The sequence below is a fragment of the Drosophila subpulchrella genome, chromosome 3R (genome assembly GCF_014743375.2).
Source record: "Drosophila subpulchrella strain 33 F10 #4 breed RU33 chromosome 3R, RU_Dsub_v1.1 Primary Assembly, whole genome shotgun sequence".
In the NCBI taxonomy this organism is placed as follows: domain Eukaryota; kingdom Metazoa; phylum Arthropoda; class Insecta; order Diptera; family Drosophilidae; genus Drosophila; species Drosophila subpulchrella.
Window position 1 is genome coordinate 19,603,638 of NC_050609.1, and position 138,001 is coordinate 19,741,638.

Genomic DNA, 138,001 nt, shown 5'->3' on the forward strand with positions numbered 1-138,001 from the left:
GGAAAAATCATCAGCCGCTCGTTCGTTGAAGAATCAAAAGTCAGCAGATAGAATTGGAAAAACGGGAAGACAAAAGAACGTTTCGCTGGCCACAAATTACAGCAGCGGGTTAATTAAAATGAAGCTGCCTTTTTTCGGAGGTTCTCGGTTACGCTCACATGAAAATTCTAAGTGCTGTGAAACCACAGAACGTTTTTCTTTTTTCCGAATTCAGAGTTTTGAAGCAACCGCACGCCACACACACGCACATTTACCGTTCCTCCGGGTTTTGGGCCATTCTTCTCGTGGCTTTTCTGTCCACTTTGGTCAATGGCTCATTACATTTGTGGGTTAGCAGGTGAAACTGAACCGAATCGAAAGAAAAACCAGGGGGAAGGGCCGCAGAAAAAGGCCAAAAAGGCCAGAAGAGAGATAAGAATGGGTCTGAAACCAAAGTCAATGTTTCGGCCCGCGGGGGCTTATTAAAAGCGCGTTGCGTTGCCTGTCGAGGCCTATAATTAGCATAAATTCATTCATACCACTAATTGCAAGTGGAAGTGAGCGTTCCGTAATGAGTTCGCCTCTGGTTTCTTCCCATTTTTTCCATCTCGTTCTTATTTTCTTATTTCGCCGTTCAATCGAGCAGAAGAATGGCGGTGGTGGTGGGGCGCAGCAGCGAGATGGGATGGGATGATCGAGGGGTTCCAGGTTGCAGGTTCCAGCCACATATTGTTTTTAGTGCAGTATCTTAAAGCATGTTATTAACATTAACGGTTCTTTCTCCTCGCCACCGTCCCATCCACTCTTGTTTGGCTTTCATAATTTATGTGTGAGCCGCTGCCGCAGTCGAAGGAGGTGTGGGCGTGTCCCTGGTTTTGCATGCAACCCACCTGCCGGCTAACCCCTGCCCATAATTAATTATGTAACTAACGAAACATTAAACAAGTGCCCAGCAAGAGAGCTTAAACAAAAATGTACGAAGAAAACTAGCAAATCCGAACGAAAATCTTTTCTCACGCAGCCGCTTATTAACCGCTAAATCTTCTTCGTTGTCTCTCCGGCAAAATAATGAGCCACACTTTAGATTATCTCACAGGTGGTTCAGCAGTGCGAATCTCTGTTTTCCAACTGCTTTGCCTTTTTTACTGCCACACTGCCAGTCAGTGAAACTCACTTTATAAGCTCTTGCCGGCGATCGACAGCCGAAACGCATAAAAGTATTTTACAACATGAAAATGTCTTTTTGGTTGTCTTTTTTTATGAATGGGGCATACGTCTTGAATTCACTTTCACGCCGAAATGCGGGAAATAGTCAGTTATTCGCAAAAGAAAAAATAAAGGAAGGAAATACTACTGAAGATCTGAGATTCGCCAGCTGTAAAGTGTTAATTGTTTCGCGCGTTTGAAGTGAGATTGCATAATTGGATTAGCAAATCGTTATGACAGAGGCAAGGAACTGAGACGACAGTATGTTTATTTGGCTACGCGACATGTCAATGACTTCTTAAGTGACATGTTGGATTCCAAATATAGACAGCAAGTAAAATAATAAAGTTAAAGGGGATTCACCTCGGGTTTTAACTGACTAACCCGTTTTCTTGTCTTCATGGTAAAGTAGGTTGTAAATTGTCTTACTTTTCTATGATCATATTACCATGTAGATGAGAAATCAGGAGTTACACTTCCGTGACCCCAAAGTATATGGTTTTAGTACTTAAAACAAATAATAACTTTTTAATTTCTAGTATTATGTTGAAAAATCAACCAGCTACACTTGTAATAATGCTAATTATCACACCTGACTGATCATTAAATATTCAAGCGTCCCTTTGTGAATAAATTTCGTTTGAATTTATTATGTGGTAAAAATGTAAGAGCTCATATTTCATTGGTAATAATATTAATTATCACACCTGACCGAAAGCACCTATATAGTATGCGCTCTGTGTATCTGGCACGTTGCACACCTATACTTACCAGGTGGAATCTAGGCCCCTGGGGTTTCTCGGGTCTCTTGGATCTGGGGTCTGGGATCTCCCAGCGTGGTGCCACCTACACCCGATCGCATCCAGACACTACCTAACCGAAGTACTGCTCCCAAATAATTCCCAGGCGGCGGTGTTTTTCACACACTTAAAACTTCGCCCCACTAAGGGGCCCGAGCAATGTTTTTGTTCTGATTGTTGTATATGCAACTGTTGTATATGCACAATGAAAAGAGCCGAGATCGCTGTAAGCGCAGCTGTAGCTTTAATTAAACGCTGCGAACACACAGCGTACAAGTCAGGCAATTAAAGCTCGTGCATAGAAAGACCAGAGGAATACCACTGAATACCTCAAAAGACCATGGAATACCATCGAAGACACAAAGTTCCGTTCCGTTTTCATTCCTGGGCGAACAAAGCCCCCGTGGAGGAACCCTAGACTCTCCTAAGACTAACGCCAAACTAATAAAGTGCACACCAGGAATTACATAAATTGCGCGTAATGTGAAATTAGTTGCCTAATTAACATTTAGCCATCTCCCCGGGGGGATGACGCTGGAGCCCCCAGATTACGGCTCACACTATGTAACCATATACCCATTTCAATTGCAGACAAAATGTTTCTACGCCGCTGCACCTTTCTGCTGCTGATCTGCCTAATTGCGAGTGACGCCGCCAGCGCCGCACGCAAAACAAAACGTCCTGTCAAGCCGGTCAAGCAGACCAATCCGCGCACCAATGTGACGCCTTCGCCGCCGGCAGTCGCCTCATCTGGCAGCTCCACACCCGCCAGCACCAGCAGCACCAGCACCACGGAAGGAAGCGGCGACCAGGAGGCAGTCACGGTGGGATCAGCATCTGCATCTGCAGCTTCAGCTGGCAGTGGAGAGCTGCCCAAGCCCCTGGCCACGCCCATCGAGGCTCAGCCGGAGGCAAAGACGGACAAGGCACCAGCCGGAGCTCAGGAGGAGGAGTGCGATCCAGATATGATTGGCTTCGAGATCATAACCGGGTGAGTTCATTGTTCAGAAGTACAGTGTTCGTGCAGAAAACCTGCGAAGATAAATATGCTAGGGCATTATTGATATGATTTCTTCTCGAGCTTAAATAAACCAAATAAATAGAAGCCTTTGTTCAATAATAGATGCCATTAGCTTAGTGATTTGCATCATAAGTAAGCTTATTAAAAACAGATTTTTCAAATATAAACAGACTTTCCTAGCGAGTATGGCACAACCAATGGAAGAAATTCCCCTAAACCACCGCCACCTTTTCAAAACTGTCACAAGAAACAATGAACAGTTTCACTAAACCCCAAACTTACGCAACTTCGCCGGCATTATAGAAACTTGATTACATTTTATGGCCACTTGTTATTTTCACTTTTGCTTTTCTTCTAAAAATTTGAATTTTGTGAGCGACAACACAATGGGCCGGCCGCAAGTTCGTATACATTTTTAATGAAATGCGCCCCGACATCTAGGCCAATTAACATTTCCATAAGAAGAGAAGACGAGATAACGGTGAGCCCAGAAAGGGAGCCACCAATAGCATCAGCACCACCACAGTGGAGCACTGCTAACTGGCATATGCAAATGTGTGGTCTCCGTAGGAGTGACACTCTGGTTAAAACGTGACTAATCCAATTACCATTTCTTTCCGATGTCATCGCCCGCCGCGAGTTCGTTGCCTGAGTCTTTTGTTTGGCGCTCGATAATATAGACCTTCCGTCGCAAGAACGTCCGATCACTTTCGTTTTCGTTCGTTTTGGGCATCCATTAGTCATCTGCCATAAATCATCGGGGTATCTCGGTATCGATCTCATTTATAAATCATCTTTTCTCACTTCTCAGCTACGTGCTCTCGGCCCCATCCAAAATGCTGGACACTTTGCCCGGGACTCTGATGCTCACCGACTGCCTGGAGGCCTGCCAAAATAACGAGTCCTGCAGCGCTGTCAACTACGAAACCGGATTGTGTGTGCTGTTCAAGACGACCGCCGATAAATTGCCAGGTGAGTTAGAAAGTGTGAGAATTCCAAACGGCTGCGCTGTTTTATTTTTCTTTTTTCTTTTTGTGCCAAAGAAAGCTCAATAATTCAGGCGACTCAGCCAGTCGGTCGTTCATTCATTCATTTACTCAATTACTGAGTTCTAGTTCATGCAGGTCGGCTGTTCTGGGCTGTTGTCGTGGCCCGGGGGCATAAATCACCCGCGTGTCCGCGAAAAAACAGAAATAAATAAAAAGCGAACCTGCAGCAGCACACGCCTTTTGCTTTTACGCACGACGCGGTTTTTGGCCCGGCCCGCAAACTAGATTTTTGCCCATTCTGCAGGCAAACTGGCTTTTGGCATAGTAACGCATAATTTCTGCAGCCTCAGCCTTTCCAGTCGAATCTCGAATGTCGATGCAGTTGTCGTGGCTCGGCTGATTCAGCTGATTCGGCTCCGAAAGGCCGGAGCTGTTGCCCGTTTCTCAACGCCTGTTACTTTGCAGTGAAGGGGCGTGTGCGTAAAACGCATAAAATACGCACAGCCCCGTTGCCTTTCCCGCATTTTGCGCCTTTCGCGCCGCCTTTTCGCCACTTTTCATTTCTCATTTTCTGCGTTTTTCAGGTTCACTTTCGCGCTCGCAGTTTCCGGTTTTCACCATCTACGCACAGAAATCGTGTTTGGGCGTGCGTCCTTGCTCGAAGGCCTGGTGCATCGATCGCGTTCAAGGTTACCGCCTCCCGGAGCACGTCAAATCTAGTCAGACGGTTCTGTCGCGACGCGACTGTTTGGAACTCTGCTTGGGAGAGACCGAATTCACATGCCGGTGAGTGTTGAGTAATGCCAGTGGCTCGTGGGATGGGATTGCTCTTACAGAGATCTAGAAAAATATGTATGGTTATTAAAGGTTATAATCTGAGCTGACACTTCATTAAAAGAACAGTTCTTCCAATATTACATCAAAGACCCAAACATATTTTTATAACCTATAGATCTAATTTAATCAAATAATGCTAATATTTTATGATTTCGAGCGGCTTAACTTGAACTCATCGCTCTCGTTTAAACTTGCAACTCCTTCCTAATGCCTTCTCGTAACGCTTGCTCTCTTCCACTACCTTCGCCATTTGCTTTCCGTCCTTCACTCTTCCGACCTCTACCGCTCAATCCTCTTAGATCGGCCAACTACTACCGCCACTCGGGTCTTTGTGAGCTGTCCGACATGGACCGCATCACCCTCTCCGCCGGAGGAAGTGTGGAGCCCTACGACGGAGCCGACTATCTGGAGAACAACTGCGCCGAGGAGCCCAGCAAACTGTGCGAATTCAAACGGATTTCGGGAAAGATCCTGAAGACGGTGGATTCGGTTTACCAGGACATCAATACCATCGATGAGTGCCGCGATCTCTGCTTGAACTCTCCGTACAGGTAAGGTATAGTTAAGGTGAAAATTGGGACCCTCTCTGACATGTAATCCTGGTTAGATGCCACTCATATGACTACAACGATACTGGAGACATGGTCTGCCGTCTGTCGCATCACAGTCGCGCCACCTTGACCGATGTGATGGATCCCTACTTGGATGTTCCAGAGGCGGCCACCTATGAACTCTCCGCCTGCTACAACGTGTCTATCGAGTGCCGCTCCGGGGAGATGATTACCAAGATTAGGACCTCCAAGCTTTTCGACGGCAAGGTTTATGCCAAGGGAGCTCCCAAATCCTGCGCTGTGAATGTAAACAACTCGTTGGAGTTCGACTTCCGTATGGGCTACAACGATCTGGAGTGCAACGTGCGACAGAGTGCTTATGGCCGGTACATGAACGACATTGTGATCCAGCACCACGACATGATTGTCACCTCATCCGATCTTGGTCTGGCTGTTTCCTGCCAATACGACTTGACCAACAAGACTGTGCTGAACGATGTGGACCTGGGAGTAACTGGAGAGATCGAGTCCTCGCTGAGCGAAGAGATCACCATTGACTCGCCCAATGTGATCATGAAGATCACCTCGCGGGATGGCAGCGACATGAAGAGGATCGCCGAGGTCGGGGATCCGCTGGCCCTGCGTTTCGAGATCGTGGAGCCCAACAGCCCGTACGAGATCTTCGTGAGGGAACTGGTGGCCATGGACGGTTCCGACAGCGCCGAGATAACGCTGATCGATGCTAATGGCTGCCCCACCGACCAATACATCATGGGCACCATCCAGAAGCTGGCGCACAATCGCAAGGTGCTGCTCTCGCAGTTCGACGCCTTCAAGTTTCCTTCCAGCGAAGTGGTCCAGTTTCGTGCCTTGGTAACGCCCTGCATTCCGCGCTGTGAGCCCGTGATTTGCGACAGCGAGGATGGCGCCAGTGGAGAGCTCAAGTCTCTGGTTTCCTATGGACGCAAGAAGCGGTCTGTGCTGAATGGAACCGATGGTGGTAAGTACTGCTTTGTAGTGCCTTTTGGACTCCTTAGTAGGATCAGGGCTACCTTATGTTTCGATTTAATATAGGCGTTCAAATTGTTATATATGGTTAATACATTTATATACAGTTTGGATATATGAAACTTATATGCTTTATGTGTATTGCAACTTTTAAATCAGAAACTTTTTATCGATAAAAATAAAAATGTTACAATTTGTCCGATTTTATATCAATTTTCTCGATATTTTCTGGTTTAGAACGATATTTAAAATTACAGTATTTTTGCTGATAGGATATTTTGAAATATTTCATAAGATGTGATATTGAACGCCGTATTATGGTCGAGATATCATGATGACCTTTTCTTTCCGATATACATCCCTACTATAGAGTCATTTCGCCTTTCCTTGCAGCCGAGTTCTTGCTCAGCACACGCCACCGACGTGATGTGGGCCCTGTGGATGATAACATACTGCTCATGCAGTCCATACAAATCACAGACAAGTTCGGCTTCCAGCCAGAGGATGGCACCACTACCCATGGAAATGACAGCGGTCCACACGAGAAGGCCTATGCGGGCGTGGCCCAGGACAAGCTCACTTGCCTTAATGGCTATGGTAAGTTGGATATTCCTTTCCGGGGGCTCTGTGAAAAAGCCCAATCAAGCGCGAATCAAAGCCAGCTTGATTTGCATAGACAAGCAGCAGGAAGATCAGGAGCTGGAGCTGCAGCTGTAGCTGTAGCCGGACGACATCGTGTCCTCCTCGCATCGTGAGGCGCTCAGCTTGTTCTTGGCTCGCTAATTTTGATAATGAATCAATTTTTCATCATTGCCGACTTGGGCAAGGGGCCTTAAAGTAGGTTCTTCGTTGTCCAGAACGTGTTCTGTGTTATGATGTTGGACTGGCATCTTCTTGGTGTCTCTGCTGGCTCACGACCAGGTCACTAGTTCATCCGAGGCCGAAGCTGTGCAGCAGGATTCTGCACGCCTCGTTTTCGTGCGGCGCGAAAATCTTTCTGCACAGTTGGTTGTCCAACATCCAGGTGGCTGCTGGGTTTTCCAGCTACCGAGATTCTGGCTCTGCTTCTGCTTCTGCTTCTGCATCTCCCATGTGTCGCTGCCGCTGCTTTTGTGGAGCAATTGCCAGGCCGCGTTGAAGCGTTAAATTGACAGCTCGTTAGACAGATGAAACTCCACTGGACCACCAGACATCAAGCGTACATTTCTGTGGTAATTACGCGCTGCATTTCAAGGCATTTTAAGGCAGATCAGAGGCGAGCAAACCGAAGCAATTAGAGCAACGGTTTTACCTGTGCTTAAGCTTATTTGCCGCACACATTGCTCACTCTTCACCGAGATCACCTGGCCAACTTAGATATGCGTGTGCACCCAGGAGAAGATGAGTCGTGGCCTTCAGCTTTGGCATGCAGAGCGGCAATTTAACGCCGCATCAACGACACCCTGTAATTTGTCAAAGTTTATGAGCATTTTACATTCTTCGCCGATATTTATTTAGAAATGAATCTCACCCATTAATCCAATCATTTTAATGGCCACTTTACGGTTGTTCAGGTCTTTAATTTCTGGTATTACAACGAATGGAATCGCCAGGAAGTTTTCTTCTTAAATGCAGAGCAACCGTTTCGCTTTCATCAAATTCGCTATTATTCATAAGTGCTTTTGCCTAAGAACCACGACATAATTTCTAATATTTGCTTAATGGTGCATTATTTTTCCTCTTTCATAAGACAGCATTTAAAATCAATTTAAATGAATTACTCGAAGCAGCTTTGGTCTAAGAACTAATCATTTTCGTTGTGCCAAGTTATAGATTTCGATCAGCTCACTTTTATTTATTTACTTGTCCATTTTCTGTAGAACCTTTTTGAAAATAATCTGAGCTCTTAAATCACTATTATCACTCAAGCTTTTTTGGGTTTATTGATTTTTGGATAGCCATTCCTAAATGCTGATTTATATTCGTTACTAATCTAATCTGTAACCAATTTTCTGAGAAGCGCTATACACATAAATTTTAGTGCTCCCGATTCCCAGTTGATCCTTCCAGTCGTTAAAAAGACATCAAGCAAATGAATGCTTCACTTTTGATTATATTGATCAGCGGTCTATGTTCTAGACCGATTTTAGCATATATAACAAATTTATAGGTTTTGTAAAATCATTTTAATGGTCGCTTTACTACACTGTGTCTTGATCGACCTTTATGCAGATGCAACATTTGATGATCCATGGTTTTACTTTTAGTATTTGCATTAAATCCATTCGATTTATATAGTTTCGCCTTTTAAAAAGTGGTTTTCTTCAGACTTTAGTTGGCTTCACTTTCGTTACTCTGCAGGCTTTCTCAGCGCTTTTCCTTGCTCTTTGTTCTGGCTGGGGTCTCATCAAATTGTTTACCATTTTGTAGGCGCCTCAGTTCACTTATTGCCCCCCGAAACTCCCACAACTCCGTGGACCGTTTATAGTAATTGTTATAATTTTGTATATTTTCGTTGTTCCCTCCTTTGTTACTGTTATTGTGGTTGGTCTTCTTGTTGCGATGAAAAACCAGAGTCAAATACATAAATAAAGTCCCAAGTGCGTGCACTTTGTTATTGAAACTCATTCAAGTCATGGCTATCATCATGATGATGATAATGACGATGTTGTGGCTCTGCGTTGGTTTGTTTGTTGATTTGTTTTTCGACTTACTTTTTATGGTCATTTGAGGAACGAACGAATGGACGAGCGAACAACCACAACATTGTTACGAAGTAATCTCTGATAGTCATCTGGCATGTCGTCGTCGCAGTTGCTCTTAAATTCTGATTTCGTGAACTGGACACGAAAAACAACGGAGGCCACAACGCATGCAAGTTGAGCACTGCAGCTCTACTTTGACTTTGACTTTGACTTTGGCGGCACTTTCACCCGATTTCTACCGGCTTCGGTTCAGTTCGGTATTTCGAATCTCCTCCGTCGAGGTCCGGGCTTATTTATGTGGCATGTTGCACTCTTAAGAACCCAGGCGAGCGGCAAACGAGGGGAACATGCGATGTGTCTAGGGTGTAGAAAGTGAAGTCCAAGCAAGTCCGTGCCGAAATATGCAACTCATGCATTAAATTGTCGCTGTTTTATTTCTCATTGTTTTTGTTTATCTTCAACTTGTTGCTGTCAAACTTGGTCACTTGGTCATTCTGCTGGGTCTCTTGGTCTCTTGGTCTCGGGGCCTTGGAGCTGTACTCTTCTCCAGCCTGGTTTCAGTTCCCGGCAAAGTGGGTCAAGTGGCGCCCACTTTTGTTTTCTGTGATAACCGAACTTCTGGCTTTTATTCCTCTTGTTCTCCGCCCATCGAGGCGATCTTATCGAGCATTTTGCCCGTTGTCCGCAACCAGTTTCCATCGAGACTTTTCGAACTAGATCGGTTACCCGAGATAGTCCCCTTGATTTATGGCGATAAGGGGCCGACTTCCCTTTTTAAATTGCTTGAGTACACAATCTGGAGCGAACTCTTGTTTTCAGGTTGTTCGGTTCTCGAAAGGCTTAGCTTAAAAGAAGATTAAAGATTCAATGAAATAACCATTTATTGGTAGCCCTATTTTCAAATGCGTGTGGCTATAATTTCAATCAGTTTGGAGTAGCAAGGGGAATTTAGAAATGTTTAAGGGATTACGGCTACGATTAGGATATTCTTAAATGTTCTTTCATGATGATGATCAGTACACACACTCCTATCACACCAAGCTAGTTCAGCTCCGAGTTGGCTTTCGATGCTTTAAACCACCACTAACACAAAAAAAAAAAAGGTGTAAGGTTTAGTAAATATTATGGCCCTTACTTAACCCTTCAATTTCCCAAATTCCCTCTTTCCAGGACTGATCATGGCCGGAGCCCTCTTCCTGCTGGCCCAGTTGAGCATCTTCGGGATCTGGAAGACCGTGCAGCGTCGCACCAGCAAGGAGCGCTACCTGTACCAGCACGAGCCCACGCCCACCATCACCTACGGAGCGCCCACCATGCTGTACGGACCACCCCCCAACTCCTCCGCCGGATCCTCGGCCTCGGGAGCGTCCTACGGGGGCAGCGCCAAGGACACGCTTAGCAAACTCTACGACAGCGGCATCAACGGGCGCTACGGACAGCAGTTCTAGGGAAGATCTGGGTGGCTCTCGCTGTTTGCCGGGAACACTTAGCTGGGAACAAACGCAATATGCCTCGAAAGCTTCAAAAGATTCGATGAGACTTGAATAGAAAATATTCGCCTAGCAGCGACACATGAAAATCATTGGAAACCCTAGATTAATCCACAATAGGTTAGGCCTACGATTAGTTTACACCTAGAGTTTTGACTCCTTTTTTTTAAACGATACAAATACGCATATCTCTCAAGAATGCGCGCTTTCAAATGCCTTGGATATCGAAGTTCCAGCATTTTAAATCGGCGCATTGCCAAGAAAAGAAAAGAACGGAAAAATGAAACCGCTAAATTCGAATTAGTTTAGAGCTACTTACAATCTCTCTAGCGAAAGTTAGGCTAATTATATGTTTAGTGAGAAATCTGCTTCATGTCCTCGAGCGAATTGCATTTATAACTATTATACTATTTATTATTAACTATTCAGCTGCTGACAATTTACCCACAAAGTTTGCCAAATAATTTTGTATCAAAATGTTTTGCGCCAGGCTTCTGTGCAAGGCGGCATTTCCAAATTTCCGAGGCCCTAGCCCTAGACCCCAAATTAATTACCCCAACTATTTATTTGCTAATCGTACTTCATATTATTTATTAATTTATTAGCCGAAACGCAAGGCGGTGCTAATTATTAGGAACTTCCGAGAGACTTCAATTAATCTCGAGAAGACAGGAGATGAAAATTAATTAACGAAAATTTGATAAACGAATTGTACTGATTAAGTAATGCAATAAACTCTACGCCTAAATATAAATAAATGTCTAAAAATAAAACGAGCTGGTTTTTAATTAAGAAATGAATGGCACACGACCAGGAACCCACTGAATTAAGAGATTAAATACGGTGGCTAGGTGGGCATGTCGAAATTTGTTAACGCTTTGAATGAATTAACTCCACAACCCAGACCTTTTCCTATTAACATTCGACCGACGAAACTTGGGGAACCGCTTAGCCAAATTGATGTTTGTCAAAGCGAAAGACAACCGTAGAAATAATGATAATTTCACGGCCTTTTGAGCAGGGCAAACAGATGTGGCACACATGGATATATCTTTCTGTTGGGGGCCGTCCGACGAAAGTGTTAATCAAATTAAGAGGCGGCATGGCAACGAGCTTAACCAGGCGTGTTACGATCTCTTTAACGCTCCAGCTACGCACGCCATTACACCCATTCCCGATCCTCGACTCGAGAGGCTTTTGGTATTGTGGGGCACATCAAAAATTCTGAGCCACTGAAGGCGTCGATTAATCATGATCACGATGAAATTGAAATGTGCGAAAAGCCGAGTATCGTTCGAGACGTGTGCGGCCTTTCTGAATGAAGATGTCTTCCACTGACTCCATGTATCAGGTCTCGTCTCCATCTTTACAACACGGATCCCTCCGCGTTCCTCTGTCACTGGAGAGGTGTGAGATACGCATGTGCGTCGTGCCCCATGTTGAATAAAACGCCCCTATTAAGCTGTAGTTAATTGAAAAACAGTTCCCCAACCGAATGTGGGATACCCTGAGGTGAGTCCACTAAAGGGTTTTTTTTCGGAATGGCAGAGAAATAGAAGAGACAAGATCATAGTAAAACAAAAATTTAGTAATCATCGTAAAGAACATTTTTAAAAACAATACACATAAATAAAAACCATCGTATATAATATGAGGTTCAGTTCAAATTTTTGAAAAAGGAGTAAGCATGTTAAATTTAAAAAAAAATGTTTTAACACACCATCATTGATCGATTTTTTTAAGGTCTACAAAAATAAAAGTCAGTATTAAAGAAAGTAAAATGAAGGTATTCAGTAGTGAATGTACCTTATGAATGGCATAGCGTAAACCATCAAAGCCACGCGTTGACAATTTTTATGGCCCGTTCTGGTGCGTATTTGGCTTGGACACGGCTATGGAGTTTTTAGATGGAGTTGGAGATGGGGCTTTCAGATGGAGCTGGTATAGGCGTTGTCCAGTCGATCCGGACCATCGCTGCGTGAGCCTTTTGCTTTTGGTTTTGGTTTTTCTCACCTTTGATCAGGCCTATGGAGAACGTGGCCAAGTGTGGGCTTATTGGCGTTGACAGCTATGCAAATGCCCGGCCATTAAGTCGTTGACTGTTAGCAATGGCTTTTAATTAGCGGCTTGACTTTGGCCCGGCCTGGCCTGGATTGGGATAGAGTACTAGCTGGCCAGTATGGGCTGGCATTCCAGAGACAATGGCGTGGCGACAGAGACACCTACACTCGTTGCCACTTTGACACTTTGACCATTGAGGAAAACGCTTGCATTTGCTCGCATTTTGCCAATTTCCATACATAAAGTTCGCGTTGAACACCCTCACGCTTCGTGGTCATTTGCATTTAAATGCCATTGCCATTTGGCTTCGCCTTTAGTTTGGGATTGGGATTGGGACTCGTATTCGGATTGGTATTGGGACTGGGATTGGATGAGGTGAAGATCTCGTTTGCAGCACTTCCTTTTCCCATTCGGGTTTTCTTTTCTTTGCCAGCCATGTTGGCCTGCTCACGATTTCTGCCGCTTGGCCTCTGCTTTTGTTTGTTTTACAGCTGCTCGCTTTGATTGAAAAATTATGCACTTGCCATGGCAATGGGCACCGCCAAATTTCGCCTCCGATACGAGTTAGGAAAAGAAGAAGAAATCGGGGAAAAAGAGGGAAACCCACCGATGAACCAGAGAGCCAAATAAGACTGTTTGCCAGGTGAAGTTTATCACACACTCTTCCTGAAAAAACATTCACAAAACATTTCTTAAAAACACTTTATCAAAAATAAACAAGAAATCTTGAGGGTTCAAAAATAACTTATAAAGGTGCCTAAAAGTATGCAGTATTAAATATGTTGATGCCTACTCTTAGACTCTTTTATAGGTGACTTCAAAACACTTTAGATTTCTATGGTACTTTCGATAAATGTTCTATTAAACGCTTTTTGTATGTATCATTTTAAAAGATAGTTTGTTTCCAGCCAAAATACCCAAGCTTCTTGTTAGTGAATCAAGACAAACTGACAAAAGTTGGAATTTAGCACTTGAAGCGACGAGTGGCAAACGTTTTCCCGTTTACCATTTTCCATTTTCCGATTCCAAAGTGGCAAAAGCCTGAAAGCGAGGACGGTGGCTTGTTACTTTTCATTTCGCCAACTCCTTCAGCTTGTCCTGCTCATTAGCAATTGCCCGGCATGGCAGAGAGCCAAGCTAAACAGCTGTCCCTGTTAGCCAGTTTTCACCTAATTAAGCAAACAAACGTGTGGGAAACTGGCCGGGGAGATAACTTTCCCCGCCCCAGAAAACACACGCCCATGTCCCTCCGCCCCCCCTGCCAAATCCATATCCTCCAATATATCCCACAGGCTAATGCTAATTGCCACGAACATGGGGGCTAAGTAGCCAATGGAATGCAGCCGAAAACATTTGCCTCTAATTGCGGTTCAGCCCAATTGGGCAGGCCAAATTAAATTAAATGCAGCCGAAAACAAACAAGCGAACCAGGAAAACCAGCAGAAGATGCCACGGCGGCCACAACAATTTGTGCAAAAATACAAATTGGAACATTTGCAGAGGCGCAGGCGTGTAGTAGGCACAATACTGTGAGAATTTATGGCCCTGCTCTGGGGTCACTACCGGGATAACATCTGGCTGGAGGAGTTGGAGGAGCTGGAAGAGCTGGATGAGCTGGAGGCACCGGAGGAACTGACGCGTCGTGCGCAATGCGCATGCAAGGTAAGGCCGCTTCCAAACAAAACCGAAAACCGAGATGGCTAAGGACATTGACCAAGAACGATCCCCAGTCAAGGCAGACAGCCGTTTGTGGAGGCAGAAGTAGTGGAAAGCCATTAGAAATCAGAGAAATGGTTCAGTACCGTTGAAGAGTCTGGCGGAAAAACAATTAATAATTGCAAAATATATCTCTGGAATCTTGGGCAATTGCAATTACCACTAGGGTCATACCATTTCTATTCGAATGCTGAGCCTTGTCTGCCCGCGGGCAAATATGCCCAACTGACTTACATAAAGATGATTAGCACATGTTATATTCCTAACGAGCCATAATAATGGTTTACCGTCTGGATTTTTCCAGGAGAAATGAAAATTTATGCAAATATTTATGATATACTTTACGGCTTTTTACCAAATGCCCATATTTTCACGTTAAAGTCGTTAAGCGATAGGTGTAAGTAGTTACCAGAAATCCTGCGACTGGGCTAGCAGGTAAGTAGAATATGAAAGAAATATGGGGAGAAAGCGCCTTAAAGTTTGAAAGTCAGGAGGGCAAGAACTAGATACACATGATGTGTTAATAAAGTTAATGAAGTCGAGCACTTTATAATACTCTGAACACTTATCAGGTTAATAAAGATTTGAAACTGTGAGTATATGCCAAGCAGCCATTACTCATAAACATTTAAAGTATAAGTTAGCTAATAACACTGTGCTATTTAGGCTGATGATCACAAGGCTTTTAAGAGGAATTTCCTCAATGAATACCCTGAAACAAATCTTGGTTTCACATCCCATTCCACACCAAATTTCCTATCCCTCCTTTAGAACCTCCTGCAGTAATCGCAGGGTTAAGATACCTCTACATTACCCCTATAAATTTAATTAAAGTCAAATCTCTCGGCCGGCTTTCGGTTCTTGGCCTTCGCTTCCGCCTAACGGACTGTGGGACTTTTGCTTTCCGCATGCGATTGCTGCGTATTCAATGCCTTTTATTTTCCTATTTTTTGGGCTTGGTTCTGGCCAGGCCGCATCTTCTCGAGGGGAATGGGAATGGAGGGCTAGCCAGTTGGGGGCGTGCGTGAAAATTGCTCGAGTGCACAAGGAAGGCCGCCGGCTGGCCTCTCTCACGTTGCAGGACAAGAATCGCGGTAAGTGATTACGTAACCAGTGCATTGTTTGCAGCATCTGTTTCGGGCCTGGGTTTCCTCCCATTTCAATGGATGAGTCCGCCGCAGTCGGAGGATGGGTCTTATCAGCCAATCATTGGTCGAGAGAGGAAGCTGTGGCAAAATAATTTATTCACAGCCATTATGCGCTGCGAATTTATGCCACTTCCTGGTGGAACCACTACAAATAGCCTTTTAAAATGCGATAAAAATAGCGCCAAGGGGTCTGCAGTGCACCAAACGGCCAAGGAAGATGCACCGGGTCCAGGCTTTTCGGGCCGAGATGGGGCGTGGTCACTTGGCAATGACTTTCGAGCATGAAACCGTAAAATGGTTTTTCAATAAACCCGACAGGAGACGGAGGAGGAACTGCCAGATGGAGCTGAGCTGGGAAACTGGCGAAACAATGCGACAAATATTTGAATATGTTAATTAGTCTGTTGTTCCTGCCGTTGCCCGTTTTCCTGGGCACGATCAGTTCGTTCTTCTTCTATCGCTGGACGTGCATCGGCGCAGTCTAATTTCATGTGTTGCCATCTTGTTAGCACACCGCTGGAGTGGTTGGCCAGGCGGGGAGGGGGATTTCGACCTGGAATCCGAACTGGCAACCGTTTTGCATCTTTCGCACCAGGCGAAGGGACTAACGAAGGCAAGTGGCTGCAGATTCATATTCGTACTTATGATCGGTATGCAGGTTGGCCCACACACACGCCGCCTGGCAATAAAGCTGCCAATGAGCCGGCCAAGAGCAACTGACAGCATCAGCCTTATAGAGTCACAGGCCACCAGCGGATCGGGATCTCTGCTCCCCGCAAGAGGGAAACACCAATCCCTGGGTATCCAATCCCCGCCCGCATTCCTCGCCATTTGCACGCAAAGGTAACTGGGGATTACAGTCGGGGTTGGCTACGATGGCATGAGGAGTTTTGAAAAGAAAATACCATTCGGTAGGTCTGAAAAGGAACACCGTCAAAAATCTCATAAATTGTAGTAGTTTAGTCAAAAAAAACAAAGTATATATCTAAACCTTTAACTATCAGGAGGGCTTACAAAATAATACCTAATAGTAGTTGAAAATGAAGAAGTAGAACCTTAGGATTATCAATAAACTGGAAAATAACTTTACAATGGGATACAACATATTTGGACATATATACAACATTTTAAAAAATGATATTGGTATATTAAAGGCCCTTCCTATCTTCTAGATGATCAAAAAGATCCATGTTAATTGGGAAGTTATCTTCATTTATGTAATTTTTAATGTTACGACATACAGATTTTAAAGACTTCTTCAGATAAATGCGACGCGCAACAAACTGGGGCTCCACTGTCCGCGGGCACCTCCAACTGAAACTCACCTGTGGCATATTCCTTGCGTGCGCCGTCGCCTCAACTTTTGCTCCGACTTTGGCCTAAGTTGGCTTTAACTCTGGACATACCTGGCTTCGGGCTCCGGGGCTCCGTGGCTTTGTAGGTGTTTCCAGGGGCCACAGCTGATGCCTTTGACAGCTACTAAATTCTGCGGCTCCTCCGATCCGACGCACACGTTCCTTGTCCAATTTTGGGCAGCGGATTTTCCTTTTGGCCGGCGCTTATCGCTGGCCATAAATTCATGCTGTAGGTGTCTCGATCTTTTTGGTTTTTGCGTTTTGGTTGAGGTCCTCGCCTTTTAGACACGCAATGAAGCTGTTGTTTTCTGTGCGCCGGAATTTCCCCGCGGTATGTAAAATGCAATTAACGGCACTTGCCGCGCGCGTCGGAAATTGACATTTCAATATAATGGGTTTCTTGTTCTCGCTAATGGGCGGTACATGTGCACGCATAAATTAAATAAACGCATAAATTAAAATTAAGCAAACTTGGATCAAAAAAAAGCTAGGGATGACAAAAAGATGGCGTCTTTCGGAGCAGGATCGCTAATCGATTCGATTACCTCGGTTCCTTTGCGGTCTATCGGTCGAAACTTTCACCTCTAGAACAACAAAAAAGCTTGTTTTTGAGAAACTAATTAATAATTTATAAAAATTTCGTGTTTTCAATCTTGAATTTAGATTATGAATGGAATCAATAAGAATACCGTATGTTTTTTTGGGTAAACGAAGGAGGTTATCAAACATATTTTCATTATGGATCATTTTTGAATGTTATTAAATGTGAAGGGTAAAAATTGACTAAAATGTAACGTTTTAATAAACTTTGTAAGAGACCCAGAGAACAAGAGGAAGAACAATGAATTAACTAAACTTATTTGCGTCAAACTCAAAGCTTACCGCCATTTGACAATCGATAAGTACAATCGAACCGGAAAGGAAATCACTGGTTCCGTTGCAAAAATGCCTGTCAAGTCCTAGGACAGATGAACCGCTGAGTAGGGTTGTGGAAATTTATAAAAAATATCATATCTCAGAAATATTTATTTGTATTCAAAAATATCAATATATTGATATTTTATTATATATTTTAAATCCCTCTTTTCCTGACACCTACGTGGCAATAGCGATAATAATAATCACGATATAAGTATTTATTTTTATTTCTCACATCCCTAACTTGAGAGTGACACTTACGTTGGTGCTATCTCCCTCTATTACTGACACTTACGTGGCTCTTACGTTGCGGACACTTACGTATTAGGGTGAAAAAGTATCGCGATATTTTTATTTTTATTCAAAAAACATACTAAAATATAAAAATATACTATCATCCCTACCGCTAAGTGACGTGTAAGCGCAGCCAGAAAACCATTTCAATTGTTTTTAGCCACGATTTAACCGAGAAAATGGGTTCGTTCCGCCGCGACAAAGACGAGGAGGAGGACGGTAAGTAGGGCTGCAGCGCCTGGAAGCTACTAATCCCCCGGCCAACGGAGCCAGCAGGAGGAAAACCCAGCTGCTGGAAGGTGCTCCGCTGGCACAGACACACTCTCACACACACCCACTAACACCCAGAACAGACAGAAAAGAAAAATCGAGTTTTCCTCTAAATTGACCGAGAAAATGAATTATTTTTCCATTGCCTCGCACAAAAAACAACGCGGCAATCCGCCAGCAGGACCGAGCAATGCGTACCAGAATCTGGAGAAGACTTCGGTGCTCCAGGAGACGCGCACCTTCAACGAGACGCCGGTGAACGCGCGGAAGTGCATCCACATCCTGACCAAGATCCTGTACCTGATCAACCAGGGCGAGCAGCTGGTGGCCCGCGAGGCCACCGATTGCTTCTTCGCGATGACGAAGCTCTTCCAGTCCAAGGACGTGGTGCTGCGCCGCATGGTCTACTTGGGCATCAAGGAGCTGAGCTCCATTGCCGAGGACGTGATCATCGTGACCAGCTCGCTGACGAAGGACATGACCGGCAAGGAGGATCTCTACAGGGCCGCCGCCATCCGAGCCTTGTGCAGCATCACCGACAACACCATGTTGCAGGCCGTGGAGCGCTACATGAAGCAGTGCATCGTGGACAAGAACGCGGCGGTCTCTTGCGCCGCCTTGGTCAGCTCCCTGCGACTGGCCAGCACCGCCGGCGACGTGGTCAAGCGGTGGGCCAACGAGGCCCAGGAGGCCCTGAACAGCGACAACATCATGGTGCAGTACCACGCCTTGGGGCTGCTCTACCACATCCGCAAGTCGGATCGGCTGGCGGTGTCCAAGTTGGTCAACAAGCTGACCAGGGGTTCTCTGAAGAGTCCCTACGCCGTGTGTATGTTGGTAAGTGGAAAAAGGAACACTTTTCTAAAATTAACCCAAGAAATATAGAAACAACATTTTATGAAGTCATTGCCTTCTTTGCTTGGGAGTCGCCCACTAACCGAACTTCTTTCTGCATCCCCCAGATACGCATTGCCTGCAAGCTGATCGAGGAGGAAGACATTCCCACCGAGGAGCTGTCCGACTCGCCCTTGTTCACGTTCATCGAGTCCTGTCTGCGCCACAAGAGCGAGATGGTCATCTACGAGGCCGCGCACGCCATCGTCAACCTGAAGAACACTAATCCGCGAATGCTGTCGCCGGCGTTCTCCATCCTCCAGCTATTCTGCAGCTCGCCGAAGGCCACGCTGCGCTTTGCTGCTGTGCGCACGCTCAACAAGGTGGCCATGACGCACCCGGCGGCGGTGACCACCTGCAATCTGGACTTGGAGGGTCTCATCACGGACTCCAATCGATCGGTGGCCACGCTGGCCATTACCACGCTGTTGAAGACCGGCGCCGAATCATCGGTGGAGCGCCTGATGAAGCAGATCTCCACGTTTGTGGCCGAGATCTCCGACGAGTTCAAGGTGGTGGTGGTGCAGGCTATTTGTGCCCTGTGCACCAAGTATCCGCGTAAGCACACGGTGCTGATGAACTTCCTCAGCGGTATGCTACGCGAAGAGGGCGGTCTGGAGTACAAGACCTCCATTGTGGACACCATAATCACCATTATCGAGGAGAATGTGGATGCCAAGGAGTCCGGTTTGTCGCACCTATGCGAGTTCATCGAGGACTGCGAGCACGTGTCGCTCGCTGTGAGGATTCTTCACCTGCTGGGCAAAGAGGGACCCTTTGCGGCCACGCCCTCCAAGTACATACGCTTCATCTACAACCGCGTCATCCTGGAGAGTCCCATTGTGCGAGCAGCTGCAGTCACGGCAATGGCCCAGTTTGGAGCCTCTTGTCCGGCTCTGTTGAGCAATATTCTTGTTCTGCTGGGTCGTTGCCAGATGGATCCGGACGACGAGGTGCGGGATAGGGCAACTTACTACCTGAGCATCCTTAACTCGGAGAGGCCAGAGCTCTACAAGAACTACATCATCGAGCGGGAGAATTGCTCACTGGCTCTGCTGGAAAAATCGCTGGTCGACCATCTGAATGGCGATCTAGAGACGCGCTTCGACATTTCCATTGTGCCCAAGGCGGCCATCGTGAAGCCGGTGATTGCCAACGATGTAATGCTGGTGACCAGCACTGCACCGCGACCTCCGAAGATCACGCGCGAGGAGGAGAGCGCCGCCCGTTTGGCCCAGCTGCCGGGAATCCAGGTGCTGGGCCCCATCCATCGCAGCACCGCTCCCATCCAGCTGACCGAAAGCGAAACGGAGTACACGGTGCAGTGCATCAAACACATCTTCGGCCAGCACGTGGTCTTCCAGTTCGACTGCTTGAACACCCTGTCCGATCAATTCCTGGAGAATGTGCGCGTGGAGCTGACTCTGCCCGAAGGATTCACGACCAGGGCGGTCATTCCGTGTCCCAAGTTGCCCTACAACGATCTGCAGACCACATTCGTCATCGTGGAGTTCCCGCCCGATGCAGCCAGTTCCATAGGTAAATTGACTAGTTATCAGACCAACAAGATCTATAGTATATGGAATGTTGCAGATTTCTGTTCAACTTGCTTGTCACATTTAGCAAATATTTATTTACTTATTCTATAAATTTCAGCTACCTTTGGCGCCACTTTGCGATTTGTGGTCAAGGACTGCGATCCCAACACCGGAGAGCCGGATTCGGAAGAAGGCTATGACGACGAGTACATGCTGGAAGACCTGGAGCTCACTGTGGCCGACCAGATACAGAAGACCAAGAAGAACAATTTCCAAGTGGCCTGGGATGCGGCCGACAGCGAAGGTGCGGGAAAGAGTAGATATACGCACAGGAAATATTATTAATTATTTGGCATTGCAGAATGGCTGCAAGCCGAGGACACCTTCGTGCTGTCGGCAGTCACCACCTTGCAGGATGCGGTCAACACCATAGTGAAGATACTGGGATTGGGCGCAGCAAATCTCTCTGAAAAGGTGCCCGAGGGTACTCACCTGCATACGTTGCTCTGCTCAGGTAAGAATCCTTCGCTTTGAGATAGAACATGTATAAAAAACCACTCCCTCCATTTCAGGAACCTTCAGGGGCGGCGCCGATGTGCTGGTCCGGGCCAAGCTGGCACTTTCTGAGGGCGTAACGCTGAACCTGACCGTGCGCAGCACAGATCAGGACGTGGCGGAGCTCATTACGGCGGCAATCGGATAAGACAGCGAGCCATGCAGGGATCTCGTCTGGTTCCTGCGTGCTGTCAACATAATCTAAAATCCAACTATGAAACAGAAAGCTACACTTAATCAAAAATATAATTTGTACCTTTAAGTGACTGTCTCTGTAATAACCCTAGAACCCTGTCCACGATTCGGCATGTTACTGCCCAATTCCAAAAAGTGTGTGGCCCAGCGATGCATCCTTCGAAATGTATTGTATTGTTTATTATGCCCCTATTAGCCTGTGCATTTAGCCTAAGTACGGAAACAAAAAAAATATAAATATATGTATATGCAATGCAACCCAATTTGATGGCGTTTCTTTAAAGGTGACTTTTAATGGAAAGTTTTATGTTGTATTTTTTACCCATACCTTCAATAACAAATAGCTTCATAACTCGTTCTTACTTTATTTTATATCGTATTTTATTTAATTATAAATAACTTAAAGTTGCAGTAACCTAGAGTACTTTTTGTTTTTCCTATTTTTACAAATTTGTTTTTTAATCGTTTATTTTCGCTGCGTTTTCAACATTCGTCTTAGATTACAAATTTATCTCTCTCGCATCAATTTATAATTTCTTGTGCCTTTGCTCGCAATCGATTCCTTATTTCACATCCTCCGATTCCGGCTATATTGAATATTTTCGTGTAAAATGTATCCGACGATAGTCGTCTTTCGATCGATCGAGCCACTTTCAGTATTAATTATTTAAAATGTAAACGCACGCAAGTATAAAAAATAATATAGGTTCGTAATAACAAATATAACACACTCACGCAGGTTGCAGCAATTTCACAATGATAATTTCATTTCGTTACAATTTCTATACTCATCCTCAAATGTGTTGAATATGTCATTAGATATATGTTTATATAGTTACGAGTGGTTGTCCGTTGTGTGTTTTGTGGGCTTTTTGCCAGGCGACTGGTATTCGAGTGGAGATGTGCATCATCACCCCGCCTGTTCGCTCGATAATTTCATCCAATTTCTCTGTATTATACAAACTAGATTGTTTCTCTGTTTTCGTGTCGCGGGTCTTGTCCTGATTGATTACTCCACATGCAGACATACATACATATTACAATTATATTACAATTAACATATTTCGTTTACACTTTTCGTTAAGGTTTGCTTTGCTTATTTGTTTCAGGAGGATGTCGCGAGTGAGCCAGGAGCCCGGAGCTGAAAGTCACAACACTGCTCCGGCACTTTAGTGGGTCGCTTACTGGTTACGGGTTCCTATTTCCGTTCTGGGTTCTGGGACTGGTGGGTCGCGGGATCGGTCGGGGTCGGGGTCTTGACTATTGAGCAGCTTAAGTCTTACAATTAAGATAGAGTTAATGCTTGGATATTTTATACAGTGAGTGAGTGCTAGCTGGTGCTGTTGCTGATGCTTTTGTTGGGTGTTGATCGATAGGTTCCGCTGATTCCGATTCCCGCCCGCTTCAACACTTGAACTTGACCATGGGAATATGCTTGGAAGACACGCACTTGTCGCAGCACCACTCGGCAAACACCTCCTTGTTGAGCATTTGGAAGGCCGCCTCTGTCAGGCCCACACAGGTTCTGCAAAGATGATACAGGAATTAGTCGATGATATCAATAGAATTTGGGAAACGCCTGTGACTCGCAATGTTGATATGTTAGGTATGGTTGATTCCCCAGCTTATTTTGAATTAGCAAGCGCATTTGATTAGAATGATTACTAAGGAGTTTACTAGAAACACCTCAAAGTTTAATTAATATGAAAAATTTGGTTTCCTTTTTTAGATATTTAGATTGTATTCGGATTTGACCAATTTAATTGTATATATTGTGACAACCAATTTGGTTTTATTAGTCACAAGTCAACAGCCTAAGCCAATTACTATTATTTACCAGCTTAAACTACAGCAAATTTCTCTATTGATAGTCGAAACCTACCTGTGAAAGAAGAAGTTACAACCGGATTCACAGAACACGGCCTCGTCGTTGTCGTTCACCTCCTTGTGGCACATGCCACACGGATAGATGGGCGGCGCGTTGGGATTCTGCGGGTTGAAGACCATCGGCTGGCCCGGCGGATACATCTTTCCGCCGCCCATTGTCATCGGTTTGGGCCCCACGCCCATGGGGCCGCCCATTGGTCCGCCGCCCATGGGTCCCATGTTGCCCATCGGTCCTCCGGGTCCCATTGGACCGCCTCCACCACCGCCGAACATGTTAGGTCCGGGTCCGCCCATTGGATTGTGGTGATGGTGCGGGTGTCCGTGGTGCGGAGACATGTGCGGGTGCGGGGGTCCGTTCATGCCACCGGGCCCGGGTCCTGGACCTGGTACTCCGCCCATATGACCGTGGCCCATGTGCGGACCCGCGTTCCCATGAGGTCCGCCCATCATGTGCGGATTGGGTCCACCGCCCATGTGTGGCGGCATTCCTCCAGGTCCTCCGTGCATCCCAGGACCGCCCATCATGTGCGGCGGTGGTCCGCCGGGATGGTGGTGCGGATGAGAATGCGGGTGCGGGTGATTCATCATATTCGGATGCGGGGGACCAAGGTGCGAGGGCTGCTGCGGTGGCAGCATCTGGTTCATGCCCATTCCGTGGCCAGGTGGGCCGCCGCCCATGTGCTGCTGGTGCTGCATAGGAACTGCGTTCGGGTTCATCTGGCCCATCATGGGTCCGTTGTTATTGTTATTGCTGTTGTTGTTATTCGGACCATTGGGGCCGGCGGGCGACTGCAGCGGACTGGGTCCGGAGTTGGGCATGCCCGGACTGGGGCCGGCGCTGTTCAGCGAATGGTGCGGTGACATGGCGGGCGGCGCTGGCGAGGATGTAGGCACTGACGTGGACATCGACGTGGCCGTCGAAGTGGGCGTGAGCGTGGGCGTGGCGGGCGAGGGTACCGAGGAGGAGGCCACCGACGATACCGAAGGTCCATTCGACTGCATCGACGTCGGCACTCCCAGGCGTCCGGCTGCCGGCGAGAGGTGAGGATTTTGATTGTTGTTGCTGGCGTTGTTTGTATTGCTTCCGTTGTTGTTGTTGCCGCCGCCGCCGGGATTCCCGCCGAGCATGTTGTTCCCAGGACCTCCCGGGTTGTTGCCGTGCGCGGGGGAGATGCCACCGGGTCCCACAAGACCGCCGGGCCCAGGACCTGGACCTGGGATAGGTCCTCCGGGCATATGACTGCCATGACCGGTGGGTCCATTGCCCAGCGGACTGTGCAAAGGCGGCGGACCCATCTGCCCGTTGTTCATCGGTGGCTGCGGAGGTTGTTGTTGCTGTTGTGGGCCGCCGGGATTGCCAGGATTTCCAGGACCCGGTCCGGAAGGCGGCCCCAGCGGGCTGCCAATGGGATTGCCCATCGGCGAGCCCATGGGCAAAGAGTTCATCGGCGAGTTCTGGCCCGGACCGCCCATCGGAGAGCCCTGCATGGCTCGCGGATTGGGTCCATTAGGGCCTCCACCCATGGGCGACAGACCGCCCATGCCCATATGATGGGGTGATATGCTGGGGCCTCCCATTCCGCCCATGGGGCTCATGCCACCCATGCCAGCCATTCCTCCCATGGGACTGCCCATGGGCACGGGTCCTCCTGGGCCTCCAGGTCCTCCGGGCCTTCCGTGGTTCATGTGTGGTGGTAGTCCGACGCCTGGTCCCGGTCCCATTTGATGGGGATGCATAGGGCTCATGCCGCGCATCGGAGGCGGACCACCCATGTGCGGATGGGGGCCATGTGGATGACCCATGGGACCGCCCGGGTGGTGCGGGTGCATGTGCGGATGCATGTGTGGCGGGGGAGGCGGTCCGCCACCCATGCCCATGCGGTCCTCCCAGTGCGGATGGCCTCCCGGTCCACCGCCGCCAAAGTGACCACCTCCCGGACCGCCGCCCATCTGGTTCATGGCCGCCATCGCCGCGGCCGCCGAGCTGGACATCGCCGATACCTGGGGGCTGTCGTCGAACGGATTCGAGGCAATAATGGTGTCTCCAAAGCCTCCCATCGGCGGAGGGGGCAGCAGATCCTGCGGCGTGGGTGGCGCCTGCTGCTGCTGCATGGAGTTCGCAGCAGCGGCTGCGGCAGCCGCCGCAGCAGCCACCGCCGCAGCAGAGTTGGCGGCACTTGAGGTTTTCCGCCGCTTCTTCGGATTGCTCGGCGCCGAGATGATGTCCGTCGGAGGCGGCGGCTTGAAGTCGGGCGGACACAGTCCGCCCGCTGGACCCGGCAATCGATATGGCGCCATACCAAGATTGTGGGTCATATTCGAGGTATTCTTCTTCCTAATGGTGGCAGCTTTTCTTCAACGGCGTGGGGCAAGAAATTCGGTTGTAGCGGCGTCGCCAATCCCGCGCAGGAGATCTCGACGCTGGTGAAGGAGTGCTGGTTTGTGGCGAGTGGAGTCGTTGAGAGGCGGGCGCTAATCCCCTAGAGCGTTAGTTGACCAACTGCAGTGGGTTTTTATCGGTGGGTTTGGCTTTTTGCCGGTTATCCGGCCTGGGACCGCCTGAAGTTCGAGTTCCTGGGGGGGTGTAGGGTGCCAAATGAGTATCGGGGGTGCTGCGGGCCAAGTCAACTACTCACCAACTCATCTCCTGGCCAGGATCGTTAGGAAAGTCGCTTTCCCTCAAGCAATTGGCCCTCGGAAAGCAGGTAAACACTTTCGGCGCAACGAACGGCAACCCCGTTTCTTTTTCGGGTTGGCAACTCTACGCTGGAAACCCAGCGTCGTGTTGTCTCGTTTCAAAAGCGCCAAGCACCTGCCGCTTCTTGGCTTTTCAGGGACTTTTAACCACTTTACCTGGGATTACGTCTATCTAGCACTCTGCACTTTAGTTCACCACTGATTTCCCTCCTTTAACCCTGCGAAAGGCGCTTGCTGGGCAGCGCTCTTCTTCTTGCCACCGATTTTATGTCCTCCGCTGCGTTTCCCGTTCCGTTTTAATTGCAGTGCAGCGTTTAACTGTTGTTTGTTTACGGGCTTTACTTTCTCGCTGTACTTTTACTCTTAATCGGGGCACAAGACAACCGGCGGTTAGAAATTAGTTGGCTTTGATCGCTTGGAGAATAGCCTGCGTTTTCGGTTGGCTTTTTGTTGATTCCGATGGCCGCTGCAGCATCCACTTTTAATTAGCGCCGATTCTCGGGGCGGCACACGCACGGCTTACCGTTACGCGCGTTCGGCGGTCCGGCGGACTGACCACTGTACCGTTATTGAGCAGCAGCACATTAACCTTTGTTTATTTTGACCAATTTTTGCGTGCGAAGAAGCGAAATATAAATAATTTTCATCGCAAGTCGCCAGTGTGGCCGTTTGTCAACGTCGAGCGAAATGCCGGAATTCCAGCGGCCGTTTGGAGTGACCAGAGCGGGCGAGCACGAGGCGGCCTGCTAATACGGTAGATATTTTAAAATTAAAAGAGATTTAAGGTGAAATGGATATTTAAAAAGGTAATTTAGTTTGTTTACTAAAGGTAATTAGTTGCAGGGGACTCTAATTTTTTTAAAGTACAGAATGTATCGCCTATCGATAGGCAGATACAGTTATTGGAGACCCCCAGGTGACGCTTGATTATTGGCGGTGTTTGAAAAAAGAGTTTAAACAGACTTTGCAACTTGAGCTAGCGGGAATTTAATAGGAATGTGGAGCAACTTCGAGGCATCCTCGGTGGAGGACGAGACCATCTCCAATGTGTTTTCGTCGCGCGGCATCTTCCAGATAAGCAGCGAGGAGGAAGTGAGTCCTTGTGGCGCGGGATCTACAGTTAGAGTGCAAGTTTCCCTTTGTTTCCCTCCAAGGTAATCAAATATCCGGATGTTCTGGCCTCCGTGCAGTGCGGCAAGATGGTTATCGGCATCGACAAGAGCCTGCTCCTGCTGGAGGACGAGCTGGTGGCCAAGTGCAGCTTCCTCGGATTCGGGGCGGCCATAGAGGCCATCTCCATTTCCACCAGTGGCAACCTGATTGTCTGCGGCCTCAGCGATGGCGAAGTCCACGGGGTCTTCATCAAGGGTCTGCTCCTCTTTAGCGTGGCCGTCAATCTGGAGGACGTGAGTCTCACGGGCGGCACCTTCCGGAGCATCCACCAGCTGGATCAGCGATTCTACTTCACCTGCAAGAACGGCAGTGTCTACATGTAGGAATCTAGTGATAAACCCTATACCCTCTGGAGGACTTCCTTTAACAATCCTATGTTTCCTAGGTTAAGCGACATCGACGAGTCCAGTCTGGAGACGCTGAGCAACGTGACCCTGAGTGAAGGCGACACCATTGCCTGCGAGAAGGCCATTCTCGACGATGTCACCATTCAACGCCTGTCCAAGGGGCGATCCTCGGGCAACGTGGACTGTGCAGTGCTGCTCAAGCAGCTGGTGGCCGCCAACATCAGTGCGCAGAACAATCAGGAGGATCTGGGCACTCATCCCGGTCTAATGATTACTGGAGAACAGTGCACGATGAATTTCAGGAGTGGCACCGCCGGCGATGTGACCCGCATCAATCTGCCCGCTCACTTCGGCAGTCTCAAGCAGATCTTCAACTTGGAGCACTACATGTGAGTGGAATTGACGACTTAAGATTTTCCTGGGCATTTATGATGTATTTGGTATACCCTAGAATCGCTCTCACCAACTCTGGCCACTTGCTGGACATTTGTCCGTACACCCGCACAGTTCACATGAGCCAAACGACCCAAAGGAAGAATCTGCTCATCGAAGATCTGCTGGTCATGGAGTGCAGCGAAGAGAACATTGAGCTTCTAGTGCTGACGAAGCCAACGGATGAGGGACGCTTCATCAAAATAGTGGAATATCCAAGTAGGAAAAAAGAAAGGAGTGTGATATGAAATATATTTAATCCTTCAAACATTCCAGCTCTTAATGTAAAAAACGAGGTGGAGGTACCTGACCACGCCTGGCTTATACGCCAGCCAAAGTGTGCGGTCAACTTGTATTATCTGGCTGCCAAGGAGCTCAATCAAAGCAGCATTCCCTCGGTGGTGGAGATGATGCTCGTTTCCGAGACCGATCCCAGCGATCGTTTCAAAAAGCTGATTGCTAAAGGGCGCCTGGAAGAGGCGGAGGTAATTAAGTGATTCTTATCTCTTAGCTATCATTTATTCATTGCCATTTTTAACAGGAATTCGGCAAGCAGTTCGAACTGTGCCTGCAGCCCATCTACGAAGCCAAGGCGAAACGCATTCTGGTCGAGCTCTGCAACTCGAATTCTCAAAAAGATGCCTCTGTTGTGGACGAGAAATTCAAGAACTTGCTGCAGTTGCTGTCACAGGTGGAAAGTAAAGCCTTTATTAAAAGTCATCGCATGATCAACTTGAATTCAAGACACATTCTTGAGCGCTATTTGCATGAGGTCAAAAAGCGGTTGAGTTTTGAGGATGACGAAGAGGACATGTTGGAAATTGACGAGCAACTGCACCGACTTAAAACTCTTGCCATCATAGATCCGTACGAATGCAACACGGACTGGCAAAAGTTCATTTACGACAACAACCTGGTCAGGATGGTCAAGTCGCTCTTTAATTCGGATATGCCCACGGCCTGTCTTATCTGGCGACGCCACTCGAGCAGCATCCTGCCGTTACTAAACGAGGATGAGCTGCGAAAGCTTCTAGGATTCATCCCGAGCAACACGAAACCCTTTAACGTGGTCCAGTGGCTGCGTCAATTCATTCCGGTGGTTAGCAACACGCATCCCAGCATAATGCCGTTTATCACCGACTGGAGCGTTGAGATGACGCGAAATCTGCAGTACAGTCCCCACTGGCCGGATATCGGCTTGGAGTTTAGCACCAAGATACTGGATATATTTGAGGAAATCCAGTTCACTTACTCGTAAGTAGAAGGCTTTCCTGCTCTCTTGAATATCTTAAACCGAATATGTATATTTCTTTCAGTGATGTCCGGCGGCAGCAGGAGCGCAACGTTGGCAAACTGCGAGACCTAGTCAACGCTCTGCAGGATCTGTCCGTGCTGAAGACCAATTACAACATGGGCTTTACACTGGACAACTACATGCAGGACTCCATTGATGCCACGGCTTTGAGCATTCTGCAGCACGTCCAACTGGACAAATTGCAGCGCCTAGTGCAGAACTTCATGTATCCGATCTTCCAAGAGAAGGGCCGTCAGCCGCTGGGCGTTATCAAGCAGTACATATCACAGTTGGTGGCCAGTCGGCAATCCTCCAGTACCTGGTTAGAGCGGGCGATGGCTTGCATTGAGCTGCTGCACAATGAAGACAGTCGGTTGGAGTGCGCCTTGTCCGTGCTGCAGAATGCACCTATTCCCTGGCCGGATACGCTGGCTCCTCTGATCAGGTTGCGTTCATCCACCCATCCGCTGGCAGTGAAGATCAACGCCGAGTACGAGATTCAGGTAATCAAGATCATGAAAGTCAAATATGGCTGGCCAGCCGACAGCTCCGACATCAACCTGGAACTTTTCATGATGCGCATCGTAAAGTTGAATCTTCCGGACATGCTGGAGGACATCGGGGCGCTTACCAAGGCTGCGCCGGAAATCTCGGTCAGTGCCAACTTTAACTGCTGCTACCAGATGGCCCGGCGTGGTCAGATAGAACTGGCGTATGAGTTCTTCAAGACGCTGATCGGGGATAAGAACTCGAAGAACGGACAGGAAGTGGTGGAGATCATTGCAAACCTCCTGGAAAACAGCTCTTCCGCTTCGTTTGAGGACAAGACTAAGGTTCAAGAACACTTGAACGTCCTGGAGCTCTTTAAGTTGTTCTTGCCGAACGTTGATTCACTTTACGAGCGACGCTATTTGGTAATAAAGAATCGCTATCGTCTTCGGAAATTCGGAATCCAGGTGGGCTGCAGCAGCGAACTCATACCGCTGCAAAGGCGTCATTGCCTCCTGGACGAGGCCATTGAGAGGATCATGGAGCGCGCTCAGGCCACGTTAAATGTGTCCGCTTTTATAGCCAGCGAAATGGGCGAACTCTGCACCGCTCTCAGCCTGTCCAAGGTGTTTGGCCTGACCCGCATTTGCCAACGGATCGGGTGTCTGCCCCTCAGCTGTGCCCTGGCATTCCATGTGATTAGCTTCGTCGACTGTGTGCCCGCCAATGCAGACGAGTTTATCAACCTAGCACTTGAGCTGCTGGTCCAGCAAATCGAAAACGCCAAGGGACAGAACCTGGGTAAATCCCTTACTAATAGCTTTCGGTCTTGATTTGATGCCTATCCCTTATTTTTTTTATGCAGAATCGGCATCTTCGCTGCAGTTAATGAATGAGACCGATCCCCTTAGCTTTTTCTTGGCCTACGAGTTACTTACTTCCGCCTTGCTTCACGATGACAGTCGTCGTCGGGACCTTGTTGAACTGATCAAATGCATACGCGTGGCTGTGATCCACTATCCACTGGATGCCATTAAGACCCACTATGACGGCAAGGAGCAGGCCGTCAACGAGCAAATTTGCCGGGCTCTTGATGGCATTACGGTGGCCGTGGGCGAGACTACACTGAATTTCACCATTCCCCTTAACGGATCCTTCGACGTGAAGTCCCTGCAGGTGCCGACAATGACGAAGAAGCGATATTCGGTGTCAATGTTTGAGGAGGTAGAAGTGCAGCCCGTACAGCAGCCGCAGCAGAACGTAAGGATCGTATACAAATTGAAAAATACTATAATTGCAATGCCTTTTCAATAATTTTCACAGAAGAGCATCGGCGGCCACATGGCCATAGTGAAGTTCCTGGCTCGCACCCTGTTGCTCATGGTAATCGAATCGGAGCCGAGCAACTCATTGTTGATGAAGGTGCGCAATGGACTGGCGGAGAACACTAAGGCGGATCTCGACAGCGCTCGTGCGGACTTCTTTCTGTCGTTGGAACACCTGACCAAGGCCAAGGAACACGACGTTTGGTACGTGATGTCGCAATACCTGCTGGACTACCAGAAGCAAAACTGCCGGAAGAAGCGAATCATCAACGAAGGATTCATTACGCTGCAGCTGCGCCGCATATTCCGCAACGCAATGGGAAGCAAGGAGGCCAACTTTATAGAACTTTTCACCATGCTGGTGGTGGACAGCGAGGCACTGGCTCTGCTGGAAAAGCTCTCCACGGAGGTGAAGACAGATCTGCAAAAGATGAACTTCCTAACGTTATCCGCCATGTACCACGACCACATCGAAGATTTGGATAATGTGCAATTGATACGCGCCAAGTAAATGGATGAAAAGTTTGTATATTAAATCTTTATTATAATTTCCGATGTATTTACAGGCGCTTGAAACTTTTCTACTATCTGGAGTTCTGTCAGCAGGATCCCAGGATCAAGGGCAAGTTCAACGCGGACATGGACAACGTGGAGGACCTGCTCAAGGAGTTCCACAATAAGCAGCTCGACGTGCAGCTGTTGGAACGCATGAGCAAGGACTTTGGCTTTGACTACCAGAAGATTCTCATAACCCAGATATTGAGCATTCTGAGTGCCCAGGAGTTGCGCTTCGAGGTCAAGAGAGACACCTTCGGCGACGAGGAACTGGTAATGCTGAGCAGCGCCCAAGAAATGCGAGATATGTGTCAGCCGTACATAAATGAACTCAAAAACGTAGAGCTATTCGTCTCCAAGTTGAAACACTTCATCGAAGAAGTAAGTTCACTTCGGTAATGTTTTCCCATTCTGGTATTTAACCAATTACTTATCATTTAGATAAACATTTATTTCTACGAGTTGTACATGTGTGTGATTAACATCCTAATGCACTTCGATGCGGCGCCCAAGGAGATGGAGATCTGGACGAACATTTTGCACTTCCTGCGGCATAAGATGATAACTCGGAGGCGCAATCGGCCGGGCCAAGTGGAGACTGACATGTGGCTCAAATCGCAGAGGGAAAACGGAGTCATGCCAAAGATATCTCGCTACCGTCTGCCTTTTAAGCCTATCGTAGAGCAACCCCTCAAGGATATCCTCGGTATACTGATTAGATATTATAAAATGTTTGAAATTCCCGTTTACCGCTTTCTTTTGTTCAAATTCAGACAGCGAACTGAGCGTGGATAACTGCCAAAGCTGGTTTCCACTGATTCAGATGTACACGGCCTTGAAGGGAGCCAAGGATAGCTCCCAGAACTGCGACTACTTCTGCATGTCAGCAGTGAAGAATTCGATATCGGAGTACAAGTCGAAAAATGAATCGGAGTCGTGGAGTCTTCTTCCTACGAATAATGCCTTCCTTCAGTCGATTCTTCGGTTGGTCGAGAAAGTGAACAACCCCAACAAGGCATTCCTGATACTATACTTTGTATCCAACTATGCTCGGGACGGAGCAGACCAGGTGGAGGCCTCCTACGAGTGCTGGAAGTTCGTAAAGGAGAGGGGCCATCTGCTTACCGATCCGAAGACTCGAGAACAGATTTCTAAGGTCAAGCGACGGTATCCCATTCAGAAGACCCAGCACCTGCTTTATGTCTACGGCATGACCGACGAAAAGCTACTGCGACAGGTTGAGAACCCCACCGAGCTGATTCACGCCCTGTACCACCACGAGCTGATTCTGAAGTCCAGCAAAGTAGACATCAACGCCCTCGTCGCGGAGATCGTCAAGTTACACGACCTCTGCTTGGCCACCATTCAGTACCGTCTGCTGCAGAAGTGGCTTTCACTGACCATGGAGCCGACGGCTGACGGTACCATTCTGGAGGACACTTTTATGGAGGAGCAGAACTGGCCGGAGCAGGTAAATGGCGCGGACGGAACAAGCAGCCAAGATGCCTGCGAGAATGTGAACAGAGCCTTCTACATACTCTCCAGTTGGCCAAAGGCGGAGGCGGTCAAGTTCCTTGTGGGTCTGATCTTCAAGGGAGGGTAAGGATTGGTTTAAGATAGTCAACCGGAATAATTTATTTAACCCTCTTCCATTAGCTCGGTAAACACCTCCACACAGCTGCAAATATACGAGTGCTACTCCAAGCTGAACGATGGCAGCAACTCTTTCACCAACACGATCAACCAACGCCAATTCATCAGCATTAAGTGTGTGCACGAGCTGAAGGCTCTGGGCTACAAGTCAAACTTGGAGAAGTTCTCCGACGACCATTGCAACAAGATTGACATCCTGAAGATGATCTGGCAGCGCAATGCCCAGAATCCCTTGTCGCTGGAGGTAATGGCCAACATCTGCCTGGGCTTCGATATACACCTTCCGCAAATCTGGAACGGCATCCTCAAGCGAATGGTGATGTTCCACATGGTGCGGGAGCTGAACGCTTTGTTGGATGTGCTTACCTGCCGGCCCCATCTGCTGCACATGGACGGACTGGCCAAGGCCTGGGACTATGTTCTCTGCAATGCCCTGAAGAACGCCGTGGAGACGCGCTCCTTCGCGCAGGAGGAGGTGCTGCACAAGACGCTGCTACGCCTGCAAGGCTGTCCAGTGGTACATTCCCTCAATCTGCTTCAGTTCGCCAGGCACTGCGTCGTTGTCCATCGACCCCACATGGCCGCCGCACTGCTCAGTTTCTGCCAGAGCTCCGAGGAGCGGCAAAAGATCAAAAAGGTTTGTTTAAGTGGCTTTTACTTAAAAGAATTTTGTGTTAATAACACCTTCTTGCAGATGATACATTCCCATCCGGTGGATAACCTCCGGCAGCAGATCCTGGATCTGGAAGATGCCGGTATGTTACCGGTGGTACTGAACTTTGCGCTCAAGGAATTAAATCTCTAAGCGAAGGGCTTCGTTGTACTGAATTCCACTTAATTTATTCAAATAAATGAGCTACATTAATGGTAACTCTGCAGTAGTTACTTTTCGATTGAAGGTATATTTTGTTTTGTAAATATAAACATTTAAACAAAATCAAACACCAAAATGGGTTAAAATTTTAAACCTCGTATTAAAGAATTATTTGAATGTAGATTTTTAGAGAATTCAACCACAAACTCATAGAGGTATGCCACTTTGAAACCGGGATCCAATTACCAAAGTTATGGAATTTAGGAGTCTAGTTTTGGGTTCCCATTCTGGGAGCCATTGGAAATACGGAAAAATCGGATATGAAAATGGGTTAAAATTTTGACCCTCGTATAAAATAAATATTTAAATGTAGATTATTAGAGAATTCAACCACAAACTCATGGAGGTATGCCACTTTGAAATCGGGATCCAATTACCAAAGTTATGGAATTTAGAAGTCTAGTTTTGGGTTCCCATTCTGGGAGCCATTGAAAATACGGAAAAATCGGACATGAAAGTGGGTTAAAATTTTGACCCTCTTATAAAATAAATATTTGAATGTAGATTATTAGAGAATTCAACCACAAACTCATATAGGTATGCCATTTTCAAATCGGGATCCAATTACCAAAGTTATGGAATTTAGAAGTCTAGTTTTGGGTTCCCATTCTGGGAGCCATTGGAAATACGGAAAAATCGGACATGAAAGTGGGTTAAAATTTTGACCCTCTTATAAAATAAATATTTGAATGTAGATTATTAGAGAATTTAAATAGGACTTTATAGAGGCATCCCACTTTAACATCGGGGTCCTATTACCCAATCTACGGAAAGTGGAAGTTCCGTTTTGAGTTCTCATTCTGATAGCCATGGGACAAACGGAAAAATAGACATCCCTTATCTATAATAGTTCGTTCTTAATTTATGAATCATAGATTTAGACTGTGTTAATTTCAAGGTAATCGCCTATGGGACTCCATTCCCGATTTAAAATTATCAACAAACGCGATGACGTCATTGCTATTTATCGCCTTGACTGCACAGTGGGCTCATGAGAAAAAATACTGGATACAGTAAAAATGTACAGGTTTTTCGGGAAAAAATTATTCAAGTTGTTCTTAAACCAAATACAATTTTCTTAATGACAAACCTAAGGAAATGACTGTTCTAAAAGTATATTTAGGGACTTTCAAAAGAAATCGTCAATCTAAAGCATATGTTCTACTTTGCTATTAATTTACCAGATGTTATTACTCACCAAGATACGAATATCATGGTGCCCACTGTGCCAAACAGCTGATTCCGCGACTAGCTGGTTTTATTTGGGGTCAAATCGCAGACGGGTTACAATCGAAAAAGTTAGGGGAAAAGTTAACAATTAAATTAAACCAAGATGCTGCGTTCTTTGTTGGGAGCCCAAAAGTGCTGGGGATTGATCCGCAGCAGAAAACTCATGGAGGTGGCCACCAAACAGGCGCCTGCTTCCTTTGCGGTGCCCAAGTAAGTATCCAGTATCAAAATGTAATGTTCGTATACTTGATATTCGTTTTTAAACCTCCAATAGGCGTCACTACTCACCGCCCACTCATATTAAGCAATCGGCGGTGGCCAATGAATCCGGAACCATGGCGGAGAGTAAGTGCCTCAATTCCACCGGGATCGAACCCATCCTTAAACCTTAACTTCTACAGTCAAGCAGGAGATGATGAAACGATTGGGTCTAGAGCCCGGCTACAACCCGCTGCCAAAATCCAGGGAGCAGTTGCTCAAGTACCAGCCAAAGTTGGAGGATCTGCCACCGAGAGCCATGCAGGACTCCTTCACCTCGGCCATCATTCCCCTGAGCACGGATCGCACTTTGCAGGACAAGTATGTGACCTATCTGGGCCACGTGCGATTTGGGCGGCTGCTGGAGGACATGGATATGTTTGCTGGTAAGAGGACTTTCCATTAGAATTGTGACCAATTTTCTAATGATCTATTTCCCCAGCTTGGTGCTGTCATAAGCACCTGAAGCTGCCGAACCTGCCAGAGGGAGTTCACCTGCCGTACACCTTTGTGACCATTCTGGTGGACCGCATCGACTTCACCAATGTCCAGGCTTCAGGTACCCAGGACATCCGGCTTTCCGGCCACGTCTCATGGGTGGGAACCAGTTCCATTGAGGTCGTGGTCTGGCTGGAGCAGATGGTAGCTGGACGGTACCAAAAGCTCACCCGAGCTCTGTTCCTAATGGCGGCCAGAAATGCCACCAACACGGGAGCCGCTCCTGTGAGTCCCATACAGCCGGCTAATGAGGAGGAGAAGGAGATTCTCGCTGGTGGCGCAGACAGAAAGAAGAAGCGACAGATTCTTTGCGCACAGTCCGTCTTCAAGGTGGAGCCCAACGATCCCGAGCAGACGCTCATGTATGAGCTTTACAAGAGGACCACTCCCAGCAACACTTTGGAGCTGAACAAGCGCATCCTGCCGCCGAACTGCCGCTGGATGGAGGACTCCTTCCAGATGAGCACTATTCCCTCGTTCCCGGAGCACAGGAATCACCACAACCGGGTCTTCGGGGGCTTCCTTATGCGAAGTGCCCTGGAGATTAGCTGGGCAGCAGCTTTCCTTTACTGCAAAACGCGACCCAAACTGGAGCACATCTCGGACATCAGTTTCGAGAAGCCCGTGGGCGTGGATAGCTTTATCAAGATGACGGCCTACGTGGTGTACACGAAGCTCAACTACGTGCAGATCATGACCGTTGCGGACGTCCTAGATACGCACACGGGCAGCCAGGTGACCACCAACACGTTCTACTACACCTTCTCGTCTCCGGACACGGTAACTGAGGTCCTTCCCCGGTCCTACCACGAAACCATGTGGTACATCCAAGGTCGTCGCAAGTTCGAGGCTAGCATGGGTTTGAAATAGATCCGCAGATGCTACTGAATGTTCCCAATGATATTAAGCGAGGCTATCCTGTGGGATACATAAATACTATTACCAGTTCTGTGTTTATATAAAGCAATAATCGTGTATTGTCAGTTCACTAACCCGGAAACACTCAAGCCCTCTGGAGGGTACTAAGTTCTTGTCCTGAAATTTGCAAACCTTTTTTGTTTTTAACCACCCTAATAATTATTAAAAATCACTATTTATCAAGTTTCAACATATAAAATACTTCTTTGTGTCTGTTAATTTATCATTTTGTTCATGTATTGAGGACCAAAAATCGAAGGGGAACCAAAATGTATAGTTTTAACTACGTTCCAGATTTGGAACCAGATCTGAAAACTGTTTCGATGAGCCCTGGTTATAAAAATTGTAAAAATATTAATGCTACCTGCATTGCTTGGAGCCCGTAAGTGCCGGGGCTTTCTTATGGCCAGGAACCTCTTGCAGTTGGCCAGTAAAAAGTCCAGGTGAGTGATCAATCCAGAAAGAATCGCATTTTTACGAAACGGTTCTTCCACCCCGCCAAAGGCGTTACTATTCTTCGGGCGATGACATCAAAAAATCATCGGTAGACAATCCAAACTGCACTATGGCGGAGAGTAAGTACTAAATATTCATTGAATACAAGATAACCATGTCTTCCTTCCAGTCAAGGAGGATATGATGAAGAGCTTGGGCCTAGAGCCCGGCTACACCCGAGAGCCAAAGTCCAGGGAAGAGCTCCTTCAGTACCAACCCAAGATCGAGGAACTGCCTGCACGATCCATGCAGGATTCCTTCTCCTCGGCCATCATTCCTCTGAGCAAGAATCCCATGCTGCAGGACAAGTATATAAACTTTAGAGGCTTCGTCCGCCTCGGCAGGCTTCTGGAGGACATGGACTATTTTGCCGGTAAACTTTTATATTGAGCAAAAGCTTCTTCACTAGTAATTTTATTCATAAACCTTACCAGCTTGGTGTTGCCATAGGCACTTGAAGCTTCCCAATTTGCCGGAGGGAGTGCCTCTGCCCTACACCATTGTGACCATACTGGTGGACCGGATCGACTTCACCGAAATCACAGCATCAGGCACACAGGACATTCGCCTATCCGGTCACGTCAGCTGGGTGGGAACCAGTTCCATGGAGGTGGTGGTGTGGCTGGAGCAGAAGGTCGATGAAAAGTACCAAAAAATCACACGTGCTCTGTTCCTTATGGCGGCCAGAAATGCCACCAACACGGGATCCGCTCCTGTGAATCCCATACAGCCGGCCAACGAGGAGGAGAAACTGATCCTGGCTGGCGGGGCAGAAAGAAAGCAGCACCGGCAGATACTGAGCGCCCAGTCCGTCTTCAAAGTGGAACCCAACGCTCAGGAGCAGTCGCTGATATACGAGATCTACAAGAGGACCTCCCCCACCGAGCACGTGGGTCCGCTAAAGCGTCTCCTGCCACCCGACTGCTGCTGGATGGAGGACTCCTTCCAGATGAGCACTATTCCGTCATTTCCGGAGCACAGGAATCACCACAACACTGTCTTCGGGGGGTTTCTTATGCGAAGTGCCCTGGAGATTAGCTGGGCAGCAGCTTTCCTCTTCTGCAAAACGCGACCCAAACTGGAGCACATCTCGGACATCAGCTTCGAGAAGCCCGTGAGCGTGAATAGCTTCATCAAAATGACAGCCTATGTTGTATACACGAAGCTCAACTACGTGCAGATCATGACCGTAGCCGATGTCCTGGACCCGTATTCCGGCAACCGTGTGACCGCTAACGCGTTTTATTACACTTTCGCAGCTCCGGATACGGTTACTGAAGTCCTTCCCCGGTCCTACCACGAAACCATGTGGTACATCCATGGTCGCCGCAAGTTCAATGCCAGCAATGTTTATAAGTCTGAAACAATTTCCTAGATAAGTACAAAATACACAGTTAATAAACACAAAAAAAATTTATAGTTCTTATATAAAAGAATACGTTTTTTTTATACATTAGTTTAAAGAAATAAATCTTTATTAATCTAAATCATTGACTTTAGCAGTGGTCAAAAAGGTTACTCACAAATGGAAAACGTTTTTGAAAAATTTTTCAAATTTAAAAGTCATTTATTATTAAATCATTATTGCACTCGGTAAAATTGGGAAAAATATTATATTCACATTGCTGAAACCGAAAATCGTAGAAATCGAAGTTTATTTAATTTCTTATTAAAATAGAAAACTGTTAAGTAAGCCCTGGTTTTGATTTTGAATGCCAAAAACGTGCAGATCATGACCATTGCCAATGTTTTGGTGTCCATGTTCTAGACACGCACATGATTGCTTACTCCCACTATATAGATTAGATTGCGGCTGGGATTGATACATAGAAACATAATTTGTTAGGCCAAATATTTCGTTTAATCAGTTTAAAACAAAAAATTTAAAAACTTTCCATATTTTTTTCGTTTGTCTGGCGTTTTTTCAAATCATCTTTACACCTTCTCTCCAGATAAGATTAAAGCTATAGATGTCTGCACAGAAAAAAATTAGATGGTTAAATAACAGTTTATTACAAATAAATATAAACATAACGTTAGTTATAACTTGACAAAGTTAAATAAAATGCAAGCTTTTTAAAAAAAATTTTAAAAAACGTCAAAGATTATTTTTGAAACAAAATTTAATGTATGAAAAATATTTAAAAAAGAGTTAATAAAACTTAAGTACTGTCGAGATCCCATACTTTTTTCCAAGTGCAGGTAAAGAATCTCTCACCAAGTGGACAGGTGATCGTCATGCGCGGGTTCTCAGAGGGTTGAGAGCCATGTAATCGCACTTGTGCGGAAGATTTGCCAACGCTCTTTTTGGGTTCTAGAATCACTCTCTATTTTGCTGTCCAACTGACAGCACTCGATGCAAATCCGATCGAGCTGAACTGTATTACGTATTACAAACTGGGAACTATTACCAGTAATTGTAAAATTGGATATTGCTTGTCGTTAAAAAATAACACCCATCCCATCGGATCCCAATAGGCGGGTCAACTATCTCAAATTTCCAAGGCCCAGCACCCGGAACACATCAAACGATGATCTCTCAGATGGCAAGGGGACTCGGAATGGTGCTGGCGAAAAGATGCTCCTTATCGGCCGTCCGGCGGAGGCGTCTGTTGGTCGCCAACTGCCCCGCGCTTGCTAGCCACCAGATGACCAGGAGCTATGTGCTGGACAACGGGCCCAAGGTAAAATCGGATCACCGCTCAGGAACGATGGTTGATGGTGAGTTAGGATATGGATAACGATTCCAATAGAAACCTATTTAACGCCGCTTGACCCCCAGTGGCTCGTACCATTCGCGAGCAATCCGGCGTGGACGTGGGCTATCATACCATTCCCAAGCCCCGGGACCATCTCCTGCAGCACGAGCCCAAAAGAGAGGAGCTCCCACCGAGAACCATGTTGGATTCCCACACCACTGCCATTCTGCCCCTCAGTGCCAGCGAGTTAATCCGCGAGAGCTATGTTAATCACCTGGGCAGGGTGAGATTGGGTCGGATTATGGAGGAGCTGGACATGTTTGCAGTGTGGATCTGTCATCGCCATGTAAAGCTACCCAAGCTTCCAAAGGGAGTTCCCCTGCCTTACACCTTCGTCACATTGCTCGTGGACAAAGTGGAGTTCACCAATCTGGAGCGGTTGCAGGTCAACCAGGACATCGAGATCAGCGGACACATCTCGTGGGCGGGACGCAGCTCCATGGAGATCACCATCTATGTGAGGCAGTTAATACCTGGAAGCAGGGAATATATCGATGTGACCAAAGCCATCTTTGTCATGGTGGCCAGAAATGCCACAAACACAGCTGCGGCGCCCATTAATCCTCTAGAGGTTGGTAACGAAACCGAGAAGCTCATTTGGGAGCAGGCTGAGAAGCGGCAGAAGCTGCGCAAGTCCACGGCCATGGAGTCGGTGCTCAGTTCGCCACCCAGGGAATACGAGCAGACCATCATGTACGAGATCCTCAAGAGAACCACTCCGACCAACAGCATGGATCTCAATAAGCGTGTCCTGCCGCCAAAATGCCGCTGGATGGAGGACTCCCTGCAGTCGACAATGATTGCTCCGTTTCCGGAGAACAGGAATGCACAGAACACCATCTTTGGAGGCTACCTGATGCGCCAGGCCGTGGAGATAAGCTTCATAATGGCCAGCATCTATCTGGGCGATCGGCCCATCCTCACATGCATCTCGGACATCAGTTTTATGCACCCAGTGCATGTAAATAGGTTCCTCCAGCTCACCGCCTACGTGGTTTATGCCGCCCAGAATTACGTCCAGCTGATGACCGTGGCCCAGATTTGGGATGCTAAGAGCGGTAAGGTGCAGACCACGAATGTCTTCTACTTGACGTACAGGGCGGACAAGGTTCTGGACGAAGTACTACCGCGATCCTACCGAGAAATGCTCTGGTACATCCACGGCAGGCGGAAACTCCTGGCCGCCTTGCACTTGCAACCGGAGCTTCCCGATCCCATCGACGTGCCCACGGAGAGCTCAAGAAATATCTGTACTTAGTTTTAGAGCTAAGATAAATCGAATGTGGTAGTTAAACTATTTTGTAAATTTAGAATTTAAACTTTCTCAGTACCTATTTTTTAAATTTCTAGCAAATTGGGAAATAATTTCAATTGAAATAAAATTTTAATACTTTAAAATTAAAACTTGTATCTTTACCGTCTAATCTTCAGTGAAAAAACAGACGAGAACTTTCCGTTTTGTAAGGTTTATTTTACAAATCCTGTTAGTCTAACCAGCGGGCGCGCTTGTACAGTGTTTTTGCTTTAGAAATCCTTAAACTGAAGACCCAATTCCGCTCGCTTAGAATCGCATGCGGTGGGGGTATTGGGAGGAGTGCAGGGCGAACATGTTCTGCAAGTACTTGGCGAAGAACTTGCCCTCGGGGTGGGCCTTGATGACCTTCAGCAGGGCGGAGTCCACCTCCTTCTGGTCCTTCTTGCGCTGCTCGTTGGGCACGAAGCGCTCCTTCTTGGCCGCGAAGATGTCGGCCTCGCCGCTCTTCTTGTCCTTCTTGGCCTTCAGGCGGCGGAAGTAGGCGTCGTTCAGGTGCTCGGGCACCTTGAAGGCACCCAGATCCACCTTCGAGGAGGTGCCGATCACGTAGCGCTGGGAGACGCGGCGCAGGGGGCACGAGTTGAGGGCGAAGGGTCCGGTGACCAGCAGGAGTCCGGAGGCCAGCGTCTTCAGCAGGACGACGCGCTTGCCCTGGTGGCGACCGGCCAGCAGGATGAGCACGGTTCCGGGGGTCAGGTTGCGGCGCGTGTTGCGCTTGTGCTCGCTGAAGTTGGCCTTGGAGGGGCGCTTCTTCACGAAGGTCTTGGTCGGGTAGTTGGCCTTGGACTTCTTCAGGAAGACGGTACGCTCACCGCCGTTCTTGGGGCCTCCGATCTTCTTCACCTTCTTGATGGGCACCTTCACCTTCTGCACCACGGGGCTCTTCTTGTCCTTCAGGCGGTACAGGGCACGACGCTTGTACATCTGTAAGGGAGGAAAGGGGTTAGTTATCAGGGATTACTAGTCTTTCAGTGGGTTTGGGTCTGTTTCAAGGGTTATTTGGTTTATTTACGTGGATGTCTCATATATTACTCGCTTGATTCTTTTGGGTAACCTTTTATTTTTGGCTTTCTTTAGAGTTGAAAGGTGTTACTTAGCAAGTCAAGTCACGGTATGAATGGATGACCCCTTATTGGACACCTCTGTGTAGTTTATCAAAGAATGTTGCACTTGTTGCACAGAGATAGCTCAGGATAATGATGTTCTGAGAGCTCATTTAAGTGGAATGTTAATATTTCAGGTAAAGTGTGCATGGTTTACACATGATCGCCACTCGATGCACCTTATTTACACATTCTTTGCCAAAAAACAAAGAGAGGTTGTAGTTTACATGCACTTCCGAAGGCAAAATATTAAAGATCCAATAGGTAAAACTAGCACAAATTTACAGGATAACGCAGGGCATATCCCTGTTGATCGGAATAAAGCCAAATCAATATCCGATCGGAGGTACTCCCCTGGAATCGGAGCACTATATGTAGACCACGCTGTGCCACATTCCCAGGCGGAAGCGTCTCTCCGCCCAGCGGCCATTTCCCCACCGTTCCCGGCGATATTTACCTGGGCCTTGGAGTAACGCAGAATGCCGCCCTTCAGGTAGGAGTTGACGGGGGTCTTCTTGCCCTTTTTGGCCGACTTGGCCACCTTTTTAGCTTTCTCGACGGGTGCCATTGTGAAACACGTGTACACAGCACAAAAATTATTGGAAAAGGAAGGTTATGTTTAGAGGTGGGACTCTGGCTGGCCTCCGAGTTATCGACCTATTAAATACCATTTTTATTCACGCAAATATACCAAAAATAGTTCAAATGGTCGCACCGAAAAACTGATTTCAACACTGATATCGATTATTTTAATCCAAACTTAAATATTTTACAGCACTATTGGTATGAAACTTCGCTAACAATATGGCGTCTCGTATTTTAGTTTAATTGTCCAATAAAAATAAAGTTAAAAAAAGTAAACTTAGCTCATAAATTAATTATTTAAGAAAATACTATCATTGTATTTTTTAAGAAAATCTATATAATTGAAAAAGATAGAAATAAAAAAGATTTTTAAGCGTTAAAATCTTAAATGTTGAGTTCTTTTTTTTAAGAATTTTGGATATAAAATTGGAAATTTTGCAAGCTTTGAGAAACGTATTATGATGAACTGTTTTCTCTTCATATCAATTAATAAATTAACTTAATTTTTGTTTGGTTAATTTGGTTATTATCTTGACAATATTTGCATTTTAAATCCAATAAGCTTTGGCCTTTGGAACTCTGAAAAAATATAAAACTACAAAACTAAGTAAAAATTAAAAACACCTTTTTCCATTTACCATTTAATAATACTTTTTTCCATTTATTTGTTGTAATGTGTGTACAATGATTTAAATCACGAGCTTCAGCTGTTTTCAAACAACTTGTTCCATTTTTTCTTTACACAATGATCCATTTGCTTAAGAATGATTCTGGTGGACGCCTAAAGTAGAGTCTAATTAATTACAGGTTGTAATTTAGAGTTAGAATAAATTAAAATGAGTGGTTCGTAATGTACAATATGAATTCATTTCGCGTCGTAACTAATCCTAAGTAACTAAACCTCAACCGAATATAAGCTCAGAACTTGACGATGGGAAATGAGTGATCAAATAAGGACTAAAACTAAGTATACTTTACAATAATTGAGATTTTCTTGTGGTTTTTGATGTTGATCCTTGCAAATATTTAACTAACTCCGCGCTAAATACAATGTAAAATTTGCTAGTTGTTAAAATTATGAAATCTCAGCCCGTGGCAGTAGAAAAACTTAGTTCTAGACTTCTTTTCACCGCTTTCACCTTTCTCTTAATCGCTTATTTGTCAATTGGCTCTTACTAAAAGTTGGACTAAGCTAAAAACGTGTTTTTTCACCACTGAACACATGATCTTTTCTGTCGCTTAAATATAGTTAATTGTTTCGCATTTCGCTTCAGCGTTCGACTGTGTTAACAATGTTGTCGTTTTTTCTTTTTATTACATATATTTTTACTGATCATCAGGCTGTGGGAAGGTGTTGTTAAATACAGAATCTATTGCACAATGGTTAAAGATCTAGAGTCCTTGAATATTTACAGCAAAGTCGCCCGGGTTTATTTACACATTTGGTCTCGGGGATTCTGGGGATTATGCAAATGGTGGTGGTGTACTCACATTTCGCCGGAGTCGCCGCTGCACTGCATCTGGCATCTGCCCAGTGGCCACGGACAATGGTTAAATAAAACAGGCGAGTTTGTTGTAAATATTCATGAAAACCGAATGCCCTTGTGGCGGGCAAACGCATTTTATTCAAATTTACAGACAAGAGTTTGCACATTCCGCTGCCAAGAGTGGTTTAAAAAAGTATGAAGAAACGTTTCTGAAGTTGCGAAATTTCAATTGTTTTTATGCTCTGCGTTAGTTTTTGCCTATGCTCTCTACTAAAACTCTTCGCTCGACCCTCTCGGTACATCTTGCTAAATGTTGCATCATAATTTCTGCTCAATGTTCGCCGCGCTTCAATCTGATTTGAATTTTGGCTTGTCTCAACGCTGGTTTTGCTCTAAACTAGGGTTTAGTTGGTAGTTTCGTATGGTATATATGGTACAACATAAGAATGCATTTCGTTTTACAATTTGTTTAATAATTTAAATAATATTATGTAACAAAAAAGAAGATTGCGCATTATATGTAGAGGTATAATATAAAAAGGGGATCACCGTGGTACTCGAACTAAATCTCAATGCCTTTGAAGCTGATTGATTGATTGCTTGATTGTTCAAGTGATAAACAATTGTGTAATATTAACAAATTTACTTAGCTGCGTACGATAATGAAAGATTGCATTCGACTGCTTTCGTTTGATTTTTAAGGGCGGAAATTGAGTTCGCTTTTGTTTGGTTTTCGATTGTGTTTTGTTTTACAGAGAAAAATCTACTAGACACACACTACATATCGTGGATTCATCGTATCTTTGTTTAATTAATTATTATTGTTAAGAGTTCTTAGTCAATACAGGCGGCGAATTATACTTTAGTTTTTCTATGGTTTTCGTTTTATATTTTTTTGAGCGCGGCTAAAATTACTGGTTTATCTGATCTGACCTCGTTTTTGTTAAGCTTATCTTTTAGGGCGGTCTATACATAAAGAACTTTTGTACTTTTTTTTAGATTTTATGATTTTTGTGGTTGTTTTTTTGGGTCCATTGTTTCGGGGCTTTTACATTAACTGATACGAGCGGGACAAACATAGAGAACATAGTGTTTACAACTATTTAGGGGTCTGTTGAAAAAGATTTTCTTTTTGTTTTGGGGGTTTTGTTTTGTAGTTTTTTGAAATTTTTTTTGTTTGACGGTTTCAAGCGCAACCAACAAAAAACTGCTGTCCCATTCCAGATGTTCGGGATTTCGGCGTGGGTTCGCAATTCTCAAATCGTATTCTCTTTCTCACTGATCTCGAATAATGATCCGGAACGGCATCAATCTTTTGTATGATGGTCCGCAGCATTCATTTTGAATTTTTTTATATTTTTTTTGCTTTTGTTTTTTTTTCACGTATTTTTTTGTCTGCCGCAAATAAATTGAAAAAATTGTGGGGGGCGCTACTCTCGGGCAACTTTCTCAAAAGGGGCAGGGCGTGGCTGCGTCCCCTTGCCGCCCACATTTCCGTATTTCAATAGGTTTTCTTAAATGTTAGAACCAGCGCTACCAAATACACGATTGTGTATATGCCAAAAGAATTATGATGCACTTTAGCAAAACATACACACTACCTCAACCAGCACTACTACACTTGCACGCGGAACGCTCTCACGGACACACACCCCTCCTCCTGGTGCTGCTCCTCCCGCTGCTTCTGCTTCCGATGGGGATATGTCTGGTGCCTGATCTCCTGGAGGATGGCGGCCCCCGGAAGGCAGGGGTGTGTGCCGCGTGGGCGTCTGGTTGATGGTTTCTTTGTCCGCTGCTCCAGTTGTCCAGCTGTTGTCCCTGCTGCTCTACTGCTGCTGGCTGACGACTGGATACTAACATTGTTCGAAAATTGGAATTATGGGTGAAGTGGGCCAGTCCTCCTCCTCCTCGGAGCTAATACTCTCGGTTCTGGAAAGGGAAATACAAAATGGCAGGTGTTAATGAGCTTCGAGTTGAGTATTGAAAATACAAAGCGAAAGTTGGTAAACCAGTTTTTTTTTTTTTTTTATGGATATATGGATAATATGGGTTTACTAAATAAAAAGTATATAAACTCAAAACAAACTTTATTTTAAATCTTTATAAGCTCAGTTATCAAAGTTTCGGTTAATATCAATACCCCCCTTTAATTTCCCTGGTTTCTAGGTGACAACCTTGATTATGGCTTAACAATCGGCAAATCAATTAACAGAACCAGTTCAAGTTGAAGGCCCCTTTTGCAATCAAGGCCCCCCGAAAATCAGCTGATAATTCGGCAAGCCTTTGCTCAGGTGCAACTGAAACACAAAGTTCGCGGAACAGTGCGATGAACTTTCCCCAATGTTTATGACTAACTTTTCGAAACAGCTCGAGAAAAGCCTCTAGAACAATATCAGCGATAAGATAGCAATTAGGGGAAAGAAAGCTAGGCAAACAACGGGGGCAAAAAATAGAAATTCAATGACATTGAACATGCACATCTAAGTTCAATGTGAGAATCCAAGGACGCACAACAGCTGGCCAAGATATAGGTAAAAGTATACTATGTAGTATACATACCCCAAAGATATATGTGCTTTGCATAATCAAAGACTCTTTTGGCAACCCTCGCGCGATCTACGTGTGTATTTTGTTGTTGCGTCTAGCGGGTATTTGGAAACGATAAGGTTGTTGCCGAAAAATAGCAAAAACAAGGGCGGCAGCGAAAATAAAAAACAAATAGCTGTATAAACACGCATACAGAGTGGACGTTTGGTTTGAAGAGGAGGCGGACGGTGGGCGAGCCAGCCAGTCTCATGACAAATGTGTTGTTGCTGCTGCGGCTGATAATGGAATTGCTAATATTCTAGAAACTTGTTTACGCCAAAAAGTTCAGATCGTCATCGACACATTTGCTTACAGTCGAGATTATGTATGCGCGTGTAGGCTATGCCACAAATCACTAGAAATAAAGAAGAACGGCGTTCCAGGTCCGAAAGTTTCCATGTTCTCATTACAATAAGGGGTGGGAAAATACTACTTGAGATTGTAGTTGAACCCGTTTTTTCCTACAATTCTTTCCTATCGTATTCTGAGAGAGATATCCTCTTGATATACCTCTTTTCCCATTCCTTTCTGCATATTGTTTAAAATCCTATAACATCTAAAACCACATCCGAGACTCACCTCGATCGCAGGCCATCGTCGAGGGCGTTGGAGATGCCTTCCTCAATGGTGGGCAGGTCGGAGGAGAAGCGGTTGATCGGGCGCAGGACGCGCAGCGTGCGACTGGACAGCTTCCAGACAAGCCGCTGCTTGTAGGGCGCCTTGTTCTGCCCGTTGTAGTGGGACAGAATGCCCGATACGATGCTGAAGCCGCAGGTGAAAACGCGATCGGGAATCTGTGGGGCACACAAAAAATAAGCCATTAGAATGAGTCCCATATTAACAATAAGGAACTCCCAACCAAACTCACCCTCATGTACTGCTGCAGGAACAGGATGTACTCAAAGACGTGCTTCAGCTCGGGACTGCCGCGGGTGTACGACTCCTTGATGTGGAAGTCCAGGTGCAGGCAGATGAGCACCAGCGCCAGTGTCGAGGGCGTGATCACCGTGGTCTTGACGTCGCACATCAGGATCTCCAGGCGGTTCTCCAGCTCCTCCAGCTTGATCAGCTGCTGGTAGAACTTGAAGAAGTCGCCGCCGATCTCCTTCGCCAGGTTGCGGAAGAGGGCGTAGTAGATGCGCAGGTAGCTCACGGAGGTGATCGGTGCATGTCCCATCTGGACGCCCAGCTTGTTGGCGATCACGCCGGCCATGCGTTCCAGATCGCCAGCGGTACAACCACACTGGAAACATTTGGAAAAAGAGTAAGTAAGCTGCGAAATCAGGAGAGATTTCTCAAACACCCACCTGAGATATTGTAACCAGATCCTCGGCGGGAATGGGCTTCAAGTCCAGCTGCTTGATGGCCAGGTGGAACGAGGCCACGCTCATGCAGGCCATGTGCTTCGGCTTGACGGCCATTCTGTCCAGGAAGCGGTCCACCAGGCTCATGGCCGAGAACAGGACGTCGGAGGGCAGCTCGTACCACATCTTCAGGCAGCGCAGCACGTAAGCGGATCCATCTCGTCCCCCGGCAGTCACCTCGCGCTAATCAAGGAATACCAGATTAGTTGGTAACGAGCTTAAACAGTAAACTAATTTATTAGACTCACCCTCGACTCCTTGGGCAGCAGCAGCACCGTGTGGAACTTGTCCTGCAGGGCGTCGTACTCCTTGAGGGTCTCGTACAACTCGTCCGAGGTGAGGGCGTGCAGCTGATCCTCCAGCTTCTTCGAGGACGAAGACGGCTCGCCATTGTTGTTGCTGGCGACTCCACCGACGGCATCAGCCTCGGCCTCCAGTTGCTCTTGTTGTTCGTACTTCTGATATTCCAAGCCAGCAGCACCCGGTGTCCCATACCGGCCCTCGTCCGCAATCCTCATCCAATCAGTTGGCATCTCTGCATTGCGGTTAATGCCGTTGGCCAGCTTGCCCCCACCCAGAGCCGCTCCCGATCCTGATCCCGGTCCAGCAGATCCTCCAGCGGATGCAGCAGCAGCGGCGGCAGCCTGGGCCGAAGTCGAGGGCTGCTCGTCGTCGACCAGAATGGCGTTGATGCTGTGGGCGTCCATGGCGAGTCCGTTGTTGTTGATGTGGGAGGGTCCGTTCGAGAGGGTGGCTTGGTGGTCCTGGGGCAAGGCGAGGCCTGGCATAACCGACGACGACATCGATGTCCTCTGCTGCATCAACTGCTCCTGCTGCCGCGCCGCCTGCAACTGGCAATAGTAGGCGATATCCTGCTCCCGTTGGTACTGGTAGTGCTGGTATTGCTCGTACTCGTATTGCTGTTGCAGGTGTTGCTGTTGCTGCTGCTGTTGCAGAGTGCTCTCCAACTCACAATCAACTTCGGCGGCGTATTCGGCGGCAGCAGAGGAGTAGCGTACAGGGACAGACATTGTGAGGGCTGGCCTAGTACCTGTTTTTGAGTTGTTAAGGTTGTAGGTTGTAGATTAAACAACACTCCTTTGGGTGGTGACCAAAGAGTGTCGGAAAAATGCAAAAGAAAACTAGGCTCAGGTTACAAATCGCAAGGAGGAGAAGTGGGAAGGAGCGGGATTCGTCCTTTCGTTCTCGCAGTCCTTGGCAAATTTTGTTTGCTTTTATTTTCAGCTATCACACGGATCTCACACTTCCCAATTGGGCCGATATCAACGAGTTTTCTACGAAGCAACTCTCAATCTTTCGCTCAAGATCCGTGGTGTTTGGAAACTTGCGCTTCAGGGGGTCCAAAAATGGTTGACCACTGGTACCTCCTATCGAAACGCCACCGAAAATAAAACTAATCTGTTTGCTAACTTGTGCTGCACACACCGGTCGCAGAACTCAGAGATTCACTGTCTTTCGAAAACTCTGGCTGGTTTTAGTAATGCCAGCAGCTCAGTGACCTTAATGCAATTCTTTCAACGATTGGCAAACGGGAAACAAACAAAAGACACCCTCTACAATGGTTATTAACGACGACGCAATTGCGGGCAGTGTACCAAAGGACAACTCAACGTTAGCTATATCTGTATAGGCTAAAAGTCGACTTTTTGGCTTGTCTGGCGTACGCTGGTCTCACAATTGTCGCGCTAACGAAATGAAAAATGTGTTCAGAAACTCAAAACCAAATGAGTTTCTGTGCAAAGCGCTAAAAATGATGGTTTATTAAGTGTTCGCTCAGTGCTTTTCACGATAATAAACTCTTGCGCTTGGCTAATTTCGATTTTATCGATATCTTTTATGATATATTTTTTTGGTTTGTGTTTTGTCTAAATTCAAATAAAACTTACGAGCTGCAAAAGTTTTTTGTGTTTGGGGCACAGAGAAATTAAAATATTATTACAGTGTTTCAAAATAAAGTCAATGGTTGGATGGCATGCAAATTAATTGATTGTGTGTGCAAGTGCAATGCACTCTTCCCCTTATTTTCTGTGTGTTTTCGAAATATATCGTGTTCAATGCGTTTAACGAACTTTTGGGTTTGGCTAAATACAAAAAAAAACCACCTGTACAGTGGGGCAAGTGCGACATGCACTCGCTGAACACAGCAATAAACATGATGGCATTGGAATTCATTTTATTTTGAGCACCGACCTCAGTCAGTGACACATTTTTATTCAAATCGCGCGGTTACAAGGTTGCTTTAATGGGAAGGAGGGGGACCTGGGATTCGATTTATCGTCTCAAGGTGAACCACGTAAATAGATCGAGATCGGTCAGTAGTCCACTGGCAAGAGATCAAAGCATGAATAGAATCGGACAACAATCTTATTATGATTTTAGTTATTCAAAAGAGGGGGTCAAACAGAAAATGTTTGTCAACCTTGTTTGCAGATGTTACATTCGAAATACTATGGTGATCCAATAAATAGCTATTCAATTTAGTACCATTCTTTCCAATCGCATTTATTCCCTTACAGCAAGGCAGCAAAGAATCTTGAAAGGGTAAACAATAATTTATTAGATCGGGGCAACTTCAAGTCCCAAGTGCCCCTATATCACTTCGCACTTCCGCCAGACATGAGTTGTTCCCAAAAGCCCGCGATTAAAACTTGAGCAAACGCAAGCCCAACAAAGGAATAAACACTTGAGCAAACATTTATAAATGGTGTGCTAGTTTAATTCGAGCCAAGGAAAATCCCAGAGAAGATAGCCGCCTGCCATTAAATGCTTTCTCCTCCCATTTCGGAAACCAAAACAAAAACTTCAGATGGTGTAAACAATTGGATGATAGATGACATAAACGGAGCTAAACCAAACACTCGCAGAACTACGTAAATACAAAGCCCGACAATTGCCTCCAGATGTGGTCTGTGGAGGGTGAGATTCCGGGTATCTGGCAGTGATGAGGATCGCCTGGCTATTTTTAGAGACGTAACAAGGAGGAAATCGAATTGTAGAAAATCACAAGCATTATCTGCCCCTGAGCGACTGGCGCCAAAGGTTTCGCTTGCTTCTCATTCCGATCGTCCTCAATCTGCATACGAAAATAACCACAAGTGAGGGCAATTTAAAGCGTTTAACCTGCTTCATGGCAAACCAGATAAACAAGGCTGCTTATTAGCAAAACAAACAGCAGCTAAAAGCAAGTACGAACAGAGAAATCCAAATAAATATATCTTTACTAGCTTTTGCAAGCCATTACTCGAATCCCGAAAATTCCACTTTAATGAGTAGCTATATTTAACAGTAAATATTTATAAATATTTCTGTAGCTTCCAGTCCTGAAAGCTAGATAAAATTCCTCACATATTTAAAGTATAAAACATTTTGCAAGTACAACTGAAATTAGAGTGATTTGTACCTTAAAAAATCCCGAATTCGATGACTCCGGCTTTTAATCATATTCAGGTCAGAGAATCATTTTTTGACCGCGCCCTGAATCATCTTTCAAAACCCCAATACAGCCATGAATCAGATGCGGGTTATGCGAACCATGGGGAGTGGAACCGAAGATATGTGGGCAACGTCATTGAAAGTGCCCCCGAGGAAATGCTTGTGCACGACAGCAAAGACTTCCGTTTTCTTGGGTTCCTATTGATCAGTTCTATTTATAAAGACACTGACCAAACAAGCCAACAACAATAACCGAATAAAACTAGCTTTGGGCCCGCAATTCAAGGTCGCCCACCCACCAAAAACCCGTTCCAAGGGACAGGGGGGAAGTCCACCATAATTTAAACTTCAAATCTGCTGAGCAAGCATGCAAAAAATATGAAGACCGAGCTTAAAGCGCTTCGGAATAAAATCAGAAAAAAGCTTCTCTCAGAAAAATAAGTGATAACGGTAAGGTAAAGAGGTTAAAGTTCAACTTTTACGCTCTGCTGACCATAAAAACAATGAACAAAAGCATAACAATGGGCAGCATAACAAGTCGAAAGTGTACACAGTAAAAATAGAATTGAAAGTACTTTATTGTAAGTATAGCAATAAAAGAAACTTTACATTTTATCTGTCACAATATCAACACGCGATAAGGTTTTTCGCTTACCAATACCATACCAATTTGAAGATTACTTGATAAAGCCAACATCCGATGATTGTTTTTCTGTCTAGAGGCCATAAAAAATTGCTTGTTTGTGGTTTCACTGTACAGGAAATATAGACCGAGAACAAAGGTGGTCATAGTTAAAGCCCCAAAAAAAGTTATCGCACTTTTGATCTTAGCCAAGGTTTTTTTCCTCCACTGCAGTTGCCTTTTAAATAGTGTTATGTACGCCGGATTTCTCAACTGAATTATTTCTTAGTGCGTTTTTTTATTTTTCCCCCGTTTGAAGAGTTGTTTTTCTTTTTGGCGCGCGCTCTGCTGACGCAAAAAGCACGTACGCACACATCCAACAGATACAAAAAGTATCTGTGTAGCCATATTTTTATGTTGTTGTTAAAAATACCAACAGAAGCGCACAAAAATTTCACTTTTTGCCTATTTTCGTAACAGACGGAAAGAGGCGGCGGAGGGCGTGGCCATTACCTGGGACAGACAGGTGTGAAATATTTTCGGAGCTTCTCTTTGTCTTTATCTTTATCTAGGTATTTCGAATCCCTCGACTGCAATTGAAAGTTAGTTTACAGGCGCGGCCAAAAACAAATGCGTACCCAAATCGAAAGTGCGGATCGTAAACAAAAACCCCACTAAAAGCAAAATATTTTCCAACCCAAAACATATGATCGTCGGTGAATTGTTTTTAATTTTTACGCATTGCTTTTCCTTCCGTTTACTCAGTTTTTTCCAAACGAATGGATTGTACATTTATCATCGTCATCGACTGATGAAGGTCAACAAATGACAGCCAAAGAGAGAGTGAGATCGCCGAAGATTAACACTGAGAGGGAAAGAGAGGGCCAGAGAGATCGAGTGAAGACCAGCTTTTTATGGAAGAAATGGAAACGTGACTGGGGACAGGCTTTTAATGGTGGAAAGGCGGAGAATCTCCGGAGAATGCATCTGGAATTTCGTTTGTTTTGATACGTTTTTCATCACAGAATCGCAGGTTCTGACTAATAAATACCACATACCAAGTATTTCAATAGTTGGGCGCCTCAAAAACTTTCCCTCAATTTTCCCGCTTTTTAGTTTCCGCTGTCTAAAACAACCTGAACCACCTTTAACAACAGTAGTCAACCCCTAAGAAACCTGAACTGTTCGACTTTTTTGAATGTATGAAAGAGGTGCAAAGAACTTTGACTTTGCCGTGGGCCGTAATTAAAGGAAGGAAAAAGGAAATTGCCCAGCCAGTTGGCTCAAGGGTGGTTCTGCAGAGCAACCCCAAAACGCGCTCAAATCCACCCCGCTGACAGTTCAGAATTCAGAATTTTGGAATTTAAATAGTGACCCACCACAAGTGGCGGGGGGAACATCCGATGAAAAGATCGTGCAGCAGCTGCAGTGGCATGTGCTAGAAAACGATACGCTTCGAGGGAATTTATCTTCCGATGTCCCCAGCAAACAAAGAGAACTCTATGTTTTTTCGGTAGAGAAAAGAAATAGACCTTAAACGGAAACAACAAATGAAATGGAGGGGGGAGATCAGCGGGCATTGTACTCGGCGGGTATACGGGATTTCAAAACAGCACTATCAGGCGATCGACCTATGCCGAGCCTGTTTTCTGTTCAGTGTTATTTCATTTTCTAGGTTCCAGCTCTAATATATGCCTTTTGATCGCCACTGCTATCAGTCTATCGCTTGTCTCGCCTATCTGTCAATGGACTTGCGATTTACATTCCATTATCTACCGATCGTGTGACTCGACCAAATTACCAAATAGCAGTGCACTCAGGCCCCCTCGGACTTTTCACTATCAACGGAAATGCAGTATAAGAATTTCCCTGACGTAAAGTGAACGTGACCGAAAGTCGGAGTCACTGGAACGACGGGTGAGCGTCTGAGGAGCGTGCCCAAACGGATGATAAGCGAGTGCTAATCGCAGGGAACTCAGTCGCAGTTCAAAGTTCCAAAATAACAAAGGGACGGATACGTAACACTAGCTATTTTCTGTTTTTGGGGGGAAGTAATGAATGTAAAGAAAATGGTTTAGTGATTCATTCTCTTGAAAACCTAGTTTACCATGGCATTCGAAATCAGTGTTTTAGAGGTGATTCATTTACCTGAAAGATTGGTACGAAGGTAAAACTTGATATTAGGAATTTCACAACAGAAGTAAAGTTTAGAGCTCTCTAGAAGTCTATATTAGTAGGTGTTTCTCTGTATAAGAAATCCCTCAAGACATAATAATTGCTTAGTCGGAAAAAGTTGAACCGGAGTTTGAATTACCACGAAGAACAAAGAGTTTCCCATGGGTCTCCGTGAATCACAAAGTTCCTCCTCCACAGGGATTTCGCTACGCGTAATTGCAGAGAATTCCCTTGGATAAAAATAAATAGAGCTTTTGCATTTATTAGCGTAATTGCTAGCCCTATCGCATTGACTCAATTACACACACACGCTTTATTATATCCAAGGTTCCCGACTGACTTTTAGATAACTACCTGGTACATTGCAATCCCAATGATGACTTATAGACCAGGGGATTCGCTTATCAGGGAAGTTGCGGACATTTCGTAACATTCCATGACGTAAGTACCGAGGTTCGATAAAGCGATTCGATCTTATCGCCATTGTCACAAAACCCATAGAAATGCCGACAGAGAAAAGGCAGCTGCAGTGCAAAAAAAGAGGGCAGCTGCAGTTGGGAATACTGGAATTATTTCGTCACCTTTCATAAAATTGAATTAGGAAAGGGTGGGACTCGAAAAATCGGCTGGCACGAGCTGAAAATAGGGGATTAAAATCGGTTCAGTTGAGTGCTTTTGCTGGGGGAGCTTTAAATCTCCGGGAATGGGAATGGGAATCATGGTATATGGCCTTTTTGGGATGGTCAGCTGTCGTTCAAGTGAGTTTCGGCATTGAATTTCACTTTGGGCTGTCTGTCGTTTTTGCAGACACACGAATTTCATGGCACACTGTAACCCAAGAAAACAGGTAGAAAGCAGACGGCTTCTGGTAAAAGGCGCCTTACCAGTGGAAGACCAATAGATGACAGATGGATTTCGGTTTATTTAGCCTGAAATTAGCCTTTTTTGGTTGACGAGTTCTAATTTTTTAAAGAACCTTTTTGTAACACGTATTTGGATATTTAATATCAAAAATCTTAAAGTTAGGAATTTTTGGGAAATAAAATACTATTATTTTCAGGGTGTTTATAAAAGTGACCCCCTAGCTGAACATTGGTCACCTAAGGGTTAAAGGTAATTCTCCCCTCTTTTTTCACCGTTTCTCTTCTCTCTCGTACCCAAAGAAGGTGAGAAAAGAATAGAAGAAGACCTTTTTACATGTAAACAAGTGTGAAGAGGAATAAATAAAACAACGGTACAGCAACACCCACACACAAACACCCAACCAAGTATTTCATTAGTATGCGTGCGTGGGGGCCGTTTTATGCGATGTATTTTTTTATTTTGGAGGCTATGGAAAATATGAAAATCAACAAATTAAGCAATTCTGTGCGAGTTTGCGACTGCGCAACAAATTGAAATCAACAAATATGACCCAGAAAGCAAACTAAAAGCGCTGAAGGTGAAATCGACCAAAGGAGAAACGGTGTACAAGAGGGATTGCAATAACAGTTGTTAATTGTGTTTCAGAAACAAGTTGCTTCTCGAAATTAAGCAAAAGTGTTTTTGAAACAAAACAAGTAGTTTTTGTTCGTCGTACATATTTTATTTTTGGCTGACGCAATTTCAAGCCCCGCGCACGCACACTTGCAAGCCAATCGAGTTGCTGCAGCGGTGTGCGTGTGTGTATGAGGCAAAAATCCGAATGGGAACACAACACACACACAAAGTCTTTGTTTGCAGTACGTGTTTGTGTGGGAACTTTGGAAGTGAAACACTTTGATTGTGGAAAGCAGAGGGGGAGAAGAACAACAAAGGGGGCAAATGTAAAGTAAAACAATTGACGCAAATTGGAAATAATACAGATATGCAAATAGGGGGAGGCAATAGGAATAGTTTTACCAGACGGAAAAAGGGGTGTCAAACAAGTAGCCAAACAAAGGCGCACGTACATGTTTGTTGTACAGCTTGCATAAAAAGCACAGCCCCACATACACGCACACTAGTCCAAGCAGCATAGCTCCCCCACCCACCCCCTAGTCAATCTATCTCGCTCGCCCTCTAAGCAACGTCCTATGAATAGCGGACCCCAAACCCCACTCTCTCGCTCACACACACAAACACCAGCCAAACAGCTGTGAAACGAACTGGAAGTGGAACAAACACGTAAATGAACGAATTTTGTATGTATGCCTAAATATATATTATTCTCTTTTTCTACAAACAAAATCATCTGATGGATGACGAAAAAACAGGAACCTTGATTTTCTTTTTGCATTTTAGCGACTTTTAAATATATGTGTACTGCATTTCGCTTACGTTTTTACAGCCATTTTGATGTTTTTTGTTGCGCAGGAATGTTGAGATGAATTTTGTTTAGTTGAGAATTTTGGCTTCTATTGCACTCGAAAATAAGTGAATAAGTTGGCTGGCAGCTCTTGTGTTTGCTTGATCAACTCTTGCGTCAGTTGGATAGTTCGCTATAAAACCTTGTCGTCGGCCATTTAAGCTAGATGTTAACTAATTTGTACTGCGTTTGTATCACAATTGGAACTCTGTTTATTAGGCTGGCATTTTCTCCTCGGCTTTCCCGTTTGCGGATCGATTTTTCCCACACACACCAGGCTAAAAGTGCTTGGGACTTTTCTCCATCAGCTGTGCATCTTCCTTTTCCTTTTTGCAGCTCAATCGCGCTTCAGCAAAGCTTTGTACATTCGAAGCATCGATTTTCTCACTTGGTCCTTTCAAACTTCTATTTTCTATTCCTAGGCAAACGGACACACTCAAACACTCGCGCTCGCTGAAACGGTACTTCTTGGCTTTGTTTTTTTTCTTCGAATGACGAGTTGGGGATGTGAAAAATATATCAAAGTATCAAGATATCGATAAAGTGAAGAATAAAATATCGATACTTCCAGCGATTTTCTAGCAGAACTGTTAAGATACATTTTAACAGCGACAGCTCTATAATCGCCCGCGATAACACGAATGTTAAAGTTCAGTGTTGCCAGATTACGCTAAGTTAACATAAGCGAGAATCGATTCTCTTGGTCATGTTAAGTTAACATAACTCTGTCGGGTTATCGAATTTGAAGAATGTTTGTACATTTGAATACACTTAGTTAAAATCAATTTCTTAGGTCTTTTGCGAAAAGCTAACCTTAGTAAATTTAAAAATCAATATGAAATTAATCAAAATATATGTAGATATTTGTCGGAGCCCTTATTATTTTTCCATTTTATTTTCAAATGATTAAAGAAAATATTCTCGGAAGGTTCAATGAAGTGTTTAAAAGCGATCTATTATAAATGTGCTAGTTAGAAGAGTAAATATATTTGTATTAATCAACGGAAGCTGTTAAAATGTTTCAGATTTATTCAACGTCTTTGCTTGGGTGGGAATCGGAAAGTTCATGCATATTTCACAATCAATGTCAATGCCAAATTATTTATTTACCCTCCCGAAACCGAAATTCCGATGAGATTAGTGACTCAAAGACGCAGTTCTGATAAGATTCCAGCATAGAAACTACGCCGAATTATTTTAATGGATTTTTAGCAGTAATGGAAGGAAATGAATTTTCCGACGAAAGGGAAATTCGTTACTGTTGCCAAGTGAACTTTTTAGTAGGAGAAAGGGGAGGGGGTGGTCTATTTCAGGGCCTCCGTACACACACACATGCACACTTCTAGAAACAACCTGTCACACAACTTTTGATGAATGAACTTGTACTACTGAAATTACGAAGTGAAAACTGCTGAATGGGATCAGAAGTACTAGAATTTTACTTGTTGCACAAGCTATTTACTCATTGATTTTCCCCAATCGCAGAGATAAGAAACTTTCCTCGATTTCGTCACGCACACACACACACCATATAGAAAAAACGCGTGGCGATTGATTTTTAGCCGTTTAAAAAGTTCGTTTTACGCATGGAACAGCCCGCGAAATGAATGTAAGTCGGTGGGGAAATCTCAGGGCACTTACCCGGATGCCTCTGCGTTTTGATCAGTATCGGTTTTTCTTCCTTCTTTTCTCCAAAAAAATATAAACTTATTCTCAAATTAAATTTTCGAGAACTGACCAAGCTCGGAGTTTGGCGAAATCCTCGCAACGCGTTTCCGGCGCTGCTGGTCCGGCAACGCCGTGGGCAGGGTATTCGCGAAACGGTCACTCTACACAGCCGCAACAAAATAAAGGAGAAAAAAGGCAAATTGGGTGGAAAACTGGATTTCGTCGGGCGGAAAATTCTACCATCGAGTCTCTCAAGCAGCTAATAGAGTGCAAGCCATGAAAGTTTCCGGAAAAACAGCGAAAACGAGTATCTAGCAAGGATTTGAGAAGGAAACTTCTTGCCCTGTGTGTGTGTGCAGTGCGTGTGGCTGTGTGCGCGAAGAAGGAGGAAGTGGAGTGGAGGCGGAGGAGAGGAGTTTTTCGCAGGGAAATTACGCCAACTTTGTGGGAGTTCAAGTCGCCGTGCGTCGGTGTGTGTGTGTGCAACACAACACCCCCCAAGCCCACGCACACAGAGCCAGCCAACCGCCGTTTGTTTTGTGCTCACATTCGCGTGCCGCCTTTGTTTGGCTCTCCTCTGGCCGTGGTTCTCCTTCTCCGTCTTGTTTTCATTCGCATCCGCCGGCTTTGATAACGGTAGTTCCAGTTCCCACCCGGAACCCACCGCCCACCGCCCTTCCGGATCCGGAGCCAGCAACAACGCCGCCGTGGATGCCCATGCTCGCACTCTGGGAGGACTCTCCCAGGACTTTGGCATGGGCGGCGGCCCGGGGGCGGGTCCGCCGGCCCACATGTACGGCGCCGTAGCCCCGCAGGACAGTAAGTCGATCCCGATCGTTAAGCCTCTGTGCACCATTCACTCGATATCCCGCCTTTAAAAAACCAATCTTCGATCTAAGTGCATCTGCATGGGGTTACTATCATAGGATCATTTGTAGTTCAGTGTGGTTTAGTTTAGTCAGTCCTAAAATCCTAGTATGTAAACTGATAACATTTACTCAGAAACTATAGAATACTTAAAGAAGTATCAAACCTATTTGGATTATCAATTTGAATTATTTCAATAGATCATTGGGCTTTTAAAGGGAACATTAAAAATGTAAATTAATAAATATCGTGAATGGTACACAGTAGCTCTAATCACTCCTTAATTCCAACTCTAACTAATTACTCCCCTCACCCACAGTAATTGTCCGGGACATGGTGCAAATGCCGCCGCCGCCCTCGAACGCCCCCACATCGGCGGACGCCTGCCTGAGCATCGTCCACTCGCTCATGTGCCACCGGCAGGGCGGCGAAAGCGAGGGATTCGCCAAGCGGGCCATTGAGTCGCTGGTCAAGAAGCTGAAGGAGAAGCGCGACGAACTGGACTCCCTGATCACGGCCATCACCACGAACGGAGCCCATCCCAGCAAGTGTGTGACCATCCAGCGCACCCTCGACGGTCGACTGCAGGTGAGAGGGACTCCCCATTTGGCCATTGGATGTTCGGGTGACTCAGGTTGCCGATAGTAGGTACTGGTCTTATCGGAGATGAGTGTCCGGGTTGTTTGTCCGCCGAATTTCCGGCTATCCGATAGCGTTTCTGGGTAACTCAAGGCGGGACGAAGAGTCGAACAATCAGAAAATATACTTAATTGGCAGAAGAATATGACTGAAATCATTTTACTCTACAGTAGAATAACAGTACAAGTATTAATACAACTGCATTCTGTTTTCAATCAACAGGTAGCCGGTCGCAAGGGCTTTCCGCACGTGATCTACGCCCGGATTTGGCGCTGGCCCGACCTGCACAAGAACGAGCTCAAGCACGTCAAGTACTGCGCCTTCGCATTCGATCTCAAGTGCGACTCGGTGTGCGTGAATCCCTACCACTACGAGCGCGTCGTCTCGCCGGGCATCGATCTGTCCGGCTTGAGCCTGCAGTCCGGCCCCAGTCGCCTGGTAAAGGACGAATACTCAGCGGGTCCGTTGGTGGGCAGCATGGACATCGATGGGAATGACATCGGCACCATACAGCACCATCCCACGCAAATGGTGGGACCCGGCGGCTACGGATATCCACAGGGACCCTCTGAATATGGTAGGACCACAGTTCTTTGCTTAAAGTTGTTAGAAATTGGGAGGGAATTGAATTGGACATTTTGTTATACAGGCTTTTATTTTCTTGATTTTGAATATTTAATATTTTACAAATTTCTTTCACTTTCTTTTCCTTACTTAATGTATTTGTTTACCTTTGTTTCTTTTTTGGCCTTTTGTGTTGACCTTACGTAGTTGGCGATGCCAATCCCATGAGTGCAATGTTTCCCAGCGGGCGCACAATACCAAAAATCGAGCCGCAGGATGGTGTTGCTGGGTCGCGTGGCTCGTGGATGGTGCCACCTCCCCCGCGGCTCGGTCAGCCCCCGCAACAGCAACAGCAGCCGCAGCAGCAGCAAAAACCCCCGCAGCCCCCTCAGCAGCAGCAGCCCCAATCCCAGGCAGCTGCTCATCCGCTTTGTAAGGATGTTGATTCATTTTAATTGATTTCTTTTGTTATTGCTTTAAAGCCTAACGAATTGTTTTTACAAGTGTATTCTTCGTTTCTTAACTTCAATTTAATTTAATTTTTCACTTTCCCTCTATTTTTAGCTGTACCTCATGGAATGCCGGGCATGCCTGGTCCCATGAACCCCGGTCCCGTGATGGCGCCCCCACCTCCGCCTCAGGCTCAGAATCCCCAGGGCAATGGGGTCCACCATACCCAGGCCAACTCGCCCACAGATCCCGCCTCCGCATTAGCCATGCAACAGCAGCAGCAACAACAGCAGCAGCAGCAGCAACAACAGCAGCAACAGCAGGCAGGTGGTGTGCCCAATGGGGCGGTCAATGCCAGCGGTGGAGCAGCCCCTGGAGGACAGTACTATGGACAGCCACCTCCAGGGAGTCAGATGCAAGGTGCCGGCGGCGGTGGCTCCTCTGTTCCTCCGCCCGTCCACGCCCAGCAAAATGGCTATGTGTCGCAGCCGGGATCCGCGGGCTCAGCTCCCGTTGGAGGAGGCGGTGTCTTTGGTACAGCTCAGCCCACCGCGCAGCAGGCACAGCAACCACCGACCGGAGTGCAGGCCAATGCAGGATCAGCTGGGGCCCAAGCCGGCGGAGGAGGCGGTGCGGCAGGCACCTGGACAGGACCGAACACTCTCACCTACACACAGTCCATGCAGCCACCCGATCCGCGCTCCTTACCAGGCGGATTCTGTAAGTCTAGCTCACTTAACCGGTGGTGCAATTTGTAACTGTCTATCTATCCTTACAAGGGAACTCAACGCTGCCGGGTGACCTCGGATCCCCGCAACAGACGCCCCCGCAGCAGCAACAACAGCAGCAGCACCCTCGCCTCCTCTCGCGTCAGCCGCCGCCGGAGTACTGGTGTTCCATTGCCTACTTTGAGCTGGACACTCAGGTGGGCGAGACCTTCAAGGTGCCGTCGGCGAAACCTAACGTCATTATCGACGGCTATGTGGATCCTTCGGGAGGCAATCGATTCTGCCTGGGCGCTCTGAGCAATGTTCATCGCACAGAGCAATCGGAACGTGCCAGGTGAGTAGATCTTAGTGGGTGTGACTCAAGCAGCAGGGAATAACTCACGGTTTTCTTGCAGGCTGCACATCGGCAAGGGCGTGCAGTTGGATCTGCGTGGCGAGGGCGACGTCTGGCTGCGCTGCCTCAGTGACAACTCAGTGTTCGTACAAAGTTATTATCTAGATCGCGAGGCGGGACGGACTCCTGGCGATGCAGTGCACAAGATTTACCCGGCTGCGTGCATCAAGGTGGGTGTTGAAAACGGGATACTAATTGATTATATTAACATGTTTGTTCTCCACAGGTTTTTGACCTGCGCCAGTGCCACCAGCAGATGCACTCGCTGGCCACCAATGCACAGGCAGCGGCCGCAGCTCAGGCGGCAGCCGTGGCCGGAGTGGCCAATCAGCAGATGGGCGGCGGAGGCAGAAGTGAGTTCTCTGGTGATAATCTTGCTATGGCGCAAACTAACCCCTTGATTTTCCGTTTTTCAGGCATGACAGCAGCAGCAGGCATTGGCGTGGACGATTTGCGCCGGCTGTGCATCCTGCGACTGAGCTTCGTCAAGGGCTGGGGACCTGACTACCCACGTCAGTCCATCAAGGAGACGCCCTGCTGGATCGAGGTGCACTTGCACCGCGCCCTCCAGCTGCTTGACGAGGTGCTCCACGCCATGCCCATCGATGGTGCCTCTGCCTAATCCGTATTTATTATCGGCCCACATCTACGTTAAGGACTCAGTTGTAGCAGCAGCTATCCGGCAGCTATTGGCGGACTTTCGGTTTTTCATTTGCAATTCTGATAACGATTATGTTTGCCTTGGATTATTCAATAATGATTTTTATAAAAAATTGAAACAATTTAGCAGTCTTAAGTCTTAAGTATGCAGCTGTAAAGCACCAAGCATCTAGTTTTATGTACCATACTTAAATATACATACACACGCGCAACACCGGAGATAATTGACAAGCGGCACGAGTTTGTTGCCCATTTCCTGCCACGAAAATCACGACAAGAAGCATACACAGCATTACAATCATCCATGCCACAGGGCGAAACAAAAAATCATCGATGCACCCATAAATACATAAAATTGATGTAAAATGCAACATAAATAAGGCAAGCGAAACAAGTAGTTGTAACATAAGTGTAATAAACAGACCATAAAATAATGATTCCAAGGGGCTCTTGAATTTCTTGGCTTAAATAACCTGTTAATAATTTGTTTTTAATTTTTTAATCGTTGAACCACAAGGATTCAATAAAAGTTCGCCGATTTCAGACCATTATTAATAGTAAAATGTAAAAATAATTTATTGTCAATCTCAGAGTTTAACAAATCTCGGAATTGTACCCCTAATAGCTTTCGATTCGTAGCTCCACCTGTTGGTCCAGCCAGCTGATCCAATCTGGAGTGATGGAGCGCTCCAGGGTGACCTCGTGAAAGACCTCCACTCGAGCAGTCTCCACAAACTTAAAACTCTTGAATAAATGCAGGGAAGTATCGTTATCCATGTCGATCTTGACCTCGAATTTATCCAATTTCAGCTGTGACATGGACTGGGCGTACTTGAGCATGAGGAGCATGGCTTCGCGGCCAAATCCCTTGCCCCTCGCATTGGTTTCCGCAATCATGATCTCCGCCTCGGCCACCTGGTGATCGCTATCCGGATCTCGGTGGAGGAAAATGTTGGTGTCTCCCACCATGGCGGCTATTTCGTCCTGATCACGGGAGTAGAGCTCCGCATCCAGGATGATGAAGGTCAGCTTATCGTCGTCCTCCCGCCAGCTCCTCTGCATCGCGTACTCCTCGTCCAAAGTGAGTTCCTCGGAGGCGGTCAACTGCCGGAGTTCCTCGTTGCTCATCCACTCGTGGTATTTCAGCACGTGGCGGGCCTCGTAGGGAACCAGGATGACCCTGCGACCCAGTATTTTCGTCTTTTCGTTTAGGTGCATTTCGTCCCTAGAAATTTATAAAGGAAATTGTTGTATATGCGGTTTGTTTACACCTATCAGCTGGTAACGTTATCTTTATCGAGCCGACTTAAGGCGGGAATTTTTAAAACTCTTTGTCAGAGTTCTACCCCGTTAAGTGCAGTTTTAGTTTAAAATTAATCTATACTAAGGAGGAATTTATGCATATTTTTTACCAATGGATGATATTATATTGTTTTACTTTATGAGGAATCCCCCAATTGCATTTCAAACAGCTGATGGCGTTGAACCACTCTGGCAACGTTGCCGATAACAAGCAAACAGAAAAGAGCGTATAAATACTTGTTTAAATAAAATCAATTTAATTAAACTGAATTTGATGCGATGTCGCTTCGTAATTGCCGCACCTGCGGCAAGTTCATCTTCTCTGCGACGCCCAAGAATCTCTTCCAGGAGCCCGATTCGGTAACGCTGCACCAGATCGAGGCTTTGACTGGGTTGTTTGTGAGTGTTGTTTACTACTCGAGATATAAAATGTAGCTTTAATTTACAACCGTATTATCCACAGTTACTGGAGGGATCGGGAGAGGCTCTTCCCGTCCTTATCTGCGCACTCTGCGAAAAGGAGCTGCAGGAAGCCATTTCCTTCCGGGAGCGTGTGATCCTCACCCAGAAATCGCTGCAAAGCAGTGCCAGCAATGAGGCAGTCATGGATTTGAACGAATCCAATGTTGAAGAGTTCGTTGAAGAGGTCACCGAAGTGGAGGTTATAGACATGCTGCTGGAGGAGCAGCCACAGCAGAGGGAGGAGCCGAAAGAGGAAGTTGTCCAGGAAGAGGAGCAGCCCCAGGAAAAGAGTACGACGCAGGAGAAGCAGCATCAAAGAATCCCACCCAAGAGCACACCCCCTGCTTGCACCTCTGTGAAGTTTGCGGACAACAGCCAGGACAATAATCGCCACAGACCGCGTACCCAGTGGGACAGACTCACCGAAGACGAGGTGGTGGCCCTGAAACGGGAGCGCCGCAGGAGGGAGTGCATCTGCGAGCAGTGCGGCCGACACTTTTCCTGCCCCAGCAACTTCAAGCTGCACCTGCTGCGCCACACCGGGGAGAAGAGATTCGCCTGCGACCAGTGTCCCCAGAGGTTCTACACCGCCACACTGCTACGGCGCCATCAGGAGGTGCACTCGGGCACTGCCCCATATCAGTGCCGCTACTGCGAGGTGTCCTTCAACAACGCCACCGGACGCGTCCAGCACGAGCGCAGGTACATGACCGACTGCTTTGGAAGTATGAAAAATATCTTCACTAATCCAATGTTACTACTTCCAGTCGCCATACGCATCTCAAGCCATTCAAGTGCAAGGAATGTGACAAGAGCTTCGCCATGAGCGGCAAACTCCGGATGCATATGCTCAGTCACACCGGAGTGCGGTCGTTCCAGTAAGATCCCCAACTTAATTTATGAGGACTACTCATATAACAGTATAAATTTCAGCTGCGAGTCCTGCAAAGTCTCCTTCGTCCGCCGCTCCCATTTAGTAACCCATTTCCGCTCCAAGGGGCACGCCCAAGTTGCGGGCACCCAGGAGGCGGTGGAAAAGACTCTGGAACTTGACGTGGAAACTGTGCTAGAAGCTGGTACCTAAACAAATTCAGCCTATAGGTTTGGCTCAGTTCATTGGACCCGATAAGTTAAATCGGAACACGAATTCCTAAGAGAGTATAAGGAAAACATCTGACCTTACTTTAATATCTAAGGATTATCGAGATCGCATTGAAAAATCTTTCTGCTATAGACTGTCTGGATGTGGGATGTTTTTCAAATAATAATAATTGTGTTGGCAGCTTGAGTTGCTCAGCGGTGAATTATGATTAGGATTTATAATAAGTTAAATTAATATTAATGCAAAAATAGAATCTGCAAAAAGTGACTGTGTTGTAGAATGTTAATACATGTTTTTATAAATGTTTATTTTATTTATTTTCGTATCAAATCAAATTTCATCAACTTTTGCACCATATTTGTACACCCTACGCGAATTTAGAATATGTTCCAAAACATTTTTAAGTAAACCGCCGAAGTTCTGCAAAGAATCGACGCATCGCTTGGCATCGATAACAATGCAAGCATCGATAGATATCGACCAAAAACATCGAGGCTCGTCTAACGTGTTTTCCCATCACTAAACTAAATTAGGGGGCGTCTTTAAATTGCAAAATCCTTGCAAAAGCCGTAAAAAATGTGTTTAAAGCTGCAATAAGTATAGATCTTAGGACCAAACGTACTCCTCCGGAAGATAAAACCCGGACCAACTAGTAAACCCAATTTAAAAAAGTGCTTATCTGTTCGGCGTCCGCTTTCGCAATTTGCAAAGCTGCATGTGGTGTTTGTTTCGTTTGTTTGGTTATTTTACATAAATACCTTATCTTCTAAGAACTCCAGTTTTGTAATAGAATTGCGCAACTTTTGCTTTGGGGTTTTGTCCAACAGACCAGGCAGAATCCATCGCGAAAGACGCAGCAAGTAGCAACGTTTTTGAATCGCAAAAGTGCAGTCGGCGTAGCAGATTTTCCTCCTCCGGCGGGGCTTCTGGCTTAACCAATGTGGCACTTCCAATGAGAAATCAATTGCAAGGCGTTGGATGCTCTCAGTATTGGTTATTGGCGAGATTGGCCCCGAGGCAGCATCACTAGGTCTAGACAGTTCCGATCAGTCCGAGTTAAACCCCCCGTTCGATTTAGACACACACATCCAATGGCGGAGAAGCAGACGGCCGATGCCCCCGATGCTGGACAGGATCGCAAGAGACCCCGGCTGGAGGACGAGCAGCAGGAGCTCAAGGTGGCCGGCTTCTCGCTGAGTGCCATCGAGGAGATGCGACAGACCCGGGACAACGAGCTCCAGAACGAACCCATGGACCAGCAGCTCCGGCAGTTCCAAGTTCTCGACGAAGTCGGCTCTGGCAGCGACGAGGATGACGAGTCAGGTGAGTGGGGGATGACCCTAAGATAATTCTACACGGGAAATAATAACCAAGTCCCATATCTACAATGACATTAAATCCTTATCGGAATATATACATTTCTTGTTATATAAGGATACAGGTAGATATGATATGGGAAAACAAATCAAGGTTAGGTGATACGTTACAAATTTCTCCATGGTCCGATTTCTTATAGCCAGATGTCCTAGATCACACGCTACAACTTACAAAATTGGGTTTACAGTAATCCAATTTTGTTTTCCAGTGCACGCATAGTTCTTATCTCGAAATCTTGAAGTCCTATCATTGTTCAAACACATGAGGCTGATAAAAGAGGGCAGCCGGCAGGCAAAACCATGATACACCAGCTTCAGTTTTCCCTTAGTTTCTTGTAAGGCAGGTGGCGGCGGATTTTGCGGGCATCTCCATGCGCATGATACCAATTATCCGACTGGCTTGCCCAGCTAAATCAGGTATAGCTAGTAGAAAAGGTCCCATTTAGTCAAAACTAAGCCAAAACTTGATTCTCCAACCTCAAAACGTAAAAGGCATATCGTTTCCAAAGTAAAGAAAGTCACGGTAAAACTAGCACCCTAAATCATCCGTAAAATTTTCTGTGACGAGGGGCGATCAACTCCACGGCGGGCTTCGCATTTCCCAGACAAACAGACAGCTTATCTAAACAGTTGTTGTATCTCCTTACATGGCAACCAGACGACGCCAGCGAGCAGCAAGGTGGAAGGTATGGAGATGGAGGCGACGAGGAGGATGAGGCGGCGGATGGCGACGGCGATGAATACGATTCCTCGGAATTTGACGACGAGGAGATCGAAAATCTGCTGGACGAGAAGCTGCCCGACGAGCTGCGCGAGTCCAAGCAGCCTAAGTACGAGCAGCGTTTCAAGACTGTGCTAGAAGGTTAGTGATCTTTACATAGCCATGGATCCCAGGATAATCAGCTCTTGAATGATCTTCCTCAGAAAAGCGCCTGAACCACTTCGAGGTGCTGCCCGAGGGCTGGGTGCAGGTGACCCACAACAGTGGTATGCCCCTCTTCCTGCACCGCAAAACCCGCGTGTGTTGCGCCTCGAGGCCTTATTTTCTGGGCACGGGAAGTGCCCGCAAGCATGCCGTGCCTTTGGGAGCAATTCCCTGCCTTAACTACAGGCGGGCCTTGGACGAGGAGTCGGAGGCGGAGCAGCAGAAAACGGATGGGTCTCCTTTAGCGGCAGTGTGTCCCATAACAGGAGCTGTAGCTTCACCCGCAGAACCGATGGATGTGGAGGGGAAGGAGAACAATGAAGCCAGCCCTGATACCAAGTCTCAACAAGAGGGCTTAACTGCCTTAATGCCAGCTGCCAAAATCGTCACGGTTAACGAGAATACCCAGAAGGAATCCATAACACCGGATCAACTTAACTCCTACTGCCAAAAGCTCTTCAAGTTCAAGGTAATTCGTGTGCTTCGTTTCCGGAGTTGGAATGCCCGCCGGAAGTTCACCAAGAACCGCAAGCACATCAAGAACATACAGAGGCCCACACTGCCCGATGGCACTAAGCTCATTAAATTCCCCATTTTGGCGGCAGCTGGTGAGGGGTCAACGAATACGCGCGGTCGGAAGGAGTGGATCATGAATCCCAATGGCAAGAGCTTTGTCTGCATCCTGCACGAGTATGTGCAGCATGCGCTGAAGACGCAGCCCACTTATGAGTTCAAGGAGCTGCAAAATGCAGCCACGCCATACTCGGCCACCGTGTCTGTGAATAATCTCAAGTATGGAACGGGCTATGGGACCAGTAAAAAGCAGGCCAAGTCTGATGCGGCGCGGGAGACGCTGGAAATACTCATTCCCGATGTCAAGGACAAGATAACAGGCAACAACAAGGACCAAAAGAGCGGCACCGCGAAGAAGGCACAGAGCGATCTGTCTGTAAGCAAGATAACTACTATAATTGATTTGTGAATAATTTATACCTATCTTAAAGTATTTAGATGGGACTGATTTATTATTTATAACGTATTTAAGAGTTTTTCAAGGTAACCGTTTTAATTGAGCTATGTTAATTTCTTGTAGGTTTTTGATGACATTCGCATTGAGGATCCGCGAGTCACCGAATTCTGTAATAAGACGACGGAGCCCTCTCCCAATGCCATTCTCCTCACTTGCTTGCAGCGCAACTACGGCAGTGATGTGCAGATCAACCAGGAGATCAATCGAACGGCGAACAACAAGAATGAGTTCACCATGACTGTGGGCAAACACACGGCCAAAGTGGTTTGTAAAAACAAGCGGGAGGGCAAACAATTAGCTTCACAAGCTATTCTCCAGGTAAGCAATGATCAGCACATTTTTAAGTCTTGTTATAACTGACTCATCCTGTTAAAATGGCAGATCCTGCATCCGCACATCCAGACCTGGGGTTCTCTACTGCGCCTGTATGGCAACAACTCAATAAAGACCTTCAAGGAGAAGAAGCTGGAGGAGCAGGAGATAACCGTGCTGCAAAGCAAGGCGGCAGTAAATCAGCCCAACTATGCCATTTTGGACAAACTCAAGACCGAGATGCTCAAGCTGTGCGCCAAGCAGGAAAGTGTCCTCACCATGGGCACTTTTGTCCCGCCCAGCGATGTGGATCTGCCCACTTCCTCCGGGTCCAATCTGAACAACGTCGAACTCTGATTGGGGGACATACAATCTCTCTTACCAACTCCGATTCTCTAGTAGTGCATGACAACCTCCCAGTCTCTCAGTTACCCAGTTTCATATTCGAAATGCTTATGACAACAACGACGCGTTCTCTAGAGGCACACGAACTGATTCCAAATCGGCCTTAATCATTAAAGCAATAGTAGCGAGCCAACCCAAGCTGGCTAATAGTGAACAATTACTCATCAAGTGGCTTTAACAAGTGGCCAAAAGTGAAGAACAATTGCTAATCAAGTGGCTTTACGTTAAGGTAAATCCATTATTAAATTTGCCAAATATTAGTAGTTCATGTTTGCAATAGTTAAGACGAGGGGGTTACAATTTCATATTATACAGATATAAGCTTGAATAAAAGATATTTTAAAAATGTATATTTGACTGCATTAATGGTTGCTGACAAGATGCATCATCAATTAACGTTGAAGTTTAAGGTTAACTTATTAAATGCAATAAGCCTGTGCTTAATTCTAATTCTTTTATCATTTGTCAACCTGTTTAATGTCCTTATATACACATTTTTATTTGCTCTCCAGAATTATAAATTTGTTTTTAAATCAGAACATCATACAAAAATGGAGTAATTTATTCAGTTTTGGCAGACAGCCTGGCAATTATTTGTCCATGATGTACAAATATTTGTTTACCTAATTTCCCCGTAAATCTTCTCGTATCATTTTCATATTTTAAAAAGCCCAAATACCATTGACCTTTAACCAATTTGGTAGACTTTTTAGAGTCGTATAAAATTAAAAAATGGAATATTTACATGGCCATTAGGGGGTGTTGGGGTGATACTGGGTGTGGGGGTCGTCAGGTGAGTGGATGTAAATATTTAAAAGGCAGAACAGAGTGTAGGTTCGTAGGTGTGTGTGCGTGCAATTATTTAAAAGACGATGCAGTCATAAATTATGCTACATTTTCATTTCATTCTAACGTTTCCTTTTTTATAGCATTCCAACGAGCGTGGCACACAGACATATTTATACGGGAGACGGCGTAGAGAGTCGAGAAAGTGCGGAGAGAAAGCGAGGAGAGAGCGGCGCAGGCGCAGATTCCCGGATTTTGCGCAGCAGCCCTGCTGCGAGATGAATTGTGGCGAATTTTGACTTGCCAATTCGCAGCCCGTATCTGTATCTTCAGTACGGATTCTTCGCGTGGCGAGAGAAGCACTTCCCGGCGCTGCTGTCTTCAGGACTTTCGTCGGCGATTTATAATTAAATCACAGTAACTCGGGACAGACCGAAAAAAACGGAGAGCAAAAAACAGAAAGCTAAAAAGAGAATCCGGGGGGTTAAGCTTCAAAAACCCCAACTGCAGTGGAGAGCAAAATCATTTTTATTGACATTCATCTTAGTTGCTGTCGCCCGTCGCCTGTCACTGTCCCTTTATCCCTCGGTACACCCCAAAACCCCACTTTATAGCCCCCTAAGTCCCCCGATCCCCGATTCCCGGTGCTCGTGTGTCGCGTGTTGCAAGTGCGTGGGTCTCCCATCAAATCACTGGATATATCAAGCGGTACGACACGCGCGCCGTTTTTGATTTTTCGCTTAGCGGCACAGAAATTGGGTCTCGCAAAAAAGTACGGAGAATCGCTTGAAAGGAAGGGAATATTCGGAAAATAAACGGAAAATCGGGTACACACACAAACACGCACTTGTACATTGTGTTTAATGCATTTGGCCCGTCTGGCCTAAGCAATTCGGAGATATGTAAATTATGCCAAATTCTATTGGAATTTTTGTCAACGCCAGTGAATTGGTAAACAGCCGCCGCTGGAGCAAGAGGAAGAGCGGGTCGCAGGACGCAGGACGCAGTACTAAACCAACAGTAACAGCAACAAGGACAGGAGCAACAGCAGCAGAAGCAGCAACAAAACAGAGGTAAGCGGTAGCGCAAGGCGCCAAGTGTCAGCGGAGAATGCTGGAAAATTCAATAATCCGCCGCAGGGCGCCCAATTGTCCCCCATACACACGGTTCCCCTCTATGCGCCCGTCCCCAGAAAAACCCACTTCATGCTTCTCATCTGGGCGCATACCGAATGAATATATGCACAGGCAAAAAAAATGTTAATCGAGGGTGCTACTGAAATCACTGGGGTTTTCAAAAGTATGCAATGATGTAAGATTAAGATTTATTCCGAAAGATGACGTTCTGTTTCCCTCTTTAACTTTTAATAACGAAGTTTAAAGCCCCAGAGATCTTCCTAACACCCTCCCACACTTAAGAATAGATTGTCACTGTTATAATATGAAACTATGATGGAAACTTATTTAGTGGTTTAGTTGTCAATTCTATTATTTCCCACACAAGCATCATAAGTCCAAATGTGCCAAGTAAACAGATTTTAGGGTAATAAATAAAAACCTCTAGATTTATACAGATTTTGGCATTTGATATTATCAGTTATCATACTAAGAAAAAGTACAATAGGTTGTATTTAGTTGCAAATGGCCAAATACATGTTGAGTGGCACTCTCTTAGTACTGATACATTTTTCTCCTTGTGCAGTTACATGTTACATATAGTATATTCGCTCGGCTCTGTCGTAGTCTGTTGCGTCCAAAAGTAGGTTGACTTCGGTCTGGCTGGGTTTTTGGGATTGGGTCTGCTCTGTTTTGCGTTTAGCAATGGCTTTTGTTGCTCTGCGTTGTTGCCGATTGCCGCTCGATATTCATTTAGTTTCAGTTTCTCTTGATGTTTGGTTTCGTTTTCACTTCGAGCTAATTTTAGGGAAATAAAGAAAATACCAGGGCGAAATGTGGACACACTGTATTTGTTTACTTCGAGGGCAGCCACTTCCTGGGGAAATAAGTGTCCTTTGAAGTTGTGATAAGCAACTTCAGGTAATGCAACCGTCCCAGGACCCCGGGCTTTCATTTAAGGGATGCCTTTTTTTGCCGAAACAAAGATATTTCTAGAAGACACCCAAATTATGGACCCATCCTAATACATTTTCTTCTTCGTTCTGGCCTCCTCCAAGTTGGCCTATTACGTTTTCATTCATCAATATTTAAAAAAATGTATTTTCTCTTCAATTCCGGTTGACAACATTCGCTTCCATTAGATAGCAGAAACTTGGGCCGAGAAACCTTTATTTCTCCCTCATTTACACTTGGTTAATGTCCTCAAAATCGATTATATAGTCCCTCGCTTTATGGGTTTCTAATCTTTATTGCTGGGTTTTTGGGTTCCCGAAGTGACATGGCCTTTAACAGCATTTCGGCTTCAAAGCGCTGATAAGTGTGCTATAAAAGTGGAAGCACTTGAATAATTCATGAAACTTCCCTTTTTGTACAAGTTTGATTTGTTAAAAATATCTGTCAGTGATATACAAGTGGTAAGTAATCCCAAAAATCAGTGCAGACATTTTCCACATTTAAAGGCCTCCTGGGAACAAAAATGAAGCATACAGTCACATTTTATTTGAGAGATTATCTGTAAAGTTTTTTCTTTTAATTGGCTTCCTAATTGGAGAAAACCCAAGGTGCTCTTAAACTTTTAAAAACAATAAACTCTAGCCTCGCTGTTTATGTGCGCCTGATGTTCTTTTTTATTCGGTAAACATTTTTCCATAACCAAACATATCTCCAATGTTGTTTGAGTACCATTTAAAAATGCGAAAACTTATTCGACGTGGCAGAAAAAGTTGCAAAGAAAGCAGCGCATCTAAGCTTTGTTTTTAATAATGCTCACATTCCACGAAAGTTTGTTTTAATTAATATTCCAAAATGCTAAACAGACGAAACCAGACAAACAAGCCAACGAAAATATTTATATAAACCTGAAAGTTAGTTACCAGACTGAAGCCAAAGATCCGGAGGACGGAAAACTTGGCCCCCGTCATCTCGGCACTTTTTGTCTGCGGGTTGCAATGGCAACGATCCGGGGGAAATGACACCGCAAGGTGTCCTTTGATGTCTGATAAGCAAATCCGGGCAATGTGACACCTTCGGCTCAATGGATGACCGACCCGTCACCCATTTTCCAATCCCCTTTCCAATTTCCCAATTTCCAAAACCCAAACATTTGAACAACCAACCAACCAACCAACCACCAAGAAATCGGAAAAGCGATGGGCGGTGCGGGTACTTAATAATGCAAATACCCACAAAAACTTTTTGGGGGACGGGAGCTGGAAAAAATTCCAAAAGGGGCTTATCAAATTCTTAGAATGGCTTTGCCCAGAAATAGAAAAGTAAGCCAGAAAAATCGCGTTCACTCAGTGCCTCTCGATTGCCGGCCAATTTGGTGTGGTAACAAATTATCACTGGCCGGGAAAATCAATAAACATTAATCTTGTGGCGATTTTGTCTATATCCCGTACATTATTTGCATAGTTAATGGCCGGGACCACGGGTGCCTTTGGCCATTTAACTGAGAACCTATGGATTTAAGTTCGAGTGGTTGGCCAATTGTTAAAATTATTGCCCGCCGGACGACGAGCTGATTATGCCCGCTTGTAGTTATGATTGGGGAATCGATTTCGGCTGGAAACCGTAAGCTCCAGCTGTTTACTTAACTGGAAACTCGAACGGATTCGTTTGCATTTGCATTTGTATAATTAAAACTGATGTAGAACTCTCCGAAGCCCCGAGGCGTATTTCTGATTGTTCGAGTGTTTGGCTTCCTGGGAAACCCAAGGTGTTTCTGTGTGGCAGGGAAGACTCCAATTAACATCCTCGAGCAGACCTCAAGGACTCTGCTGCGACGTAGATTGAATCTTGTGTGTTCAACATGGCGTATACATAATGTATAAATGAGTTTTCTTGGAGGCAGCGTGACATGTGAGTTGGCCATTAAAAGGGAAATCAAATGATTCTGTTAATAGACCCGGGGGATTTCTTTTTGATTGGTCCTTGGACGTAGGACCCCTGCCCCTATCTTTTCATTTCCATATTGATTTGGGGGTTAACTCCGCCCGCAAAAAGCAATCTCATCGAAGGGAACTTTATCCCATGAAATTAAAATTTAATTTCAATTAACTTATCACATCGTTGCCAGCATCCGACACCCGAAACCCGACACCAATCAGGATTCCACGCCTCCGCCGCATCAACACATTGAGCGCCCGGCTAATCTACCACAAAATAGCTCGAGGTGGGGGACCCCCATCCCCATCCCCCACCGCCCCTTTCTTGCCTTTCCCCGTCACCTTGCCAACTTACCAACTTGCCACCTTGAAAATTTCATAATTAAACGTTGCCCAAAGCCGGCTTAGACCAGACCAGGACCAAAACCGAACCGGGGGCATAGCCCTGGGTGACATCTTCGAGAATTCTAATTAAATCATCCCCTAGAACTTTTGAGGACTTTCTGTGTTGATTCATGTTCCATGTGGCAGCTGCCCCAAGTTTGCCCGGGAATCCACAAAAAAAGAATAGATGAGCAAAATCCGAAAAATGAAATGGAAAACTTTGCTTGCCAGGGTGGCCCAGGAATTTCACTTGATTTCTATTTGTTGTTCTCTTGGCGCTGCTTTCCCTTCACTTCTTAGCCATTTACCGGTTCGTGTTATATGCCGACTAATTTGTGGTGTTTGCCTTTGGCCTCTTCTGACTCTCCTGCTGCTCCAGTGGTTCCGTTTCGGTTCTGGCCGGGATCCCCCTCCCAGGAATATGCAAAGTGGTCAGGGTGGCAGGTTGAGACGGGTGCGTCTATCAGTATCTCATGGCCGTACAGAGAAAAAGCTGAAATATAAACATACCTTATACCATAATAACCTCTTTGAACACACCCATTTTACCTTGTATTTGATACCTTTATAGGTCTCAATCTTGACTCTATTAATATTCCCAAATATATTATTTAGTATTATTTATTTCTAGTGCAACAACTTTATAATGTAATTATTTTATTGAACGTACCATTTTTTTTTCAATGTACCCACCCCGACATACCGACTCACACGCTTGTGCATGTGTACAAGATTCATAGACTCATAAATCTTTGAGTATTGAAAAACCATTTTTGCCTATAAGAACTCATGCCGAAAAGTTTATCCGGCGCACACGCTTTCCGGCTGAAGGGTGTACGGATCGGGGGCGCTGCTTTGGACTGGATTGGATGGAATGGGATGGGATGGTATGGTATGGGGTTTCCGACTGGGGGAACGGGAAACATTCGCAAACTTGGCTTGAGGTGAAAGCAAACAACGTGACGCCGGACAACGAACACCACTGACGGTGTACAACACTGAATGGCAATTTAGCCAGGACTTCAAATGGTTGCAGGGGTTCCGCTGGGTGCTCCAGTGGGTGGTGTGCGGGGGAGGTTCCTCCATGTGGGTGGCTCTCTAGTTTAAGCATTCCCAGCGTCGATGCTTTCGGCCGTTTTGCGAAAATCCACCAAAATAATATTGTTATGTACATTTGTTGCGGGCCTTGGTTTTTGGTCAATGGTCAGGGCTTTAAGTCACAATACCCCCAAATCCCCCTCTGCCATACATAGCCGCCATATGCTCCAAGCTGGCTCACACACACATAAACATATCCAACGAAGCGTTCGAATCGAGAGAGGGATATTCATGAAATGGAATAACTAATGACTTTATGCTAGGAGCGTGTTTTGTTAATTGCATTTGACGGCAGAGCGAGACGGAGATGTGGTGAGCAAGAGAGGGAGGAAGATGGCTCTATTTACACTTGAGAAAAAGTATCCAATAATATCCAGTCTTATTCAGTCATAAATCTGTTAGTCTCCCAATTCACTGTGCTTTTTATTTTCGATCTAGAAATGCATTAACTCAGTTAAATTCATTTGTTTGAAATGCTTTAATTTGTAAATTACTGATGGATATGGTTCATATTGTTTTAGTCCGTTAACAATCCCTAAAATTTTAAGAAAAACATTCATTGACGTTCTTCAATTGTGACCACAATATTTCTAGACTCAAGAAATGGCTTTTAAAAATTGTTTTGTAAAAATTACACTTTGTCTACAAAGTGTATAGACAAATTCGTAACTTTTTCAAGGCCATCGTCTGGTCAATAAACCCAATTTTTTGGTCGAGTGCATGGGCTCGCAAAAACTTGCCTCTCCGGCTGGGGAGGCATTAACTGCGGATGGGAAAAAATTGTGGCACACACTCGGTTTCCTGTTGTGGCAACGAAACTTAACGAAATTAGAGGAAGCCAACCAGTGGCAACAAGAGGAGGAACAACAACAGTTGACAGAGACCGCGGCTAATGAAACCGCAGTTGAAGTGGCTAAAAGGGGCTAGAAAGGGGGCCAAAGGGGGAGAAAGGCGGCAGCGGGGGAGGGGATGCCACTGGAAATGGGAATGCGAATGCGAATGAGTGGAAATGGCTACTCAAGTTACCCACAGTTACAGTTTTGTATCTCATCCTCGGTCGGTCTGCAAAATAAACACACAACCACCCCCAGGAAATGATGGCGACAATTTGCCAATGGCTACGATAAGTTTTCCCAGTCGTTTTCGGAGCGAATAAGACTATATCGTATGTGGTGTGTTGTCTGAGGGACCCGCTAAAAGGGTTACGCGCAAGTCCTCTTTTCAGGTCGCCAAATTAACTCAATTGGTTAAGGGCTTCCCAGGGAAATGAGAAACCGGGCAAAAAACCATTAAGCTGGGCTGGCTCATCTTCAGATGGATCGATGCCCGAATGACTGCGAATCGGTTAATTGATTAATCTAATTCTAACATTCTCACACACACAAATCAATCATTGCCGAAGGATTTCTAATTAACCAAAATGTCGGCGAGTTTCATTGGGACTCAATGTCAAAGCAGTCGCAATTTCATTGTTTTGTCTACGCAGTCTAGACAAATGCAGTAATGCGTAGAATAAGATTGTCATAGTTTTTATGAGTCCACGGGAATTAACCTTGGCCATTTGCTTGACCGTGAAAATGTAGTAAAAAGTTTCATAAAATAAAATATCTTAATTAAGTAGAGTTATGTCTGTAATATATTTTTAAAAAAATCTCAGCTCTACTTCCCTGCTAAGTGAAATCGGATTGCCTCGTTCTCTGCTCAATTTATCTGCATTTTCCGGTGATTATCAGTCAATCAGCTGTGCGCCAATTAGAGAACGTCGTTCAACTCGGCTTTCAACTCTAGCATGTCCTTTCCTAACCTTTCAATGGCTCAATTCTCCACTCCTTTCCATCATCAGCTGGCCTCTAATGTGCACTTGAAATTAATTGGCCAGCTGTTCGTTATTCACTGGCCAACTCGACTTTTCCATTCGGCCACCTCAATTATGGGAAAATAAATACTTAACTGCATTTTAATTAGTCCGGAAAAAACAGTACATACATCGGCTTCTCTGTATATGAATGCACACATATTTATTCTTGAAGTGCGCACATATATTTTGAGGCAAAACTCACTTCAAAGTCAAAGCTCAGATTGGTCAATTCGAGTGGTTTTCCGAACGCCGGGGCTTGGTGACCACTTAATTATACGTATACTCGTGTGCTGGTCCATCCCTTTTCATCACCAAAAGCAATGCACTGGAAAAAGTGGGCAATATAAACTAATTTATAGAAACAACACGGAACAACTTATTCTATTACAAGTTTTTGTCACACCTAGTTTTAAATAATGTTTCCATATATAAACCAATCTATTCAGAGTAACAAAATTAAATAATATTGTCATTAAAATAGTCTGGTTTATTTTGTATAGCAAACATATTTTTCTGAGTGCAGACATCGACACGAGGATGCGAGGATGCGAGGATACGAGTCCCGACTCCTGACTTCCTCAACGTTCAATTTGCGTACTTAAATTCATTTCACTTTAATTACGAAGGTTTCCCGTTTAATATTTTATGCTCCGCTCGCAGCTCTTCGCTTCTGCCTGCCGATTTCCCTCCGATTTCCCCCCGATTTTCCCCATATTCCACCCGCCCATTTGGCCACGTTGTCCAGGACCGCTTCATCTGCTTAATGTCAGTTATTTTCATTACGCCCCAGTCGACCAGGACATCGACATCTTCATTGCGCGTTGTCAGGCTGGCTCCTTTTTATTATATTATTTTGCCAGGATGTTCTCGCATTTCAGCCCGTGTTTTTGGTGGGTAAATATTTCGACTATAAACCGTATTAAGGTATTCATAAATTGCCTGCTGCTTAACCCCAGCAAGTATTGGGCATCCAATTTGGTAATTCAGGGCGGAAAATTGAGCAGCCAGCGAAGGGCCTATTGGAAAATTCGTTAACGGATCGGATGACATAAAAATGTCTCGCAGCGGAGTAAGCTGCGATGTTTATGAGCAGCGCAACAAGCCAAGATCCGCAAATTGGGCCCGAATTCGGTAAGGGGATTGCTTAGGGGAGGATTTCGGGTGGCACACGCATCATTATGGAGCCAAAGTGTCGCGCACGAGATGCTCATCAAATACCAGGCAAACGGTGTAAACTGCCTCATTGAAACCGACAGCCCCGAAATCCCACTCACCACCTGCCCCGGGAAAAACGGGCAAACAGTGATGGGGCAAAACTGTGATTGGGCCCAACTGGAATTAGTTTATAATTGCTGCAGTAGAACTCGCATTTCGCAGTTCGCCCTTGTGGTTAATTGGTACCCTTGTGTGCTCAGGCTCCCATCCAACAACTATTAAGCTCCGGTTTAGTGAGGCTGTTCCCCCAGTCAGTGAGGCGAAAGAATCGAAGTACGGGGAGTTATAATCTCATAAGCTCCTTAGCCTGCGCTTTTCTTACACGCCGGGGATAACTGGAGAAGGTGGAACTGGGGGCCAAGGAAAAAGAGACGGAAACTCTGGTTTCCTATACAAGAGGTTTTGGAACAGGAATTAAAACCGAAAAATGTTGTTCAATGGATACACTTTAAAGTAAACTATGATGTTCGCTGCTTATGATTAATATACAATATCAATAATCAACAGCTAGTTCGATTGTGTCCGCTCTGTTTATTAAGACAACATATCATATTTGGTATTTACTACTAAATAAACAACATATTGAATTTTAATTCCATAACCTCAAAATAAGAGTGTCTATAAGCGATTAAAAATCGCTGGTCCTGTAAAAGATTTCTGCTTCAGCTCGCATTCCATTAAGTCGGCGGTTCGCAGTGATTGAATCACTGACTGCGACTGTTCACGCATCGCCAACGTGGTGACATTCCCCGCAGCATTGGGCGACTATTGGGTGCGTACCCGGACAAGGACCGGAGTCGTAGATAGGGAAGCAGGCAGTTGGCCTCGACAACAGTGGAACCCGCAGACAAGTCAGGAACATCAGAAGCACTGAAAAAAACCTACGTTTCACGTTTTATGGGCCAGTTCAATACTTATTTCAACCCGATAGTTGTATATTGGTTAATCTTCGTATCACAATCAGTTGAGGGCATAAATAAGAACACATGCATGTGTCAAAAAAATCCACTCAAAGAAGGGTTCATTAAGTTCCCATGTAACAGAGAACGCAAATTCTTGAGCACCTTTTTTCTTGAGTGTACCAATAGCGCACGATGACGACGACGACGCAATTGGTTTTTTGGGAGACAACAAAGAAAGCGAACCACGATTGGATGGAGTTGGGGGAATGCGGAGAAAGGGGGTCCAATGTCAGGGTGTGGGGTGGTTGCTAATGGGGGTGGGGTGATGGGATGGTGGTTTTCACGAGGCTGCCAAAGACGTGCGTGGCTGAGATTTGTTTGGCTCTCATCCGCGCACTTCCTGCGCTTTGCTAACTTTTTGCTCTCCCTGCTAATGTCCTGTCTTTGGCCGTGTGGCCGTGAGTCCTTTTGCGGGCAAGTGTGTGTGCGTGTTTTACAACCACAACCTGTGGGGCGGGTGGAAAAAAAGGGAGGGGGAGGCACACACACAGGCACAAAAAAAGGAATAAAAGGAGCAGAGGCCGGGCCAAATCGTTGCCTTTTTTATGTGACCATTTCCATTGCGACTGCCACTGCGTTCGTGTTCATTAACGTTGCTATTACATTTTAACACACCGAATCGGAATGTGTCCTGGCAACGTCCTTGCCACGCCCCCCGCCCCCTGCCCGGCCCTTCACAGCCCTCGTTAGCTTTTACTTTCAGTTGTTTTGTTTGCTGTTGCTTCTGTTGTGAGAATGTTGAAATATCCTGTTTAACTTTATTTCATTTTTCCACAGCTTCCTACACGTGGCCACCCACCCGTCTACCACCCACTTCCGGTGGGTGTGTGCCAGTGTGTGTGTGCTTTAGTTGGCATGCATAAATTTTTACGTTTGTTGTTGTCTTATCAGATCATTTATTTGCGCAGGGAAAGGCCTCACCCCCTCCCGTCTCGCCCGTATCCCGCACTTTTCCTGCCCCTGCACTCGCATTACTCGTGTTATTTGCATGTTGTAGAAAAATATCAATTTGCGTACCTCCGACGTCGATGGTAGACGGTCGGTCGTTTAACATTTTCCGCTATTTACAGGCCCTTTGTCCTTTTTCCTTTGGGCCCGCCTTAATTTGCCGGAGACACAGGCAGCACACCGAGCCCACCGAGCGGTTGTGTGAGATATGCGAGTGTATCTCGAATGTTGTGCAAATGTTTTCCTTTTTCACCGTCCCTCCCCCACTCGCCTCCACTTGGCCATTTGAATATGAATTTATATCAATGTGTCTGGGCCTCGCTGCGTATACGCAATTTATATAATTCGTGGGGCTATTTGCATAACTATATTGTCCAGGGCGCCTCGCGTGATAATGTAAATTTCCCGGCCACTTCGTTTCTATTTGGCCCGGAATTTATCACTTGGCTGCTTGGCCCGACTTAGCCATTAGCGCGGAGAGCCAAAAGTAAAAGAAGAGGAGCAGGCCAGGCGGATGAAGTCCAAGCAAATAAGGTGAAATGCAGCTAGGACTTATGCCCACGAGTCACGTAACTTCCTGTCGGCGCCACAGTCGCCTTGGTTACTGGTAACTGACTGCTGGCTAGTGGATCCTGGATCCTGAATACCCGGCTCTAAGCTGACTTCGAGTTATGAGCCACCAAGTGGGGGAAGACACTTCGCTGTGGATTCATAAATTTAATGCTTAGCAGCAGTTCACCTCCCCTATCCACCATCTACCCATTCCGCCCACTGACCACCCAGCCCGCCAATAACTTTCCTGATAATATCTGGGAATCACCCGGCAGCACTCGCTCTTTATCCCCATCCATAGCTTTCTCTTTCGATGCCGCACCGCGACAAAATATCAGCAATTGGGTCATGAGTAGGTCAAATTTGATCAAACAGTACGCGATAGTGAAAATATGAAAATATTTTTTTGGTTTGGTGTTGGAAATCAAAAACAGTCAATGATATTTTTGGTGATATTTCGATTGGGACTTTAAAAATATAATAAAAAGTTCAATTGATATTTTTTTGACACACCTCCAAAATACAGAACTTCGGTAGAACGCGAATTCTTGAGGATTTCTTACCGTGTGGGTTTGTCGTTAGCACATTTCATGTTGCATACAGATTTTTCGGCGCGAACGCGGCTCTAATGAGCAGAAGCAGAAGCAGCAGCAGCAACTATAACCACATCATCAACTTTTGGCCCAACTATGTGTCGTATACGTAATGTGTGTGAATAGCAGAGCAGGGCGAATAAGAAGTAGCGAGCTGTGGGAGGCGGAGGGGTCGGGAAAAGTTGTGGCAGTGGCCAAAGCACTCACCCACATTTGCGCACACAATTTTTTATGGTTGGTTAACTAAATTTACTTTACTGCCTCCCAAACAGCCGAGGAGACTGGAGACGGGCAGAGAGGCCCAAGCAGAGCTAGATAGACAGAGGCAATATAGCGGCAATATTGAAAACTGATCAACCTGATTGAATTGCCAGCCACTGAAATAGAAACTAATGAATCGCCCGAGACTTGGGAGCCCCGAAACGTACATATGTAAAATAAAACCAATCTCTTGGGTAAGCCTGCCGTCAATATAGACTTCCAGAGGTTGCGTATACGCAGCGTTGATTGGGCGTGTATTCGATGCGATTACGAATACATAAATTCATTAATGATGCCATCGCACATTATGCTCTTCGTCCCAGACGAGCTTTAAAGTGCGTTATATCCCAGTACTCACTGCTGCCAGACATCCGGCCAAAGAAAGCCGGGCTCAGCGGGCTCAGTGGAGTACAGTAAGTAGTCCTGACAGCCTCAAAGGGCTAAGGAATCGAACCATTGAGCCGAACTGCTGAACAGTGATGTCACCTTGTCATTTATTCAGGGAGATTTGGCCTTTTTTAAGAGGACTTAACTTAATGGAAGATGTTTGCATGGCGTCTTCAGCACTGCAAATGTTTTTCTTATAATGCTTAATTTATGGTTTAAATTAGGATACGTATAGTAATAATTATTATTTTAGTTATAGTTTTAGAAATGTCACAGAAATTAGAGGATTTTAAAAACTTATCATTAATAAAGATGTATAAAATAAATTGAGTTGCATACTTTTCGACATCTTTGTAAAACAGTGGCGATTTCTGTGCCACCCTCGGGTTATCTGTTCACATTTATTAACCTCTTCTTGTTTGTCTTTTTCTTGCAGATTTTGGCGCACTTCCTTTGAGTCATCACTGCCGTTGAGCACTGTAAGTAAGCCATGATTTCACTGTAGAACACACTTATTTATTTATGTGCGAATGATTGTGTGTGTGCAGCACCCACATAAGCTGCCAAGTATTTACTGAGGATATTTAGCAAACATTTACTGTCGCCAAATATTGCGAAGGCGAAGTGGGAAAGACAGCCGGAGTGACACGGAGATGGCATTGGGTTCTCCGTGGCGATACTCGCCTATCTCCCCTTATCGATATTTGCGAAATAATAAAAAAAGTGGCAGGCCGCACACAGCCAAAATGGGAAGGAGCAGGCTCAGTTGTCATGCTGGTTCCTCCTTCCTGCAAAGGAACATATATATACATGCGGGGGATACCCATTTCCATTCCCATTCCCAAACGCCCAGCTCAACAGCTCAATCTGCTACGATTTTGAATGGAGCTGCTACCCAGTGGGTCCCAGATGGGACGCAGAGTCATGAAAAATTACACAGGGCATTTTGTTCGCCTGTCGCCTCCGCTCTTGAGATATTCCAATTTTTGAAGTGTCAAAAATATCCGCTTATATATAGAAATACATACGGACATTTGTGGTACATACACATGAATATGTAAGCAGATAATGGCAGCTTTTGGCCTGCGTTCCTTTCATAGAGTCGAGTCGTCTTGACTTGAGTTGAGTTGGCCAAAACAAGAAAAGAACGAAAGAAATTGATAATTCCTTGGCGCAAAACTTTGTGGCGGCCAAACAGAAAACATAAGACAGTAAAAAAGGGGCGAAGCGAGAAGAAAGTTCAAATCAACATATTGATTTTTGTGCGAAAAGGGGCGTGTCGCCGCCCACGACCGCAACTACCCACGAGATACGAGTACACAAAGCCGACGCTGACGTGTGTATCTTGTATCTTTCGGTGCTTGTGCTGCTTCTACTGGTTTTTCTGTTTCTCTTCTGGAGTTGTAAATGTTTGCCAACTGGCGGACAGGGCATTTGCTTGTTCACAACTTTTATTTATTTATGGTTTGATATTTATTTATTTCCCTCCGCATTTATTTTGAAAAAGATTTTGTCTAGATACGAGTGCTTTCCTGGCTGCTCTTAATGGGTTTTGCGTACAATTTCAACTGACTGGCTGGTCTTCTGCTTTTTTTTCAACTTTATTAAATTTACTGCCCAGCAATCAGTTCCAGTTCAAGCTCTTGCCTTAAATTTCAGGAACTGACCATTGTTCACTCCTTTTATTTATTTCTTTTTGGATTTCTATCTATTTCTGGGTCTATTTCTTTGGCAGGAATTTACTTTTGATATCTTTCAAGTTGCTTCTAATTTGTTTTATGTAAAAATTGAATTTGGTTCGCTGGCTTCTGCTTTTATTGGGTTTATTAAGTTCGGTTATGCCCCTGCTGACCCAAAACGATATCTGAAGTTTACCTTAGCAGTGATTTGTGTTTGCAAACTTTGGCCAATATTCCATTATTAACTCTGCCTTTAATTGGAGCACAATTTAAAAGCTAGGAGTATTGGACTTAAATAACATTTCGTTGACTGGACTTCTTTAAGATCCAATTGAAACAAGAAAAGTAGAAGAAGCTTGATGATGAAAGACACTCGCCAGTAATGAGGTTTCCTTGCATTTTCTGGAGCCGAACTCTTCTACCCACTGCCTTCCTTGGATCCTTTGGCTTTATTAAATTTGTTTAAATCTTTCCCGACCGGCCTGACCTGACCTACATCAAAATCGGTTCCCATTTCGTGGACCTGCAAAATGTTGCAAATTTGTTAACCCTTTCGGGTTTGCTGCCTTTGATTTGCTCCGTTCAACTTTTGCCAACTGTATAAAGTTTCAATTTGTTTGTCCTTTTGCCAGCTTCAGTTTTCTGTTCTCTGCTTTGCTTTTGGATTGCTTTTTCCGCTTCTGTTTTGGCGCATCCCTGCACATGCCACACTTTGTCTCAGCCCGCCCCCCGAAATGGCAATTTAACAATGAAAAATTAAAAGAAAATTCAAAGTTTTTCTTTCTCTGCAAAAGAGGCTTATTCCCGTATCGCTTCGGATCGGGTCTACCTAAGTAATTACAGTTGAATGGTGGCTGCAAACAAAGGAAGCGGGAAGAGAGAGCGAGAGGGAAATAAATGGTGTGTGCAAAGGAGATAGAAACGTTTGGTGTTTTCCCGTTTTTATGCCGGAAAAAGGGTTTTCCTGCAAATATTTAACAGCGAGCCCCATTTGTCATTGGAATTTTCGCTCTTTTTTTTGGGGTCCTGACAGGCTTTCGCTGTTTTTTTTGGCGGAGTGTGCTGTTTCGGACACTGTGATGTTTAATTAATTAGAGCGCTCTTAAATATTACATGGCAAATTGCAGGATAGTTTGATCCGCTGGATAATTCAATTTATGGCGGGAATTTAGAAACGTTTTGCATAACAATGCGCATTTGCATGCCCCAATAAGTAGGCAACATAAATAATTTTTCACTTTGCCCACTCACACATGTGCGGGCCCAGTGAAAGCTCTCTTAAAATATCATTAGCATGCACACAGACACACATCTGAGACCTGACCTCCGACCCTAAACGCCCTACCACCCACCAGCCCCACCACCCCTGCGCTTGACAAGATTTAAAGCATTTTTCATGTTGCCTTTTGCCACTTTGCTTTCGCTTATGTCATCTGGGTATGGCTAACAAATACATACATAAATCCACCCGAGGGTTTCCCTCAGTAGTAACATGGAAATTTGCTCGTTTTCCTTCTGGGTTTCACGCCCCCCCTGTCAAACACCACCCACAGCCCACCGTTTTAACCGTTGCACGCATCTTTTATGTGTGTTTTGTTGCTGCTGCAAAATTTACAACGGAACCAAAAAGTTATGAAACTCATTAAAACACGAAACTAATTCAAACACCCCGGGCCTAATTGCCAACTCCAGCCTAAGCCGAAAGCAAATGGTGGCCAAGGAGTCCTGCGAGAATGAGGAGGAGATCAGCAGGAGTGGGAGGTCCTTCGCCTCGGTCTGCTGCCTGAACGATTCGCTGGCGAATCCAAAAAATTATTTAGCGTTAATTTCCATAGAAAAATGTGCGCGTCAACAGAAATTAAGTGTCCCAGCTAATTTAACACAGCGCTGGGTCAGCGCTCTCGCTTCCTCGCTTGTCTCTTTCCTTTTCCCGCACCCACTTTGGGCTTTACACCGGAAGAAAAGTGTCCTCATGGTGGGTATAAAATCTTTCGAAGAGGAATCTTATAAAGGTGTTACTTGGAAAATAGGTCAATTTAATTATTACTATTTTGAGCTGAACAAAAGAAATGCATTTTGCCTTTTGAACACATATTGTTGTATACTTTTAGACACATTCATTGGTGATTTCAAAACACTTTAGAATTTCTTATCGCACTTGTACTTTTACTAATGGCGAATGTAAGGTGATATATTCCTGCAGACTCTTGTAGGTTTTCCTGACCTCTAGCATCAATCATCCAAAACAAACCTCCTGATTTTCCCCAGTGTACTTGCCCGCTTTTTGGTCCTGCAGCGCACCGCAGCTGGTGGGCCGCAGATGCCTGCGACGCGTTAGAATACTTACAATTTTAATTTGAATAATTTTGCAGGCTCTAAACGTAAATTACCCTCGCATTATTTTTTTCGCCGTTGCCCTGGCTTATTATTTTTTTCCCCATTACTTTTCGCCCGCTGACACTCCATCGCCCCACTTCCCAGTCCTCCGACTTTGGGGCTGTATAGCTATAGCTTATTTTTTGTGCATAAGCATTTTGAAAGATTAAACTTGGCGCACTTGAATGTTATTACACGTACCACGAGCCAGCGCCAACACTTTCATTTATTATTATTTTTTTATGCCCCGGCTCGAACCCAAGCCCGAACCCAGAACCCGAACCTGAAACCTAAAAAAGAGTCCTAACCCCGGCCCAATTGTCGCCCCCATCCATTTCCCCATTTCCCTCCCATCAGCCAGCCATACAGAAAAATCACACATCGTTAGCTCAGCAGTTTTTTCCCTTTTGGTGTTTCCTTTTTTGTGCTTTTCATTTTTTCCAAGCAGCATTTTCCAGCATGCGTCTGTGCCCTTGTCCCAGTGGCAGTGAGGCTGAGGCTGAGGCAGTGCCGCGGCTAGGAAACTCGCAGCTCGGAAACTCGGGTCCCATAACGCGGCATTTATTTTGCGCTCCTCCTGTAGAATTGTGCTTCCATAAAAATTGCTTTGCTTGGTCCTCAGCTCAGTTCAGTTCAGTTCAGTCACTCAGTTCGACCCTGGAAGTCCTTGCTCTCATCCCAGCCAGAAGACGCTGCATAGAAGGAGTCCTGTCCTGGCCTGTCCTCTCGTGTCCTGTCTGTCTGTGGCCCAGTGTCCCGACCCGCTTGAGTTTTGTGGAAACATTCGAGCAAGCAACTCTATACATTCGTATAGACACACAATCTGGAGGCCAGCAGCATTAGCTGGAAAAACATCGGGCCATTATATAAAATGCCCTTCCAGCGAGTCCCATGGTTGGTCTAGATATTAATATTTTTAGTGGGTTTGTAAACCTTTATAAAAACCAATATTTAAATTGAGAAGGGCGACATCAGTCTGCTTGAATTACTTTTTAAAACCTATACTAACACTTTTTGATTATTTCATTAAAAATCTTAAACATTGAAACACACTTGGCCTTAATATATAATTTTGCATCAAGGTCAAAATTATATTTTATCAAGTTGCTAGGAAAATATAAAGCTCAAAGTCCAAAAAAAGTATGTTTTACAATTACGTTAAAACCAAACATTCTTAAAATCAATAATCATATTAATAAAACATTTGGCCTTATAATCGTTTTAATTATGCTCCATTCAGGATTTGTTGATCATAATTACAAATTGAACCTGGGGCGTTTCCGTGTCAGTGCCATTAATCAGTATTCACGTACCTTTTGTATAATTCATCAATATAAAATACAATTGGTGGGTTAATTTTATTTTATTTATAATAGCTACACACAAAATGCGTGCCTTGGCGTTTTATTGTTCTACATATTATAAATAATTCGGCAGTCAGTTCATGCATCTATAATATTTACTATAATGGTTTTCCAAGTCAATTTCGAGGGCAATATGTGTTTTCCATGAATACTTTAGGTCCCGAAGGATGAGGGATTAGCCGTTTTTTTGGTTCCAGTAATACTCTTGCTCGGTTCAGGGTATATACATACATATACGGCATAGGGAAGGGCACATTCAAACATGTGGAAATACGCATACGCCACGTAGACAGCGGCAGCTTTATGCTCATAGGTTTTAATGTGTATGTGTGAGTGCGAGTGCTGCTGTGTGCGTGCGTTTGTGAGCTCAAAGTTTCTTTATTTAATTCAGTGAACTGTAAAATGTGCTGAAATGTTAGATTATTGCTTTTCACCCAGCCGGCGACTAGTGCTCTTGGCCAGCTCCAACAGCTTCCCATTTCCCCCCCGACTTTCCCGCCTTTCCGCAATCTTCCTTTCCACTTTGTGCCCCTCCACACTTTGTGTGTTATTGTTGGGGTCGCGGCTGCTTCCCTCTCCATTTGACCGATGTTTCAGTGGCTCCCGTGCTGCCCCAACAAATTCCAACTGCACTCCTTTTCACGAAGATAATGCGTTGATAGCCCCGCCAAAGGAAAGCACCCAGAAAAGTCGGGCAAAGGGAACCAAATTGGGCAATTTGCTTACACACAAAGTAAGAAAACGAGCAGAAAAGAACAGAAAAGAAAGCAAAAGAAAAAGCAGCAAACGTATGAAAGAATTTAGAGAAGGTTCCCTCGGAGTGAGTTGGCTGGAAGACCTTTTCGGGCTTGATGGAATGGCCATGAAAGGTTAACGTGACACGTGTCCTGGACCCGCTCCTGAATGCACAATGCCAAGGGATAAGGATAGGGATTCGGCCAAGGATAAGACGGGTTTTCCATTTTCATACTCAACGGGCTCGCCCTAAGGGTTCTTGTTATTTATCAACAAAATTAATTAAGAATAATATTTGAAAATTAGCCAACGAATCAATCAGAATGGGGTGCCAAGTCTATTTTTGTCGTTTTTAAATTCTCAGGCCTCTCATTTGTATTACGATGCTGCTGGTACTATCACAACACTCGGCTAGAAAAGGTTTTTAGCTAAACAAAATATTGTAATACTTGTGGGCTATAAATCAGAAAGGTAAAGATATCATCTTTTAAAATACACGAGTTTATTAAAAATCCTTATAAAATATGTGTATTCTTAAGTCATTGTTATATTTTTGATAATGTTATAATAATTTATACCTTCAATTTATATAAAATACGAAAATTCTTAAATCACTGCTATATTTATGATAATGTTTTTATAATTTATGCCCTCAATTTGTAATTTTCAAATGGTTTGCTAATTCTAGTCGAAAGTGAAAGCCGGAACCCAGACCTGAATCCTGTGTACACCATCGATATAATCTGCTTAGCGTGCCCCTCGATTCATCACCTGTCCCTCCGGCTTTATACACAGTTGATTGCTCCGGATTCGGCGTCCCTTCATGAAAAATTCCGTGCATGCATTGACCAAATTTTTCTTAGTCCAATAATCTTAATGACGAAACTTAAAATTTACGTGAGCTGCCTTGAATTATTCGCGCCCGCAGTCGTGTCAGGAGATTACCTGTTACCAGCTGACAGACCGTCCCTCCGAGTCGCGTCCCCTGGCCGTCTTGTTTGCATAAAGATATGCTATGTATTAAAAATCCACCAAAGATGCGGTTCCAGGGGCTCAGGGCCTCAGGGGTTCGGGGTTCGGGAGATAAACGTGGCGAAACGGGGGATGCTGATGCTGATGCTCTAAAGACGCAGCTATGTATATCAATATGAGCGCGACAAGGAGCTCTGCAAATTGGGGTCGACAGCATCGACAATGGCGGCGGCAAACAAAGTGTTGAGCAGATTGGCTTTTCGACGGACAGCCGTGCCGGATCCGGGATGAATGTGGCACTGAGAGAAATTTTGGGAATTTTATTTAATCTCTTTCTGTTTGGAATGTTTCACACTGTGCGTGTGGCGGCCGAGAATGGGCGGACCTATCTTTCAGTCATTACAATCTATCTTAGTTATAACCTTGGCTATCTCTTGAATTACTATCAACGCTACTATTTCTATTTCAATAAACTCAACCATCCCTTTTTCTAAGTCATACAACTTTCTCCCAGTGACTGCAAAGCAGCTGCTCAAAATTGGCATTCAAGATGCGCAAAAAATGAAAAGGTTAAAGAAAACTACTTGTGTGCATAAAGTTTTCTGAGGATGGCCTTCAAGTGATTTTCATTTTGGCCATATTTAAAGTGAATTTATGTAGCCCAGCTGAGCGCCTGCATGGCCTGTTAAATTGTAATTATTTCGGAATAAATTCAGACAACCCAAATCCCCCGTTTCCAATTAGTATTCAAACAGTCGGTTGTGCAGACTTTCTTCGAGTGGGGGAAGTGCAGCGCCTGAAATTGGCATTTAAGATGGGTGTCATCCCACCCACTCAATGGAAAGCTGGCTGTTTATGTCCTTGCCCGCCTGTCTCTCTATCTGTCTGACTGTCTGTCCTGGTTTTCTGGGTTTTCTCCGGGTTTTCTCCAGGCTTCTGCTGCTCTGCTCGTTCGTGCCTAACGAGCTGCACTCCAAAGGCATCGCGGAATACCGCTCCTGGCAAAAGTCGATGGCGATGGCAATGTCGAAGGAATGGATAACCAAGTTGCCGGATGGCTCGTTGATTCCGGGCGGAGCGAGACGGAGGGTCCTTCGGAGGAGCGCCCTCCTTTCCCGCTGATTGTTTGCCTTGTTGTTTCGCCACAGATTGTTGATGTTCGATTTAATTTCAGCCCTTGCTGATTTTTGCGTTATTTATTTTATTATAATACCCTTTACATTTAACGGCGCGATAAGGCATATTGACTTTGACATTAATTGCTGGCCCAGCCAGATCCTTGGAGTCTTGCTCCTCGAGGCAGTTTCCTGCCACTTGAGCACGCATTTTATTGGCGGTCATTAACGTCAGCATCCAGTCCCCGAACGGGGTGGAAAATGGGAAATGGAGGTGGGAAACGGGTTGCTTTCTGGCGGGCAACCCGAGCGGGTGTCGTAGGGCGGATGTGGTGACAGGTGGCTGAAGGCCGGCCGAGAGGGCGGTGCGATGTGGCTTAATTGCTGATTTGTTGTCTTGGCTGCGTAGCCATTCGGGTAATTGCATTCGTGCGGTAAATATTCGAGACGCCAGTGGAGGCCATTAAATTTAATCACCTTAAAACTAATTCGAGGAAGTCAACTAATTACGCCTGGCTGCCGGGATGGAGACAATGACAATGAAGCGCCGGCAGATTGGCTAAACGTGTTGATAGTTCTCGGATTGTTGTGCTGGGACAATCAAGTGGTCAAGTCAAGCAGTCATATTCGTCCATCGGATATTGGGGGATATTTTCCAAACAGAAACAGAAACAGAAACACAAACACCACCCGGTCGCATTATAATAATAATCAAACAATGGCTATGGCAGAACAATGAAGTTTCATTTTCATAGCTGGCAATTTAGCCAGGGTCCCAATTAGCTTTGCCAAATGGTTTCGGCCATTTGCTCACCCGCCCACCCACTCGAGTGGCTAAATCGGAGCGTGGGTGTTTGCGGGCAGCATTTGTGTGCACTTCTTGTCCGCTAATCTTTAAACCTGGCCATGGTGAAGCCATGTAGTCTCAAGGAGCCCCCTCAGTGCTTACATATGCACAGCGCGAAAAAAGTCTAGTAATAATTTATTGGCATTACAAAACATGATAAAAGCCAATATAATGGGGATGCCTAAAAGTATGCAGTGGAAAAATATCAAGAATTCAGAAAATACTGTTGCATGCTTTCAAACACCTTTGTTAATTATTTAAAAGCTATTTTGATCTAAAGAAAGTGTATTGTAACTTTTTGGTAATTTTAGTGAACTCTCTAGACAAAGAATAGAAGTACAACGCGTTTGACTTTGGAAAGTTCTGTTCGAAGAAGTTAGACTGATTCGGAAAATTCCCAAGGGCTTAGGAAAGAAGTTTTTTCTATTATAATCCCCAACTTTTCTTTCCGGACTAACAGCTTCACGGTTTTGGTCATTTTCCTTGGGCTGGAGACTTTCCTTTGAGTGTACTTCCCTAGCTTTTCCGCTGCAACGTTGCCGCTTTTCCGCTCACCGCCCACTTCGGCAGCTAGTTGAGTGTCTTAAGCAGTCGCAAACAGGCTCATAAATATTCATATAGCAGGGGAGTATTTGCAATTGCTTTGGCTGCTCTCGCCCCCGCCTTTCTCCTGGCCACTTTCTCTTTGCCTTTGTCTTTCAGTTTGTGGAGCCGGGGGCCTTACCTCTGCGTTGACATTGCAAATAGAGGCAGACAATGAGGATAGATATAGTGTGTCCTTGTGCGCACATATACATATCCTTAAGCTGCTTCCGATGCGAACACGTGCCTAATCAAATGCCAAATTAAAATGATCTAGAGCTGTGTGTGTTTATTTCTAGACCCCCCTCCGCTCACCCCCTCCAAAAATGGTACCCAATGCCCGGGAAAGTCACTTCGATTCGCATTTGCCTGTAATCTGGCGAAATCTCCTGAAGACTTCCAGGGATTAGCTTACTAAATGCCAACAATACGAGTGTTGTGTGCTTGTGTTGGCACGGCCTTTACAATTTAACGCACTGCCAAGTTCAAATACACAAAAGACGGCCCACGGAAAAAAAGAAAAACCCAAACAAGTTAGGGTAGGTGGGAGGTGGGGGGTCCCGCCCCTCACGCCTCCGTTAACAATAATTTACGCAACTTTGCTCCTCTTTTGTAAAAATAAATATATATAACTTACAAAAGCGCCGCAGGGGAACGGCCAACATAACCCCAGACATTGGGGCAAATTTCGTAGTAAAAGAGCGTTATATTACCACATAAGGAAGGGGGTTCCGAATGCTGCTATGTGGGGCAATTCCCAAGGACTGGCTGGCAAAACAATAACCGTACTGCCGAAAACGAAAAACATTTGTCAAAAATACCAGAGAACCGAAAGCGAAAACCGAACCGAACCAAACCAAACCAAACCAAAACGAACCGCAGGACTCTGGCTTTTCAAAGTGGAACAAAACAATCTTTGTTCAATATTTTATTATCGTAATTTAATATTTCGCCAGGCATCGTGTCAACACTGCCCTCGTAGCCCCTTTTTTTGTCCTCTGTCCTGGTGGGCGCTTATTTTTCCGACGCACTGTTTAATATTTATTAAAAAGTCATGTGCGTACGCTGCATCGCCGGGGAATTACAATATTTCCCCCCGGTGGCGACAAATGAACGAGCCGAAGCCGCTTAGCTGGGATTGGGGCTCAATCTGCGACTCTGGGTGGGCGTGTGCGTCCTTTGGGGTGGACCTCAACTGCGCTCTACGAATTACGATTGTATATGGCCCGAAAAAATTGCGTTTTAATGTGAAAAACAGTGGGGCGATTTAATGCCACATTGCGTATGAGTGATGCGTTTTCGGGATGGCTTTGAAGTTTATTACTCATCCGTCCGACTGGCCTGCCATTGGGAATTTATTTCTCGGGGCAACGAACTAATTGTTTTTAGCTGAAATGAAATACTTTTATTTACCCATTAAGCACTAAAAATGTTTTGCTTGTAAAGTTATTGATCACAAATATATAACGAGAAAAAAAGTAAATTATCCAAATTCAGGCCTAAGAAAGAGCCCACCCCAGTTGTGCAAGTGTGTGTATCTGTGTGGTTGCGGTATAAAGTAATTGCTTTCAGGACTGGTTCCTCGTCAGAGTCCCGAAAACAGCTGTCGACAGGCACTCCCAACTCAGCTTCCAACTCCACTGTCACCTCTTAAAAAGGCCTACTTTCACAGCCCGTCTGTTGCCTCATCCGCTCGCCTGTAATTTCGTTTTTACGTCTTTGAAATTTTGCATTTGTTTCATCGAACGCCTTCATTACATTATATAGAACTGACAAGTGATGCGGAATTGAGCGTTGGTGCTGCACAGTGGGACGAATGGCTTTGGGGCACCCCACTTAGTTGTGGTGTCGTAAATGACTCTAATTAATTCAATTATATGGGATTTAGTAGATAATGGTAAAGAATGAACAGCATACTTATCCACAACTGTTTAACATTTATAATTAAGCAGCGCTAATAAAATTATAAATATTGTAGATTTCAATTTAAAGATTAAAGAGCTCAACAATAAATAAATCACTTTAGATACAGGTTAAATTGAATTAAAGTCCACTAATGCAATACGATTAACCGATGGTCTGTATTATAATTTAATTTAATTCAAAATTGTTAGGCTTCGCCTAGAACTCAATTCGGAAATATTATCCCAATAAATCAATTGTTCAGCTTTTCTTGTGTTTTAAACATACAATTTGTTTTGTAGTAATCATAAGAAACAAGATCAATAGGGAAATATTACCTTTGTTAAATACCGCCAATGGCCAACGAAGTGAATGCCTTTATGGGAAACCGGCGGAAGTGAATCAATGATTAACGGAGGGCTCGTTGCGAGAGATTTTTAATTCCATCTTTCAACGCGTAAGCCCATCGATTCGATTGATTAAAAAATGAATGATTCGAGCGGCCAGTCACTTTGTTTGCCCTGAATAATTAAGCGATTTTTGCGCCTTCGCCGCGCCGCCCGTAGTGTATATATCCACTCAACTTATACTCAATTAAGTGTTTACTTAAACTGAAAATCAATGTTTATGCCTCATTTACCAATCTTCTGCCCATTGTGCGTCCAAGAAACCACGGGAGGGGCATGGAAGTGGTGAGTTTTCGGAGTACAAGGACGTGGTCGTCGGATGTTGGATGTCGGGATGTTGGGATGTTGGGATCTCGGGATGTCGGGATGTTGGGATGTCGGGCTGTCGGGGATCCTTCGACAGTCACGAAAAGGAATGCATGAGCCGCTCTGCCTGTCATTTAGTATGTAAATTGAGATAAATCGTTTCTCGTGCCTGCCACGCCAGCACATAAACCCACAGCCCCGTACTTACATATACTCGGTGTGTAAGTATATACAGCTTGTTACACATTGCACATATGTATCAGCCAGCCCCCAAAAGTACATAAGGCAAAGTGTAAGTAACACGTCCTTATGCCGCCAACAACAATGGCGAAGGCTCCAAGACCAACTCACCAACACACCAACACGCCAGCTGATGTATGGCGAGCGCGGCATACGGTGCGTATGAGTTATTTCCACAGCCGAGCCCCGCTTTTATTATTAAAAAAGGCGGCTGAGGCAGCCAGGAAGCCCGCCCAGGCGGTGGGCGTGGCCAGGACTTGAGCGTGACGAGCTTTGATGTTTAAATGACTGCAACGGCTGCGGTGGTGGTGGACGTGGATGTGGTGGTGCAGCAATGTCTGTGGGGCACGGCCTCCATTGGTGCCGCACGCCACTTGAAGCCCTAAGTGCATAATTGACTTAATTAGCCACCAAAACGGCGTTAGTGCAGCAGCAGCAGAAAACCATGGGCAGGAGCAGAAGCCAGCCGCCAAGGTACAGTTCGCAGTTCGCAATTTGTGTGGTCGATGCTCCTTGGAGGTTGCAGGCGCAGGGCTCAAGGACTCCAAAGTTCTGACTGCCGCTGCACTGCCTCAGCACACGAGCCAAACCCTCAGCCAAAGGTTCCACACTGGCAGAAAAGTAGGATTCCGAATCAGGGAGTTGAGCATGCTGACATCAGCAGAGCTAAACAAGCTAAGAATAATGGGGAAATCTGTTAAGTCCATAAACTACTTTGGTATCTGAATATTTTGTATGATCTACAAAATATCAATGAAAGATTCATTAAAATATATCATTTTCCTGAAACCACTAACGTTTTGAAATCACAAATATATATAAGTGTAGGTGTCTAAAAGTACAACGAAGAACTTTGCTTACTTTCAGGTGCTTTTGTAGACACTAGTGATTTCTGAAGCACCCCCATAAATGAAAATGTAAAATATAGTTACAAGATATAATAGCTGCATCCTAGTAATGTGCGGTAATAATTTTTCCGAGTGCACTATCGCCTTTCGGCTGGCTTTCGTTGTTAGCAAACTGATTAATCGCTAAGCGCTTGGTAAGCACTTTGTACTCTGACCTCCCTTGCTCGTCGAATTCCCTGCCTTGAAGCCCAGGCCCAAGCCCCTTGCCCTTTTTAAGACCCCTGCTTTTGGGTTGCTCCCCGTTTCGGAACACAAATCACGAGAACTACACGCGCCCGTTTAATGCGCTTATAAATTTGTTTTCGCTCTGCAAATTTACTTGGCCTCTGCCTGTGCAAATCACCATCAGCCAGTGCCCCCTCCATTCTATATCACCCATTTCAGACCCATTTTCGGTCCCCATTGTCCTCAATCCCCCTTTGGCTGTCGAATGGTGGCTTGTTTTGGCGCTGTTGCGTAAAAGTTATCGATTATTTATTCAGAAACGCAACAAATGCAACAAAACTTGGTCAAATTTTACGTGGTAATAATTTTTGGAGCCGGGCTGTTAGCATCAGATAGTGTCCTTTGTACAGTGTTAACTGTGAAAGTTAATGGGTCCTTGAACTATATTATTTTTGCTTTTATAACAAAAATTTGGAAGGCTGCCATTTCACAAAAGCGATTGGTTACTTTGGGAAATTGCAAAATTTGATGTGCCGCTCGTTTATGTGGTAAATAAATTAAAGCACTTTATTTTCACGGCAATTAAGTAAGATCTTAATGAAGTTTGGGGTTTGGCATTCTGGATGTTTATTCGTCATTTGCTGCAAAATATTATGTTATTTGATAAGGAGTTCTCCTTTCGAAGCCTGTCCTTTGTGTAGCTCAATTCCACGTGCACTTGTTCCATTCAGAGAACTCTCTTCAGAGTTTTCAATGAACCTGTCACTTTCGCCACCTTTCACTGGCTTTCACCTGGCTTTCGACTCCATTACAAAGTTTTCCATGTCGCCTGGCTTTACAACTTCCGCTTCCTGTTCGTATGAAACCATTTCGCCTTAACTCATCGCCAACAGTTTCACTCGCCTCGCAGCCTTTGACCTCACTAATTAATTGGCAACTAAAGTTAATTCTATTTTGCCTTAACTTGCATTCATTATCGCACCGTGCCAGGCATCACTGTACTTGAAGGCGACGCCACTACGTGATAAGTGCGATTCATTTAGAAGCACACTCACTTTCCACAGCTTTAGCCCCGCCCGCCCCTTTTTCGTGCGCCCGAATCCATTTATGCACGTCTATGGAGCACCTCGCAACCCCACTTTTCCGCCCACTTTTCCCTCCCCATTTTCCACCCCACTTTCCATAGGCCGTTCCACGGGAGGCCCGGCCGTTTTTGCTGTGCGTTGTTGGTTTCTGTTTATTTGTCTGGATATGTGGGTCGGTAATTGCTTTGCAAAGAAATAGAGCATAACAAATGTTACGTGGCGAAAGTTTATACTCCTCCGGCTATTCCGGCAGTCGAGCAAAATGGGAAAACGACCGTCGAAAATTGCGAAAATTGCGAAGGCCCGCCAAAATGGAGCAAATGAACCCACTAAGAGCTGTCTGTGTAATCGAAGTTTCACTTAGCAAATCAACGAAGTTTGCACACACCGCTTACACCACCTAGCCGAACCAAATTAGCGTGCCACCACGCACACACAGCTCCGAAAAAAAGGGAAACTATCTATGTATATATACCCATGTATATATACCGGCAACCAGGCATCGCAACAATTTGCAAAGTGAATTAACATGCCAACATCCTTAGCAGCCAGGCGACAGCCAACTAACCAAGCGAACTCCACTCTAGCCCATCCCAGTGCTGCCGGGCCTTCATTGGATACCTCAAAAATAGCCAAACTGAGAAAAAAGTAGTGGCAGTAAAATAATTTAACTGTTTTATGAGATGTTTTCTAGATGGGAGTAATAATATTGCAGTATTTTATTTAAGATATTAACTTAGCAAAGCAAATCAATTTTAATACTGTTGTTTTGGTGGAGAAACGTTTTCAAAACAATTAATGTGTTGTCTAAAAGTATGCAACGATATTTTTTAGATGCTGAAGCCCGTTCTTTTTCGTTGCACACTTTTAGATAGGTTTTCTGTAGCACTTTCTAAAATGTGAAATGTTTTTTGTTCCTAATATTTTTACTTATTCAAAAATATTCCAAAATCAAGCCCTATTCTAATACTATTCTAATACTATTCTAATACTCACGAACTAAAAAGCACTTCTGTTTATTTATGTATCTTGCGTATATATAACCTCAAAATACATTTCATAGAAACCCGAATTCTAAGAAAGAGTTTTCCTTTGCTGAACAAAGAATAAAAGTAAAAACAGGCGCGTAATTGAGGAGATGTAAGGTGAAATGTTTCTCCCAGTCTAAACAGGAGTTGACGGGAAACAATGATGAACTGCCAGCACTGCCCATCGCTATCTCCATCGCCAAACCACCAGCCTTCTGGGATCCGGATCCCAACTAACCACTCGCTGTGCGACACGTTAAAGTTTTAATTTGGCCATTGACGTCACAATCAGTGTTCGCCATGGCAGAGAAATTCGGGAGTATTATCTCCAGTGCCCCACTCGCCAAAGCAGCATGCTGCGGGGCAATTGGGGCCCAGAGTTGGGGACAACCGGCTAATTGTTGTGCGTCCAGTGTCCGAGAAGGCAGTAGAAAATTATAATTTGCATTTATAATTTTATTGACAGTAAAATGTATTTAATTTTCGGGGACCAATGCCAGGGGGGCGAGGAGGAAAGGGCTGGCTCTGCTGGGCTGCCATTCAAGTCAATGTTTGCTCGCTCTGGCAGCAGCCCCATCATCATCATCATCAACTTCAGTGGCAGGAGCAACAATAAAGGCACCAACAGCATCAACAGCAGTGTGGAAATGCGGCATGAAAAATTAAAAAATCTGCAAAATATTTCGACAGCTTTTCGGGCGACGCCAAAATGGCAAACGACGGACACCAGCGGAAACGGCTGACGAGCGCTTAAAAGCGGACTTTCCGGGGGTTTTCCGGGGGTTTTCGGTTGATATGGGGGCGAATGCGACCGGGGGCTGGAGGCAGCAGGCAGGAAGCTGAAAGCGAAAATGAAAGGCTAGCGTAAAACTCGAAAATCCTCTTAATAATTCATAAAACTTTTGAAAACTACTTAACTCTTAAAACTACTAACTGAATCAAACTAAACTAAAGCGGCTACAAATGCAGGGGCTGTGGAGGATGCTCCGCCAGAAAGGTGCCACCACCAATCTCCATAACACAGGAGAAAACACTGGGTGATCAGATTTATTTATATTTAGCTAAAGAACTATATTTACAGATTTAATAATTCCATCGTTTTAAAATTTGGCAAACTTTATTGCATTTTCTAATATCATAAACATATTTTAGAAAGACATCCCAAAAAAATAAAGGCTTATAGTGATCTCACACCATTATAATCATGCTAAGATGAAAAATATGGAATAAATTCAAAAATACTTTCAAGTCAAAGTAATTTCTCAAAATGAAAACCATATCACTCATAGATCTTCAGTAAAAACTACTGTTTTCTAGCGATCTCACACCAATATGAACATTCTAAGATTAAAGGGATTAATCCAAAAATATAAATTCTAAACTTTTTTGCCATTTCTCTCGGTGCAGCTTCCACTCCAGCTTTTCAGCTGCAGCTTCAACTGTTGAAAATGCGCGCCGCTGGCGACCAACAAAACTTTTGCAAGTTTGTCGCTCGAGCGAAACTGGGTCCAGGACATGGACGACTTGCAAAGGATTGGGCAGCGGAAAGGGACAGGCAGACCATCCTGAAGCTGAAGCATCAGCAGCAGCAGCAGTTCATCATATTTACAGCTTTCACTAATTTATTTTGCACAGCCCATGAAAAATGCAGCAACTGCGTCAGTGTCGCTGCGATGTCCTTCGCCATCAACTGGGTTTCCCTTTCAGACTTTCAGATTTTGCGAGGGACCAAGACCAAGACGGTCCGCCCGGCTGAGATTGCGTATTTATAAGCTAATTTCCAAGCGTCTTACAAATCCTTTCGTCCTCCCAGAGTTGAAACTTATCCAACTTTCGGGGGCCATTCAAAATTTGTGAATGTAACCCGGAGTCTAATTGTCAGATCACGGGGGCCAGGGAAATGTGTGCGTTTGAAGGTGGAGGTGCAGGTGGGCAGGATTGGAACTCGGAGTTGGCAATTCATAAGGCTGAAATCCCCGTCTGGCGAAAATAAATTCAGCGATTGCAGTAACAAAGCTGAATTCCAAATGAAGAAGCCGGAGGAGTCCACTCTCCAGGACATTTTGCAGCTTCAGTAATTTGCTTACTGCTCCTGGTCTATCGTCCTCATCCTCATTCACCTTTCACCGGGTGGTTGGCCTCTTCGCGGATTTCATCAAAGCTCAAAGTTGATGCTTATTGCTTTCTGGCCCGCCTTTCTCGCTTTTCCCATTTTCCCCACTCAATCTCGCTGTGTGTCAGTGTCTGGCCTTTTCCAATCCTAATTGGGTTAGTTGGTTTGCACTTTGCTGGCAAGTAATTAACACAAGTTGTCGATGCTTAAAGAAGCCAAAAAGAAGTGGAATCATTGAAATTGGACATTGAGTAATTAAAGGGCTCTCGGGGTTGCATATCTGACTGGCTGGCCAATGTTTACTGGTGCGGTGATTATGATTGCTGCACTACAAAGTCGGGCAAACAGAAATAGGGTTTGCATATATCACCGATGGATGCAAGGTAACCATAAATATGTGGCAAAGCCATTTGATGCATATCAATCGGATGTTTATTAGAGTTTATCGCCGTTTTGCAACTGAAACCCACTGATGGAAACATTCTATTCCGAGTTTCAGAAATTAATTTGGCATATGTGGATTCAGTTTTATACGTATGCTAAAATGATACTTTATCAAATTTATTATTCTTATTAAAATAAACTATATGGACGTTTTTAAATTGTATGACCAGAACTCGAGATAATAATTAATTGAAAGCTATAGATCCAGTACTTGTAAAGTGGGCAAATAGTTTGAGTAAACAAGATGCTATTGACATTTAATTACAAATTTTAAAGCAGCAAATTAATTTGTTATAGCACTTTCAAAGGGCCGCTTTCCCGGAATTGTATTGTATACATTTGTTTTGCCCATCCCATTGAAGGGCAGATGTCGCCAATAGATTACTGCGCTTGATTTTTGTGCGGAGAGCAGAAATGTCCTTTTATTCGCCATAAGAGAGATATCCGATTAAACATTTAATTAGCTGTTAAATGAACCTTTTGTGGGGTCCTGGCCGCCGTCATCATCGAGTTTCATCATCGCCTGGGCCCGATTTCCCCCCGGCCGCTCCTATATCTTCCATTTTCATTTTCACTCTCAATCGACGAATGGATTTTCAAACGTTTGACACATAAAACCGTTTTGTGACTCATTAAAGCCGGCAATGTCGCCCATTGTGGGCGTGGCAAATGTGAGTTAATTACACAACATACACACGCACACAGCTGAACCGAAAGGACATGCTGAGAACAAAGGTAACGGTCGATTGAATGGAAAAGGGTTCGGTTACCAAAGTGGAGTCCAAGAGCAAGTGGATGGGGATCCGTTCCAAGTCCAAGTGGCAAATCGAGCACCCAATGGACGTATTAGACCAGTTGGCCAACGGATAAAAAGAGAAATAAAAGATAAATAAAAATGTCGGGGCAAAACTTTTCACACAATCGCCGTCCAATTCGTGCCGCCCAACTACCAACTTTTCCTCCTCATCCGGCGGTCCGAGAGCATTTTGTTGGTAATTTGCAAATCGCCAAATGATCCAAGGAACCTTAACGGCCAGCCGCCAAGGGAATCCGAATGCTGCCGCCGAATGTCTTCCGCTTTAGCCTCTGTTGTTTCCATTCTGTGTTTTTATCCGCCAGAGATGCTCCTTCTATCTAAAGAAGGGATTAGAAAAATAACGAAATGTTAAACTTACACTTGAAATAAGAATTTCTTCCGTACCTTTACCCAACTTTATCTTATGATAAAGTAATCCTTAAAATATATGTATGTCTTGTTATCTAGAAACAAAATACTCTTAAGACAATTTTTAGAACATTACAAGTTAAGGATTATAATATTTTTAAACTAGCAAAATCTTGAAGAACAATTTATTTATTTATAAGGCTATGGCAAGGGCGACCCATTTAAAATCAATTGCTTCAATTAAATACGAGAGAGATAGGGGAATATACATTTTTAAATTAGCCATGTTCCGCCATTAAGCACAGACCTTTCTGGCAAAGGCCAAATTAACATCACTGGTCCGCCTGCTGCCTCTGTCTCTGTCTCGGGCTCTGGCTCAGGGTATCCTTTCTGTATCCTTTTTAATATGCAGGCGCTTAAAAACCGCTTAATATTCTTCCGCATTGCTTTGGCCGCATTCAGAGGCTGCGGTTGCGGAGAGCCCGAGTTTCAGACGGGCTGCCAGTAAAATAGTTGGGAGCTGGCTGGGCTGGGCTGCGCTGATGGGTGCAACTAATTTACGGGGTGGCCAGCACACCCAGGACACCCAGGACACACAGGACCCACATCCACGTTCGCAGCCCACTGAACGGCAGCATCTGGCGGCATCCAAGTAAATGAATATATGAGTATATGCGAACGGAATAGCTGCAGTTCCTTTTAGCAAACGGCAAGTCAACATCCTTTTTGGTTATTCAAGGCATTGTTGTTGCAGTTGCAGGAGCAGGAGCAGGATATTCAGGAGCAGGAGCACCAGCAGCAGCAGCAGCAGATACAGGAGCATTTTGTTTGCTTAACACACTTCGCTCAATGGACGCAGCAGGATGTGGCTGCTGTGCAGCTGTGGTAATAGATCGCCGGCCTCGTCCTTTCTTATCTGCCGGGACACAACATTTGTCGCCCCACCTTCTCCGATCCGCCCACCTCCGCCCCGTTTTTGATTATTCTTCCTGCTGGCTCAGTGCTGCCAGGACATCAGCCTTTTTTTAAATCCTGATGAATATTTGTAAGCAAGCCCCGCACAATATGCCTTTCTGTGATTGATTGCCTGCCTTCGGTTTAACTTTACCTTAAACTTTAGTTTTGATATATTTCCTTGGAAACAAACTCTGAAAATTTGTGGTGTTTGAGGTAAAGTTTGAGTAAGGTTGCAAGAAGAACGAAATATTTTCTTTATTGCAACCAAATACTCATATTGTCAAAATGTTTTAGCAACAAAATGCGTTTTGTTGTCAAGAGTCCTGATTCTTTATTTTATGCCTTGAAATCCCTTATTTTGCCCAAAACAAGAGAACTTGTAAAACAATTAAAAATCGATTACAATTTAAACCTAGAAAACTTCTGTTTAGACCATTTTCGAAAAAAAATTTGAGCGAACCCCTTAAAACAAATCCAAAATGTTATTAAAAATGTAATTTTCTGGAACCAGGTCAAAAGTAGTGGGGATCGTTAGCTGATATATTCAGCTGCTCAAAACGATGTGTCTTTTAGCTATGGGTTATGTTTTCAACAAGTTATAACTTAATACCTCAAGAAATGCATATTTTTGACCAAAGACTTTATTCCGTAACTTCCAGCCAGAAAAACGTGGTTTGCATTTACAGGTTTAAAAGTTTTCTAACAAGTTTTTAAAATTATTGACATTGGATGCTTTATGTTAAACTAGTTTTGAGTTTTATTCAATTGCTTTCCTGTTAAAAACTAAATTTTATTAAGAATACCGGCAGCACTGGTGCTGTTGGCCGTTGCATCTTCCCAATTTCTTCAGCCCATTTCCGGCGCTGCAGTTGCTCCTTGCCGCTTTCGCATTGTTTGCATTGTAATTGTCCCATTCCCGCTGCTCCTGTTGGTCGTGCTCCTGCTCCAGCTCCTGCTCCTGATTGTGTGATTGTGGTCCTGGGCGAAATATGAGCACAGCCGCCGCTCGTCACCACCATCATCATCATCCTCATCATCATGGTCGTCGTCCTGGCATCCTGGCATTCTGGACGGCATCTTTCGGCCCGTTTGTGTGTGCCATTGCGGTTCTACACAAATATACTGATGGCTCGCAGAGTGTTCATACAAGTGTATGTATACAGGACATGGCATACGCACACAAATCCGGGGAATACCCTTAGCCCCCCGAAAATTGTGTGTGCTGAGGTCATGTCGCTGGCGTCGCCAGTTGCAGCGGCAGCAACAACAGTGCAACAATGGGGCAGCAACTGACGACTATGATGTCTGGCGAGGCTCCACTCTTCTCACTCGGCTGGGCGACATCAACTCGAATGGTTTTGCAGTTGTAAAGCTGCCAAGAGCAGGCCGGCATGCGCAGTTGCAGCAGCAACAGCAACAGCAGCAACATGCAGCATCCAGCGGCAGCAACAACACCACGCAGCATCCAGCATCCAGCATCCAGCGGCAACAACTCGAGTTATAGGTACAGCTGCTGCCCAAAACGGAATTGCAGCAAAACCACCAGGACGACGATGACAAGGATGGCAAACAATTGTAAGCTCTGACAGCCAAACAACAGTGGCAACAACAATGCCACCAGCAACACGACATTTGCGAAATGTTGATCTGCGGTCTAGGCCGAAATTGAGATACTCTCCTCTCGCCGAAGGGGCAAATAATAATGGGCATACATCGGTATGCAGTATGGTTTTAAGTGGGGCCTCAATCAATTAAGTCCATCAATCAAATTGACACAGCTCATATTACGGGCATATCTGTGGGGAATTCGGGATTATGAATCGATGTTGCTTATGTGGGTGTAAATTAATTCTGTCGAACAGCAATCAAATGGGATTTTTCTTGTTAAAAGAGGAAACCCAACTATCTCTAGTTGCCGATGGGCAAAGGAAAATTCAGCTGAAAAGTGCATCACTATAAATAAGGTATATTTTCAACAGAAATCCACTTCCTTTCACTGGCAACTTGTGGCCATTTATTACAAAGAAAATGGTAATTTTCCAATTAAACCGAGTAGAGGACCAGCTCCGGCGAGGGCCTGCAATAACATTGCTATTTATAAGCTGCCAGCAAGGCAACTCAATCAATACCGCCTTTCCTATTAACACAGAAATGGTAAATGGTACTGGCTACTCGTTGTTGTTGACTTATTGTTAAATAACTGTTTGCACGCACTGTTGCATTCGAGTTGATTTGAAACTGAAACGAAATGAAAATATAATGAATGGATGGCTAATGTAGGAGGCCTGCTGTCGATACTGAATGCTGATACGCTGAAGCGAGGGCCAATTACGGCTCATTTCAATTGCAGGTTCGAATTGATTAGAAGTTCCAGTGAAATTAGAAGCCTGCTACGAGAGACAATAGTTTCAGTCGAGCCTGTTGGCCGGGTATTATTTATGCGGCGTCACAATGGAGGCCAGGTATCTCCGATTCAATGGGCTTCAGACGGGGCTCCGAACCCCACATCAACGGAAGCCTTGCAGGTGGCTGATTACGGACCGATTTTATTGATTCGCCCGGGGCCAATCTATTGTTTTGGGTTCAATAATGGGCGAGATAACTGCGAGTGCGAGACAGGAGCTCTAGATCCTTGCACACGTGGCGAAAATTGAGACAGAATTGGAAAGAAATCTGAGAAATGCCAAGAATTAAAACTCAATTAATGTGATGAAAAACAGTTTGTATAAATTTTATAGGGTTTTTATGGAATTAACAACCTTAGTTTTATATCTTCTATAGTTTATTTAAACATTTTCCCTAGAACACATTTCTCTCTGTGTAATCCTAGCACAGCTCATGATAAATTTACAATGCTCCGCGTTGCGAAGGCCACGGCAAACAATAACAATTGCATTTGCTGGCACTCCGTCGACGCAGGAGCAAGGCACATGTTTATGTCCTTCTCCGCCGAACATCTCCTGCCCCCCAGGATCCCCGGAACCCGCCCTGGCAGCTCCGGGGCTGCTTGGCTAAGGCGAATGTCCTGTTTCTCGTTTTCGCACGTACAATGTGCTGCACTTGCACTCTGCCCCCAGATAATTGCATTGCCCCGTCCATAAGTGTCTGCTGCTGCCATCTTGGTCCTTCGTCCTCCGGCCGTCGTCCTTCGTCCTCGCTGTTTGCGGAGTTTTGTGTATTTATGAAAACCATTTCCGGGCGGCAATAAAACTCAACACGGTCAACGTCAGCGGCATCTAATCTTGGCCTGGCGGCGCTTCGAGTGCCATTAATTTTGCTTCTTTTCTCTCTGTTTTTCTGTGACATTTTCCGATTATGTGCGGATTTGCGGCACGACGGACGCCCCGATCCACTTTGGATCCTTGGGGATCCCAGTTTGCAATTTACACTTTGGTGGCCCTGGCGGCTGTCCTTGAAAGATTGGCGAGTCCTGGTCTTAACTAGGAAAAACAAATAGGCCACCACCCGATGACAGGCGATAAGAGCAACCTGCTCTGTTTTTGTTTTATTTTCCGTATTTGTGTTCGCCTTGCAAGTGCCACGCCCCCGTCCGCCCCCCAGCTTTCTTCCCACTGCCCGGAAAAGTTCCACCCACTTCTGGATTTGCCTTTTTGTTAATGTTTGCTCAATTTAAAAAGTTTTCTATCGCCATTTGCATTTGCACGCACATTCGCACGTGCTTATGCAACAGCAAAACAATTGGAGAAAGCCAGGATGGGCGGCAGGTGGGCGGGGCTGGAGTGGTGGGTGGGTGGATGCTATTTTGGGGGAGGAGAAAGTGCTCAGCCAGGCGGCAAAGAAACCATTTGCATACCCCCAGGGGCTTAGAGTTAAGGGGATTCCAACGAAGAGTCTCTCGGGAGGAAAACAGGCATGTAAAATCCGAAAAGTGACTTGATCTTTATTCTTTAAGCAACCAAATTGAAAATGAACATCATTTAACATACATCATATTAAATGTAAATGTATATGTATCTTTTGAAATTGCAAATATTTATTTATTTGTCTCTTTTCTAAATATTGTTACTGTAATATCAATAAAGATCTCAGCGGTGATTTTCCAATGTCTGATTGACAGCTGACATGTTAGAACCACCCTTTATCAAAACATTGACACTTATCAAAACATTGCTATTCCATAAAAATACTAAACCTGCCGCAGATTGGTTACATAAACAAACAGATACCACCGTCGCATTTGCATATTCTGAAAAACTGGCAAAACGACCCCTCCGCTTAAAGGCTACGCCCCTGATTACGCACCATGAAGGCAAAAGAAGAAAAGTCGGGCAAAAAATCGCAATGAAAGAAAAAAAGCTGAAAAGTTAGTTTAGTTTTTGTTTTTAATTTGGTAATGCAGCACGGAGCATGGCCTCCAATTGTTAGTCCTGGACAAGGACTTTTTGCTGTTTTCCGACAATTACATTTGATGAAGTTTTACAAATGAGCGAGGCGTGGTCGAGCTGCGGGGGCGGACATTTAGTTAACTTTCGGCCAGCTAAAAATTGAAATTGAATTCCAATTGTCAAATGGAATTGTATATGACCAACGTAAAAAAGGAGCGCCAAAAAACGTGGCAAACTAAAATGGCAATTTATTCGCCGACCAAAAGTGTGAGGTAAGAGATAGTTGGATTGTCTCCCAGAGATTAAGGCACAAATGCGAATTTTAAATTCCAGCAGGATTGGATAATATTTAACATGCATAATTAATTCGAGTGCACTGAGGCGGTGGGGCTTTTTTGATTCCGTAATAATCAATTCTTTCCATTTTGCATAACTGCATTTCAGTCAACAGTGTATTACAATTTGTGTGTGCGCCAATATGTTTGCAGAAAGTATTAATTTCCGTCGCTCCATTTCCTGACGGAATTTTGAGACTAACTCTTTAACCAACTTGCCAATGTTTGCCTGATAAATGAATTCCATTATTTGATCTGTATTATTCCCATTTCAGTGAACATTTTTTATTTAAATGCATTGTTGTGTCTATTTAACACTGCTCTATTAAGCTAACTAGATTTCAATTGCGATTCGACTAACATTCTCCTAGTTCCCAGTCCACTTAATTTACTGCCATATAATTGCTCATACGCACTGTTGCATCTGTTTGGATTTGAAACCCAAAATCAATTTGCAGCTAAACTGCCGCAGATTATCTTGAATGGGATTCGAAATCAAATTGCCAACTGCCAAGTCCTTCGTTTACAGGTTAACAATTACTGGCCATTCCGGCAGATTAGCCAGATACCAGCAGCCGAGATCTCCGAATCGTTATATGCTGCCTTTGGCAGAGCCCAAAATGCAGAATGTCGAGGAACCCATATCTTTCTGGGGCATCATCTCCTATATACTCGGGCATATGTCGGATTCCATGGCTGTGTGGCATCAGTTAATTGATTTGCTTTACGACTTGCGGCTGCAGTCAGTCCCCTCGCAACATATTCCTCCATAATATTTTTTTAATATTGTTGCGCGCTTTGGCTGGCCTCCTCTTGGCAATTGGCCATCAAATTAGCTTTGCTTTTTTGGTCCACTGTGCCACATTTATGAATATCAACGAACCTGTGAGTGCCGATGCGGTTCCAGCCCGGAGTGCCCTCAAAGTGCCTCTATCCCCATTTCTTTTCACTGGGAAAAATTCATTTGGGAACTACTTTCAGATTTAATGAGGGCTTTTAAATCAATCAGGAAGACTTGCTTGGAAGTAGAGTCGAATACGACTATTTCGTATTCAATGTGGTAAAACATTTGCAATTTGTACCTTTCCTTTGCATATATCATTTTACCATAATAACTTCAACCTCATATCTTACCTTAAAGTCTTAAAAACGCAGTGGTATATAACTCCACTTTGATTACTCAAGTGCATTGAGAGTGGTTTGATCGGTAATAATTTTCTGGCGATCGAACTCCATTATTTATCTCACCAATTCCCAGTTGGGAATTCAAAATGATATACCATTTTTCTATCTGTGTGCTCATAAAGCAGCAAAAATAAAACTGTCGACGATTGGGAGGAAAGTGGAAAATACTGGGGGCGAGGAAAAGCGGTCTGAGGCTGAGGAAAAGCCAGCAATTGCAACTGCCAACTGCTGCTGCACTGACACAGGAAATATTATCCGCATTGCCAGCAACGAGCGATGAGCAGAAATTGAGGCTGCCAAGGTTTTGGCCTGGCTTTGTGGGTCGTCCTTTTCGAAGTGGGGGGGGGGTCCTGGTGGGTGGTTGGGTGCCATAAGGACAAAGCGCAAAAGCGGCCAAGTGAATTCTCAAATACAAATTCAAATGGCAAATTGACAAATGAACCTTTTGAGCTTTTTACGTTTTCATTGTCTGTCTGTATCTCTTAGTTTGCCAGCGGAGCGGATTCATCCTTATGCGGTGGTTGGTGGCGGGTGGTCCAGGGAGGACAGGAGACAGAGGGGAGGATCCAGGAAACCTTAGGGCAAGCGAATGTGGCCCAACTTCGGTTGGCAACAGTAAGAGCGGTGTAGATTGTGTGAAATTAGGCATTTTCCGTTGAGCTAAATTACTTTTATGCTAGAAAGGAGCATTACACAGTGAATAAAGTTGGCAAAAGTGTCACAAGTGTTTCAAAGGGTTCACCATTGTGGGGTATTTAGTAACCCATTTCTATGAGTAGATTTCATGGGTGTTGCTTACTTTGCGTGTGGGGCAGAGACTGGGCAAGTTTCGATATTCATTTACCCTTTTCGTACTAAGTTAAATTCTAGGTGCAATATTCAAAAATACAGAATGCACAGCTCGTCCCTGTTAAATTACCATCTTATATCCAAGTTACAATACCACTATTTTTCCGCCAGTGAATAATGAACTTGCCCTCCCACCTTAAAACCGCTCCTGGTTGGCTTTTTCCAGCTCAGTCCCGCTTCTTTTCATTCAAAAGAAGTACAAACAAAAAACCCGAGGGGGGAGCACAAAAGTAAAAAGCATTCGACAGGCTATTGATGCTGATTTTGTAAAGATGCCGATGCCAATGCCGATGTCGATGCCAATGAAAATGAGAATGAGGATGAAGCTGGGTATGGGTGTGGGTTTGGGAATGGGGAATGGGGAATGCCCCGAGTTTGAGCCTGTGCCCCTGCGGGTTTTGGTTGCTGCTTTGTTATGCCGTCCAGCTGGACGTACAACAAATTACAAAATGTTGTTGAAAGGCGATTTTAAGGCCCCGGCCACTTGGCACCGCCCTTGGAGTCCCAGTCCACCAGTCCAGCAGTCCACCACCCGCTCTATTCAGAGGAGAGGCCAAAGCCGAACTCGGTAAACAGAGATTACAAATGGGCCAAGTGTGGGTGCTGCAGGAACAACTAGAACTACACAACTACAATGGGCATTGTTGGGCCGCTCACGCTAATACCGGATTCTCTTTTACATTTTACAGATTTAAGAATTCTTGAAAGGATACCAGTAGCATCAGCCCCCAGAAGGACCAACTTTCCACTCGAAGCAAATTAAAAGAAAAGAACTCAGGCAAGCTGGAGGAGGAGGACAAAAAGCGGCAAAATCAATAGTGCCGAAGAAGTGTGGCCAAAGTGCTGAGTAATGTGGAGTAATGGAGACCTTTTTGCTGGCGGCGGCAACATGATGTGAAACATGGCAATCGAATCAGCCAAAGCCATTTAGGGTCATCAATTGCCAGGGTCGTGGAAAATCGGCAGCAGGAGCTCCGCACGAAGCCATATGCACCGCAGCATGGAGCGCAGGAGGAGCAGGACCCCGAGGGCTCTGCCAGGTGAGTTGTCATTCCCAGGCAGCTGGTGCCCCGCTCCGGAATAGATGGTCAATACAAAAAAAGAACCGATGCCACAGAAGTTACATATAGGTTTTCTTTAAGCCTAATTTAAATTCCATTTTCCAACTATTGTAGGGGTTTTTTGCTATTTCAGTCTCCTTCAGACCTTTAAATTCTAATTCTTAACTAAGCTTTGCCTAAAGTAGCCTTACATTGTGGTAGTATATAGCTAAAATTAGTTTTTGGTGTCCCGAATTTTCGCTTATAGATATTCAAAATGATTAAAACCGGTTCCCCTTCTTCTATTCAGTTAGGATTCTATTAAAAGTAGATTTCCATTTCCCATCAATTTCAGTCTGCTGGATTCTGCTGTGCCTGGTGGCCTGGACTTGGGCGGATGACTGGTCCCTCAGCTGCGCCTCCAACTGCACATGCAAGTGGACCAACGGCAAGAAGTCGGCCATCTGCAGCTCCCTGCAGCTGACCACCATTCCGAACACCCTGAGCACGGAGCTCCAGGTGCTGGTGCTGAACGACAACCACATCCCGTATCTCAACCGGGAGGAGTTCTCCACTCTGGGGCTGCTCAATCTGCAGCGCATTTACCTCAAGAAGTCCGAGGTGCAGTACATACACAAGGAGTCGTTTCGCAACCTGAAGATCCTGGTGGAGATCGACCTGTCGGACAACAAGCTGGAGATGCTCGACAAGGACACCTTCATGGGAAACGATCGCCTGAGGATACTCTATCTGAATGGGAATCCTCTCAAGCGGCTGGCGGCCTACCAGTTCCCCATTCTGCCCCACCTGCGCACCTTGGACATGCACGACTGCCTGATCTCGTACATAGATCCCATGTCCCTGGCCAATCTCAATCTGCTGGAGTTCCTCAACCTGAAGAACAACCTGCTGGAGAGCCTCAGCGAGTATGTGTTTCAGCACATGGCCAACTTGAAGACGCTCTCCCTGGAGGAGAATCCCTGGCAGTGCAACTGCAAGCTGCGAAAGTTCCGCGGCTGGTATGTCAACAGCCGCCTGAGTTCCGTGAGTCTGGTGTGCAAGGGTCCGCCTGCCCAGAAGGATCGCTCCTGGGACAGCGTGGATGACGAGCTCTTTGGCTGCCCGCCGCGGGTGGAGATCTTCAACAACGAAGAGGTGCAGAACATCGATATCGGAAGCAATACCACCTTCAGCTGCCTGGTTTATGGGGATCCCTTGCCGGAGGTGGCCTGGGAGCTGAATGGAAAGATCTTGGACAATGACAACGTGCTCTTCGACTCGGAGAGCATCTCCTCGGACAAGCTGTGGAGCAACCTGACCGTCTTCAACGTGACCAGCCTAGATGCAGGAACCTATGCCTGCACGGGCTCGAATTCCATCGGCAGTATGACCCAGAACATCAGCATCTACCTCAGCGAGATCGTTCAGCATGTGCTGGAGAAGACACCCGAGACCTTCTGGTACTTCGGCCTCATCATGGGCATCTTTGGCACCGTCTTCCTGCTGATCTCCATCTCGTTTGTGGTCTGTCTGTGCAAACGCACCACCCGGCAGCATCGCCATGCCAACAAGGCGGGCGTGAAGTCCAGTGTTAGCTTCAATGATCAGGAGAAGAAACTGCTGGACTCGAGTGTCACCACCACCACCAATGATCGAGGTGACAGCTATGGCATCGACAACCAGCCCACTTCCATTGGCATGAACAAGGCGGACTCGGCCGGAATGGGCTTCAACCAGATAGAGATCCATGCGGTGGACAGTCATCGCCACGGGAGTATGTTGGTGCAGCAACAGCCGCAGCAGCAACAGATACAAGGAGGTCCTGGAATGCGACAGCAGCTGATGCAGGTGAAGGATCCCACCTGCGGCATGATGAGTGTGCCCACCTCGATGGCTGGCCACACCCACTCGCATCCCGCCCAGATCTCCGAGGAGTTCCCGCTGAACGTGGGCGTCTTTCCACCGCCGCCGGAGTTCTGTTCGAACATAGTCCCGAATCCCGCTTTCGGGGGCAATATCTTCATCCGGGTATCGGTCACACAGGACATGCTGGATGGCGCGGACTTGAACATGTATCCGGATCTGCTGAACATTCCCAAGAGGATGCAGGACGTGCAGGAGAGTGGTGCTGGCACAGTGGCCGTGCCAGAGGGTCAGTTTGCCACTCTGCCGAGACATACAGCCAGGAGGGGTATTCTCAAGAAGGACAGCTCCTTGCAGCAACAGCAGCAGCAGCAGCAACATCAACAGCAGCAGCAGCTCCAGCAGCAACAGCAACTTCAGCAGCAGCACCAGCAACTCCAACAGCAACACCAGCCATCCGGACTCTACACCCATGATGAGATTGTGACCTACAACCTGGAGGCCAGTGGCTATGACACCCACCAGTCGGCGTACCACAGCAATGCCATGGAGCTGCCGCCACCGCCGCCTCCGCCCGCCGTAACAGCGGTGGTGCAGTGCCACCACCCCAGTCCCAGCAACTGTGCCAGCTGCATCAACAATGCACAGCAGCCGCCCTCCGCCTGCCAGACGCCGCCCGTCGAGGTCACGCCCATGAGGCCGCTGGACAGTTCCGCCTACCCCAAGTACGACAACATGGGTCGACGGATCACGGCGAGCGGAGGACTCGGTGGCTCCAACCTATCCCTGCCCGACGAAGAGCGGTACGAGAACGAGACACTATTCGGCCAGGCGGATGGTCAATCCACGGGAATTCCCGAGCAGTCGCAGGATCTTCACCAGCCGCAGGAGGCGACTCAGGGCCAGGACAAGGGCGGCGGTCCTGGCGAGTTCGTGTCGCTCTAGTATTACGGTACCCAGGTGTAAATAGGTCAATAGATTCGTGTCGTCCCCCACAAACCCTGGAAAATCCTTGGCAATCGTTTTGTTCATATCAGTTTGAGAAGCGAGTGCTCTAAATGAATATATGTATATGTAGAAACCCACACAATCTATTGACTGTATCACAGAATCCTGAAGAACTTGAAAACAAAGAGCAATTCACACAGAATCAAAAGGAAACTCGGACGGGACTGTTTGGATTTCATTTTAAAGGACTATCGGACGGATCTTAAAAAATATTGAATACATATATATATTATTTTGTTGTTTAATAGCATTTATTTGTTATTACTTACTTTGTTTTCACTTATATCCTTCTTTAATATATGATTTTCTTGATATTAAAATCGAAGTCCGATATATTATTTTTCATCTGGAATTTTGGTACTTTAATTTGTATGTCTGTTAAGTGAAAAATCCAAACATGTCTGTCGTGTAACCCCAATCCAAACCACAGAGAATTTGAGAATGTTGAGTTAACATCGAGGAAATCAAAGATAACATTTATTTTCCATTCGGATTGCACTCTCAGACTAGATACCGTTAAAGTATATACTTCTAATTAATACTCCATTAGAGATCTCCATACTGTCCCAATCCTAGCTAGCATTCGATAGTAGTCCACTTGAAGTCTGTACCTTTATAGAGGTCGATTCTAGGGTGTATTCTAGAAGGTATAGCGACCAAAACTGATCTTCTTAAGGTGTATAGTACGATTAATCGCATATGTATTGGATCCAGTCTTAGACATAACGCTTGTGGGGTGCTAGAGTTTTCGTGGGAGTATCCATTAACGTTTTAGAGATCAGACACTGAATAGGGTTAGAAATGGTATAGGATGACGGATGAGAAGCCAAAATTATATCTCTAGATATGCATCTATATAAAATGTTAGCCGGATCTATTATGCCCCATATATACGCCCATATAACCATCTTCGATGTGCAATGGATATATAAATACTTTATCTAGTTTTTAGCCCCTCAGCCCCGTAAAATAGTTCCTTTCTTGTACATATGTAAATGTATTCCTAATTGCTTAAGGACTTTTAAATCAAAATAATTTTATGCTCACTATCCGAGAAAGTATCGCATATATCACAGAGTCGTGCCAAATGTTTTTAAAGTCAAAGTCTGTTTTTAAACCTGTTAACCTCATGCGATTGTTTAGACCTGTTAGAGCCCGTTTCGATTATGTAACCGTAGGATTTGCTGAACACTTAGTACCTATGATTTAGTCAATCTTAAAAATAGTCCACTCCTGTCCTACTACCCTAGTTCCTCCTCGTTTTGCTCACTCGAAATCCTGCAAGTAGACCAAAAACTAAATCTAAATAAAGTACGACATTAACATTTACGTAACATATATAGCTATATATACATCTGCATATGTTTGTACTTGTGTGTAATCTGAATGTAGAAAGAAATGCAAAAACAAATACGACCCAAGCGAGGCTATATCGATGTGTATATCTTATATATAGTATATATATGTAAACATTTATCGAGATCCATATATTTAGAGGGGATAGTGGAGATATAGAGAGCACACGAGAACAGAGGCCGCATTAAATGGATTTTTTGTGTCTGTAGAAAGTTTCAAATTCGAGCTTGGTAATGTAAAAGTAAGCTATAGAAGTCAATATAAGTACACGATAAATTCCACTTACATGACCACGCCCACTCAACTCACCGCCCCCTCTGACGAATGTATGTGTGTGCGTGCGTGTGTGTGCGGAATAATTAAGCACATGAATGCAATGAATTACTATAATAATTATGGGAAAGTATGCAGGCAAATATTTGCACAACTTCCATGAGATTTTTATCCCTTCACCCCGTAGTTACCCTTTTATTTGTTTTATCGCTGTTGCTGTTTAATGTGTGCCGAGTGCCGAGCGAAGGGATTTTTGTATTTTGGTATTATGAACTGAACCAGAGCAAATTTGCACGGCGCACACAAAGCACGACAAACAGAGCATTCTAGTTTGAACTGAATATCTGAATCCCCCCGTTTTTTCCCTGCGAACCTCCTTTTTGACAGCGCAGAATGAATGATTCAATCAAAGCATTATTTGTCCGCTCTAATGGACGGGATCTGAATTTGAAACAGAATCTGAATCGGAGGGGAGGACCCTGTACATAGGCCATTTTAATTACATCATACTCGCGCAGACAGAGCCAATATTTTATTCATTTTAAATCGTTTTAACTAATTAAAACCAAATGGAAACCGCCAACAGAGCGAGAGCAAAAGACAAGTGTAAACACGCAAATAGAGTAATGGGTAATGAGAATAATGAGAGCCCGACTAGAGGAAATTTAAACTATGCTTTTAACAACGTTTCCCATTTCCCCAATCCCATTTTCCCACGACCGCCACGCCACGCAACGCAACGCGTTTTTCCGGGCGGAGATGGAAACGTAACTATGATTTTAATTACTCTGCTTGAATGCAAATGGAAGGCACACACAGATCCAGATACCTAGATGCGAAATGTATCTGAATCCGGGAATCTGCATCTGCATGTGGCAGCCATTGAAGGGCCGAAAAAGCGAAAAAGCAGTAAAATTAACTTTTTATGAGCGCCGCAGAGTGCTGCCAAAATATAAATTAAATTCGAATGATGAATAGTAGTAACAAATTTTGTACAATACCATAAAAACGCATTGCATATTGCATTTTAACTTGAATTCCATTCAAAAGCTGAAATTAGCCAAATCCTACGAGCCTCACAGAATCAGAATTACAGAATCACAGAATCCATCACAAACGAGCACACTTGTATACTCGTCGTATACGCATTTATAAATACAAAACATCCCGACAGGACACGAGTACGGTACAGTTGTCGACAGACGACAGTCGACAGGACACACGGATGCGGACACGCACGGACATGACAGACCGGAAAAAGCCAACATTTAACAAACAATATAACCGAGAATACATTGTAATAGCATTAATAGATTGTCAAGCTTTATTACACACTATATTAACATAGATGGAATAATAATAATTATTATTATTACAGTAATAATACGAGTAACAGACAAAGAACACAAAGAGAAATATGAATAAATTTAATAAAACCAAAAACAAAGCCTTTTCATATACCTACATACATTTGCCTGTATGGAAGCCGCATTTCCCAGCTGCAATCCCCATTTGCCAATGCCATTTACCATTTAGCATACCGTCATTACAGCCGCACAAGAACAAAAACAAGGCCAAACAAACACACACAAGCGGCGCAAAAAAGGAAAATCGATTTGATGACATTTCCATAATGGAAAACTTCGCTGCAGTCAAATCAATGTCTCTTCCTGCGCACTTGATGGAAAGTTCTCGCCAAACATTGCAGCCAACTTCCTCAATATCCTAGGTCCTTCCCCTGTATCCCCCCATCCCCGCCCCCTGTATTTTCCCCTTCCAGCCAATCTGCATAATTTGCCATGGGCCCCCGCTCCTATCACTTGTTGATCGTAAACGGTTTTTGGCATATCAAATTTCCGACTTTTGCCATAGCCATTTTGAAATGTTTGCTGGCGATAACCAAACGAACATTCGGAGCATTTCCGCGCCTAATCTCCGCTTCCCAGTGCCACAGCCACCTTACAAATGCTTCAATAATGACTGCGAAGGAAGTGCACTGAGGGAAAATGGGGCCCTCTATGCCCTAAACCATTCAACTGGAAAATTAAATGTGGACTGACGCATGGAAATTAACATTTAATATGCGTGAAAAGGAATTGACACATGGATTTTTTAAAGAACCTGACATTGAATTGTTCTGCAAATTAAAAATTGGTAATATGTATACACTGCTGTCACTCTCAATGATAAACTTAAAAAAAGTTCTCGACACCTAAAAGGAAAAATATTAAAAGTACCAAAAACACAACTTAGATAGAACTTTTCTCAGTGCCCGGCTATAATAACATTTTCGTCTTAATGCACTCGCAGCCCATTTAGTCAAAATTTACCCTTGCATCTGCGTCAGCAGCCACGTCAGCGTCATCTCCAGCCGAACAGAGCTCCATCGGTGGCAGCACATCCGTTTTTGGCCAGAAACCACCAAGACCCAGAATCAGGCCGAGACCAAGGAGCGGGCCTCGAATCGAGAGCCCGTTGGCACCGACTTCGGCTTTGGTTTGGTTTGGTTTGGCTGTAGTCTGCAGTCCGTAGTCCTTAGTCCGCATTCCGCATGCGAATACGGATACGTGGGCCATGTGCGGACCCTCGGGGGAATCCGATTGCCACGCATCGAGCACGTACGCCGATGACGACAACCGCAAACTGCTGCGATTTCTAGCAGCGACCTCGCTTTCACCCGCCTACAACTACCCACCTCCCGAGCCCCTCTCAGTCGTACTTTGTGGCTTTCCTGGCAGGCAGCCCACCCACTCGTTAGATGCACAGGGAGAAAATATTTCCGGAAAGACACCTGTTAAGGCAGCAATAGACTTTGCGGATAAAGAAATACCATGAGCCTAAAGAATTCGTAATAAACCTATAGAGGTACCTAAAAGTAGGCAACAAAATATTTTTAATCTGAAAGTCTCAAAAACTTAATACGAAGTACCACTTCCTTTTATTCACTGCATACTTTTAGGCATCATAATAAGTGATTTTTGTGAAAACCTCGATAGATATAACACCTTTAACCTTTTTTTAGTTACCCCAATTATCTTGAGTTACATTTTAACATAAGAAAGTAATGATAATCCCAAATGCTTTCACAGTGCAGCTCTCCTTGCCTTACGTTACGTATGCAACATTCATTTTTGACAAGCATAATTTGCGGCTGGCCCAGCAGCACAGCCATTGGGATTTTGGCCCGACCCTCAGTCTTATGTGTTCCAGGTTATTTACAGTTTTCATGGCCCTGCACTTTTCTAATGCAAAAATGATGCACTGCACCCACGCGGCCCACGTCGCCCACATTTCCCGCCCATTTGGGTGGTGGGCTGGGTGTGTGGGCCTGGCTGTCTGTGGTCAGAGTCGAGTCGGGCTGCGAGGATGCGGCGCAGTCAAAACATGCACTTAATGTAGCATCAGCAGGAGCCAGCAGCCAGGAGCTAGTAGCCAGCAGCCAGGGGGCAGGAGGCCTTTTCTGCTTTTGACCGGGCTCCGCAGACGCCACACCGCAGTGGCAATGAAAGTTGGAAACCAATATTTGTGCGGGCCGTGGGCGAAGGCCCAAAGCGAAGGCCAGGAGCGGTCCTTGTTTGTCCTGTCTCTAAATGGATAATTGAGTTTGGCTCGTATGAATCTGTGAACGTTTAGGAATTGGATTGCTCGGGGAAAGAGCTGGATAGCAACTGGTCAAGCTGTGCGTTTTTGCAGACAAAGGGTTTACCAAAGAAAGCGATTGATATAGGAGTTATCGCTGGGTTTTCAAGTCAATTTTAAAGGTGTCTTAAATTGTTTGCTGCATACTTTTAGACACTTATATAATTAAAACTTCTTGTAAAATTATAAAAATAGATATTTTATGGAACCCTTTCAAAACTAAAATATTTGTATAACTTTTGGATCAAAATATATATTACTATAGTTTCTGGGCTCAATTGAAAACACATTAGTTCCAAACATTGCCACCCCTCAATAAAGACTCCGCTCCTGCGAACTTAGGAACAAAAATAAATCTGTTTGCCAAACAGTTATTGCTCTTGTTTCTGCGCCGCTGCCACAAGCACCTCCTCCTGGTCCTCCTCTAAAACTAATGCCAACTCCGGCCCTCCTCCTCCCTCCGCACCTTTCCTTTACTTTCCGTTCCGGCTCCTTGCAATCCGATTCCCCACGCAGCTCGTCCCGGCAATATGTGCGCTCATTTTATGCCTTGCATTTGGCAACGGCTCAATAATTGGTCAGTAGATTGGGAAGGGGCGATCAAGTGGGCGTGGAAGGGGGAGGGGCTTTCAAGTGGGCGTCGAGGGGGGGCTGAGGGCCATGGGCCTTGGTCCATGGGCTCGTGACTCAGGTGCCCGCAAAGCTTTCTATAAATTCAAAGTCCATGGCAGTGATTATGCAAGTTGGCTAAGCCGGTGGCCATGAGGATGCACTCGTCCTGGTTTCTGGAATCCCAGAACTGCCGCCTGCGGCGCCGGAGCTGCAGAACGAAACGAAATTGAATATGGGTTATGAATGGCACGCATCTGCAGTTTCACGGACCCCATGATGCCTCCGTTCCATTTATATTTCCATCTTCCCTTCCGCCAGAAAAACAAACAATGTCCGGACTGGAGTCCCGGATCCAGACCCCCATGGCTAGCCGGAGTGCACCGGAATTTATGCCTGCCTCCGGCGATGGCAAACGTATTTCTATTCTTAAGTAAAAGAAGGGGTACCAGGCTAAAATACTTGAAAATAACTGAAAAAGTTATTACCATTCATATTTAAAGAGCAATTAAATATAAAGTTAAGATTAATAGACCTCTCTCTTACACACTTCACAATAAACTTACCGAAACTAACTCTTTCGCAGGTGAAACCAAGCAGATACTTGCATCTCCACCTGCCTGCCAAATCAGATGCGAATGAGCCGGAAAAATCGCAGCCACACGCCCATTGTTCTGGTCTTCTCAGGCAAATCAATACCGCCGCTTAATGGTACATTGCACCTCGGAGAGGCGGCGGAGTGGTGGGTGCGTGGCCCGGCCTTTGATCCCTACGCCCTATCCATATCCATATCCATATCCCACACCCTCACCTATACCTTGCACAGGTGCCCCTACCTGGCCATTGATTAAAGTGGTTCCTTTGCAAATTTATGTTCGGAATATTAACCGAATTGCTCCCCGAGGAAAACTCCCCAGCCACTCTCACTCGAAAAAGAAAAACTTTTTCCACAATGTACTCGTGTACTGCACACACACGCACACACACACATGGGCAATCGTATGAAAAAGGGGCCAAGGCAACTTTTTTAACAGTTTTTTGGATTTTGGAATACAAATTATGTAAGTAATCTCAATTTATTGATATATGGAGATGCATGTTTACACGTGGCCAGCAGCTCGACATTGTCGCTATTTCGGATTCCAGGTGGGGGAGGGGCCATCTTAAGGGCGGGATGGCTGAGTGGGCGGTAGGCAGTTCGAGGTCGGGGACATATCTGCCCGAGTGTGACCCTTATGAATGGGGCAACTTTTGTCTTTCTTCGTCGCATTTTATACCCTCGCTGCATTATAATTTGCCATGAATATATGAAAACCGTTTGTAGAAGTTCAGCCATTGCGGGGTCCTTGGGCCACGGCCCACCACCCACCGCCAGCCCACTTGGCTGGGGATTGTCAGCCTGGGAAATGGTTTATGTAATGGGATTCATAACTTGTTTACCTGCCCAGCAGGGTTATATCTAGTCGGGAAGTGCTGCCAGAACGCCGGGGAATGTCCAGGTCCAGGACTCCAGGTCTCGCTGGCGCAGCCTTTTAATTTTAATTAAACTCCTCGAATTGCCATAAAAGATTTTTCGTGAAGCTGCCCAATGATTTATGGCCCTTTCAAGGTTATTCGCTCCATTATAAATTCATGTAAATGCTTCTGCATTTTTGGTCATTATTCAGCTCATTATTTTCCAAAGCCAAATTCCAAATTAGAGCAGATCATCGCATAAAACCGAACTTAATTACCTGAAATTATGATGTATGCCCTCGTGTAACCATGCGCCTGATTTATTTTTATGGCCTAGTGCTTTCCAATCTAATCCCTGACTAGTAGTAAATTGTACAGCTCTTCATGGTTGCATTAAAAATGTAATCCTTTATTTAAACTTGATTAATTTGTTTTATTAATTCAGGATTAATAAACTGCGTTTAACGGCCATTTAAGTGGGAAGCTAAAATTAATCGTTAACGTGCGATTTATATTTTAGAAGTTGCCCACTTCGAAATCGTTTTAAGCCAGTTTCTTGACGCCACTTTAAAATTATATAAAAAATTGAAAAACTTAAAATAAAAACTAAACATTGTAATTAACTTTAATAAAACATTTAAACCAGGTTTGTTTTTGATCTGATTTTGAGCTGTACATGATTTTAACATTCTTCCCTTGAAAACCCAAAGTAATGCTAATATTTAACGTTACGTTGTTACGAAGTAATATAAAGAATTTCCATTTCAAAAAGCCAAGTTTCATCCCAACCAATATTGCCAACTGTTTCGCTTAGCGAAGTTATTTACCATTAGGAAGAGAATTATTTCAATGTTGTTCCTTTATATATCGGGAAAACAACTTCTATTTTAATATTAACAATATAGTAAGTAGTAAAGTAAGAACGACATTAAGTCAACTTTTATTTTACTGAAATCGGTTTATCTTGACCTAGTTTTTGAAATTCCCGCCTATTTTCTAATGGTATATGGTCGTACTGAGGACCGGCACATTAAATAATATGGCAGCATCGGCAAAGTATCGAATAAGCATCGACTTATGTTCCAGCTCTAAGATATCGATATCGAATAAACATCGAGACTTGGGGAAAAAATAAACTACAACAAAACCATTAATTAAACTAGGAAAGCGCAGCGTTACATCAATTGAGGCAGCTGAAGTTGGATCATCGCCGTAACCGGAAGTCTTGAGATCCGGCCTCTGGAGACGGCGGACTAGGAAACGTTCAGAAATCGCACATTTTAGCCCACAACTAAGAGAAATTGGTAAGGTAGCACAGGCACAAGGAAACGCTCTCCGCTTTTCCCTCGCTCCCCTCTGTACCACTACCCCTCTCGCCCACAAGCCAAGCATGCAAAACAACACAGAATTAATCGTGTGCGCATTTTTTTTACAGAAGCCCGGCAGCGGAATCTCGCCCAGAAACAGATCATCCCGAAATAAAGCGAAATAGTTACGGTTCCGGCCTGCAAATGCCAGCAGAAGAGCGGCCACAGTGAGGCCTCCCTCGCACGAACCTCGCCAGGTGGGTAGTATTGAACGGTTGAATGGCAGTCGAAATGCACATGCAAATGGAGAGGAAGTGCGGAAAACACGCTGCAAACAACACTCGCTGAAGTTGCTCAGGTGACGCAAAAGAGAGACAAACAAAAACACGCACGATACCGTGACACTTCGCATTTGTGCTTAGACTTGCCATTTGGCGAATTCGTCACATTTCGCACACAGCGGCGAGTCTGGTTGTTATGGAATACATAGCATATCATATTTGCGGCTTCCGAGTCCCTGTGCCTAACTAACTGCCTTTGTGGCTTAAATATTTCCGCCAAACATCATGTTGCTGTATTTTTAGCATCCCCACTTAACCATTTCAGTTTCTTAAATGGGATACCTAGGACTAGGAGTCCCAGAATCTTCCAATTTTAATAGCATGAAATGACAAAAATCTTATTGGTTCTTGTGAATCTGGTTGTTCGACAACCATATCATAAGTTTGTTGTAATGCCTAATACATTTTTAGTTTCAAGACATCTTCGATTTGCTATTTTGGTAGCTATTTTAAGATTCTGTAAATGGTACACAAGGATACAGCACATTTTGTTTTCGAGAAATGTATTTTTAGCTATAATACTATTACATTATAATAGCTATTGTAGATTCCCCGAGATAAGACTAGAAAGTAATAAAATTAAAATAATCCATGTTCATATAGTAAAAATCTTTGCGCTTTATTAAACTATTGTTTTCAACACTTTAATAAATATCTAACAAATAATCCCCCTTTTAGTCTTTCGCACAGAGCATGGAAAGCACGGACAGCAGCGACAGCAGTGGGGACAGTTTAAAATCCATTCCCCGACCGGACTTCGAGGCCCTCTCCGCCATCGACAGCCCCCAGCCGCAGTTGCAGTTGCAGAGCTCCTCGCTGGATGGCCACATCGAAATGGAATCGGTTACCGTGCCCAGCAAGCGTCAGAAGTATGTGGTCAGCGCACCGCCGGGATCGGCCAACGGCAGCAGCCACTCCTCCAGCTCGAGTCCCTCGAACATCAACGTGGGGTCCTCGCTCACCATGAAGTTGACGAAGGTGCAGTCCTCCACGCCCAACAAGGCCAAAGTGGCCAAGGAAATGCTTGCTCTGCAGCGCTCGCACATCGAATCCGAGGTCCTCAGCAACTTTGTGACCGAGGTCTCGAAGTTTAAGCGCCGCAAGTCGCGCAACACTCCCGGTAATCTCGCCACTCAGGCATCAGGTGGAGAGCTGTCCCGCAGCTTGAATGCCACCACCGATCACAATCAAAAATCTCTCAACATGGCCCTCAAGCGGAGCAAGAGCATTCCCGCTCCCATCCTGGACTCGGACGACGACTGGCAGGACGAGGAAATCGACAGTGGCATTAAGAGCTGCAGACCGCGAGGACGCTCGATGGCCTGTGACGATGGCGAGCGACTTGCCGAGCTGAATGTGGAGGACAGCATTAGCGATCCTCCGGAGCCAAGTCTTACCCGCTGCCGGTCCCGCAGCAAAACCCTATCCCTGAGCAACAGTTGGAGCAACGAGGAGAAGGCACCGAGGCGGGGAAACCTACGCAGCGAGAACGAGGAGTTCGCCAAGAAGCACAGCGCTTTCATGAATCGCATTATCCATGACGACCAGGAATCGGAGCTGGCGCAGCACACCTCCGTCGAGGGCGACCCGGATATTGAGTGGCCCGTCGGTGAGCTGGAGGCCCAGAGCTCGCTCTTCTCGGATGCCAGCGACTCAAAAATGGCCTCGGCGAAAACACAGGAGGAGGAGGCGGCCGAGCGGCTAGTTCTCATGTATGAGGAGCCACCCACGGTGAGTAGTAACAATAGTTATTAGGAATAGGTCCGAGTTAGTCATGCTTCTTTATCTAGAACTTTGAATTATCTGAAATTCCGTGCAGCGTGGTTTGCATAAATCAAACGTTCTATTGAATTTGAATTTGAATTCTTTTCCAATAATATTTTTCTTGCTTACAAATAGCAGTTATAATATGTATACCACAATACCACTTACGTAGTTTTCGATTATTCATTATATTATTGACAAACCCGCTCTCGTTTATATATATGTCTGGTACGGTTGTACACTAGTTTATATTTTTAGCAGTCTTTGTGAGTTTTCTCCTAGTTAAACCAAGAAAATGCCACGTTGAAGATATTCCTGTCCGCGAGCAGTGGGAATAGAATGTTCAGTGGGTATGGACGTGATAATAATGTCTCGCAATCCTGTCTTTCAGCCTGGATGGGACCCCTTTTGCTGGAAGTGTCGGCAGTGCGGCAAGCTGATGGCCTGCTCCAAGTGTCTGCGCTCCTTCCACACCTACTGCGTGCGACCCGCCACCACCAAGTTCGACTCCTCCTGGAAGTGCCCCGAGTGTCAGGTGATCGAGGCAGCGCCCAAGAGGTGACCTTCTGGCATTCCCCCATAAGTGAAACCGCTTTATTCATTGGTTCTTTGTCTTGCAGGCTGCGGCGCAATGGAGTTTCCGTGGATCTTCTGAGCCAGCTGCTTTCCTTCGCCCTGGACCGCATGAAGCATGTGCGCGGGGTGAGTGAATAAGCTGATTTTGCAATTCGTATGCCAACAGCTCTGTATGTACAGTATCTCGTTCCTTGTCAAGATCCCATTATCTTCCCACACACGTTCTCTGCATGTTTCAAAAGTCACGCGAAAAATCTGTGCATCAGCAGACACACATATGTATGAATACTTCCGCCCGAAATAATAGCTCAGAAAGTGTGTCAATACTTATTGATTAATCATAGACGTAACCACTATGTTTAACCCCTAAAGTCATGCAGAAAAGCTTTCCAAATTAACTTGGTGCATCCATCGATATGGCATTTAAGGGGTGGCATTGTGCTGGTTGTGCTATTATTGTGTCCGCAGCTGCAATTGATATGGGTTATGGGTCTGTGTTTTTGCGCTCTTTGCCGCCTCCACTCGCTTCCACTGTAGACCCAGTTTTTTCTCTCGCTCAGTGAACGTTCATACATTCCGAGCAGATAGACACCTGAAATATCTCGCTGGTTTGCTGGGTTCTTGGGTTCTTGGGTACCAAGTTCAGTCTGTGCTCCCTTGACCCTTGGGACCACAGCCCACATCTCTGTTAGCTCCACTCCGACGGCAGATGTGGGCCTTAGTCGGAGCTGTTTTACGACTCACGTGGTTTATTTCTCTGCGTTCACTTATCTGCCAGTCGATTCCGATGGCCAAAGGCCTGCTTGTGTGGCTAATGAATGGCTGTGCTTGTATTCGTGAGGGCCTCGTGTACATGATAATGAGGTTTAATGGTCTGAGCTACGCAAATAGTCTCTTCAACTGTACCTTTTTTGCCAGGTCTCAGGAAGAAACTCTTTAGAATCTGACAAACTAAAAAACCAATAATATGGTTCATAAAATCAATAGAAAAATTTATTAAAAAGCCTAAGATCTATACTTTTATTCATTAGCTTTAAATAACTCGAAAACAGAGGAATATGCCAATTGTTTGTTTGCAAGAATGTCGTAAGATAAACATACATATTTATGGCTGAGTCATGTCTTTCCTCTTACTACATATTTTATTATGTCTGAAACACATCTGTGGCTTTTATTCTACCCATGATAATATTAAATAACCCACAATTAAATAAGGAACAAGCGAAACTTTTAGACAAACACATTCCATTATATTAGATTAAACTAAAACAACTTCTTGCGAGTGAGAAAATAAATACATTAATTAGTTTATTGTTATCGCCGCTTGGGCAGCGTCCATTAAAAGCACTTATGTACAAGACCATGCGGAATGGATAAACACATACCAGTATAAAGCTCCTTACACTTACAGCCGGGGTGAAAATAATAGCATCCTTAAAAAATCGTTAATTATTAAAAAACGCCATATCTGAAATATCCTGATAAAAAATATCCATAAAAATTAAATTTGAGAAAATTATGAAATATTTTCTCTTTAATTACTACTTTGGCTTGCTATTATTATTAATATTAATATTACTGAGCCAAACTGTATTCCATTCATTACCAAGTTTGTTTGAGCTTCTGTTTGTACAAAGTTGTCCATCTGTGGTCTCTATTGGAGACCACGGTTCGCGTTTGCTTACACACCAGCAGCGGGAAGACGAGCCAGGAGCAACAGAGCAGTATTTTATATTGGCTCGGCTCACAATTCCCTCCCCTACCGAACCTATTCTACTTATTCTCCCATCCCACGGTCCTGAGACCTGGATGGTATTTATAAGTACACATACATACGCTTATTGGCGTATCTGGGGAAAAGCGAGAACTTGTTTTCAAACGATAGAAGCTCGTCGAACGAACGCTCTCTTCGCCGCGCAACGAACTCGCAACACTTATGCCCTCGTTCTCTTTGAACCCATTTCAATCCCTAGGCCCACAAATTGCGTTCGCCGCAAGAGGTCTTCCCGCTGACGTACAAGAAGTACTTTGTGAACCCAGTGAGCTTCGAGAGCCTGGCGCAGTGCATCCGTGATGGGGCTTATCAAACCACTGAGGAGTTCCTCGGCGAGGTGAAGTGGATGCAGCACAACGCTCTCATCCTGGACGCCGGGGGTAAGTTTATTTTGATTTAGTTCCACTAAAAATTGGTTTGTGCCATGAAACTTTTGGTAAAATTGTTTTCCGAACAATTGTTACTTTAATTCAAAGCATCAGGCCCCAAAACTTTTGCTAAAAATTATTTAATTATATTTTGCAGATGCGAAAGTGGAACAGGCCTCGAAGGCCCTGGTAAAGGTGTGCCGGCAGGAAGCCAACGAAATCGACACCTGCCCCGAATGCTACCTGAACGCCAACTCCAGCGACGAGTGGTTCGTGAAGGTGTGCCGGCATCCGCATCTACTGCTCTGGGCCAAGCTGAAGGGATTTCCCTACTGGCCCGCCAAGGCGATGGGCTCAACCAACGCAGCGCTGGTGAATGTGCGCTTCTTTGGCAAACATGACCGTGCTTTCGTGCCCGTAAAGGACTGCTTCCTCTACTCGGCTCAAAATCCAAACACGCAAACCAGCCGGAGATCAGCAAGAGATCTGGCGGAATGCGTCCGGGAGGTGGAAGTTCACATCGAGCAGATCAAGCGAAAGATTGGCGCGTTCAATTACGCCGCCTTCCGCACCGCCTACGATCCACTGGAGGAACAACAACAGCTGGAGCAGATGATGCCTGGCGTGTATGCGGCCATCGATAGGGAACTTGAGCCGGCCAACAAGACACCGCTGCAGTTCCTCATCCGAAAGACGGCCGATGATAAGCTGTCCATAGTGAAGAAGACGAAGGCCACGGAATCGGGTAACGAATCAGATCAATCGCCCAGTCCCACGAAAAAGCTTCCGGAGGTGGACATTGTCGCGGTGGCAGGGTCCGGATCCAGCGATCACTCCAAGCTCAAAAGCAACAACTATGAAGTTATATCCAGATCTGGAGAATCTTTGACCGACTCACGGTGCAAGGTGTTGCTCAAAAGAAAATCCCTGGCTGCCAAGATAGTTTCAGCATCCGTAGAAGCCCCGGAGGTGGTGGCCACAAAACGAAAACATTCCCAGAGTGATGCCAGCTTCACCAGCGAATCCAGCGAGCACAAACGCAAATCAAAGCATTCAAGAAAACAACCGGAGCAGGATAAACAATGTGATGGTCAAGGAAAAGCAGCTATAGAACCTACGAAATCTCCAAAACCTACGCCGCATGAGGAAAAATCACAAGATACAGAGATGGTCAAAGAAACTCCTACCAGGGAGACTTCCACTTCATCTCCTGGACCTTCGGCCTCCGTGATTTCTGTGGTGGAGTTGGTCAAACGTCGCCAGGGCGTGACTATCACAAAGATACCACGCGAACAGCAACAAGCGGCAGCTGCTGAAGACCCCGCGCCTACTCCTGCTCCCCCTCCAACAGCTCCTCTTCCGACATCGGTTACCAAACCAAATGCACCAAAACGCACTGAAGCAGCAAACCCAAAACAATCCGAGGTGGAGAGACAGCAGCAACAACTCATCAAGAAAGTTATTCCATTTATAGAAATTAAAACTGAAGTAATGTCAGAACCAGAAGATGAGGAAATGGCGGTGAGACCAACGTCAATTGAACCTCCAGTTGAACAACTTCCTCTGCAACAGGAGCAGCAGGAATCAATTACGGCTCAGCCGGAATCTCAGCTGCCAGCTCATGTGGCGGCTCCGCAACCCAAACCAGTGGAGCATCCACCTTTAGAGGAAGTCAGAATCAAGGAGGAGATTCTGAGCGAGGATGAAATGGAAACTGATCAGATCAGTGTTAGCCATAGGTTTGAATCAATGCCACCCATGCCACTGCCTATGCCTCCGCCTCCTCCTCTTCCGCCACGGGAGGAAACACCCGCAACAGATGACTTGGTTCGATTTGTGGGCGATACCACTATCCAAAGGGTGAACCAGAAGCAGTCGTTAAAGACCACGGATTTTGCGGGAAAACGTAAGGGAGTTCAACAAGTTCCCCCACAAACAGTACCACAGACATCCTCCCCAGCTCACTCTCCTGTCCAGTCAGCGGCACCCTCACCTTCGGCATCACCCAAGCAAAGTAGCACTTTTGTGGTCGGCAAACCAGTACCACCACCACCCAAAGGAAAGTCCCCGTCACAACAACAATTCCGGACAAAGAACGATCGTACGTTAGCTTCCCCACCGGGCAATGCAGCACCGGCGACCACCACTTCGTCTTTGCTGAGATCAAACATGGTGGTAATTCCCGTGGAGCAGCCTAGCAGCAGCAATCAGCACAGTCCCATGACTATCCCGGTTCCACCACTGAGGGCCGTTTCTAAGAGCACGTTACAAAATACATCCACGCAACCAACACCGCCTTCCGTTCCCTTGACCTGCCAACACAGCAGCTCCATATCTATGCCTCCACCTCTAGCCGGTTTGAGTATTCCCCAAATGGCCGTCCACACATCACAAGAAGGCACCACCACAAACAATGGAGAACCCGTAGGTCTTTTGGCTAGCGCGTTGAATGGTTTGACAGGCGACAACGTACCCAGTGAGACCATCCCCAATGATCCCATAACGCCGGGCTTGGCCACGGCTTGGAGTGAGATGCTCCTGCGGTCAGGTGTACCAAAACTGGTGGCTCGACCCTGCGGTCCTCTCCGATCGGATGGATCGCAAATCTATCCTTCACAAGCGGGACCCGTCTCGCAAAAACTCAAGGAAAACGCACACAAGGTATGTTTGCTTTCATTAATTTAGGCGGGAATCTCTCCTAAAGCTTTCTTTTTTGTTTTATCACAGATCACCGACTACTTTATCTCCGTCATCGAGGACACGCTCAGCGACATGGCTACTGGGGACCAGAGTGTCCTCCAAGCACGAATCGCCGGCCTGTCGCTAGAGAACGAGCGCCTGAAGCAGCACTACGAACGGCAGATAAACGACGTGCACCGCACAAGCGAGCTGATGATCGCCGAGATGCGCAAGACATTGGAGCAGGATCACAAGCGCGTGATCAGCGATCTGCGTCAGCAAAACGCCATCGAGCAGATGCGGGCGGTGGAAGAGGCGAAGAAGAAGCAGTGGTGCGCGAATTGCATGCGAGAGGCACAGTTGTACTGCTGCTGGAACACCTCCTACTGCGACTATCCCTGTCAACAGCTGCACTGGCCCAGACACTCTGCCACCTGTGGCCAGGCTGTGCCACCCACACACCCAGTTCCACCTACAGCTTTGGCTCCGGTTATAGAACCGGGCCGATCTAAATCCAAAGTGGCGATGCCAACGGCGACACCACCAATGTCCAGTCCCAGTCCCAGCTCACAGATAATTCGAACGGCCGCCGCCTGTACACCTGCAGCACCTGTTGCCAGCGCACAAAGCTCAAAGAAGTGGCCGCCTATGATGACGTTGCTCAACCAACCAAATCCGGAGGCAGTGCTTAAGCTGCCAGCAACCACATATTTAAGGCCAGTGGTCAGCACCACGATGACGGCTACGGTAACGGCCCCGGCATCTGCTAATAACAACAGCAACAGCATGAACGCAGTAATGACACCTTCACCATCAGCTGGAAGCCACCTTTCCAATCTCATGTCCGCGCAGCGAAATCCCCCCAACTTCAACCCCAAACCCGCCAATCAAACGATGCCTGTACAGCGCTTTAATATACCTGTAAGTTATTTATAAAAAAAGGAAATACCCTTATCGGGGTTTTCAGCCTTGATAAGCATCCTTTATTTGACATTCACTAATTTGTTTAACTTTTTTTTTTCAGTTACCCATCACCGTGAATACTAACGCGCCCTTTATGATCGCAGAGCAGCATCAGAAGCAGGTACCAAAGGCTACAGGTCGCAGTTCTGGTAAAAACAACAGCCGGATGCGCCAAATGTACGGAAACAATATCAACAACAGTAATCCGCAGGGTATGCGCGGCAGCAACAACCCGCAAGCTATGCGCCAAAATCAAATGAATCAACAAGTGTTCCAGCCATAAATCGTGAACGACAAGCATCAAAAGCGTGCGGGTGTGTCACCTGGAAAGACTGCCTGTTATGCAGGAAATAATTTCTTTGATATTCCGGAGAAACTCAGAAACAGATTGAATAGTTCGATCACTCTACTACCACATATATTTGATCCAAACTACAAACTGAAAACCTTCATATTTATTTAAATTCCCTTGAGCGCAGCTTTTGAATTTTTTTTAATTTGCTCTTAGAATAAGTTGAAAGACGAAAGTGTAAAGTACCATTCAATAATTAGGTATAAGATTTCATAAATGTTATTGTAGTTTCGCTGGTTTTACTGTAACTTAACCGCCTAGTGGATAAGAATCATTGTAAAGCCATCAGATGGACTTTGCATAAACATAAGTTCATCCCACTTTTCTTTTGAATCATACTGTAAATTGTTTTTTGTCATCTATTTTACATACATATTATGTATATTTAAAGCAAAGCTGTAAAGTGAATTAGGAATAAAAAATTCATTAATTCTTTGCCTATAACATCGAAAACTCGGTGCATAAAAATGAATTGGGGAAAACAGGACAGATAACTAAATAAAAATCGCTTTCGAAAAGCCCTAAAGGAGCATAAAATAAAACACTAAAAAGTATGCAGCACTTGCAAAATCCGAAGAATAAAGGTGCGCGCAAAAAAATGCTACAAAAACATGAAGCCGTTGTGATCGACGGATTATTAAAAGTAACTCTTAACTTTAATTCGTCATCAAACACCCGTAAATAAAACAATTTGTCTAAAGTTGCAAAGTAGAACCACGGGCTCAATCAATGTCCAGCTTCTTGAAGTTTCCCTCGATACCAAAGAGGTCGGAAGCATTTTTAGGTTTGCCGGGACGACATTTTTCGTTGACCTGATGGCGGGTCTCAAACTCAAGCATTTCCTTCCGATTGTCCAGCAACTTTTTATAGTAAATTTCTACGAAAACGTTATGTTTTGTTAACACACTTAATCAATTGTTTATGATTCGCGTCCCCACCTTTGGCAATGTTTGTCTCTTCGACTTGCCCGCCGTATTCCTTGGGAAGCATTTCCTTGGGCACAAATTTGTAGAACTCCTTCATGTCGCTGTGCACATGCAGTACAGTGGTCAGTTCCTTTTTCATAAACGGAGTCATGAGCGCCAGGATCTTGTCCATGAAAGGTACAATGTTTATAAAGTGAAAACCGATCAGCCTGATAGCAGCAGCTTCCTAAAAATATTCAAGTTTTGGGTTACCGATTTTAAAATTTTTAAGTTTTTTTTAATCACCTGCAGGTAATATAAAAACTTCTTCATTTGCAAGAGGCCAATCCGGGCTACATGTCCCAAGGAAGTGTTTTTCAGGTCGATAACTATCACGTGTCCTGGCTGAATTCCATCTTCATACATCCAGAAGTCGAATATCATACAATATCTAAACGTAGAAAAAGAAGAGTTGTAAAAATATAGTTCGAATTTCTATGCTAATAAAAGAGCTTCGATCCAAAAGAAAGATCCAAACTTTTTCTGAGTGTCGGCGTCTGCATCCCCTGTACTACACCCCTGTCTGTCAAGCTTGCTTAATTGTTATCTCTTAATTGACTGCCATTATGAAGCAGATTATAATGATCTTTATAAACCGACAGTAGTCGCTGGTTTTTGAGTGCCTGTCGTTCGAGACGAAGTTTCTCATTATTTCAGTGTGTATCTCTGTACCCGGGGAACGGCGAAATGTGCCGTGCGTGCTTTTGGTTGCACTAAGTTTGAGGTTTCAGCTCGGACCTTTAATCTCCTCATTCTCCGTATGCCTTGTCATAATCACGCCACAAATGACGTGCAAAATGGAGCTCAACCAACAATAATTGACAGCCATTAATATTGAAGTAGAATTAAACAAGTGTTTGCTAATTGCATATAACTTTCTAAATAAATATATTAAGAAACTAAACACGAATTTAAAAAGACCCACATATTTATAACCTTAGGTTTAAAACTTATGTTTGTAGATATACTTTTATAGTTACGATTACTTACAGTTTCATAACATCGGCAAAGTTATAGTTGGAGGTATTCAGGTCATCAATTTTAGCGAGAATTACCCTATATCCTTCGGGTGTGGATCCTGGCAGAGGAACAATAGAACTGCACATATGTAAGAGCATGATATTAAGCCAGGTTAGATGGACAAAAAAGGGTCGTAATAATATGAATTTAGGTTAGGACTCAACCCACACAGTTCGCATGGCTCGCCTGATTTCAGGTCGCTCGCAGTCGAGGTTCTCGAAGAACTCCACCAGGTGGGTGCGGGCCGTGAGGTTGGTGTCCAGGACCTGCTTGGCCACCTCCATGCTGTAGCGGCAGGCGTGGAAGAAATGCAAGGCCTCGCCCTCCGAAAATCTATCCGAGATGTGCGGCTGGGCGTGGATCCAGTCCAAGAACTTCAGCACTTCCGATCGCTGGATTCCCGGAAAACTGGCATACTGATTCTCCAAATCGGCCTCCTTCATTTCGTTGTGCTGCTCCGGGATCGGGATTTACTTTTGATTGTTGCGCTACTTGGCCCGAAACGCGTTTGAGCGCGGTCAACTCTCGAATGAAATGGAAATGGAGGCTGGTTGCTTTCGCAAGTGAAACTGGTTGGCCGTCTGACTTGGCTTGGCGAATTCGGCATGCAATTCCATGAGTTCGGGATGGGATCGGGAATGGATTTTTTGGGGCGGGGAGTTGAGGGGCTAGGACTAGCATGTGTTCAGGAAAAACTAGCAACGGCTTTCGTTAGTCACACAATAAGAAAATTAGATAGTTTAGAGTTTAAAAGTAAGCCTGTTGCAAAAGTTGTTTAAATATCATTATTTGTGACTTGTGTTTTGATTTTAAAATGATTACCAGTTTCTACCATTACTATAAAAAGATATATATATATATATTTTTACAAAACTACAAAACATTGTTTTCGGTGTATTTGTCATCGGTTCATTTCACTTCACTTCCATCAGGCTGCGTGAAAATGCATTTTTTTTTGCTCGCCTGTTGCTGCCGTACGGTTATTATTATATTTTTCTCTTTCCTCGGGATTGCATAACATGTGATCAAGTGATTGGGCGGCCGATCCATGACGAGGGGCCTATTATTTTTTCGCATGGCGTGTGCTCGGAAGATCGAGAGATTTCAGCTCCTTCATCAAATCCAAAATGTGACGCTTGACTGGCGAAAGGAAATTATTTGTGTATATATGTACAAAGCTAAGTAAAGATTTAAGATTGGAGGAAGATGTGATAAATAAAGTGGCATATATGGCGTATACATTATATTTATGAATTGAATTATTTGTCAAATAGGTAATTGTCAGGTGTTTAAATGAATAAATGTATCAAAACCAAATAAAACCGTACGCTAAAAATATTAAATTAATGTTATTAAATTGCATAATATATCAAAAGGTTTACAGAATCCTTCTGCCGAATAAGATGTCACAACCGATACGAGTTCCTAGAGTTGCAATGCAAGTACGTGTAGCAACTTCGTCTTCGACTTTATACGCGGAGTCTAGATGCCACATCGGCCTCATTTCCGCGGCAGACACTTGACATTTTGCCAACAGCAGACACCAGCCAGCCACTCAGCCGGTCAGAAATGCAAACCTGGCTAGGCAGCCTGCGGCTCGAGCTTTAACCGAGCACTGGAAAAAATATTGGACGAAAAACGGAATTTCCTTGTGAATGTCATTACAATGTAAGTATAATTATAAAATAATCACTGTTTTGATCAGCTAACAACCACGATCCACATCATTTTCGGGTAGAGGTAAGAGACTTTAAATTTTGACGATTTTTTGATTTTTTAAAAGGGGTTACATCACCTTTTTTGTCAAAAATGGCCAAAAATTAAAGTTTTCAGGTTTTAATGTCAATCGATTGGAAATTTTATTACGAGCTCAACGAGGTATTACACTTTATATTTGGACCATTTGTTGCTTTGTTTTGGTCAAAATTCTGATCTTAAATGGGCCAAAATTAGGATTTAAGACTTATGGCAAAAACACGATTTTTCCGGTTAATTTTTTTGTCGTAGTTTGGCTAAATTGAGGGTCTCAGCTAAGAGAATGACTGATTTGATCAGCTTACAACCCAAACTAACGATCCACATCATTTTCGGGTAGAGATAAGAGACTTTAAGTTTTGACGATTTTTTGCATTTTTCAAAAGGGGTTACATAACCTTTTTTTGTCAAAAATGGCCAAAAATTAAAGTTTTCAGGTTTTAATGTCAATCGATTGAAAATTTTATTACGAGCTCAACGAGGTATTACACTTCATATTTGGACCATTTGTTGCTTTGTTTTGGTCAAAATACTGATATTAAATGGTGCAACATAAGGATTCAAAATGTATGGCAAATACAGGATTGTTCTCCACGTTTTTTTATTAAAAACCCACCAGAAAATAATGTTCTTAGGTTTGAATGCCAATTGATTGGGAATTTTATTAAGAACTTAACGCGATATAAGTTGAATGACAATTCATTAGAAAATATACAACGTGAAATTACAAATGAAATGGAATATATTTAAGGAGCACAAAAATTAAAAGACCTTTCTTTCCGTGTAGCTGTGGCATGCTTCGCTCAGTTAAAACAGCCGGTGCGCCACTTTGGCGTGTCTGAAATTCCAAACGGATTAGAAGCCGCGCGCAAAGAGCAAACGGCAAATAGCAAACTGCAAATGTTTGCTGCCGATGGCAACCAGTTTGTGAGTCCGAGGAGTGGAAACTGCGGCAACCGAAGGGGAATGGATCCGCGGGAGGGGGTGTTTTATTTTGGACCACTGGGGGCAGGTGTCGTGGTGTCAGCCTCGAGTGTAAAACTAAGTGCCACTCCGCAATTAATTATACATCCCAAAGTCCGAGCTTGAATCGAAGCTCGACCTGCACGTGGGGGTCAGGTGCACTCAAAGATCTGTGGCAAGTGCAAAGTCATCAAGAGCAGAGTTCAGTTGCAGGGTGAATCCCGGCGGCTTACTAAGTATTCATATGTTTCAGGACCACCTGGAATTACTTCGATTCTTAAGTACATATGTATATATATTTTTATTAAAAATAATGTAGTATTAAAACTCATTTTCTATATAAAATATGTCTATTTGGATAAACTATAACAATTTAATTGAACTTTAATTGTACTTATTCTCACTTAAAATTTTTCGCGAGAAATATTCTTGGTGTTTTAGCAATACAATATTTGCAGTATGCTAACGCACGCATTACCAGTGGTGACCCAAAAAATCAATCGCAGGAATGCCTGCATGCTAATCGTGGATCAGGTTTCCGAAGACCACGACGATGATGATGATGACGATCGCATGGTGGTGACAACATCGTTTGGCGACGTGCGTTCTTTTAATGTTGCCGTCACGCACAGAGTCCTACGAGTAAGTCGCCTTTTTGGAGCCCCGATTCTCCGTCCTCGTTGGAGCCTCGCCCCGGTTTCCCCAGCCGTTTCTTAAACTCTTTCTCCAGCTGTGGTTGTTATTTGTTCCCTGGCCATTTTTCACGCATTTGACTGCATTACTTAACCTCAATTGGGCAGACGACGTGCATCAACTTGCCACACTCCCATTCCCGACGGCCAACCCAACTCCCCAGTCCCCCTCGACGCCCCCTTTCGGACCAACGGTTGTGTTTCCGTTGGCCACCAGAGCTCCGTTGAACAAATGAAGTTGTAGTTGTCGCGTCGGCTTACAGCAATTTGCATATTCCCCCGCCCTGCCACCCGGATCGGATCCCCTTTTCGGGGGGAGCGGATCCTGTCCAGCTCCGGTTGTCCATTTCAATTGTCGATCGATGGCACAGCCTGACTCACGTTACAGTGGAAAAAAATAAAACTTAATTTATTTTATTATCTCAGACCAATATTTAATACTTTCCTAAATAATAAATAAGTAAATATAACAATATATCTTAACTTTTAACTTTTACAAACCGAATATAAAAGTTAAAAGATAAGATCTTGAGTTCATAAGTAGTTTGTTTTTTCTCGGTGCACTAGTACCTCGTGATCCTACATCTCCTCTAACAATTAACGGGGGATTGGGATTGGTTTGGGTTGGGTTGGGCTGGGTTTTAGGTCGGGGCAACTCCTATCCAACCACGCGTTTGTCGCTCGCCGGCTGAAAAAGCTTCAATTGTTCTCCCATCCGAAAACTCGTTTTGCGCATGCGCGCCTTTTTTGTGTTTTTTCGATTGTATTTTATTCGATGTTGGTCTTTTTTGTGT

At 45.1% G+C, this 138,001-nt stretch overlaps 16 protein-coding genes and 1 pseudogene across 21 annotated transcripts; 12 read left to right on the forward strand and 5 right to left on the reverse strand.

Moving 5' to 3' along the window:
* Positions 1-2,581: 2,581 nt before the first annotated feature.
* On the forward strand, positions 2,582-10,963 carry LOC119557871. The gene is made up of 7 exons (XM_037870872.1): positions 2,582-2,976; positions 3,818-3,978; positions 4,580-4,781; positions 5,132-5,383; positions 5,440-6,383; positions 6,785-6,988; positions 10,246-10,963. The coding sequence occupies exons 1-7, from the start codon at positions 2,582-2,584 to the stop codon at positions 10,521-10,523; spliced, it is 2,436 nt and encodes an 811-aa protein (XP_037726800.1). The 3' UTR covers positions 10,524-10,963.
* Positions 10,964-18,136: 7,173 nt separating this feature from the next.
* Positions 18,137-21,574, forward strand: LOC119560518 (coatomer subunit gamma). Of its 3 annotated transcripts, none has more exons than XM_037874004.1 (6): positions 18,137-18,276; positions 18,506-19,164; positions 19,290-20,760; positions 20,878-21,063; positions 21,121-21,273; positions 21,332-21,574. In XM_037874004.1, the coding sequence occupies exons 1-6, from the start codon at positions 18,237-18,239 to the stop codon at positions 21,460-21,462; spliced, it is 2,640 nt and encodes an 879-aa protein (XP_037729932.1). In that variant the 5' UTR covers positions 18,137-18,236; the 3' UTR covers positions 21,463-21,574. The 3 variants fall into 3 exon arrangements, with proteins under 3 accessions (XP_037729932.1, XP_037729942.1, XP_037729924.1); XM_037874014.1 differs by having other exon boundaries at positions 18,138-18,276; positions 18,509-19,164; XM_037873996.1 differs by lacking the exon at positions 18,137-18,276 and having other exon boundaries at positions 18,439-19,164.
* A 977-nt stretch (positions 21,575-22,551) lies between these two features.
* LOC119546203 (protein pygopus) lies at positions 22,552-26,782 on the reverse strand. The gene is made up of 3 exons (XM_037852334.1): positions 26,033-26,782; positions 23,392-25,970; positions 22,552-23,034 (listed from the first exon to the last, which is right to left on the reverse strand). Exons 2-3 carry the CDS (start codon positions 25,710-25,712, stop codon positions 22,914-22,916), a joined length of 2,442 nt encoding a protein of 813 aa, XP_037708262.1. The 5' UTR covers positions 25,713-25,970; positions 26,033-26,782; the 3' UTR covers positions 22,552-22,913.
* Positions 26,783-26,801: 19 nt separating this feature from the next.
* LOC119546193 lies at positions 26,802-34,259 on the forward strand. The gene is made up of 15 exons (XM_037852322.1): positions 26,802-26,878; positions 26,937-27,185; positions 27,248-27,585; positions 27,652-28,002; positions 28,065-28,264; positions 28,322-28,530; positions 28,587-29,299; positions 29,362-30,629; positions 30,694-31,088; positions 31,152-31,660; positions 31,720-32,089; positions 32,150-32,414; positions 32,482-33,307; positions 33,365-33,998; positions 34,056-34,259. The coding sequence occupies exons 2-15, from the start codon at positions 27,090-27,092 to the stop codon at positions 34,164-34,166; spliced, it is 6,285 nt and encodes a 2,094-aa protein (XP_037708250.1). The 5' UTR covers positions 26,802-26,878; positions 26,937-27,089; the 3' UTR covers positions 34,167-34,259.
* Positions 34,260-35,472: 1,213 nt separating this feature from the next.
* Positions 35,473-37,340, forward strand: LOC119548727 (acyl-coenzyme A thioesterase 9, mitochondrial). Its single transcript, XM_037856235.1, has 4 exons — positions 35,473-35,675; positions 35,740-35,810; positions 35,867-36,109; positions 36,166-37,340. Exons 1-4 carry the CDS (start codon positions 35,569-35,571, stop codon positions 37,089-37,091), a joined length of 1,347 nt encoding a protein of 448 aa, XP_037712163.1. The 5' UTR covers positions 35,473-35,568; the 3' UTR covers positions 37,092-37,340.
* Positions 37,341-37,440: 100 nt separating this feature from the next.
* LOC119548733 (acyl-coenzyme A thioesterase 9, mitochondrial-like) lies at positions 37,441-39,070 on the forward strand. Its single transcript, XM_037856250.1, has 4 exons — positions 37,441-37,582; positions 37,644-37,714; positions 37,765-38,007; positions 38,069-39,070. Exons 1-4 carry the CDS (start codon positions 37,497-37,499, stop codon positions 39,007-39,009), a joined length of 1,341 nt encoding a protein of 446 aa, XP_037712178.1. The 5' UTR covers positions 37,441-37,496; the 3' UTR covers positions 39,010-39,070.
* Positions 39,071-40,029: 959 nt separating this feature from the next.
* On the forward strand, positions 40,030-41,791 carry LOC119548725 (acyl-coenzyme A thioesterase 9, mitochondrial). Its single transcript, XM_037856221.1, has 3 exons — positions 40,030-40,047; positions 40,113-40,355; positions 40,417-41,791. Exons 2-3 carry the CDS (start codon positions 40,166-40,168, stop codon positions 41,649-41,651), a joined length of 1,425 nt encoding a protein of 474 aa, XP_037712149.1. The 5' UTR covers positions 40,030-40,047; positions 40,113-40,165; the 3' UTR covers positions 41,652-41,791.
* A 52-nt stretch (positions 41,792-41,843) lies between these two features.
* LOC119548742 (60S ribosomal protein L6) lies at positions 41,844-43,427 on the reverse strand. Its single transcript, XM_037856261.1, has 2 exons — positions 43,269-43,427; positions 41,844-42,632 (listed from the first exon to the last, which is right to left on the reverse strand). Exons 1-2 carry the CDS (start codon positions 43,377-43,379, stop codon positions 41,955-41,957), a joined length of 789 nt encoding a protein of 262 aa, XP_037712189.1. The 5' UTR covers positions 43,380-43,427; the 3' UTR covers positions 41,844-41,954.
* A 1,538-nt stretch (positions 43,428-44,965) lies between these two features.
* On the reverse strand, positions 44,966-59,188 carry LOC119549579 (cyclin G). Of its 2 annotated transcripts, none has more exons than XM_037857747.1 (6): positions 59,051-59,188; positions 49,082-49,884; positions 48,777-49,016; positions 48,338-48,712; positions 48,049-48,263; positions 44,966-46,812 (listed from the first exon to the last, which is right to left on the reverse strand). In XM_037857747.1, exons 2-6 carry the CDS (start codon positions 49,862-49,864, stop codon positions 46,737-46,739), a joined length of 1,689 nt encoding a protein of 562 aa, XP_037713675.1. In that variant the 5' UTR covers positions 49,865-49,884; positions 59,051-59,188; the 3' UTR covers positions 44,966-46,736. The 2 variants fall into 2 exon arrangements, with proteins under 2 accessions (XP_037713675.1, XP_037713667.1); XM_037857739.1 differs by lacking the exon at positions 59,051-59,188 and adding an exon at positions 57,382-57,906.
* A 26-nt stretch (positions 59,189-59,214) lies between these two features.
* Positions 59,215-63,816, forward strand: LOC119549564 (mothers against decapentaplegic homolog 4). 2 transcript variants are annotated; one of them, XM_037857719.1, is made up of 9 exons: positions 59,215-59,896; positions 60,264-60,532; positions 60,806-61,160; positions 61,355-61,579; positions 61,712-62,317; positions 62,377-62,659; positions 62,721-62,889; positions 62,946-63,072; positions 63,136-63,816. In XM_037857719.1, exons 1-9 carry the CDS (start codon positions 59,833-59,835, stop codon positions 63,339-63,341), a joined length of 2,304 nt encoding a protein of 767 aa, XP_037713647.1. In that variant the 5' UTR covers positions 59,215-59,832; the 3' UTR covers positions 63,342-63,816. The 2 variants fall into 2 exon arrangements, with proteins under 2 accessions (XP_037713647.1, XP_037713655.1); XM_037857727.1 differs by lacking the exon at positions 61,355-61,579.
* Positions 63,817-63,829: 13 nt separating this feature from the next.
* Positions 63,830-64,690, reverse strand: LOC119549595 (N-acetyltransferase 9-like protein). The gene has a single exon (XM_037857758.1). The coding sequence runs from the start codon at positions 64,595-64,597 to the stop codon at positions 63,998-64,000; it is 600 nt and encodes a 199-aa protein (XP_037713686.1). The 5' UTR covers positions 64,598-64,690; the 3' UTR covers positions 63,830-63,997.
* Positions 64,691-64,884: 194 nt separating this feature from the next.
* LOC119546490 (transcription factor Ouib) lies at positions 64,885-66,553 on the forward strand. Its single transcript, XM_037852792.1, has 4 exons — positions 64,885-65,080; positions 65,145-65,845; positions 65,911-66,021; positions 66,077-66,553. Exons 1-4 carry the CDS (start codon positions 64,961-64,963, stop codon positions 66,225-66,227), a joined length of 1,083 nt encoding a protein of 360 aa, XP_037708720.1. The 5' UTR covers positions 64,885-64,960; the 3' UTR covers positions 66,228-66,553.
* A 213-nt stretch (positions 66,554-66,766) lies between these two features.
* On the forward strand, positions 66,767-70,643 carry LOC119546483 (microprocessor complex subunit DGCR8). Its single transcript, XM_037852779.1, has 5 exons — positions 66,767-67,568; positions 68,280-68,483; positions 68,546-69,495; positions 69,640-69,894; positions 69,958-70,643. Exons 1-5 carry the CDS (start codon positions 67,337-67,339, stop codon positions 70,243-70,245), a joined length of 1,929 nt encoding a protein of 642 aa, XP_037708707.1. The 5' UTR covers positions 66,767-67,336; the 3' UTR covers positions 70,246-70,643.
* Positions 70,644-107,045: 36,402 nt separating this feature from the next.
* LOC119554507 lies at positions 107,046-107,609 on the forward strand (annotated as a pseudogene).
* Positions 107,610-111,345: 3,736 nt separating this feature from the next.
* On the forward strand, positions 111,346-114,681 carry LOC119546476. Its single transcript, XM_037852766.1, has 2 exons — positions 111,346-111,485; positions 111,841-114,681. The coding sequence occupies exons 1-2, from the start codon at positions 111,434-111,436 to the stop codon at positions 114,291-114,293; spliced, it is 2,505 nt and encodes an 834-aa protein (XP_037708694.1). The 5' UTR covers positions 111,346-111,433; the 3' UTR covers positions 114,294-114,681.
* An 8,116-nt stretch (positions 114,682-122,797) lies between these two features.
* Positions 122,798-132,256, forward strand: LOC119547631 (protein kinase C-binding protein 1). Of its 2 annotated transcripts, none has more exons than XM_037854575.1 (9): positions 122,798-122,992; positions 123,124-123,353; positions 124,015-125,067; positions 125,492-125,658; positions 125,721-125,802; positions 127,650-127,830; positions 127,976-130,479; positions 130,546-131,418; positions 131,522-132,256. In XM_037854575.1, exons 3-9 carry the CDS (start codon positions 124,030-124,032, stop codon positions 131,741-131,743), a joined length of 5,067 nt encoding a protein of 1,688 aa, XP_037710503.1. In that variant the 5' UTR covers positions 122,798-122,992; positions 123,124-123,353; positions 124,015-124,029; the 3' UTR covers positions 131,744-132,256. The 2 variants fall into 2 exon arrangements, with proteins under 2 accessions (XP_037710503.1, XP_037710494.1); XM_037854566.1 differs by having other exon boundaries at positions 123,124-123,252.
* Positions 132,257-132,449: 193 nt separating this feature from the next.
* Positions 132,450-134,255, reverse strand: LOC119547643 (alpha-tocopherol transfer protein-like). Its single transcript, XM_037854586.1, has 5 exons — positions 133,966-134,255; positions 133,768-133,875; positions 133,024-133,168; positions 132,751-132,964; positions 132,450-132,689 (listed from the first exon to the last, which is right to left on the reverse strand). The coding sequence occupies exons 1-5, from the start codon at positions 134,238-134,240 to the stop codon at positions 132,535-132,537; spliced, it is 897 nt and encodes a 298-aa protein (XP_037710514.1). The 5' UTR covers positions 134,241-134,255; the 3' UTR covers positions 132,450-132,534.
* Positions 134,256-138,001: the final 3,746 nt, after the last annotated feature.

Bases quoted from the DNA above. Each gene is read 5' to 3' on its own strand.
- LOC119557871 (XM_037870872.1), top strand. From the start codon at position 2,582: ATGTTTCTACGCCGCTGCACCTTTCTGCTGCTGATCTGCCTAATTGCG. The intron at 2,977-3,817 runs GTGAGTTCATTG...CTCACTTCTCAG, and splicing joins GGCTTCGAGATCATAACCGG to CTACGTGCTCTCGGCCCCAT. The intron at 5,384-5,439 runs GTAAGGTATAGT...AATCCTGGTTAG, and splicing joins TGCTTGAACTCTCCGTACAG to ATGCCACTCATATGACTACA.
- LOC119560518 (XM_037873996.1), top strand. From the start codon at position 18,454: ATGAATTATTTTTCCATTGCCTCGCACAAAAAACAACGCGGCAATCCG. The intron at 20,761-20,877 runs GTAAATTGACTA...TATAAATTTCAG, and splicing joins CGATGCAGCCAGTTCCATAG to CTACCTTTGGCGCCACTTTG. The intron at 21,064-21,120 runs GTGCGGGAAAGA...TTGGCATTGCAG, and splicing joins GGATGCGGCCGACAGCGAAG to AATGGCTGCAAGCCGAGGAC.
- LOC119546203 (XM_037852334.1), bottom strand. From the start codon at position 25,712: ATGACCCACAATCTTGGTATGGCGCCATATCGATTGCCGGGTCCAGCG. The intron at 23,035-23,391 runs GTAGGTTTCGAC...TCATCTTTGCAG, and splicing joins TGTAACTTCTTCTTTCACAG to AACCTGTGTGGGCCTGACAG.
- LOC119546193 (XM_037852322.1), top strand. From the start codon at position 27,090: ATGTGGAGCAACTTCGAGGCATCCTCGGTGGAGGACGAGACCATCTCC. The intron at 27,186-27,247 runs GTGAGTCCTTGT...TTTCCCTCCAAG, and splicing joins AGATAAGCAGCGAGGAGGAA to GTAATCAAATATCCGGATGT. The intron at 30,630-30,693 runs GTAAATCCCTTA...TTTTTTATGCAG, and splicing joins CGCCAAGGGACAGAACCTGG to AATCGGCATCTTCGCTGCAG.
- LOC119548727 (XM_037856235.1), top strand. From the start codon at position 35,569: ATGCTGCGTTCTTTGTTGGGAGCCCAAAAGTGCTGGGGATTGATCCGC. The intron at 35,676-35,739 runs GTAAGTATCCAG...AACCTCCAATAG, and splicing joins GCTTCCTTTGCGGTGCCCAA to GCGTCACTACTCACCGCCCA. The intron at 35,811-35,866 runs GTAAGTGCCTCA...TAACTTCTACAG, and splicing joins ATCCGGAACCATGGCGGAGA to TCAAGCAGGAGATGATGAAA.
- LOC119548733 (XM_037856250.1), top strand. From the start codon at position 37,497: ATGCTACCTGCATTGCTTGGAGCCCGTAAGTGCCGGGGCTTTCTTATG. The intron at 37,583-37,643 runs GTGAGTGATCAA...ACCCCGCCAAAG, and splicing joins TTGGCCAGTAAAAAGTCCAG to GCGTTACTATTCTTCGGGCG. The intron at 37,715-37,764 runs GTAAGTACTAAA...TCTTCCTTCCAG, and splicing joins AAACTGCACTATGGCGGAGA to TCAAGGAGGATATGATGAAG.
- LOC119548725 (XM_037856221.1), top strand. From the start codon at position 40,166: ATGATCTCTCAGATGGCAAGGGGACTCGGAATGGTGCTGGCGAAAAGA. The intron at 40,356-40,416 runs GTGAGTTAGGAT...CTTGACCCCCAG, and splicing joins CTCAGGAACGATGGTTGATG to TGGCTCGTACCATTCGCGAG.
- LOC119548742 (XM_037856261.1), bottom strand. From the start codon at position 43,379: ATGGCACCCGTCGAGAAAGCTAAAAAGGTGGCCAAGTCGGCCAAAAAG. The intron at 42,633-43,268 runs GTAAATATCGCC...CCTCCCTTACAG, and splicing joins TGCGTTACTCCAAGGCCCAG to ATGTACAAGCGTCGTGCCCT.
- LOC119549579 (XM_037857747.1), bottom strand. From the start codon at position 49,864: ATGTCTGTCCCTGTACGCTACTCCTCTGCTGCCGCCGAATACGCCGCC. The intron at 49,017-49,081 runs GTGAGTCTAATA...TTCCTTGATTAG, and splicing joins TGCTGCCCAAGGAGTCGAGG to CGCGAGGTGACTGCCGGGGG. The intron at 48,264-48,337 runs GTGAGTTTGGTT...TGTGCCCCACAG, and splicing joins TCCTGCAGCAGTACATGAGG to ATTCCCGATCGCGTTTTCAC.
- LOC119549564 (XM_037857719.1), top strand. From the start codon at position 59,833: ATGGGCGGCGGCCCGGGGGCGGGTCCGCCGGCCCACATGTACGGCGCC. The intron at 59,897-60,263 runs GTAAGTCGATCC...CCTCACCCACAG, and splicing joins CGCCGTAGCCCCGCAGGACA to TAATTGTCCGGGACATGGTG. The intron at 62,890-62,945 runs GTGGGTGTTGAA...TGTTCTCCACAG, and splicing joins ACCCGGCTGCGTGCATCAAG to GTTTTTGACCTGCGCCAGTG.
- LOC119549595 (XM_037857758.1), bottom strand. From the start codon at position 64,597: ATGCACCTAAACGAAAAGACGAAAATACTGGGTCGCAGGGTCATCCTG.
- LOC119546490 (XM_037852792.1), top strand. From the start codon at position 64,961: ATGTCGCTTCGTAATTGCCGCACCTGCGGCAAGTTCATCTTCTCTGCG. The intron at 65,846-65,910 runs GTACATGACCGA...TACTACTTCCAG, and splicing joins CGCGTCCAGCACGAGCGCAG to TCGCCATACGCATCTCAAGC. The intron at 66,022-66,076 runs GTAAGATCCCCA...TATAAATTTCAG, and splicing joins ACCGGAGTGCGGTCGTTCCA to CTGCGAGTCCTGCAAAGTCT.
- LOC119546483 (XM_037852779.1), top strand. From the start codon at position 67,337: ATGGCGGAGAAGCAGACGGCCGATGCCCCCGATGCTGGACAGGATCGC. The intron at 68,484-68,545 runs GTTAGTGATCTT...GATCTTCCTCAG, and splicing joins TTTCAAGACTGTGCTAGAAG to AAAAGCGCCTGAACCACTTC. The intron at 69,895-69,957 runs GTAAGCAATGAT...TTAAAATGGCAG, and splicing joins CTTCACAAGCTATTCTCCAG to ATCCTGCATCCGCACATCCA.
- LOC119546476 (XM_037852766.1), top strand. From the start codon at position 111,434: ATGCACCGCAGCATGGAGCGCAGGAGGAGCAGGACCCCGAGGGCTCTG. The intron at 111,486-111,840 runs GTGAGTTGTCAT...CATCAATTTCAG, and splicing joins GACCCCGAGGGCTCTGCCAG to TCTGCTGGATTCTGCTGTGC.
- LOC119547631 (XM_037854575.1), top strand. From the start codon at position 124,030: ATGGAAAGCACGGACAGCAGCGACAGCAGTGGGGACAGTTTAAAATCC. The intron at 127,831-127,975 runs GTAAGTTTATTT...TATATTTTGCAG, and splicing joins TCTCATCCTGGACGCCGGGG to ATGCGAAAGTGGAACAGGCC. The intron at 131,419-131,521 runs GTAAGTTATTTA...TTTTTTTTTCAG, and splicing joins TACAGCGCTTTAATATACCT to TTACCCATCACCGTGAATAC.
- LOC119547643 (XM_037854586.1), bottom strand. From the start codon at position 134,240: ATGAAGGAGGCCGATTTGGAGAATCAGTATGCCAGTTTTCCGGGAATC. The intron at 133,169-133,767 runs GTAAGTAATCGT...TTCTACGTTTAG, and splicing joins TTTGCCGATGTTATGAAACT to ATATTGTATGATATTCGACT. The intron at 132,965-133,023 runs GTGATTAAAAAA...GAATATTTTTAG, and splicing joins AGTTTTTATATTACCTGCAG to GAAGCTGCTGCTATCAGGCT.